Below are 121896 nucleotides of genomic sequence, written 5' to 3'. Positions count from 1 at the left end.
TAAGGGCACATATGCCTAAGGTAAAAAAAAAAAAAAACTTGTGTTATTTACATCTCTTTAATTACCTGAAATGTTCAAACTTTATTGAAAAATCCAGAAATAAACTATAAAAGTTTATATACCCTCCACCTGGAGAAGAAAGTACATATTGTTATCAGGTTAATATTTATTTAAAATGAAATAGTATTGCTGAACCAACACTTTGGCCCATATAAATAGGTTTTTCTCTTAAAGCTCACGATCATTTTGTTGGTTAATTTATAGTTTTTAATAATAATCTACACATTGTTTCCTCATCCTGTTTAAAGACCCCCATGTTGGTTGCTTTGCCAGTCACTTGTAAGTGGTCAACAGCGCTGCATGTCACTAATCCCTCCTCCGTCAGGTCTCGCATCCCACATCCTCCTCATGTTATTAATTTTTAAAACTAATAAAAAAATACATTTTTAATTTATAACACCGTTGTTTTTTTTAATGCCAGCCTATAGGGCGCTTGTGCATGTCATGTCCTTTATTAGAAACGATTTATTCGTGCTAACACTTTGAGTTGTCTTTATAACAGACGTTTATGATTGCGTGTGTAGATGCAGTGTGCACAATTCGTACATTCTCTATAAAATGTACTATGGTATTACATAACAGGATAAAGATGGATTAAATCGACAAAATGTAAGAAAAGAGAAGGGTGTCTGTAGGATCCAGAGTACCCCGTAAAGTGGAGATTCTGTAAATATGAACGGAAAACGGAAAGTGCAGAGCAGCTTATTTTACCGTTATGAAGTTTACTGCAATTCCACTGCGGGACAGTATTTCTTTGCAGTCTTTAGTATTTCCTCCTCGTCATTGGACTTGACTGCAATAGTATAGTCGGTGCTTCATTTAACAAGAGCGTCCCTTTGAAAACGTCGCCTTGCATTCAAATGAGAAGGCGCCGAGTGTGGGCCGGGAGGACTGACGTCACGTAATGAGGCTAAGCGCCACATCTCCGAGATGTCCACCCGCCTTCCTCGGCTCGATTTCGCTCAGAAAGAGTACGCCGAGAGAAAGAGTCGCTGGCGTCGGACTCGCGGTTAACTAACAATGTCGCAAAAAGCGACTCGTCTCACTGAGGATGAGGGCAGCGATTCGGGAGCAGAGACTGCAGAGTAGGTGCAGAGCTGCAAATGTTTCTTTTCCTTGTTGCTGTTTGTTTCGCTGGTTACTGGGCGTACGCTCTCGGTGTGTCCGTCTCACTTTAACCAATACGGGGTTTGTTTTCAATTTAGATGTTAAGCCTTGTGTTTCTCCGCCTCAGTGTTGGGTAAAGGTACCCTATATTTAAATACGAATACTAGAGGGAAAGGCAGGGGTTTCCGCTGTGCTTAACAAAAACAAAACTTTTGCTAAGTTGATCTTGTCGCTTGAAGTTTTAGGGTATTATCGAACTTTCACAAAATGCAGTCAGATATTTTGGAATCGGACGTGTGCAGCACCTGGACAAACTGAACGCGATAGGCGGATTGTGTGAGGTAGCGGAGCTGCTATATTAAAGATGGATCAGCGCCAGTGTTATGGTCATTGGAAACACTGCACTTTTCTCTATCACGTTGTGTGTGTGTGTGTTTGTGTTTTTATGACAACGTTGATATGATATCGTTTATCCAGTTCTTAAATAATGTATATAATACAAGTGTAATTTCAATTGCAAGGATAAAAGCCTTCACAAATAACTGGCGAGCAGATGCGAGGGCTGACAAGGATGGCTCAGCAGGTATCGCTTTCTTTCAAGCGAGACACATTAAAATTTATTGGGATTTTTTTTCTATAGCGGATCAAATGTCTTTTCATCATTAATGTGCTTCTTTAGTTGATAAGGTAAAATAAAAGTTTTATAGAGGAAAATAAAGATAATTTTTATGCCATTCAGATGTTTTATTTCAAACCCTCCAATTTGAATTTGGTTCTCCCAGGAATGCGTTTAAGGCGTCGAAGAAGCGCTAGCTGTAAACAGTAGTTGCCCTGGAAACTAGAAAGCATTCTTCTGGGTTTAAAGAGATGATACGAGGGTCTCTGTCTCTCATTCCAGCTCCCTTTGTTTTGGTTTGTTTTGTTTTCCATTAGGCGACATTATTTACTTATGGCAATGTTGTGCCCTCTTCTTTCAAAAGTTATAAAACATACCTAAACATGTTGTTTGTGCTCCATAGCAAGCAAAGTATATACATTCATGTTAATTCCCGCAACCAAAATTCGCGAGAGGTGCACTAAAATTCATTGTTTTCTTGCATTAGAACATTTTTTTATTAATGTATATTAAACTTTATTTTTTTGGTGATAGCCTAGATATAAACCGTTAATTTCATCAATAGAATAATTGGAATTAGGGCTTTGCGGAATGAAAACGGTAAAGATTTTGTGGTGGAAAAGAATTTTGACTCTTGACATTTAGACTGCTGCAACACCTCCAAATCATTACATTTCTATCTTTGTTTTTATTTTAATATATTAAAATGTAAAGACCTCACTCTCTTTATTATAGAAGTTCAGTAGCTTTCCTGAACAGGTTGCCATGTTCTTATCTTTATTTAGTATTTATATTTCTATGACAAGGCAAACTATTGCTTACAGATATATTAAAATAGACGTCTTAAAACATTTTAAAGTTGTCTCTAAATAATTTAAAGACTTGTTGAAATAAATTAGATATTTTATTTAATGACACGATTCAAGATACTCTTAAACAAATCTAAAATTACACATGGCTGTAAATGATTTACAGATATCTTTTAATCATTTAAAGATATTGATTATTTAAACAAATTGCTCTAAATTGTCAGTAATCTTTAAATTACTTGCATTCTTTAATAAAAACTAGGGGACTTTGCTTGCCTGCATTATACGGACCAGCCACTTTTTGTCTCGCGTATGTAGATTTCACTTTCACCAAACAACAAAACTTAATTCTCGCGGATACGCCTCTTCATTGGGAAGAAACACTACTTTTTCCTGATGGCAACATGAATTTGATGATCTGAAAGTCTCCGACTTAAAGTTTAAATCCGAACAACATATTCGATCTCTTTTTACTGTTCCATTATTTTACCGAGTAATAATTTCCGTTTGTTTGTACTAACGCAGTCTTTACTTTATAATTTTTTTTGAGACTTTTGAATTTTCATACATTCATTATCTGTATCCTCCTCTGCATGTGTATCGTGCCAACATGATGCTGATTTACAGATATCTTAGTTGCATTTAAAGACTTCTGTAAATGATTTAGAGATATCTGTGCATATTTCAAACACTTGTGATTATGCTGGATTGGCATATGGTACTAGATTGCTGTTTTTCTTAAGAGTACCCCAATAGGCTGACCCTGTACAACCCTGTATCTTAGTAAGCAAAATGTGAAGCTGAGAAGGTGAACCCTCCAACAGCGTATTGGTCATAGGAGGACGCTAATACACATCTGTGTCTTAAGGAGGCATTATACAATGCTCCATGCAACGATTTGGTGCAATTTCTGTCTTCATTAACTTTGCAATTATAGAAATAAAAGCTTTAGTTGCAAATTGTAAACTTTTGCACACATCATTTTTGCTTGCTATGCAGTTTCAGCATTCTGACCTTCTTAGAAATGTTTATATGAACCTTTACAGTTGCATTTGTGTTACAACACAACAAATATTTGGAAATGAAAATTGCACCAAGGCTGAAGGAAGTAGCAGATTTAATATTATACCCAGCACATGTCAGTCTGGCCTCATTAGTAAACATTTAGCATTAAGCCAAATCTTCAGTTTGAAAGTGAATAAATCATTTATTGTTTTCCTTTATTTTCAGATCAGACTGCAGTAAAATGTCATCTTCAAGCAGTAAGTATTCCAGACCCTTTTTGTGTTATTTTACTTGGGCATTCCTAACTTTGGGCAGTAATGAGGAAAGGATTGTAAAGTAGAGAATTTGCAGGAAAAACAGTTTTATCATCGTCTGTTTCCAGGCTAAATCATGGGCTGTTTTTTAAGCCAGTGTTAGCAGCATGCTTGTAGTAACTGGGCTTATTTACATGTAATCCTCTAATTTTTTTTGTTAAATAATCCAGTCAATGTGAGGATGACCCCAAACCTACACCTCTAAGGAGGTCTTTTCAAACAACAGCAACATTTATTTATATAGCACATTTTCATACAAATGATGTAGCTCAAAAATAAGGTAAAAGATGGCCTTACTTATAAAGGTGTTTCTTAGAGCACAGATGAAACCTTTTTAATCTCAAGTCATTTTGTAAGATGCAGGGAATGCAAACTAAAATACTATAGGTAAAGAAAAAAAACACATAATGACCAGAACAGTTAAATAAAAAAAGAAAAAGGGCTGAGTATTTAGTAATGGCAACAAATGAACCAACCATATCAAAAGCTTAAAAAGTTAACTGGATTAATGAGGTGAACTGAAAACAAAGGGGAAAAAAACTAACGGATAAACACATTTCTTATTACCAACTGTAATTTAATGGGCTTATTTCAGCCAATCTTCTATTTGTTGTATCTTCTGGTGCCATTTTATACTCCACTTGTGAGTAGGCATTTCTGCAACTTAGTACCCCTTATGTAAGATTTCTCCTTAGTACCCGTTGGTCCAGATGACATACCTGTGGAAGCATGGAGGTGTTTAGGAGAGATGGCCATGGAGTTTTTAACCAGATTATTTAATGGAATCTTAGAAAGCGAGAGGATGCCTGAGGAGTGGAGAAGAAGTGTACTGGTGCTGATATTTAAGAATAAGGGGGATGTGCAGGACTGCAGTAACTACAGGGGAATAAAATTGATGAACCACAGTATGAAGTTATGGGAAAGAGAAGTGGAAGCTAGGTTAAGAAGTGAGGTGATGATTAGTGAGCAGCAGTATGGTTTCATGCCAAGAAAGAGCACCACAGATGCAATGTTTGCCCTGAGGATGTTGATGGAGAAGTTTAGAGAAGGCCAGAAGGAGTTGCATTTCATGTTTGTGGACCTGGAAAAAGCATATGACAGGGTGCCTCAAGAGGAGCTATGATATTGTATGAGGAAGTTGGGAGTGGCAGAGAAGTACATAAGAGTTTTACAGGATATGTACGAGGGAAGTGTGACAGTAGTGAGGTCTGCGGTAGGAGTGTCAGATGCATTCAACGTGGAGGTGGGATTACATCTATTTGTAATGGTGATGGACAGGTTGACAGATGAGATTAGGCAGGAGTCCCCGTGGACTATGATGTTTGCTGATGACATTGTGATCTGTAGTGATAATAGGGAGCAGGTTGAGGAGACCCTGGAGAGGTAGAGATATGCTCTAGAGAGGAGAGGAATGAAGGTCAGTAGGAACAAGACAGAATACATGTGTGTGAAAGAGAGGAAGGTCAGTGGAATGGTGAGGATGCAGGGAGTAGAGTTGGCGAAGGTGTATGAGTTTAAATACTTGGAATCAACAGTTCAGAGTAATGGGGATTGTGGAAGAGAGGTGAAAAAGAGAGTGCAGGCAGGGTGGAATGGGTGAAGAAGAGTGTCAGGAGTAATTTGTGACAGACGGGTATCATCAAGAGTGAAAAGGAAGGTCTACAGGACGGTAGTGAGACCAGCTATGTTATATGGGTTGGAGACGGTGGCACTGACCAGAAAGCAGGAGACAGAACTGGAAGAGGCATAGTTAAAGATGCTAAGATTTGCATTGGGTGTGATGAGGATGGATAGGATTAGAAATGAGTACATTAGAGGGTCAGCTCAAGTTGGACGGTTGGGAGACAAAGTCAGAGAGGTGAGATTGCGTTGGTTTGGAAGTGTGCAGAGGAGAGATGCTGGGTATATTGGGAGAAGGATACTAAGGATAGAGCTGCCAGGGAAGAGGAAAAGAGGAAGGCCTAAGTGAAGGTTTATGGATGTGGTGAGAGAAGACATGCTTGGGTGGCTTGACGTGATGGGTGTGACAGAACAAGATGCAGAGGACAGAAAGATATGGAAGAAGATTATCCGCTGTGGCAACCCCTAATGGGAGCAGCCGAAAGAAGTACCACCCCTGATAATAATTTATAGAAAGACAGTGTTGTACTTGCCTGCTCAGCATGTTACCAAAGTAAGATGACTTCACTTTTAATTGAAGTGTTTACTTGTGGTTGTTTTTAGCAAAGTTAAAGTAATACACCAGACACAAGCTGCCTTTGAACTCTAGGTTCTTTTTACAGCCTTAGCTTATTGGTTGCTGCAAATTGCTCCGGCTTTGCAGTCCGGGTTCACTTCTGCAGAATCAAGTTTGAAAGACAACTTCCTCATCCATAGAGCAGCCTAACCTGCTTCCAGTCAGCATGGGACACATGCAGCCTGAGGCTATGTCAGGGCCAGGGCCATGTGTGCTCTTCATAGCCAGTGGCCGCATCACAAGAAGGTATTTGCACTTTGATCTTGGGAGATCGTGAGAGGAGGCTGTAACAGAGAATTAGGCAACGTTAGCAATTCAGTGACCACAGCCTCTGGGTTTGTCTTTAGTTAAGTTTTACTTTCATTTTCATCATTTGTTTACTCCTGAACCTGATTAGAGAACTTATATAAAGCATAAAGAAATCCCAACCCTTAGGTGACAAAAATCTGTAATAGGCCATGCATATGCACTCCCATATGCCAAAGCTATTTAGCATCAAAATTGTAAAAGTATATTTTTTGGATCATGGAGAATAACCGTAATTGACAGAGATCGATAAATACACATTTTATTTGTGGATTATTGGTCATTTTCTACCACTTAGTATTTTCAAGTGGATCTATTTTTTTTTTCCCATCACGTGTCGTTGTTTAAGTAAAGATTCCACTTACACTGGTTGCTGTGATTGTAGAAGATAACTTACTAATATCCTTTCCTTGAAATAAATAGTACAAAAAAGCAATTATAAAATTTAATTATCTTGGTTTTGTTATTATAAATATATCTCTGAAAATTATGCTGGCTCAATAGGTTTCACACGCAACAGACTTCAATTTAAGTGATGTGAAACTGGCATTGATTGATTTGTGTTAATAGTGGTTAATGATCTCATACTAATTGTTCAATTTTCTTAAAGAAATAACATTTGTTTAGCATTGTAGTGAAATTATTAAAAGCAAATAACATTCCATACAAGCAAGTCAAATTTTACAGAACTAAGCTCAAGTCAAATCAACCCCCACCCATGAGAAGGAGAACTTGGCCAACAGAGTGTAATTTTAATAGTAGGAAAAATAAATGAATAAGTTAAAAAAAGGGAAGAGAATACGCTTCCTCAATTTAAATGCTTATTCCGTTCTACAGGGTGGTCCAGATCTAATTATGCAGATCCAGATCGTCTGGATGACTTTGATTTAAGCAGGAATGATTCCAGTTCGGCGCAAAGACGATTTTTCATGTTGTCAGTTCACACACTTCTCGATGGTCCGGGATTTTTCAGGTGATATTCTATGTAATAAACTTTAAGTTATAGCGTAATGAAAATTGCATAATTAGATCTGGACCACCCTATTTTAATTTGATCCTGCCACATTTTAAAAAAAGCTTTGCACAGATCCTCTAAGTGAGAATTAGATTTTTTTCCAATTTCAAATATAGAGTGGTCCAAATCTTATTGTGCAATTTTCACCGCAATCACCACATTTTGATTTGACAAAATTTTACACCAGATGCCCTTCCTGACGTAACCCTCCCCATTTATATGGACTTGGGACCGGCACGAAGAAACACACTGGTTTGTACATCCCCTGTGGCTGGGTTAGGTTATGATTGAATCTAACTTCTTAAAAATGATTTATTGTTGTATATTGGAATGCTTTGAAATTGAAAAGAAGCTTAGGAAGGATATTCATCTTAACAATGTTAATTCTTCCAGCTAAAGTAAGATGAAGGGTGGACTATCTAAGCTAGACTTGCTTACGTTTTTCCATGGAGACAGCAACATTTTGTTGATAAAGAGCTTTATGTTTGCTTGTGATGTTTACCCCTGGGTATTTAAACTGATCTGCTATAATATATCTAATAGAGTAATATCCAATAATTAGCTATTGAAAAAGCCTCGTAGTTAGAAGACTCGGGTTCGCTTCCCGGGTCCTCCCTGAGTGGAGTTTGCATGTTCTCTCCGTGTCTGCGTGGGTTTCCTCCGGGTACTCCGGTTTCCTCCCACAGTCCAAAGACATGCAGGTTAGGTGCATTGGCGGTTCTAAATTGTGACTAGTGTGTGCGCCCTGCAAGGGGTTTGTTTCCTGCCTTGCGCCCTGTTTTGTCTGGGATTGGCTCCAGTATACCCCCATGACCCTGTAGTTAGGATATAGCGGGTTGGATAGCTATTGAAAAAATATCTATTAATAGAAAGTGACAGATGCTGGCATAAAATCATTACCCAATGAAAGGAGAAAAAAGTTCCCCATCTATCTATTAATATTAATTAAAACCTGATAATTTGTTACATTTTTATATAAATTAGATTTTTGAAAGAAACTGATTTATTGTATAATGGGAATACAAATGGTACACAATAGACAAGAAGGTTAGGGTCTTTCCACAGTTGTTTGTTGTATATCTGGGACTGAAAAATCAGGGGCTTAAGCCACTGAAACCTCCCACCTCCTGATGCCACTGCCCATTTTTAAACCCACCCTATGTTTATATCACATAGGGCAGCTGCACGTTTCTTGTGTATTTACTTAGTTCAAACACCATTTAACTGCAGGTTAATACTGTTGGTTCTTTACGGTAAGAATTTTCATAAACCATATATCAGACCTGGCAGCAATTACAAGTTTACAGAGGAGGAAGTTAGTAATTGTTAATGTGTAAAATAATGCATCCTGAGTTTTATCCACTCTAGGTTGGCCTCTAATAATATGTAGATCATTGCATATATTGGATTGTACTTCAAGTGTCTGTAACCATAAGCTGTTCTTTTGCTAGATGCAGAGGAAGATGTTGATATCATAAGTTAAAAAAAAATATTTGTGGAGTTGTCTGGATTACATTAATTTTGGGGCCTAGTTCTTTTAAGTGGTAAAAACGTGGTATTCTACCTCAGTGTTTCTCCACTTTTATGGTCTTGTGACTTAGTTTCACCTTTTTTTAATTTTACTAACAATCCATCGTCGGCATTAGAAGAGCAGGGATTCTGGGGTTAGGTCTCCACATGAGTGAAAGTAGGGTCCTTCTTCATAATACAAGCACAGTTAGAAATGGGGAAAAATATTGCACAGCCCTGTTGATAGCTTGGAAGTAACTGAAACATCCACTTGTGACCCATCGATGGCAACCGGCAATTCAAAAGCGGGTCTCGGCCAGTGTTCCATCTGAGCTGGTCACGTGTGCAATCTCTTACATTTTAGGAGCGTCGATTACAGATTTTACATTATCACTCATGAATAGCCTCCACTTTCAAACAAAATGAAACTGCCAAAAACTAAACAGAAATTAAAGTTAAATCAATTGCTAATCGAATTTTAAACAAGTTTCATACAAAATTGTGATGTATGAAACCATCTGTGCTGTTTTTTCTTTGTAACTTTAACCTTGTCTTAAGTGAAAAGCTGAAGAGAATTCAAGTAGTAAATCTAAGTAAAACATTGTAACTTCTTGGAGACAGATGGAGTAATTTGAAAAATATATTTGAAAGCAGATCTTTCAATGAATGGACTTCAGGGAAAAAACATGGAGTGACAAGAATGTGGACCATCTCAGTTTAAACCAGAAATCTCATACCGATTCAGTTGTCAAGCTTAAAAGTCATTCAGAAGTTTTATTGAAGAAAACATTTAACATTAGCAGAATCTAAGCAAGAACATGAAATCAGGAAAGAATTTGTGCAGCGAAAACAAGCGGCTCCTGACAAGGTAAAAGTTTTAATAGAGAACATTTTGTTGTCTGTGAAATAAATACTTCTGATTTGACTGTCATGTTGCCAAGGACATGAAAATACTGGATTGTTGGTGAAGTAAGAATTACACTAAAACTGGACATGTTAAATGAAATTAGAAAGTCAGTTTGCCAGTCGATGAATCAATCAATTGATGTGACAATTTCAAAGATGTGAATTGTATGTGTTAAATTTAGAAATGAAAATGAATCCACTCGTAAAACTGTGTTCACTGGCATCATAAAGTTAACAGCATGTGACAGTTCATCTATTCTTAGGGCTTTTCAACTGCATTATATAGAAAAGAAGTTACATTTAGGCCAGATGATACTCTTTACCTCGGATGGGACATCAGTCATGCAGGGCAAACAAAGAGGTACAGCTGTTCTTTTGTGGCATAGACGAGGGCATAGATGATGCTTGCAAAGACATTCCCCTGACAAGTGATATTGACAAGTTAGAGCTAAGGACTATTTGGTAAAAACTTTCTGCAGGTTATCTGTTAATTAGGCAAAAATTGAAGAACTTATCAAAGAGGCAGATGTGATGGCATTTAAACCACTAAATAAAGTTACTAAAAGATTACTAAATAAGGTAAAGTTAGAAACAGGAACTGTAAAGACATTTTCAGATATGGTTTCATTTACTAAACAACAGGATCACTTCATGGAGTTGTTTTCACCTTTGAACATTTCTAGCACATTCCAGGCCTCAAGTGCTATGTGTGAAAGAGGACTTAGCCTAATGAACAATATAAAATCAATCTAGAAATAGTTTGGATGCCAAGCATTTGGAAAACTTGATGAGAATTAAACTCTGAACAGACTTATTGAAGACAGAAAACGGTGGAAGAGAAACTTTTTAAATATTGAGAGACATTTTGAGTCGAAATAAACTTTTTATAGAACTTTGTCATATAAATTCAGTTAATTTTTTTATATTTAACATTACATATGCAGTACAGTAAACATTCATATGTATGCTTTTATTGTGTTTTTTTACAAAAATACATTGCCAATACTGGCTCGCAAAAACTGTTAGATTTTAGAACTTGTTGCACACACATACACACAATACAAATTATACACACCAGGCCACTTCTTGGAGAGAACATTACATTACAACCTAATGGTTATCTTAGGTGAAAGTGAACACTTGAATGATTCAAGTCTTTCTTTATGTCTGCCACCATTCTGCCACACATAGCACAAGTTAAGAAAGTGAACTGGAAATATTAGTACCATGGCATCTGAAATCGGAAGCTACTTGAGTACTAACTGAGAAATTTGCTAAATTTATGTTATCAAAGTAGAAAAAAACAATGACTTGGTCTTATTCATTTTACAACTGGTCTTGCTCATATGTAGTTTGAACAGTTTTACATTTGGTCATAAGTCCATTTCAGTAGTCCCTGTAAGGATAGACATATGTCCATGTATGGTGAGAAATCTCTCAAAAAGTTATGGGCCTAATTAGATCCAAACTGCAGTAACCAATCCATAAAGAAGTTACAATAGGCAGCTCCACCTGGAGTCCCTGGCTCTGACACTGCCTGATTTTGTTCCAGGCTCTTTGGTGGTACTCAAGGCAGAGCTGTCTATTGTAACTTCTTCTTTTTGAAGTCTTGGTGTATTTTTTTCCTCCTTTCATTTCTCACTAATGGCAGCAATGTTATCTTTGGTCCCACCAAGTAATTTGCTGAGTTGCTTTTTGTGAAGGTAAATCTAAAGATCCAGCACATTCACATTGGGCTGATTGTCATGTATGTTCTCTGATTATCATGTATGTTCTTCAAATATCATGTATTGCTGAAAGGAGACTTAAATTGCAATAGCTTGTGTAGATCCCCACTTATAACAATATGTCCATACTAATTGGTGGTGCAATTATTCGGAAGTGGAAGAAATATAAAATGACCATCAATCACCCTTGGTCTGGAGCTCCATACAACATCTTGCTTCATGGGGTGAGGATGATCATGAGAAAGGTGAGGGATCAGCCCAAAAGTACACAGGAGCAGCTTGTTAATGATCTGAAGGCATTTGGGACCACAGTTACCAAGAACACCATTTGTAATGCACTACGACTAATGGACTGAAATCTTGCTGCCCCCACAAGGTCCCCCTGCTCAAGGAGGCACATGTTCAGGCACATCTTAGGTTGCCAGTGGACATCCAGGTGTGCTTTATACACACAACGAGTTGAGATCAGGAGTATCTATAATTGATTGATTGTAATCTGTGTGCCAGAATGGAGCTACAGGAGTCGGTATAATTTGAGTCAACAACAGTGCCTACCGTGCCATTGCGTGATCCATAGTAAAAGTTGAATTTTGTTTTAACAATATAGTAGTAAGATTTCATCTAGCATAGCTAATGGATCTTATTGTTCACTTTGTTCCTGAAAACTGCTAGATCATCTCACACTCTGGTTTGTGGCGTATGCATGATAGTAAATGAATGTATTCACAGAACGGTGAAATAAATATGCTGGTGAAAAATGTCTGGTTTGTTAGCATCTAAATTCTACAGTAGTGCACCAAAATGTGTGCTATGCAGACTGTCCAAATAATTTGCTAACTGAAACCCAGAATGATAAAGCCTCCATAAACAAGAACTTGGAAATGACAGCTGGTGTGTATAAAGAACAATAATTATGTTGGATGTAAGGTCAGCTTGAGCTTATATGGGTCACTAAACACATATTGTACTTTTAAGCCTTAATGTAATGAAAGGTGAAGAATTGATATTTTGTTCATTTATTTTATTCCTATTAAGTGATGATGCAAAAGGTCCCAAAAACAAAGATTTGTAAAATGTCTATTTTATATAAGATTATTTTTCTTGTAAAAATTATTTGGTTATTAAAAACATGTTAATTATTTAAACACAAGGAGAAACAATATAGAAGGTTATCTTAGTCTTCTGACTACACAGTCTAGAATTAAAGTCCTACCTGAAGTTTTCGCTCACTGTCTTCCGCTATGTCACTTTTCCCTTCTAAGTGACTGTTTTATTTCCCATTTTAAGACCTGTACATTGTGTCCTATAGCTAGAACATAAGTACATGCCTCACTAAAAGGAGACTCTGGTACAAATCCTGGTAACTACCTGCACAGTTTGTATGTTCTCCTCATGTCTGCATGGATTTTCTTTGGATGCTCTGGTTTCCTCCCACAAAACAAAGACATGAAGGTTAGATGGATTGGTGATGCTAAATTGGCCCCTGAGATATGTGTGTGTTCATCGTGTGACAGTCTGTTGCCCTGTCTAGGGCTTCTTTCTGCTTTGTGCACAATACTTGCTAGGATAGGCTTCAGCTGCCCTGTGGCCCTGCTCTGTATTTGTACAATTGAAAGATGGATGGATTGATTTTGTCACAGAAGAATGGAATAAGAATATGGCTTTGGTCAAGTTTATTTAAAAGCAAGACAGAAGAGGTAGTCTTTTTAGACAAGATTTGAATGAGTTTTAAAATGCAGTTTCATGAATAGAGAAAATTTTCAAAGGTGTTAAAGCAACGATGTAGAGTAGAAGGGCTGCAAAAAAGGATCTCAATTGTCTTGCAGATTGATAAAATGCAAATAACATTGACACGAAAGCAGTTCTTTGAGTCATTAGGTATGTCACACTTACAGACTGCTATTGCTTATTGTGTCACCAGACTGTGTCATTTTAATATTGCTGATCATCTGATTTTGTGACTCCTTGTCGATCTTCTAGCACAGTCTTGCTCACCTCTTTTGTGACAGCCAATAATGTGCTGAATGACAAATCCAGTGCTACACAAAGGGTGTCCAGCGAGTTCAACCGTAATCTTGGCCCTTTTTTGTTTCTTCCCCACTCTGTCATGGTACATAAAATACGATCCATCAGACAGACAAGCTTCTCTTATATTTTTGAGGTCCAAACACTCATGTTTCTTATTCCTCTTCACTGCATTATATGCATTGTACTTGTGGATGAGCAGTCAGTTCTCATGCACACAGATCCAATCTCTAAGACTAGTTGGACTGAATCACTGGGTAAGTCAGACTATGCTACTGGCCTTCACAGGAGACCACTGTTACTCTATGTGACCTGGAAAGATTGTGTAAATGAATGCTCTGACTGAAAATCATCTAATGTGGCCTTACTCTAGAATGCTCTACTTAACAGGCATACAAATCCAAGGTACAGTTTCGAACATTATATGACACCACAGAAACAAAGTGTGGGGTATGTATGCTATGTGCTCATTTTGTTTGGCTTGCGTCAGAAAGCAAGAAGCAGTATTTAAACTTGTTGAATACTTAAAGCAGGGAGACCTGTAGAAAATGAGTTTCCATAATCCAGTTAGGAAATGATAGTGGAATTACAGAATATTTCTGCATTACAAGTGAAGTGGAAGGGTCGAACTCCAGCAATGTTTCATTACTGGTGAAAAGATGTCTGCAGAGATTCAAAATTTGGAGCATTGTTATGGCTGGTGACAAAGAGCAAAACCACATGTTCGCAGAAGAAATGGTCTAGTGAGATGCTGGTGAGCTCAAAATCAACCTGGGTATAGAGCTACTTTAAAGCATACATTTAAACTTGAACTTGTCCATAATGTATATTAGGAATGTGAATAAAACCTTTTTAAACATTTATCCAAACTGAAGATGAAAACTGTTTAGGAAATTAAAAAAAAAAAATTGTTACCACCTGGCTGCTTTTGTTGTTTACAGGAGAATTAGCCAGCTGCTGGCACTTCGAGCACTGTGTAGTTTAAAATGTATTCTTTGTGATAAGAGGTCCGTGGCAAAATGCAATATTAATAAATCGAGTCCTAGAGCATGCGGGCTGCAAGTGGATGCAGATGCACATGTAAGAGGGCACATGCTGCTCCAAGGCTGATTGGGATTCACCTATAGATGTTAACAGGTCAGTTAGGTACTTCATTTACACCTCCGAGCAGGTGCATGGTAGAGAAGGGAGAACAAAAAGAACTGCAAAAGGTTAAAGAATGAAAAGAACAGAGATTTAAGGGAAAAAAGAGAAAGACATGATCATGGAGGAGGAGAAGGCAATGAAAAGGAATGGAAACACGTGTCACAGGGGTGTGGAAATCAAATTTTTTCTACTTGTCCACGGACAATTAAATTTAGAAAATCCATTTGTCCACCAGTTAAATTCACGTGCCCATAAACAAGTAACAAAAGTGAAAAAGTTTATTTTTTCTGATCTCTTTTATTGGTCCCAAAACTGCCTTCCATTTTAAAACTAAAAAAAGTTCTTTCAGGGAGTAGTATTTTGCTACCTTGCTCTAGAACATTATATAAAAGATTCCCTTATTATTTTAACTCACTAATAAACAATGCCTTTATTATAGCTACACTAGCTCTGTTTCACATATTACAGTTACGTAACAGAACACTGTCCTGATTTATTTTCTGCCATGTTCTTCAGGTTTTGTCTTGCAACATCTTCTCCCCCAAGAATCTTTACCATCTCAGACAGCATGGGCTGAATGCTGTTCATTTCTGCTTGAGCTGAACTGCATGGTTCCCGGACTGATGGTCCTGCAGAAGTGGATGCTGATGACTTTTCAGGTTTTCATGAGTGATGTGGCTGTTGCCAGATGACAGCCGGAATTCCACAGCTGGTAGTGGGTCAAACTCTTCTAAAGAAGCAGTATTGAACAGCCTAGCATAACGCTCAACCTCCGAGCGTTCAACTTTAGAAAACGCTTTTTAAAAAGAAACAACTTTTTTCTGACGTTTAGACTCATGCTTTGACATACAGGCAATGTGTTTCGCAGACAGCTGATGCGACAGTAGTGTGTCTTTTCTGTCGACTTTCTTGCCGCTAAATAATGTGGCTGTTTTGTCGGCAATAAGTAGATACTGACGGCAAATTTGGCAAAAAACAGTCAGTGTCGTCTGCATTTACCCACGGAAACTCTTTGAGCCATTCTGATTGAAAAGACCGTTTTCGTTTTGTATCATACTCGCGGTCCCTTTCAGCTTTTGTTTTTCTTTTCTTGCCCTCATTGTCAGGTTTTTCAGGGCCTGTTGTGCCAGTTTTAATCAAGAAACGATCCATTTCTCATCCGCGATGCTAATTGCTTCAGTTTCAGCAACACTGCATATAGTGAGAAAAACGAGCTTACGGCAGTGCATTATGGGTTACGCACGGTAATTCCTCATGACTTATTCTCATCACAGACTTCCAAGGACTTTGTCGGACAGTTATCTTATCCAAAGATCTTGACCATACATTGTTCTTCTCTCTCTTATTAAATTAATCTTTGCCTGAATGAACCTATTAATTTTTTACATTTTACATTACATTTTTAATTTTTCATTTAAAGATTTACCAATGTTGTTTCTTGTCCTAGTGTGTGGATATAAACACAGGGAACTTCAGTTTCTGTATTACATCTTGCCTGAGGAAGGGGCCTGAGTTGCCTCGAAAGCTTGCATATTGTAATATTTTTAGTAATAAAAGGTGTAATTTTGCTTGGATTTTTTCTAATGACGTATTTGAAATTCTGCAAGATGGTACATTTCCAAAGAAGTAAATATTACCAGTGTTGTCGGGGGGGAAAAATAATCGCATCTAAGTGAAGATTTTTATAGATACTTCATAACATTTGGAAACCGTTGGAATGTTTTCTTCTTTATTTTTTAATAAACTGACAGCGCAAAACCAACTTGTTTTATATGAAAAATTCTCTAATCAAAAACGATCTATAGACAGCTCATCAAAATTGATGTTGTCACGCAATAAATTTCTTAACTCCTCAATATATCACAACCTACGCGAAATCGCAAATTTCAGGAAAGATTAACTAACAAGCTTTGTTATGTGGTGAAAACATTTGCATTGTAAGTAAAATTACCGCATTTTTATGTAGAAACAATGAATTTTATCTATACTAATAAAAGGCAAAGCCCTCACTAACTGACTCACTCACTCACTCACCACTAATTCTCCAACTTCCCGTGTAGGTAGAAGGCTGAAATTTGGTAGGCTTATTCCTTACAGCTTACTTACAAAAGTTAAGCAGGTTTCATTTCGAGATTCTACACGTAACGGTCATAACGGTCGACAATGTCCGCCATGTTGAACTTTCTTATTTATGGCCCCATCTTCCCTGCACTAACCGAAACTGATGTACATACTTACTTCGATGATATGATGCCACTGTCGGCCTCCATATTGAACTTTCCAACGTCACCAATTCTCCAGCTTCCAGTGTAGGTAGAAGGCTGACCCCATCTTCACGAAATTTGGTAGGCGGCTTCCCTGCGCTAACCGAAACCGATGTACGTACTTATTTCGGTGGTATGATGCCACTGCCGTCCGCCACATTGAACTTTCCAACGTCACCAATTCTCCAGCTTCCAGTGTAGGTAGAAGGCTGAAATTTGGCAGGCTCATTCCTTCCAGCTTACTTACAAAAGTTAAACAGGTTTCATTTTGAAATTCTACATGTAATGGTCATAACGGTCGACAATGTCCGCCATGTTGAACTTTCTTATTTATGTTTAAAAAGGTATAATTTTCTTCTTAATAAAAATTTTAAGGCAGTACTTCGCTGCTGCGAAGCGCGGATATTTTGCTAGTCAATAATACAGTAATCCCTCCTCGATCGCGGGGTTGCGTTCCAGAACCCCCCGCGATAGGTGAAAATCCGCGAAGTAGAAACCATATGTTTGTATGGTTATTTTATGTATATTTTAAGCCTTTATAAACTCTCTCACACTGTTAACATTATTAGAGCCCTCTAGACATGAAATAACACCCTTTAGTCAAAAGTTTAATCTGTGCTCCATGACAAGACAGAGATGACAGTTCTTTCTCACAATTAAAAGAATGCAAATATACCTTCTCTTCAAAGGAGTGCCGTCAGGAGCAGAGAATTTCAGTGAGTTAGAGAGAGAGAGCGTAACAGAAAAGCAAACAATCAAAAAATCAATACGTGCTGTTGAGCTTTTAAATATGCACGCTGCGATAAAGCAGCTGCAAAGAAGGGAGCAATATGAAGGTAGTCTTTCAGCATTTTTTAGAGTAGCGTCTGTATCTTCTAGGCAAACAGCTTCTGTGCAAACAGCCCCTCTGCTCACACCCCCTCTGTCAGGCCAGAGAAAGTCAGAGAGTGAGAGAGAACGAGAAAAGCAAACAATCAAGCACCGCTCGGGAAACATATCGTATATCATTGAGGAGTTTTATTTAATACGTAATACATGCTCTGATTGGGTAGCTTCTAAGCCATCCGCCAATAGCGTCCCTTGTATGAAATCAACTGGGCAAACAAACTGAGGAAGCATGTACCATACATTAAAAGACCCATTGTCCGCAGAAATCCGCGAACCAGTGAAAAATCTGTGATGTATATTTCGATATACAGTACTTACATTTAAAATCTGCGATAAAGTGAAGGCGCGAAAGTCGAAGCACGATATAGGGAGGGATCACTGTATATAAAAGTTGTCGATTATAATGAAAAATCATCAAATTACATCGTACTGTCGGCATGAAAAAAATGACTGCATCTCCAAGTGTGTAAATAGTAGGGTAAAATACTTATGTAAGACCGTAAGAGTGCTTTCCCTCTTGAAAAATCAGCCATCATTTTGTAAACAATATTGAAGACCAATTTGAGACATTAAGAACATGCCTAAGTAGACTTTTTCCGTACAAAGTACGTACCAAAATGTTTAAAACTTGAAAGTAGTGGTAAAAATGTGCCCTGCACAGCACACAACTCTTTTTTCTCCAGAAAATTGCACTTGTCTGCGGACAACTGAAACCAGAAAAACACGCTTGTCCGACAGTCAATTTACCCATGTCGGATGAGTTGGGCGTTGGACTTCCGCACCCCTGGCGTCAAGGAAGATGGCCCCATTAGAAGCACATGCCTGGCGCTTGAGGGGCATGGATCACCCTTGTTGAGTGATGTTTGGGCAGCAGGATTGACTGACTGCTCCAGTGGGGCTCCGGCATAAGGCTGAGGACTGGCAATGGGGCCAGAGGTCTGACAAGTTACCCGAGCCACATTTAGGTTGCCTGGCCTTCTGGGGTAATCAGAGGAGACAGATGTCAGTTCTTAAGAAGAAGTCACTGGGGCTCATGAATTTTATAAAGGATAGATACTGCCAGGGATTTTAACCCTGTGTTTATGAAATGTATTTATTGAATATCTTAACCTCCACTTGGCACCTTGTTTTTAAGGGTTTATTTATTTATTGAGGACTTGAAGCACTGCATTTTTGAACACTTGTTTTTGTAAATAAAAGTACCGAACAATTTGCACCAATCCCTTGCGGACTGTGGGTGTTCTCATTTGCCTGGCTCATCCTCGGGTATATTATGAGTGGTTCTGGGTTCAAGAGGCTCCCGGAAGCTACCAGGAAGTGTGGAGCTAATCCGGACTGTCATATTATTGTAAAAGAAAATAGTTTTTGAAATGTTCAGTTTAAAACTGAAGCATCTGTGCTTTTAGAGTTTTTTTCCCTTAATTTTTTTCTAAATTAAGCAATCTGTGTTAGCGTTCACTTAGAACAATATTAATGAGAAAGAAATTGCCATACTGAGAAAAGTTGCATAAAGCATAGCCTTTAAAAAAAGGCTCAAAAGGCAAACAAAAAATTAAATTTATTAAACCATACATGCACTAAGTTGGAGTTCCTTTATGAATCTCAAATCAGCTAAAAACAGTGCCCATGCCTTCAGCAACTCTCCATCACTGCGTGTCAGTAACTGTATGTGCCATAAACACGCCTTTTTTGAATATTAATGATCTAATTACCATATGAAATTGCCCATGTTCTTGAGCAACTTCTTTACTACAGATCATGGAAGAACAGAGGAAAGAAGGGCAGAAAAAGAATGTGAATTTTAGGTGTTACTGACTAAAGAGGAGAATTGCAAAAACATTCTTTTTCCGGATCTCTCTGCAGGAGTTATAAATGAAAGAAAAAAAAAGAGATGGAGCTACTGAGTGGAAAGAGCAATGGCAATGTGCCCTCATGCAATACCCAGAGTGTGAATTAATGCAGGCTCTATGCACAGAATTGTGAGATATTAAGAGCATTCTCACTGAACCTGTAAACACATCTGCATAAGCTATTACTACTCAGGAAACCTTTGAGGGGCTGTACATCAGCATGCTGCCTTAAGAGTCCAAGCACCGCTGTCTACCTTTTAATGAACCAATGGTCTGTTTCCTCACCTATCAGGTGTGAGAGTGCTTTATATGACATATCCCCTCTTGTGGTGTACCCTCTATCACAGAAAGATAATACAAGTTGTCTGAAACGTACTAAACTGAACTGTAATCCTATTAATTAGGTCTACTAGCCAATCATTGCACACAGCATGAACCTGAAGCCTGCTTCCCACACTACGTTTGGATAAAATAAAGGAATGGTGGGTTGAGCTGCACAACATTAGTCGGACAACATTTCAACCTAACATATTATCATTGTTCTGTGATGGTGCCTTTATTGCAGTGTGTACAGTTAATTGCACAAGTTACATTAGGAAAATCGTCAATCTCTTGCCTTTGTTGGTCTTGGCTTGCTCGCCCTGATGGTGAGGACATTGCATGTATTTGGGTAGCATCTTAAGTATGCCACCCCATACAGTTTGCATGACGCAGTTCAGGGATGACCATAAGAGTCCTGACCAGTCAGCCAGTTCACACTGAAAGCGCCTATTGCCAAACACCTTCCAGCACACAAGTTTTTAGAGTCTGGCTGTAGGAAGTTTAAAATGGCTTATAAGCCAAACGTTCATTAAAACACCAGAGAACTTGCTTTAGCCTGTCATTGGCGATATCCTCCATAAAAGCCAACACACCCTTTTTGTAGATAACTAAGGCAATTTAACATTACGTGTATTCATTAGGCATTATTACCAACATTGAAGACTGCTGTATTGAGATAATGTGTCAATAAAAGTGTGATATAATTAGTTCAAGAATATCAGAATGTGAAATAAAATGAGATTTTCTTTTTACTTTATTCATCCTGGTGCCTGGATTTGCTGAAATGCCAACACCAAGAAATCTGTGTAGGATTTCTGGATGGTTAAAACCTGCCATACGTTTAAGATAATTTTCACATCATGTTTGTTTTATAAATGCAGATTGTTTGCATATGATAAGGGGTATGCATGGTTTATACAATACAAGAGGCCCCAGATATTTTGGCATACTGACATGAGTACTCTCGAATAATTAATCAAGGCAAACAGTTAACCCACCAGGAGAGTTGTTGAGTTGCAATTGGTTGAAAATAGAGAAACGTTTTTCTAAGGTAACATCTGAAGTTATTATTGTTATTAATATTTAGCAGACAGCTTTACTGAGGGCAACTTCAAAAGCGTACAAATTTGGTGTTAGGGGCAAAGCCAGAAACCTTGGAGAAAAGACGAGTGGTTAGAAAGAAATATGGGGAAAGAAAGAGCTGTTTATTTTTTAAGTTTAATTTCTGCTTCTTTTTATTTTAGCAGGTGATTTTATAATAATGGAGCAGCAAGACGTTCTTCTGATGACTGTGCATCTGCTGGCTAACCCTGGGGAATCATTTCTTTTGCAACAGACTCTCAACCATCTATTGAAATGTGTCAGTCCTGACATCCACCTGTTTAAAGTGTCGGAACGTGCTGTGCCAGTGAAGCACAGTAAGTATGACGCCTGCAAAAGGTCTTCCTCGTACCCTTCCTTGTCCATCATCCTTTTCCTTCATGAGGATTTTGGTGAAGAGCGAATCTTGCAGGTGCATGAGTTTTTTCAGCATTTGCCTTGGCAGTACCATCACAGTGAAAGTGCAGGGGGCAAGATGGTCCCATTCTTGATCTCCAGTCAGGATTTTTACAGTCTGGATGCAGACATGCCAGTGTGGGCTGTACGTCAAGTTCACTATGGAAGTGAGATAATTCGTGTCACGTTGTACTGTAGTCATGACAATTATGATGATACCGTAAGGATGTATGAGACAATCCTCCAACGGGAGGCCTCCTCCCAAAAACTGGGATTCTGCTATTTCACTTTATATTCAAACAGTTCATTGTCTATCCAGCTGTCCTTAAAACAGCTGTCTCCAGGAGTTTCTGTTGAGTTGAAAGAATCTGCTGTGCTCCAGTTTAGGGTGCAAGAGATTGGTCAGCTGGTGCCTCTTCTTCCTCACCCCTGTTCTCCTATCAGCAGTACAAGATGGCAAACGGAGGATTATGATGGAAACAAAATTATTTTTCAGGTAATTTAAATTGAGTATTTATTTCCTTTTTGGGGAACTGTGTTTTGTTGTAATTGATTATTACAGAAGCATTAAAATCCAAAAAAACAAAAAGGAGACAAAGTGCAAGTGTAGGAGTAAAAAGTAGGAAATATAGGAAGGCAACATAACGGTGAGGTATAGAAACAGAAAAACAAACTGATGCTATGCAAATAAATGCAAAACAGTAGCTCTCATTAATGTCCTCAGAATTTATAAATGCATTGTAACCCAATTAAGACATTTTTATAAATCCAAGGAAAGGCAAGTGTGACATTTGAAGATTCTGTTTTATGACTGTATACTAAACTCTGTAACTACTTGCCAGCCTTTTGGATGCAACCTCTCCAAGTTCTCAGTGCCAGTTACCCTTTACATTTATGTAGTTAGGAACATGAAATACTCTCGTAAAGAATTCAACCAAATCTACCATGCATCAGCAAACAGCCCCAGCACACACACACTTTCACTTAAGACAGTGCAAGTGACCGTTTTTATTATCTTCTAGTATAATACACAATGGACGTCAAATACCTGTTGAAATTCTGAAAAGTAATATTTAAAGGGTGTATGCATCCAAGGTATTGAAAGTTAAAGAGATTGCACTCTGTGATAACCAGAGAATACTCTCCTAATAGATTACATCTCATTTATTTTCCCAGGTGAAAGGAAATGCAAGGTCTTACCACAAAAGCAGCATGGCATTTGAAGTAAGCAGTACTTCTGTTGTTTCTGTGTCCACACAAGGAAGTCAGATGAGCGATCATGCTGCTTTTCCATATAACTTAAACTGCCATTCCAAGAACAAAGCACATCAGAGCTCGGGATTGAACTCAAGCCACATGAAACCATGTGTGAATTTACAGACGAGTGACACCACGAGACAAAGCGAATATGTACGCTCAGACAGCTGTAGCAGCACTCCGCAAAGCAGCTCCTGCTACTCCTCTCAAAGAAGTAGCCCTGCAACTCTGTCAAGACTTGAGCTCACTTTTGAAGGTGGTAGCAGCATAGCCACAACTGGTTATAATGTCGCAGACTCCAGACACTGCCTTAGCACTTTACAAGAATCTGAGATGAATGTTGACACAGGCATTATGGTGGCAGACACGGCCATCTCAGGACAAACAAAGTGTCCCTTCAATGGATTCTCGAAGGATGTGCTAGATAGCTTGCCTGATGCCCAATACTCTGCTGCAGCCAGCTTGATGGCTTGCTCAGTGCCTTCTTCAAGGAAGTATCCAAATGGTATTGCTGCTTCTGTTGGTTTTCAACAGCAAATGAATATTTTTCCTCAGAGCCAAACACAAAAAAATGAAAAGGAGGATGAATTTTTTATTTAAAGACAATATAATTTAAAATAAAACCATAAAGATGGTTGGGCTCGGAAATAGGATAATACATGTGTTGCTGAGATGGTGCAAGGTGGTTAGGGTAGATGTGCCAGCGATACCTGTTGCACTTGATAAGTAGCACAAAGTTGTGCTTCCATTTAGTCAATAAGATGATAAAAGATGGGACCCTTTTATGTATCGGGTCATGTAGGAACAGCAGAGAGCAGGTTGGGTCATGTTCTTCCTCAAGGCCAACAACATTTCAACTCTGGAAAAGTCGGATGAACATGTGACTTCACTGGTTTTACTTACATGTCCCCCTCTGTTTCCTCTACATTAGTCTGCAGATCAAGCCAAATGGTCACACTCCTGATAACACCTAAAAAGCAAATCAATCAATCCTAAGGGCGCAAATCTGTATCAGTACTCTACAAAGATAGTCACAGATCCATTGAATAAGTTACTAAGTATTGCTTTGAGAACAACCAAATCTCGACAGTTTTTAAAAGTTATGCAAACTGAGATTGAAGTTCGGCAGAATGGAATATTCTTGAATAATTATGTCCAAAAGTCTTCAACAATGGCATTTCAAGGAAGCAATGAGGAACCCAAGAAAAAAATTGTGCTTTACGAAATCAATTGATAAATTGAATACTGCATGTATATATCGCATAGTGCTAATTACTTGTCATTGCTTGTGTTGCCAAACACATTATTACAGGATTGTTTTTTACTTGTGTTTTTTTTTTTTTTAATAGACTGAATTAACTAAAATCATTATTTAACTGCATTAGCAGCTTCACATTAGAAAAAGCACTGCAGAAAATCTGAAAAATGTCTCATTTATTTTTTGTCCACCGTTTAGTTTGCAGCCGTGTTTTGACTGTATTAGTGTAACTCATTCCAAAGTATTTTACCGTGCACTCGTTCACATTGTTCTTCCAGTTTTTTTGGCCAAAACCATTTCAAAATTGTGTTAACAACGAATATTATTTATTGATTAATTTATTTCAATAAAAGAAACCACTGTTGGTTGTTTGTTAGTTAGTTGTCAACAGATCTAGTATATCTGCTTAAAAATAACTTGATGCAAGCAAGAAAAGCAAAATTACTCCCATATTAACAAATGCCTCATTACCTTACACCTTAACTGTTTTTATTTATTTTTCTTAACTGTTCATCTGAAATGGATTGTGTGGCAGAGTATGAAATAGATTGTGTGGAGATTTGTTTGAACCATTTACTCCACTCACTAATAAATACATATATATTTTTTTTGTAATGCTCTTTATCCTTCCGTTATGGGATTTAAGGTCTTTGTTGAGTCGTGCTTGCCTATCCAACCAACTTACCAGACCCAATGTCACGTTTACTTTGCAAAGACAGTCATCAGTGGTCAGGAAGTGTTTAACCTGAGGCTGACATACTGTAGGTGTGGATGACAAACCCTAAGAGGATATGCAGTACAAGAGTGGAAAACCGCAGACTGCTGGCCATATCCTCACAACTGAGTTCAACTATCAAGCACGTCTTCAACTGGCTTGCTGGACTTGCTGCAAATGTCTCACAGTAAGTGGAAAGGGCGATTCAGATGCCATTGTGTGCCATTTACACGTTTTCATAGAGGATCTGCTTTTGTGCACACTGTATAAAACACTTTCAGTGTAATTGAGCATAGGGCTGCACACTCTGTTGTGTTTTACATGTCTTGCAATGGATGTAATAGGTCTGTAGGAAAAACAGACAACGGCTCAACCCCCTGTCTCACTTAAAGATATTCGCACTTGCAAATAATTAGTATAGAATTATCAAACAACAAGGCAGTGTGTGTGCAGAGTGGGTATAAATCCAAAGGACTATGAGGCAACATGCGAAAAAATATTCAGATGTTACGCACAAGGCCAAATCTACCCTATGTCCAAGCGTGGTAAGGTTGCATTATGGGCACTTTAATCATAATGTGTATTGTCATTTAACTTTAAATCTAAATGTTTGCATTCTTAATTTTCTATATTAAGTTTTGTAGCACAATTCTTGTTTCATAATTTTATTGTAATCCACCATAAATATCAGTGATGGACACACAAATATTCTAATGGTGCAAAAAAAGAGAAGATGCATATTCACTGAAATGAAATATTGCTGTATTGGACATTATACAGTTACAATCAAACTCTAAAACAACCCTGAACTTGAGCGAGAAATCAAACGTGTAACTCTATTTACGATACATTTAGGGTGCAATTTTGTAAAAAGGTTGCCCTCTGATTGATGATCTGAATCAAAATTTACTACTAAGCACTGCAGTCCTGGGTATTGGGTGTTTTTGTCAATGTCACACAAAATATTTTCCTTGGCAGTGCAATGTGGGAAATGCCTCCAGGCGTGTCTAATCCAGTCCTGGAAGACACTTGTTGTTATTGTCCTACAACCCTCAGTCATAGCACTGAACATAAGAAATTGTGTGGTCAGTAACCTCCAGGGGTTCTGTACAATAGCTTACTCTGTGCTCCGACCTTCAAAGGCCATGCGAAAAGACAATTTCCCCTCAGGGATGAATAAAATGTACCAAAAAAATACAGGCAGAAAAAAAAACTCCCCAGTAGGATTAAGGAATGGCAAATGTGGGGGAAAGAATTCAATGGACATGCATGGATGAGTCCTAAACCATTTCACCACTGTAGATGAGTCATGGAATGGGAAATCACATATAACTACATAAAGTGGGCCACTGATCCCAGCATTCTGTCTCCATTCTATCTCAAATCAATTTTCAGGGAGTGGATGTGGAGGGGATCCACATCAATGACAGGTTGGAATCATAACACAGAGGAACTATACAGGAAAGGGCAGAGCAGGCTCCTTTTCCTTAGGAAACTGTGTTCCTTTAATGTGGGAAGCAACATCCTTCACAGCTTCTACAACTTTGTTATGGCCAGTGCGATTTTCTACACTGTGGTGTGCTGGGCTGGTGACATCACCTTAAGAAAGGCCTACTGAAACAACACGATAATTAAAGGGCAGGTTCAGTTATGGGACACACTCTGGGCCTACTGGAGGTTGTAGCAAAGGAGAGAATTAATACAAAACTAAGTCCATTATGAACAATGCTGCACATCCTCTCTGTGACGCACTAACACTGAGGACTTTCAGTCAACAAAATATTCAGAAGAGGTGTGTCAGCAAAAGCTACAAGGGCTCCTTTAGACCAACAGCAATATGCCTGCATAATGACTCATTGTGACTGGGACTGCTAAGTCATAAGTTTTCTTTTTTTTTTTAAAACCTTCTCGCTTTGCTTGCCAACCCCTGGGTGGGTGCTACGCGCTAGCCACTTCGCAGGTCTGCTGCTTGCATATGGGAAGGCGGATGTACAATTTAAACAGATTATTATTTTCATGGGAATTGTTACATATGCATAATAGAACTAATTTATTTTACATTATAGCAAGTAATTAATCATAGTAAAACATAATTGAAAGAAAATTGTTTCACGTTTACTATATAACTTAAGTAAAAACTATTTTTTAATTAACGTTTCCTCAATATCGCATTGAATTTTGATTCTGTGTTTGGACTTGCATTGTGACAACGCAAACTATAACTGCCCATGAGTGAATATTGTTTCTTTCTCTCTAATAGCAAAAGCTATTCTCACGGTAAACTGTTAATGTTTTAATACGAATGGCATATCAAGATCTCCTTTGGTGTATAATGTTATCCGCGGAAGATGTACTACATTACCTTTCTTGTCGCCTGTTAAAATTTTACATGTCAGAATTGTTCGACAGCATAGTCTATTGATACGCATTTAACCAATTTGCCGTGTAACCGATCGATAGTTCGAGTTAATTAATTTAACTTCATTGTTTCTCTGTGCTACGATTACCCATGTACTCATTTCTTCTGATGATAACCCTTTGGGATGAAATTCTTTAATAAGATTTGGACATAATAAGTCTTCTTTTATTGGGAACTTAAAATGAGGAAAACATAAAAATATAGAAGAGCTGAGAGTGCAGGAACTGTGTCTGACAAAGGCATTCTCACGAATGAGAGGTGAGAGAACCGTGGGTATGGGTTGTTAACTGTAAATGGTTGAGAGGAGGGCTGGACTTGAAAAAATCTCTTGGCAATAGTCTCTAGTTAATATATAATTAAAATATATATATATATAACTAGGGGGCTCCGCCCCCTGCTCACTTCGCTCTCCTATCCCAGGTTTGGTTTACTGGATTTAAAATTTAAAGAGATTGTCATTTTCATGGGAATTTTTACATATGTATTATTTTCACTTTTACTTTAAAAACTTTTGTAAAAACAATGCTTATCCTTTATTTCCGGCCCCAGGTGTGGTTACATCTGTTTTTCGCAGGACGTATAACGCTGCTCGCGTTGTGAAGGGGGTCAGCTGAATGCACGCTAAGGAGATGCCTTCAGATCATCTGCTGTCTTTCTGCTGCTGGCGAGCTGCCTGTTTTGCTTGTCGCATGTCGTTGTTTTAAGAGCTGGGAGCACATGATGCATGTCTGCCAAAAGCAATCCAACAACCAATAGGTTAGATGTCCGTGGACTTGTTTTAAATGATGGCTCACTGCCTTGTCTCATGTGACGTTGTAAAAACAATACTTGTCCTTTATTTCCGGCTCCGGGCATGGTTAAATCTCTTTCTCGCAGGATGTATAACGCTGCTCACGTTGAACAGCAGCTGCCCGTCGATCATTTTAAAGCCAGTACAGCCGCTGTCCTTTTTGTCACTTCGTTTCTCTGCTGCTCATGTTTTAAAGGGGGTTAGGGTGGCTGAATGCACGCAAGGAGAAGTGGTCGGATCATCTGCTGCGAGCTGCGTGTTTTGCTTGTCGCTTGTCATTGATTTAAGAGCTGGGAGCAAGTTAAAGTGTCTCTCACGGGACTTAAAATTGTCTTCTGAGAAGATCACGTCTCGTCTTCCTAGTCTGCCTCCCCAAGATTCTTTTTTATAATAGATATATATATATATATATATTCATATATATATTGTGGAGGATGGCCGGGATGCCCGTTTGTCACTAGATCCTGGGGAGCAGCCATGGGAGCCACGTTACGCCCCTCGGAACCTTTCTTGGCAGCCCCCCTGGGTTGCGTCGGGGCCACTTTAGTGGAACACCGGAGCTCACCTTGGTTGGGCTCCGTGGCCTCTGCCAGGGGGAGCTGCATAGAGTTGCATGGCTTAACGAGCACGTCTGGGTAGGAGTGCAGCCACATCCGGAAGTGTAGCTAGAAGTAGGTCAATGAGCAGCACTTCTGGGTGGGCCATAAGAGGAGCCTGTAGCCACTACTCAGGGTGCCAGAGTCAGGTGGAGGAGGACGAAGCTGCCCTGGGAAGAGTGGAAGACAAAGAGTGATTTTTCTTTCTTTGTATTTTGGGACTGTGTTGTGCCTGTGGGGTTCACGGGGAAGACTTGCCCCACAGGTGAAGAATAAATAAATCTTTTTCTTTATTTTACATGCGCCTCCGTTGTGAGTCTGCGTCGGGTCGGCGCCAACCAAGTGCCTATATCACAATATATATACAGTAGCGGTGCAAAGTTTTAATGCATTTCCTGGCATCCTGTGTTGTCACTTGCACTAACTCATTAGGGTCATCATCATCACTTTCCTGATCTTCCGCTTTACGCTTACATCTGCTTTCCGTGGGCGACTTGTGGCTTCTTTTTCTTATTCTCTGTCACGTTCTTTGGTCCGATTAAACGAAATTTTGGTCCAAATAAGCAAACAATATTAGGCTTATGTAATATGATCTGTTTCGGTTCTTTAGGATTCAGTCCGAATAAGCGGCTGGTCCGATTAACCGGTGGTCCAATTAACCGGAATTGACTGTATATAATTAATATATAAATGAATGTATGCATTCATTTATTTATTTAAAGAGCTTCTATAAAAAGTCCACTGAGGATATCAGGTGACAGCACATGGTTATTGCAGCAATGATACAGAATGGCATGTACCTCCGCTGTACCATTCCTGGATTTCCATAAGATTATTTGAGGTGATGCCTTGTAAATATTGTTGTAGCCATCTACTACTCGGTAAGACTTGTATATGCAAACTAAAGTGATGACCTAAACCAGACAAAAAAAAACTACAGCACATATAAGGCTGCATTGTAAAGACATTTAAGGCTAATCACAGACAGCAACAGATGGTTTTCATAGAAATACAGTAAATCTTTGTGACAAGTTTTTGCTCAGATTAAGGTAATGGGTCATCAGAAACTGTTGCTGCATAAAATACATACTAGCTAAAGAATGAGCCTTGAGTTGTCATTATAAATTAATTTCAAAATGGCCGCGCTTTATTGCTCCTGGCCAGTGAAGCTATGCCAAATGAGCTGCACAGTTCTCTTTAGCCTGACCAGATAGTTTTGAGAACAGTTTCTTACATCATTTAGGTTAATTTACATAACATTTAAATATATTTTAATTTACTCCAATCAACACACAGATAAATGGTATATTCTAGTGACATCCCTTATTCCAGTTACTATTATGTTAAGTCCCAAATTAGTTAAACATATTAAAAGGCATGGGTAGATATTTAGTTGAAAGAAATAAGACTTCTTCAATATAATCTGTTATCAGAGAACAAAATGTGAAGTTAAATGTTACATGACCTCTTTTTCTAATTTAAATGTGCTAGTACAAATGTCAGGATGTCCTAGTTAAACATGCAGGCAGGCAGTTACAAGTATGTTATCCCTTACACTGTGTAAACGGAAACTGGCATAAAGTCAGGATCCACACAGTGGGAGATGGCAGTTCATCACAAAACACATCTACCCATATCACAATGGCTTCATTTAGATGCCAGTCAACTTGATTACATGCCTTTAGAGTGAAGGAGTAAAACACACTGCAAAATGAAGAACATTCAACATTCATTCAACAGTCCAATCTAGAAAGGAAAATGTGAATTTAACTACCGGGCATTGCATTACAACTATAAGATTCCTAAGGAAGATTGGATCACAAGATGAATAAAATCCAGAATGGCTAACTCTTCTTCTGCTACTTAATTCTCAGTTCATTAACAAAGTGGACAAGACATTTCTGTGGATGGTATTTAGTATGATGATAGTAAAGACTATCATCATTAATGCTAGATTAAGCTTCTAATCTACTTTGAGAGAGAATTAAAAGCTTTAATAGCCTCTGTCTTAAAGTCAAGTGATCTCATAATATAGACACACTGTTTTGTCCACTGCTGCAGATGTTCTGGTTTTGCTTCCTGAGAATACAAAACACTGAAGTTCAAAAGCATAAAAGTGTACCACAGAGTTACTTCAGACTGTCTGTTAAAAGGTTTAATTACTCTTGACCTTTCCTTTTCATTTCTGTTAAATTTAGCAAGCTCATTAAAAGACACATTTCACATATGATGTGCACTGTAACAGGGCCCTTCTGTCTACCATCTGACCTCAAAATTAAACCCAGATTAAAAATACTGTATATTGAGAACATTGTGCTAATGGAACAAAAATCATTCAGGCCAATAAGGTAAGGGAATAGTACAAATGTGCAGACTTCTTCCAATAGCCGGCCCCCCACAACATCTCCACTACATTAACTTCTACTACCTCATTTAGTATAGCCAGTGCTGAGTCCATCTCCGAGTATGAGTATGAGCTGTCCATAACTAATGTGCAAGTGAGAAGAAAACTGAGGTGGATATACATAGGAAAAGCCACAGGACTGGATGGAATTAGATCTCAAAATAGTAAGGTGGGTGCTTCACCAGTTTTGAGGTATCCTCTGTTACTTGTTCATCCTATTACTTTGGTTTTAGAAAGTGCTGCTGCTGCTGTGGAAAACATCCTGTATTGCTTCAATTCCAATGAAGGCAGGTACATCTTCACTTAATGACTATAGATCAGTGGCCATTGGGTCTCACATCATGAAGAAGGCTGGACTCTTTCGAAAGACCACTTGGACTCCCTGCAGTTTACTGATCAGACAAAGATTGGAGTGGAAGATTCAATTATCTATCTGCTCCAGAAGGCTAATTCCTGTATGGGCACAGCTGTTAACCCTGTGAGGATTATATATTTTTGTTTCTACAGTACCTTCAGCTTCTGTAAAAAGCCAGCTTTCCCCTTGCAACTAATAAAGTACTATCTATCTGTGATGACAATGAGAGGTATTATAACTGATGTTTTAGAATATCCCACAGATTCTCTATTTGAGACATAAGACAGGATGCTGTTATAAAATGACAATCCTGCTTGGAAAGATTGTATGAAAGAGGAGCAGATCACCTTAATATACAGTATAACTGCACTGCTAACAAGCAGCAGAGGAAGCTGCTTATTATAGGTTAATGGTGTCCCACATTTTGAAAGCTTTCTAATATCACTTAAAGCAAATTGTCATGCAAAGCTAATAATTATCATATCTGTCTATGCACAACTCGCACACTGCTTTTCCAGCAAATCTGACCGGTTATTGATTGCACCTATTTTACTGTCACAGTATATATGTATATATATGTATGTATAAATATATATATATATATATATATATATATATATATATATATATATATATCTATATATATATATATATATATATATATATATATATACTGTATGTATATATACATATATAGTGTCACAAAAGCCACGATGAGACAAAGCAAGGTTTGGGGCAGCCACCCGTATAATTTGATTTCCTGGCTGCAAAGCGTTCTTTTCAAATGATAGCACTGCTGTGCACAAAACCGAGTCCAATACAGAACTGAGGGCATAGGGAAAAGGAGGAGGTTTTTAAAGGGGAAGACAGGAAGTGAGATCATAGGGGTCGGGCTCATTGAGGTCTTCAGCCATTGGTTCGAGCCCGGACGTGACATCACAAGGGCCGGAGCCAGCAAGGTTTTCTTCGATAGGCTCGGTCTCGGAAGTGATGTCAGGAGAGCCAGGCGGAATCTCCCGGGAATGGCCTGCAGGCAAGGAAGAAAAAGAGTCAGTGCACTCTGCCACATCCTGGTATGTCTCAGAACTGTCCTTACCCGAGCCCTTTAGCTGCCTCCCATGCGCACATGTGTGACAATATATATACTGTATATATATATATATATATATATATATATATATAAAAATATGCTACCGTGGCTGTTTGTTTGTCTGTCCAGGATTTTAAATCACCTGTAGCTCTCAAACCGTTTGAACTATTAACCTGAAATTTGGTACACATATACTATGTGATGTCTACAATCTGCTTTCAGGGTGATGATTGACCTCCAAGGTTATTCCTCTTTTTATTTTATTTTAATGTAGAATCGACTCTCAGCAGTGGCTGGCAGGGCGGCCGTGCAGCGCATACATACGGGCGCCGTTCTCTTCCCTACCTCTTCATATCGTAAATCATTCTTCAGCCAGATTGAAAACTTAAGTGAAAAATTAAGGAAAACTTACTAAGTAATTGCAACACAAAATCTGACTTAATCAGTTTTAATTAACACGAAAAGATGCTAACGAAAGAAGAGAAGCAGCTCCGGAAGCAGCAAGAGCATCAACGTCTGAGCAAACGAATGCTAAACATACATAGAAAGGATGAAAACTCTGAATGCTCAAGTCAAGTGTATTCACTGCACGTTATCGTGCAGTGCGCCTTTACTGGTATATATATCATTTATTCACAAAATATGTTTACACAAACTAATCTTTGATTTCAAAAGGTAAAGTAATTCTAATTTATATATAGAACTAAAATAAAGAAAAACAGTAAGCTGTCTGGATTTTAAAGCTGTTGATTCATATTACTAGGACTCCAAACTTGAGTGGAACTGAATCAAGCTTCATTAAGAAGTGACTCTGCAACACACAAGGAGTCTATGATCAGACTTTAATTGTTGGAAATTCAAAAGATGTTCATTAATGTTCTAATGTTGACTATGAGTATTTCAGAATAGAAACATAATGATGTAAATGAATGAGTTGTTTGAACATTTTGAGTAGGTATGTAAGTTGGGGTATGCTTTCTCGGAATTCTGAAATTTCCCAGGAGCACATTAATGGAATGGAGAATCACCAAGACTCTTCCTAGAGCAGGCCAACTTTCTGAACTGAATCAATGACGGAGATCGATCAGAGAAAATAAAAATAACTTCTCTGCCAAAGTTTGGAGGACTTGTCCAGATAATGCCATATGCCATGCTAGATGTAAAACATTCCATGTAATAGCACACCAAATACTATAAAACCATTCTGCCTAAGATATTCCATTCTACATGAAACCAATGGAATCATTCATCATGAGTAAATACCAAACAGTTTCTCCTTCATACAAAACATGAGAATGTATTTCCATAGTACAGGGTGGCCCAGATCTAATTATGCAGATCCAGATCATCTGGATGACTGATTTATGGAGGGACAATTCCAGTTCAGTGAAAAGATTCTTCATGTCATCAATTTGCACACTTCTCGATGGTCCGGGATTTTTTGGGTGATTTTCTATGTAATAAACTTAATAAGTTATAGCGTAATGAAAATTGCATAATTAGATCTGGACCACCCTATATAAACTGAGGCATTTGACTAAGGGGGCAATTATTGGAAATAGATTCTTAAGGGGAACTGCAGATAGTCTTTGACTGGAGTGAACACTCATATCATAGAAAGACTGCCCAAGATGAGGACAATCCATAGAATAAATTGTGATTAGTTAAATGTTTTGTAGGCCTAACAAAGCCTGTTTGGAAATGAGTATTTGGAGTTTGGTTCTGTCTTGGTAAATCAAAAGGAACAATGGTCATGTATGTAAATTCTTCTAAGCCACAGATTTAAGATAATTCAATCCATTTTCTAACGCACCAAGAAAGCATCAAATGGAGCCAGCCCCTATCCTGGTGGCACTGCGCATAAGGTAGGAGGCAGAGGGGGATAGAATCCCAGTCCATTGCAGGTCACTCTCAGGCACACGTCCTGGACTAATTTAGAGCAGCTAACCATCTTAACCTAAGTGTCATGTCTCAGCCAGGGATCCTACACTGCCAGGAGTTCAAATTCATGTTTTATGTCTCTTTGTTCTTTCTTGACTCTTTTATTTATGTTTGTTTAAGTGCACAATTATTTATTTTTAATTTTGTTGATGTACTGTATATAAGCTGCCATTGTTATATTCCATGAGTTTTGTGGGAGTTCCACAAGAGATGGAATAATCCTCTTCTCTATAAATCCAGAGGGACCTGAAGAGAATTCAAATGTGATTTATAGTTACTGGATTTGTGTCACTTTGTATTTCATTTATTCTTGGGATTTTGTATTGGAACTTTGGTTGTGTAGGGCTGATTTATTGTTTTTGGCAAATTGTATTGCCTTTGTGCTCTGTGAAATTTCATTGTTAATGAAGAACATTTTTTGTGAAGATTTAATCTTAAAGATTCTACAAGGCCTTTTTGTGTCCAATCAGGGCTTTTGATGGGATTTTCTCTCTCTAGATGGTATTTTTAGGAGTGATTTTGGGACTCATGTGCTTTGAGACTTCTAGTTCATGACACTGTGCCTTTAGGATATGGGAAAATTAACAAAGACACAGTATAAAGAGAATGTGAAAGCTCTAAATAGGGAGTGCATGAGCTGCAACGTGAACCCTGGACACTGATGCTGTACTGCTGCACCTTATCCTTAAAATGTATTCATACCTGTTAAGAGTATGTAAAGTTCTTCATTTTTAAAACATTGTAAGTACTAGACTATGTCTGCAAACTTAATAATTGTGTTCATCACTTGCCACCGAAAAAACAAAACAATAAGGAATGGTTTAAGAATTCATTGAAACTGACACTTCCCAATGAATTTCAGAGTCTGTACAAACTTTATTGGATAAAAATCAAGTCTAACTTTAAAGAGCTTCTGTATAAAGAGACAAATCTCCCCCTGGGGACAAATAAAGTCCTAACTATCTACCTATCTATAGCTCCCTTAACAGAGAATAGTATGATAAGACCTATAGAGTATATGGTGAAATGGTTAAAGAATTTTACATTAAACCGCAAGGTGGCTGGTTAAGCAGCTACCTCTGTCTTACTATATGAATGTGAGGAACTCACCTAGTTTGTATGTGCTCCCATTGTGACCAGAAACAAAAAAATCTGCACACAGATGTCACCATATCCTTATATTACGAGTTTCTTTGAATAAAAAGAATCATTAAAATATACAATAATAAAGATATTTTTCAAGGCAACATTTTAAAGTAAAAACAAGATAATTTAATATAAAAAAATACTCAAATCCATCTGCGCAAAACATCTATAAATCCATGAAGATACAACCCTAAGTCAAAAGGGTTCCTACATAAAAATGACTCAGGATGGAAAAAATATCTAATGAAACAGGGCACCTCATTAATTCATCTTTAATCTGTTTTCTCCAATCGATCACCACGACGACAATGTCTATCCTGGCAGCACTGAACTCACGGTGGAAAGTCGCTGCAGACAGCGTTGCCATATGTGGGGGTTTTCACCCGACCTGGGTTAGTTAGAAAACAGTCCTGCATGTAAAAATATTAATAAAGCAGGGTGTATTTTTTGGGCTACTTAAAAAATTTATCACAGCCATGAAATAAATCAAGAAACTGAAACAAATTCAACATCAAATAAATGTAATGTATGTAGCTGCTGTATACCGTTTCAACAACTGGGTACCGGCACTGATATAAACTTCATTGAGTACCAGAAAAAAAGCAAGCAAACATCTGGAAGACGCAGATGACTGCAAACTGCTCCCACAACCAGAAGTATGAATATGGATATGTGTACAAGTGGGCTCTTTGATGGACTGGCGCTTTACCTATCTTGGGCACATTACTGCTGTAAAGGCTACATAGAGCCCAGGATTATGAGTTAAAATGCAAATTTCATATAGGCAGTGACTGAGCCGTGATATAATATCAAACTCTCTTCTGTTGCAATCAAGTTAAGTTATTTGCAGGTACTTTGATGCAGTCAACTTCAGTCTCACCGTGGACCAGCTCGATGGCAGGACTACCTACCATGTCACTTTACTTTTCTTTTATACGTTTTTCTTACAAATTACTGGAAGAGACTTCAACCGGAGTAGGCTGTGGATAAGTCTGATAAAATTCATATAATTCTTAGTGGTATGTGACGTACAAGATTCCTTCCTAATATCAAAAACATACCTGTGAAGTTAAGCAGCAAATGTTGCCGAGGTCCTGCAATGGAAAAAAAAAATCTGCTGCAGAAAATGGCTTGGAATATCACGCGTTTAAAAAGTAGCGGCGCCGCCAACATGCTCACATGACTTATTTACCGCAACGATGAAGATTACAAATAGTCCCCGCCCACTTCCGTGTGTTACCGGATCAACAGAATAAAAGTTCTTGTCAATCAGTTTAAACTACCGCAATTCACCGAAGAGTCCTAAACTTTATCTGATCATTTTATTCGTATAAGTTTTATCTATTCATTTGTTTGTTTATTTATTTGTCTATTTATTGCATTAAATACTTAAAACTCTATTAGCTGTCACATTGCTGCCTATTAGAAGACGCAGCCTTTGCTGGACATTCATACATAGTGGCATTTTGTTTACGTTGCCACTTTTTTTAAAGCATTCTAAATGGTTTTTTTTAGATTAAATATACTACTCAGTCTTTTCTCTTTTGTTATTTGAAGTTAATAGTTTGAAATGTTGACGCAGTCGCCTTAGAAATTATTGCAGTTACATCTGCCGACGACCGATGGGCTTTTATTTTGAAACACTCCTTGTCCTAGAGCAGGAAGACGTCTTTCCAAGTGCTTTATTGCTGGAGGCTGTCAGCTGGCTGGTAGTTGTGATTTGTCTGAACACATGATGACTTGCGGGCAGACATGAGGGCGTTAGACTTGTTTGAATGTAAATTGCAGCGATTCCCGCTGTTGTTTCTTATCTTGTCGTGTAGCCTTTCACCTCTGTCGGCCATCCATAGTTTGAAGGCTTCGTGGAATTTTCGTTTTAATGCGGCTTATAAAGCGAACGCTGAAGATTTGTGGTTTACCCAGAAACTGGACCATTTCAACGGGGCGGACGACCGAGTATGGAAACAGGTGCTTGACGCAGCGTTCGTTTGCTTCTTGCATGAAATAAGTCTTGCTGCCCGGGAGTGTTTGCTTGCAGCATATTAATAAAAGTGCACAAATGAATTCAACTCCTTACAGGAAGAAGTTCGTTTAGTCACTTTACACAGCAGCACATCTCCAGAATATGGGTTGGTTGGGTTGATTGACAGTTCTGCATTAGCCCTTTATGCGTGCAAGTGTGGATTTGTGCACGAGTGGGCCGGTGCAGTTTTCTGTCTCACGCCCAGTGTTGCCTGGGATTTGCTCCAGCAGACCCCCGTGACGTTGTAGTTAGGATGTGGCGGGTTGGATAATGGATGGATGTTGTTTTTGTTACCGTGAAAGAAAATCGGGGAAAATGATTAACTGACACGTTCCATTAAGCTAAGCAAAACTATTAGTATGTAATTAAGAAATTGATTGGAATGATAGAATGCAGCACTCAAGGACCGAGGCAGCCTTTTGGTTTTAAACATGCATAGTGTCTTAGACCTGAACAAGAGAGAGTGTTACTACAATAATAATGTAGTGAGTTAATCATATATAGATAATGTATACAGATTATATTAATTACACACAGTGATATATTTCAAGTGTTTATTTCTTTTCATTTTGCTGATTATGACTTATAGCTAATGAAAACACAAAATTCAGTATCTCAGAAAATTAGAATATTGTGAAAAAGTCACACTCCACTTAGCTAATTAACTCAAAACACTTGCAAAGGTAATTCATGCCCCAACCAAGTATTGGGTGTGTACATGGACATACTTTTTAGTAGGCCAACATCACTGTATTGAAAATCTTTTTTTTTTTTTTTAAATTGGTCTTATGTAATATTCTAATTTTCTGCGATACTGAATTTTGAGTTTTTTGAGCGAAATGAAAAGAAATAACCTTGAAATGTATCACTCTGTAAGTAATGAAGCTATATAGTGAGTTTCACTTTATGAATGGAATTACTGAAGAAAATGTACTTTTCAATTGTATTCTAATTTATTGCGATGTACTTGCACAGTTTAAAAACTAATAGAAACAGCTTTGTCCATGCTTAAAGGTCAACCTCCAAGACGTTTATAATTAGCAAAGCCCATATATGCCTTCTTGCATAATGCAGTCTTAGGAAAGTGGGCAAAAAATAAGTGTATGCCATACAGTATACAAAATAGTAAGAAACACCTAAATCGTTTATGCAGAATGAGTGAAGTGATTTGCTAGTGTTAATAAGAAATTACATTAATGTTCAAAGCATTGGCAATTTGTAGTCTTTTTGTTTTAGGCAGGTGGTAGCTAGTACTGCATCTCCTTTCATCTTGTTTTAATGATTTGTCAGTTTATCTGCATTGTTTGATAAATGTAAGTTCCTACATTTTTTGCTAATGAATGGCACTACGTTCAACAACCCCTGCTACAAATCGTGCACACATGTCTATAGATATCCAACAAATCCTCTAGGCACACTTTAAATATTATGAATCAAGAATAACTTGTACCCCCTGCATCCTTAGTCATAGGGTAGAGTAGAGTACTGACTGTCATTGTATTGTTGAGATCTCTTAAAAATGTAAGATTAGAACATAAAGTAATTGTGAAGTGCAGCTTAATTTTGTGCTGTTTTATATACTATTCTGAAATGATTTCAAGATCTCCTGGTAGACCGTAATTTATCTAATTTTGTGAGCAAGTATTTTCTAATACAGAGTTACAGCAAAAAAAGAGCACTAGGCAGGTTGAAATGGCAGTCCTTTGAAGGACAGCGCCTGCTGCGCACATGAGAACTTAGTATTCAGTTCGGCACAAAGAGTTAGCATATTTGAAAAATGTATTTTACATACATTTTCTCTTTTGATTTATGGTTTATATTACTATATTTTAAGTACCAATTGAAAACCAAACTTGTACTTATTGTTCTTGTGGCCAGGAATTACTATATTTTCCCAGTTTCCTTTACAAAACTAACTTGGAAAGTGAGATAAAATATATTATGCATTGTCAGTCAATCATTATTTTATATAATGGAAGTTGTATGTGTGAGATTAAGACATGGAGATGTTATCTTGCTGTTTCCTTACTTTCTTGTCTCATTTTAAAAAGGTGATAGTATGAAATGGGTACCCTGCAATTTAGAAATCAAGCACGGAAGATGTATTTGCAGCTTTGGCTTGAATGTTGGTTTCAAACAAAACATTTGTTGTTTTGGAATGGAATGCTAACTAGCTTTCAGAAAGGGAATTCTATTCCAGGTGAAAGCCTTTTTTTTTTTTTTCCTCCTCCCTCTCTTCTGAAACACTAGAAGAAATCTAGAAGTATTTAATTCATTTGCCTTTTTTCAATGACAAGGTTCACCCTATTTTTAGATTTCAACGCCACACTTCTCTCTTTATATCTTGTCTTCCAGAGATACTTTATCAATGATACATTCCACCGTCCTGGAGGACCTGTGTTCCTTATGATTGGAGGGGAAGGGCCTGCAAACCCAGCCTGGATGCAGCATGGTACCTGGCTTGTCTTTGCACAGAAATTTGGAGCACTCTGCCTGATGTTAGAACACAGATACTATGGAAAAAGCCATCCCACAGAGTATGTGAATTAGAGAATGTTATTGGTAAAATGTTTGTAAACTAGCCAGCTTCTTTGTCATTACAAATTCTCAGACACATTAACCATTTTCTTATTTAAGTATCACTGTTTTGCATGATTTTAGACCTTTTAAAAGAAAGAAATCCTCATCTGGAAACTTGAGTTTTATTTTCCATTCAAGATTTTTACTCCTCTGCATGCTGTTAGCTCTTATGCTGCGTCTAAAAATTAAAAAATATATACATCTGATCTTTGGTTATGTATATTACATTCTATAACAATGTATGGCACGAGGAGTTGCTAGCACACCATTAATTGTTTGACATGTTTTTTAAAGACTCCACCCCAAAATTTTCTTTTGTTATATGTTTATAGTGGTGTCCAGCTACAAGCTTTAATGATTTTGTGGAAAGAGGACATAGTGTCTGATAGAATGGGACCCAATAGTGACCAACACTGGACAAAAGCAAACTATAAGGAAAATGCTTGTTTTGAAAAAGTCAGTTCTCATGTCGCATAACCCTCATGTCATTTATCTAGTTGTATGCTCAAAACATGCAAGATGGCATGCCTTTTTGCTAAAATATTATTAGTAACTTCTGAAATAAACTGGACAAATTATAAACCAGAAGCTGCAAGTATTTTAGGAAAGACTTTCTGAATAGAATACCCAGCTCTCCTCCTCATGTGTTGGTTAAGAGTTTGTCTTCAATTAAACATAATAGCACATGTACTTTATCTGCAGAGTAGACATCTTTTCTTGACTTGGTAAATCCTGTGGCTCTGACTATGCAAGAAATGTTGCCCAGAACTACTGCGCTCAGTGGTTACTTTAATTCTATAAACTCAGAGTTCATCACTAGGAGCCTGCATCAGAATTGTCTGCTGTACATTTGCCATTTGATTACTAAAGGTTCAAGTCCAGTGTAATGGCAATTCTTTGATTAAAACACTGTACTTGTTAGAGCTTGCTCTCTGACCTTTGAAGAGTGAAAGTAACAGTTTTAAATTTACTGTGAAATGTGACAATCTGTTTGGTTGTTTTTTTTGTCCAAAATATTTCTCCATAATATATAACTTTGTAGAAATTCTTAAAAGATTAGTTTACTATGTGTTAAAATCTCCCTTAATGACGTGTAAAGTTTTTTGGACTGATGACTTCATTTTGAATGCTGTCCACATATGTGCTGAATTTGATATATAATGTACTTCCCTTGTCTTTTGTGACAAAATAAAGTTAAGGAGTTGAGTGTAAATGCAACAAAGCACTTGCATGTCTTTTATTCTCTGAGCTAACCGGAGAATGTTGGGCTGGTTGTGTGTGTGTTTGTGTGGCACTTCTGTAACCTTCTGTGTACTTTGATTCTTTATTGCAGAAGCAAAATACAGCGACTTCTTTATATAGTACAGTGCTTCCAATGGTTGTAAATGGTGGCATGGTATTACTGAGGTTTTATTTTTCCATTTTTGTCTTTTAAAAAAAATATATATATATTTTAAACATTATAGGGTGCCAACACTTTTAAAGCCATGGACAACTTTGGTTTCCTGCTATTGTTTGTGTTTTGTTTTTTTTTTACTATTGATTGCTAGTTTAGCTAGCCAGAGATCATAATTTAATGAATAGTTTTGTGCATTTTTTTTCTTAACCTGATTTTGTTGATCTGTGTTGTGATATAAGAAGCAGCAAAAATGGACAGAACTGTCTACTTTACCTAGTGAAATGCATGTAGTATTAGCTTGTCATATGAAATGAAATGTGTTTTTAAGTGTCACCTTCATTGTTTTGACTTGTCTGACAGTTTTATATATTTTATACTATAAACTTAATTTGTTTCAATTAGATATACTTTCATCACACTGCCTGCCAGTGTTACTATCTTACATTTAGTATTTATTAATTTTGCGTGCTATTTTATATGCAGTATATTCAGAATTGTTTTTAATAGTTTAGAACTGAAATGCTAAGCATGTAGTCCTAAATTTGTTTTTTTTGTTATTGTTGTACTTTATTGTATTGCAGACATGCATCTGTTTTTGTTTTTCACCACTAGATGGCCACAAATGCATTGTGATAATTAGAAGCATATTTAGTTCTTACACAGCGAGAAATATGAATCGGTCATTTGGTACATGTAGCTACTTTATTGCCTTATTTTTTTATTTGAAGTTCAGTTTTTAAATAATGTTTTCATCTTTCTATTAAACAACTTAATGACTGATGTTTTTCTGTATTATTTTTCAGAGACTTGAGTGTTGAAAACCTTGTGTACCTCAGCAGTAAACAGGCTTTGGGTGATCTTGCTCATTTCCGTACTGAGATGGCACAAAAAATGGGTCTGACTAACTCAAAGTGGGTGGCATTTGGGGGATCATATCCTGGATCACTAGCAGCTTGGTTTCGATTGAAGTATCCCCACCTTGTACATGCAGCAGTTGCCTCCAGTGCACCTGTTAAAGCTGTGGTTAACTTTCCAGGTAATAACAGTAAAATATTTTCAGAAATAAGTGCACCAGTCCATGCTGTTATTTAGGTTTCCAAATAAGTATACTGTAGAGTACTTTTCAAAAATTGCTAGGTGGGGTGAACGGGCAGATACCTTTTTGCTACTATAATTTCCACTACTGACTTTCAACTGGAAAGAAAATTGATATCTAAAACTTACCAGTTTCAAGTTAATTGACTTTTATAAGGAATAAACATAAGAATCATATTAGTCTTCTTTGCTTTGTTTTAAAGCCATGGTTTAGAAACATTTGCCAGACCCCCACATTTTCTCAAAGATGAAGGGAGAAACTCTAAATAAATAAGCAGCCACAATGCCACAGTATTTTTTTTTTTCATCTGTGTGTCACACAGTCCCAGTAACTGTGCCAACATGGGGAAGAAGTGATTCTTTTACTTATTTTAGCAGACATCTGAGCAGGTTTTGCACTGGTGGTCTACAGTATATACTGGGTTATTACATACAGTATAGTAAAATTTTGTATGAAGTTGAGTACCTCTTTTAGCACTTCAGGTGCCTTAGCAGTTTTGAACACCTCTGTTATGTTTGAACTTAATTAGTACGTGAATTGTCTCTGACATATGCATACACACACACAGTCGCTCTTAGGCCAGTGTCTCACTACACAACTTTGAGTTGGAGAACATGACACACTTCATAACTGAAGTTACAGGAATCTTTTTGCCTTGGGGATGTTAAATTACATGATTAGAACTGACCGGTAAACAACTTCCTCGAGACTTTTTAGCATGTTTTATAATTTCCAAACATGATCTGTAAATATTTTTGACAGTGTTCTGCTTGATTATATCGGTGATTATATGAATGTTTTCCAAATATGATGATACTGGCTTTTCAATTTTCAATTCTGTAATGGTACAACCAACAAAACCTTTAGACAGAAAAGCCTGTCTTCTGTTTATATGGTCCAAATCAAATGTTCTCTTATTTCCTTGTGACTTAATTGTGCTTCTGGATGAGTGCTAATTGGTTGTCAGCACTAACACACAGCAAGTAGAGTTGCCACACTACACAACTGGTGGCTATTTGTGGCTTGCTGCAGTTGTCTCATTATTTAACTTTTGTGTTTTGCTAATCATTCAAATATACATTTGTAAGTCTTGTCAAATAAGAGTGGTGAACTACTCTGTAACCATTAAAGTATGACCAAGAATACAAGAATTTGTGAGACGCACAGTGCCCAGTGACTTAACCCATTATGGCCTGTAGTACCACAGCAAAATTGCACGCACCAAAAACTGCTAAAAATTAGTGCATATGTTTTACCATTCATGATTGAATTCACCATAATATGGGGGTGGTGATGTTAATAAAATTGCAAAACCTTTTGCACGGTAATGGTTTATATCATGGTATAGACCAAAAAAATATAAAAATGTCTAAAATGAACGCCTTCTGAATTCATTTATATCAAAGTGAATACTGGAGGCTTTTCTTTAAGTGTAGATCAGACAAGAGTTACTATATTTAAATAACCATTTAAACTGAGAACACATGTACAAATAATAAATGCTGTTTCAGAATGAAACCTGCCTGGCAGCAGTGCAAAAACCTTTTAAATAAATAGAGCACTGATAGCAAAGCTAAAGATTATTTTGGTTAGGAGGCTTGGTAATCGAAACTCATCAAATTTTTTGCTGACTCTCTCTCTCTCTCCTTTAACATTAGTACATTTCTTACTAGCAGATGCATGGCAGCAGTACTTTCAGCTTTCCACTTTTTCCCTCCAAATAAAATACTGTTGGTTTTGTTTAACTCATTGGCAGTTTTTTTACTTTTGTTCGGGATTGTTTTGTACTTAAGCTTTTGTTTAATCATAGCCCAGCTTTGTCCTCTCCTTGAAGCTGTCAAACTGCCATGGAACTTTTTTTTTTTTTTTTGCTTGGTGGTGATATTGAATTTAGTTTTGTCAAATTTGATTGACTGTATGGAATGTTACTGGAAATGTATCCTTGCCTTAATAAAATGCTAATATTTAAAAAAAAAAAAAAAATCTTTCAAAGGGGATGTATTCAGTAAGTTTTACAACTTTTTCTTTGCAAATTTGCCACTGACTTCAGTTCATTTTTAAGATGCAAGAACAGGCTAGGAATTCTTATTAATAAAATGCTTTATTTTAAAACACAATGTCATGTGACAAATAATTATATACCATGATTTTGAAGAAGTAACTTGTACTTGAAACAGACAGTGTAGTGCTGATGAGCTATTGATGAAATCAAAATGATGCAGACTCCGCTTGGTGTTGGCATTGGTGCACAAATAAAATGTGTGAAACTTCTAATGTTAATATGACATTATTTAAAAAAGAAGTATTTTTGATTTATTAATACTGAAAAGAACGGCACCCTTCACAAAGGATATGCACTCTCTCCTTGCTAAAGGTTAGTAAATGAGAGTAAAAAAAAACAACTAAATCACAAGAAAAAAAAATGAATATGTTTTGTAAAGAAATGATGCAGCATCCCCAAATCAATGAATCTGTAGCTGTCAAAAATTACACTCCACATGTATGATTGATTTCAATGGTGTATTGTACAGCAAAGCGATAGAAAGTCACCTCCAGACTTTAAAGAATAATCACCATTGCCTAGAAGTATGCTCTGCAAAAAATGTCAATGAAAGGATATGCCGCAGCCCAAAATATTTTTTTCTTAAAACCACACTGCAGTTGAGACCTAGCATTATGGTAAAACTGGAAAAAAGGGACCAACATCTCTTTATAATGAGTAATTCAAAAAATTGTGATCTTTCATGCTGTCCAACATGTAATGAAGCATTTAAAAAAGCATAGGATAAATACTTTCCAAGTATAATTTTAAGAGAGGGGTTTTTAAAGCCAAAATGGATCATTTAGAAAATCTTTTTTTAGAATGTAATCTATAGTTCTGTTTAAGATTCTTAATCCATTATAGACTTTTAGACATGATCTTGAGTTTTTGGTTATTTCTTTAATTATTACATGTGTAAATATCCTTAAATAATTAGTTATAATGTCTGACTTATGATGATATAAAAGACTAGGCTATGGTTAACACAGCTTTTGAAAGCTTAGTGTTGTGTGCTAAGATGGAAGATGGTCCAGAAAAGAGATTGAAAAATTGCATGGTTTAATAAAGACAAATGTATATTTGGAATATTTTATTCAGTGTTTCAGTTAATTAGTTTAGTCATTCGATTATTGAACATATAGATGCCATATTTTTTTTTCTGCAAGCTTCATTTTGCTCACTTAATTTTAGAGATGATGATCATTTTTAAATGCATGTAACCATTCTTACTACATCCATTCTTACTTGGCTCATTATGCTTTGGATGAGAGGAAAGATAAGAGACTATGACCTTTGTCTGCCATGATTATTTCCTCATTCATTGTGCTCGTGTAACAGTTACACTTTTATTGCTAGAGCATTGAGGTAGTGATAAAATTTGTTCTAGACTTAAAAGTGTTAATTTGTATATGATTTTAAAAAAGCTTCACTGTATGATAAATATGCCATTTAATTTTTTTTACCTAACAAGCTGCCATGATTTTGGTCAGTTTGATGGTTTGTATACTCTTTTACTTGCGTTTCCCTTTCTTACCAGAATATTTGGAGGTTGTCCAGCGCTCACTTGCTTCATATAGTGCTGCGTGTCCCCAGAAAGTGAAATATGCTTCTGATACTCTTGTGAATCAGTTGAAAGACACCAAGAATTATGACAAGATTACTAAGGATTTCAGGTTTGTGTCTTCAGAGTCTCTTTATTGCAAGCATTAACATTTCCTTTATAGTGATTTGATATTAACTACAGTAAATACAAAAGAATGTTTTTTTTAAAAAACAAAAGGATCTTAACCTTAACAGCTTTTGTCAATTTCCTGAATTTTCTTGGTAATCAAGCTATTTTGTAATGTTCTGCCAAAGAAATAGTTATGAACTTGAAGAACTCATTCACATCTTCCCCTTTTTGTTTAAATAAGCTAAAGTAACAATAAAGCCATACAGACCTAATTCATCGATTTGTTGTGCACCAATAAATCTGAAAATGGTTTATCTTTTTGGTTACACAAAGCATCCATGAGTGAAATATACCATTATTCTTTGCTAGTTCAACAGAAACAATTGCTTGTAAAGCATTGTAATTAGTGAGTCATCCCATTTCATTTCATTGGCCACAGTCAGATTAATAGATTAAAGTCAGAAAAATATATGTGCTGTACTTCATGTAAGATTATTTTAAATGGCACATTTTATAAACAATACAATTTTTAAAAACTTCAGAAGATCATGTTGAAATAAATATACGAGTATGCTTATACTGTATCTAGAGTTAGTTTAAGCAGTTGGCAAACAGGCATTATTGCATATCTTGTTTGTGAATATATACCTACTACATACTTTTGGAACTTGATCCTTTTTATCTTTTCTGTATTGCATTTAATTCAGACTAATTGCATTTAATTCAAACTTCATTAGTTACCAGAAAATTTCTGTTCACTAGTATGCAAAAAAGATGCTATAAAATGATGCTTAAAATTCTAATGTGTAAAATATGCAGAAGTTGTACAGTGTATAGTGCTGTAAATTTCATTATTAAATGGTCTATTGCTTTCTAAAGAATAATTGCATCCTTTGTTTTTTATCTGAGTTAGTGAAGGTTTAAAGAGAACTTCTTCACTTGCTTTACAAGTAAACTTTGACTGTGTTATATGCATATACAATAATAAGAATTGTGCAATGCATAACGTGGCAGTAATATGGAGTAAAATTGTGTTAGAGTTGCAGAGTTGGAGACTTTTGCAGTTCATGCAACATAGCACATTCAATAATAGTAAACCAAGATGCTTAAACATAGAGGGTAATAGTAAATGTGAATGCTTCTTTGCAAGTGTTTGTAACTTATTTATTGGATTTCTTGCATTGTGTCTCTATTTTAGACTGTGTGATACATTAAAGGCATCCTCAGATTCTGACCTGCCATACTTCTTGGAAACATTAGCTGGAAACTTTATGGATGTGGTCCAGTACAATGAAGATAACCGAGAATTTGAGGTGAAATGTTGAAGGGTGCTATGTGTGGCTTTAGATCACTTTCGAAATAAAAGTATCTTGATATATTGTTTAGAATTGACAGGAGTTGTGCTGAGCAGGCACTAAATTAAGGAGTTTATGATAAAAGTTCATTATGTGAAGCTTGTTTTGAGGATGAGTTAAATAGATTAAGGCAGCCATTATAACGTTTTGCTTGTTTTAAATAAAGATCCAAAATGTAACTAAAGTCAAAGAAATGATTTAGCATGAGTTTTTATGATGTTTAATGTTTAAAGCTTTTTAACTGCCATCATTTCAAGTTTGAAATATATAGAAGTAACTAGCTATGTTACTGGACTTCACTTACGAAATTTACTAAGGCATTGGGCCTCTGTTATTGTGCCATAATTTAATCAGATGTATCAGAAGTACAGTGTAACTGTTTTATCATGTAGGGTCCTATGGTAACCCTATTTTCCCCTTTTATACCCTTTATTGTGTAGACATTAATAAAATGTCTTAAATCCCATGTAATTATCTCTGTGGTCAGGTACTTAAGACTTCCCTTCTACATCGTAACCTCAGTTGGACAGAGTAAAGGAACATGCAGGAGTTAAGTTACTCATTTAATTATGTAATATTAATAATATGCCCATAAATATTAAGGAAGCACGTTACAATGTGAATTTTGGCAAATCGTGCCGTTACAGTCTAAGTAGCAGTGCATCTTTTGTCCATAATTGGCTCTCAGCTTCTCTTTATTCTAGCTTGCTTTGCTTCCACATGCCTTCCTCATAAAAATCATATTTCAGACCAACAGAATTCATTTACGTATTCCTTCCTGGACCATGTACCAGTGACAGCATTCAGGTACAATTCAACTCCCAGTTGCTTTGTTTAGGCAGTTTATGGCCTTCCTCCAGGTATGGCTTATAGCCTCAAAGTCCAAACACGGTCACCCTTGCCAGACTGGTTTAATACACGTTACACCCACCCCCATTAAAAATCCTGGAGAGGAGGATGCTACACATGTAGGGAGCAAATGCATGGGCACACTCCTCTACATATAAGAACTTATATTGGGTTTCTCACCCTGAATAAATATAACACTAAAAATGTAAATCTATAATGCTCAAAAAATCCTTAATTTGCTGGAATAATTTATTATAATTAATAGTTCAAGGTGAACATTAAAGCATCTCTCCTGTATGTACTATTACATTTGCCTTGTCTAACTTACAAATAAAGACATCAACTTACATTCTAAAAATCACACCACAAAAAACAAATCCTTTTCTGTATACAATATTACATTATTGAATATGCTACATACAATTACCCTTCAGTAAAATATTCCAGCTGTCGATGAATTTTTGCTTTTTTTTTTCTTCTAATGACTGATGATGGCTTTTGTTAATGGTGATTGGAAAACACAATTTTACAATAACTTGTATTATTTTCAATTCAGACTGATAATTAGTAGACATAGGAGTTTGGGTTATAAATGTAATTTTATCCTGCAGCACATCCTGTAAAAATAATAGTTTCAATCGGATCTATAATCTTGAACCATTACTAAGCGTTTGAGGGTTTAAGTCAATAGCAGTATACACATAAAGCACTGATGTTTACAGGCTTCACCTTTATGTGACCCATGCTAGGAACTGAGTATTGCATATCTCTCTATTATATAAGAAAATGTTGAGACAAGACTATTGCCAAGAGATTTTTTTCAAGTCCCGCCCTCCTCTCAACCATTTACAGTTAACGGTCCACACCCACAGTCCTCTCACCCCTCATTCGTGTGAATGCTTTTGTCAGACACAGTTCATGCACTCTCAGCTCTTTTTTAAATTATGTTTTCCTCACTTTAAGTTCCCAATAAAAGAAGACTTATTGTGTCCAAATTTTATTGAAGAATTTCATCCCGAAGGGTTATCAACAGAAGAAATGAGTACACGGGCAATCCTAGCACTGAGAAACGATGTCAAATGAATTAAAATTGTCAATCGATTACATAGATAAATACTTTATTAATCCCAAGGGGAAATTGGTTAAATGCTGAAACAGTTGGTGGTGATGGTGCGGAAGATGAGAACATCAACTTACAATATCCTGTAGAATATCTACAACCATTAACTCCATCCGGTCTTCCACCAGCCGAATTACTGTTGAAAGAAGAATGCATTTAATGTTATTGTGTGTAAAACAGGCAACAAGAAAGGTAATGTAATACATGTTCCGCGGATAACATTAGACACCAAAGGAGATCTTGATATGCCATTTATACTAAAACATTTACAGTTTCCCGTTAGAATAGCTTTTGCTATGACAATTAACAAATCACAGGGACAAACATTTGAAAAAGTTGGTTTATTTATTCGAGTGAAAGAAACAATATTCATTCACAGGCAGTTATATGTTGTGTTGTCACGATGCAAGTCCAAATATGGAATCAAAATTCAATGCGATATTGACAAAAAGTTAATTCCAAATATTGATATGTTTTTATTGAAGCTTTAAAGTAAAGGTGTAAGTTTAAAAAGTATTTGCGTGTTAATTTCAAAGCCAAACAGAACGAATGCATATAACGCAATGAATACCTCTAACACAACATAAAAAATATTTTTCTTTCAATTGATTATGATTTACTATATACTATTGTGTGTGTGTGTGTGTGTGTGTATAAAGAGACTTTCTGAAACCGTGTGTTTAGTATGTTAGATGTTCTCAACTGTGGGTCCTTTGTCGATTAGAGGGCTTCAGATGGCTACTAGTGAGAATTACCATTTTATAAAAATAACATATTTCCAAAGTTATAAAAAAATTACTGTATAAATCATTAAGCAACAATAGTTTAACAATGAAGTGAATTGCTGGTCACAAAATTGTCCTTTGCCAACATACCAAAGACTTGACTTTTTATTCTTCTACGGTTACACATCTACATCACCAGTGAGCAAAGATCACAATCACTGCAAGTTTAGAGTTTGCAGACAAACGTATCATTACCAAATCTGTGTCTTAACATCAGAATTTTGAATTAAAAACTATAGGTTTTTCCCTCCTCTGTTCATCTGATTTCTTATAAGCAATGTATACCACACAAGAACTAGAAATGCTAATGTAACTATCATATGCTTAATTATGAAGGTGCATTACACACACAGTTTCATTTTGCTTAGTCTAGAATTAAGTTATTTGTTAAACTGTTTCAAGGATTTGTTAATTTAAAAAGTTATCTATCAAAGTAAAACATGAAATATTTTTCTTACTAATAACATGTTGGCAATATGTCAATATCAGTACAATCCTTTTGTACTGAAGTACGGTCCCCATTTAACCTCCTAAAATAACATCTGCAGATTATGAAGAGCAGTAAAATTCAGTACTCTACGCATACATGAAAATGCTACACATATGCAGTGCACACCTGGCATGCAGCACAGATGTGGTAGAACCAGAGTGAAGTGTCAATTATATATCCATACTGCAGTAGAGTGAATTTAAAGGTCCAAATCCACAAACAGACCAAAAAATAGGCAGTGAAACAATTGCCACTTCCATGAGCTGCAATGTCATGCCCCCAAACAAGTATAAATGATGAGTCAGAACTTAGGGCAGCTAAATAAATAAATAAGTAAATAAATGCACAAAAACTTGGCAAAATGTTAGAAATATGAGGATAGCTACTTGAACTAATATTTTAATAAATGTAATTTTCCTTTTGCCTTGTATTTTGTAGCAGTGCCTATCTGAGAGCTGTACGTTGTACTGGTTCAGAAGTGTATTCAGGCAACCACCAAATATCCCCCCCCCACACCCCCAAAAAAAGAGAAATTATTTTGCAAATGTTCTTAAAAAAAATTATATATATATATATATATTTATGTAAAAATCATAAGTCACATTTACTTGCTTAAATTTACAGCTGTGGTAAATAAAGGGGTCTTTCTGTGTCTGTTGTCACTGTAGGCATGACATCACTTAAACATGCTTTACAGTATTTAATAAGCACTTTGCAACATTTGGTGCAGTATTGCTTTCAAGACTCAAAATGTTAATGGAAATAAAGTCCATATTTTTAATTTTTTTTTTTTTTTTTATTATAAATAATTCTGTTGATGTTAAATGACCCTGACAACAATGTGAGCAATGTGACATAGTGGTTAAGGGACTTGGGACTTAAAATCGTAAAGTTTTGGGTTCACATTCTGCTGCTGACACTCTGTGAGCATTATAAAAATCACATTACCTCTCTGTACTCCAACTATAAAATAACTAAAAGAAATGTGGCCAATTATATCTCTTTTAGGTCATCTTGGATAAAGACATTAGCCACATAAGTAAAGGAAGTACAAGCCACGTGTCAAACTGGCAAAGAAAAAGTTAAAATGAACAAAATTAGACATTAGACAGAAGATGACTGGAACACTGTGTCATGCTTAGCATCCCAGAGTCACCTTTTCACTGTTGCAGATGATACTGGTACTTGGTGTTTATTTAATGAAGAAGACAAGTGAGAATCAACACTCTGTTCTCATCCTCTTATGCAGTTGCCCATTTGGGCCGTCCACTTAGTTTTTTTGTAATGATTAGATCCAGTTTGGCTTCTTGTATTTAGACAGTAATGGGCAATGCAGTTAAAAAGATTTCTCTTTCAAGTCAAATTAATGGTAGGTTGATAGAGAGGTATTAATTTCTATGAAAATCTTTAAAATTTCTAGGTGACCCCAAACTTTTTACTGGTACTGAATAGTGGCTTAAATTACAAATAAAGGGGTCAAAGTCAGTGGTACCATAAACTGAGGAGCTGGGAGTCAAATGTTTTGTGTACCAACTTCATGAGCATTAGTGTGTCTTTGTGCACAAAACCTTTTCCCTTAAAAAATTTGTTCAAAGAGTCTGATGTGGAGGAAAAGGAGTGGCCTGCACAGTGCCCTGGCCTCAGCTCTACTGAACACCTTTGGGATGAATTAGAACGGCAATTGTGAGCCAGACCTTCCCATCCGACATCCGTACCTGACCTCACAAATGTTCTTTTGGCTTAATGGGTGCAAATACCCACAGATACACTCCAATATATTGTAGAGTGCTATCACAGAAGATTGGAGGCTGTTAGCCACAAAATGTTGGCAATTCTTTATTAATGCCTATGGCTTTGGAAAACTCACGTATAGGTGTAATGGTCCGGTGTCTACAAACATTTAGCCATATAGTGTACTTTTAAGGACAACTCCTGGGCCTCTTTGTTAATTTGCCTCAACTAGTGTAGAACTACTTTGTGGAACCTAAATAGTCAGCAGCTTTATGATGCTGTACTGTAAATGTTCCTTGATTTTCAGTAACAGTGGCAAAGATCTTCCTGTGTTGTCTGAAAATGTTCAATTCTATTAACTTTTCACTCATAGCCTAGTATATTTCAAAAGTATGTTTATCGACCCACCAGTGAAGCTACACGGCAGGATATCTTTGTTGTTAATTTGTCAGCAAGTGGCATTTGTCTTCATGTATTTAATTTTTTGCACTTTCATTCTCTGCTTTCTCCTTACTAAATCACACAAATGATGAACATGCATTTTTATTATTTATTTACCTAAAACTGGGGCCAACAAACTCGCTTAAGTTTTGTAATGTGTCATCAGTTTTCCTATATCAGATTTCTCAATCTTTTGTGAAGAAATTTAAAGCAGTGGCAGCAATTTTGTTGGCAAACAATAAAGATTAAGAACCTAGTTATGAAAGCCAGAATGAAAGTGAAGAAATAATGAGGTAATCTACAGTAGGAAAATCGACAAACACACTACATAAAAAGCAAAATGCCATTATTACTAATGTAATATTTTGACATTCTGCTTGAAAATGGTTGTTAAAAATAACAAGCCTGTTTAACATTGGAATGGTGTGAGCTCTCTTTGCTTTAATTTTTCATGTTCTGTCTAGGTTCTAGAATGATAAGGAGATTAAAACTTACAATGTGCATTACTAATGGATAGCTACTTTAGAAAGTGCCATAGAGTAAGATGAATACTGGCTTATTGTGTTTTTACATTTCTCCAACCCAGGGTGTGCCAGGCACTAATATCACAATCAAAGTCCTTTGCAATATTATGGAAGATGAATCTCTTGGAACACCATATGACCGATATGCTTCAGTGGCTCATTTGATCCAGACAACTTTGTCGCAGAAATGTCTTGATGTAAAATACAAGAATTATGTAAAAGATATGTCCAATACCTCTTGGGATGGACCAGCATCTGGTGGAGGTAAATGAAGAACACAATTGTCTGCACAAGTTAATTTGTTGAAAACCTAAACTTTGTAAATTAGTGACCCACAGCTGTAAAATACTGTAGGTTCAGCTTTTTTTCCCCTTGTTTTCAGTCAGAAAATTAATCTTATCGTTTTTTTTTTGTTTGTAAAACCTTTTTTTATTTGTTAGACAAGTGAAGCCTGGGGACAACTTTAGATGAAAGCTTGAATTGCAAAAATGATTTGTTTTGAGATATTCAGTTTTGTTATTAGTTTGGTTCAGGGGTAATATCTAGAAGGCAGAGACAGTCTGTTTTGTTAAGTGGGTGAAGCATTTATCAGTTACCAAATATGTAATTTTCTGGGGGCACACTTTTAATTTATGTAATTTTTTTTTGTGGTCTTTGAAATGCCATAATACTTATGCAAGAAGGCAGATTCCCAAGTCACCACATCACACTTCCCTTCCCCAGTCCCATAGTGGTAGCTTTGTGAAAGAGATGTGTGGAAGTGGGGCAGTGTTTTGTCCGAATGAGTCATTGAGGTTTACCAGGGTGGCTGGTTGTGAATATATAGCCTTATGAGAGTTTTGTTTTTAGTTTGTGGCTTTCCCTGTCTGTACTGAAGTTTTGTGAGGGTTTTTTTCCCTAAACTGTTGTGAGAAACATGTTCAAAATATGTCTTTGTAGTTGGCTAACAGTTATTGAAATGGGAGGAAGCAGTCGAACTTTATGTATGTATGTATGTATGTATGTATGTATGTATGTAAATGTGTTTTTTTTTTTTTCAATCTCAAGATTTACAGTACTGCATATTTTGGCATAGTTTCGATTTTCTTAGGAATGTACTTAGGTTAGGATACTTATCGTGTATTGCAGATATAACGTCTTTAATGTTCTGAAACCATGAAATTGTGCAGACACATTTACAGAAACTCTAAAGCTAGTCAGATTTGTGAAGTACCCACACTGGAATGCATATGTAGGATTCTGTGGTTGAATTAGCACATAATCTCTTAAATGTTTCGCCCACACAGCAAATTGAAAGACAAATGTTGAAAATAATAGTAGCTTATTTTCCTTGTTCTTTGTAATTTATTACTACTTAGAAACAAAGCATACTTCACAGTTTTAGGAGTATATTTCTACTCAAAATATTTTTTGTATGGACTCCATTGTTTTGGTAAAGTTTGACAGCTCCTCTAAACAAGATAGTCACCTGAAGTGGGCTGTAATGTTATGGTGAATTTTGAATTTGAAGGTCTGCTAGATGATACTGGAGACCAGATGCTTTTCAGATGACAGATGTATACTGTATTAGTGGTCTGTGAGTAGAAATTCAGGCGGAAAACAACTTTTTAGGCTGAAAATTTTCTAATTTATATGTTTCACAAAATATAAGTCTTAAATTTCAAATTACACTATAAAAATAGTCTGAGGCTATTAAAAATTCTCAAGTGAAAGCCTGACTCCTTTTAGCGTTCCTTCCCAAAGCTCAGATATGTTGTATTTGATGGTAATGAAATTAACACTTTTCCTGATCTGGTTGTTGGCCTGTTTTACCACAGTAGATTTTGTTAGTCCTACTCAAACTGTTGATACTTGCTAGTAAGTAGTGCTTCATCTCAGTCCCTCCATACTCATCTCTTCTTTTATTTATAGGAAGGCAGTGGGTGTACCAGACATGCTCAGAATTTGGATTTTATCAGACCACTGATTCCCCAAATCAGCCATTTTCTGGATTTCCTCTTCTGTAAGTAATGCATTTCCCTCCACAGGAGAAATAAGTGGTGCTTAAAAAAAATAAAACTGATTATTGTAATATTTGTCCATCACAGTATATCAATAACAATAAACTAAGGTATCTGGATTATTTGAACCATCTATGGGCATGCAGAAGCAGTGCATTTTATTGGTGAATAAATAAGTTGCTTGTACATCCCTGCAGATGGTGGTACCCAGTAATGCTAGCACTGCTGTAGAATATACCTCTGCTGAGGTCACTTGTCACATTTGGATGTAGTATTCATGCACATCCTGCAGGCACTTTGTTTACCCCATCTTGATTAGCCAGCTTCTAAATCTGTCCTCTGCTGCATCTTTAGCAAGAGTAGTCTATGGGAATGTAAAATCAGGTTTTTTGAACCTAAACTTCCCCTCACACTAATCTTGTAATAAATTAAGCTGAAGATTTTTAGTTATTCCAATTTCTAGTCATTTATCTTGCTACCCCAACTCTACATTAAATTATATAGGAGCAACTAAATGACTTCAACAATCTGACATTTATAATTGTCGCTTTTGTAGAATTAACTGAAGTAGCTTAGTGAGAAACTGAATAAGAAACACCCTTCATTTTGCTTAATTTCTAAGTTGAGCAGAGAAGACTGTTGAAAGTGTGAAAAAGCATTGACTAAAGGTAATGGTTGTGAGGACAGACCCAAAAATGTCTTTTGCAGAAAGTTTTCCTTATTGTCTTAGTCCTTTGCATATTTTCCATCCTCTAAAACTAGGGGCTTCTCTCGCCAACCCCCACTTCCTTTGCTACGCGCCAGCCACTTCGCATCTCTGCCGTTCACGTATGTGGATTTCACTTTCACCAATCAGCAAATCTTTTAATTCTTGTGGATACGCCTCTTTATTGGGAGGAAAACACTACTTTTCCCTGATGGCAATATGAATTAGACGATCTCAAAGTCTCCAACTCTCTAACCCACTTTGCATGTGTATTGCGCCAACGTTTTTTGAATTCTTTACGAGGTTCTACTTTGTCATATACTCTATCTTTTATTTCCTTCCCTGGGCATGGTTAAATCTCTTGGCACAAAGTCTTGTCTCGTAGGACGTGAAAGTATCTCTCTGAAAAAGTCATGTCTCATCCCAAGATTATTTTATTATAATAGAGAGGTAACGGTATCCACCCCTAACCCCCCACCCTCACCCCCAAGACTTACAAACAGTGGCCTCTTATTCAGTGTTTTACCTCGCTAAAACAGTTACTGTAGTATTGACTGAAGTATTACGTTTTTGATAAATACAGTTGAGTGTTTAGAATCAAGTTTAGATTTATATCTACAAGTTCTCGACGTAAAGAAAGATTACAAACTTTAATTTGATTCTAGTTTTGCTTCTTCCACAGGTGATCTTCAAGCTATTGTAATATTTAATGTCCTAGAAAAGCATTTCTCTTTTAATTTTTGACTTTTGATGTTTGCTGTTGGAAAGTTATTTGTTTTCTGTCTGTTTTCTTGATGTGATTCTTTACCAATTAATGAACTGACTTCTTAGTTTTTACAAATTGTCTTCTACTGCTTTCAACCAAAAAAAGCTGACTAAGAGGTCAGGAATTTTCTAACTGTTTAATTTGCTTAGATTGTTTTTCAATATAGAACTGAGCATTGAACCAGTCCTAAAGTAAATCAATGTAGACAGTACATTTTATGCTACTTCTACAAGCTATAATATCAAAGAAATGTGTCCCTCAAAGTTAACAATTATTGAGTAGTTTGTAGCTCTTTCTATAGCAAGCAGTTTTTGGGAATTGAGGAAAATAAGAAGCAGAAAGAATAAGAGTATCAATTTTCAAGAATATTGGTGTGAATGATGCATTATACGGTTATAAATACACGCTCAAGAGTCTAGTGAGCTATTTTGTACTGCATTTATTAGATTGTCTGAATAGCTACAGTGTTGCTTGAGGAGATGTAACTCTTACAAGCTAGAGGAATCCTCAGCTCATATTTGGCAAATCGTTAGGTTGTGTAAATGATTTAACAAAATGTGACCGTCTGCATTTATAATGAAGAAGTAAAACAAAAGTTTTTATAATTTTTCAAATATTGCGAAGAACAAAAATATGTTGCAATTTCATTTTCAGGTACAATCTAAAGCAGTGTTCAGATATCTTTGGCTCCTCTTTTACTGCCACTTCAGTGACTAATGCTGTGCAACAGACTAATGAAGATTATGGTGGCTATGATATCAAGAGCAGCCGGATAGTGTTCCCTAATGGATCCATAGATCCTTGGCATGCACTTGGAATCACCCAGGACATCACCGGCGACCTACCAGCAATTTTTATTGAAGGTTTGTTATGTTTTTTTTTTTTTAATGTTTTTAATAGCAAAAAGATGCACACAGTCTATCTGTAGATTTCAATCAATCACAACAAGGTATAAATTCAACCTGCGTACCTGAAAAAAAGACAGTAGCACTTTACCTATGCCTCATCCTCTTTTAAGATAAAATACAAATACAGAAATATTTATTTGAGAGCTACACACACACACACACACACACACACACACATATATATATACACACTAAAGTATTCAGACCCCCTTCAATTTTTCACTCTTTGTTATATTACAGCCATTTGCTAAAATCATTTAAATTAATTTTTTTCCTCATTAATGTACACACAGCACCCCATATTGACAGACAAAAAAAAGTTTTGAAATTGTTGCAGATTTATTAAAAAAAGAAAAACAAATATCACATGGTCCTAAGTATTCGGACCCTTTGCTTAGTATTTAGTAGAAGCACCCTTTTGAGCTAATACAGCCATGAGTCTTCTTGGGAAGAATGCAACAAGTTTTTCACACCTGGATTTGGGGATCCTCTGCCATTCCTCCTTGCAGATCCTCTCCAGTTCTGTCAGGTTGGATGATAAATGTTGGTGGACAGCCATTTTTAGGTCTCTCCAGAGATGCTCAATTGGGTTTAAGTCAGGGCTCTGCCTGGGCCATTTAAGAACAGTCACAGAGTTGTTGTGAAGCCACTCCTTCGTTATTTTAGCTGTGTGCTTAGGGTCATTGTCTTGTTGGAAGGTAAACCTTCAGCCCAGTCTGAGGTCCTTAGCACTCTAGAGAAGGTTTTTGTCCAGGATATGCCTGTACTTGGCCGCATTCATCTTTCCCTCGATTGCAACCGGTTGTCCTGTCCCTGCAGCTGAAAAACACCCCCAACAGCATGATGCTGCCACCGCCATGCTTCACTGTGGGGACTGTATTGGACAAGTGATTAGCAGTGCCTGGTTGTCTCCACACATACCACTTAGAATTAAGGTCAAAAAGTTCTATCTTGGTCTCATCAGACCAGAGAATCTTATTTCTCGCCATCTCACAGTCCTTCAGGTGTCTTTTAGCAAACTCCATGCGGGCTGTCATGTGCCTTGCACTGAAGAGAGGCTTCCGACAGGCCACTCTGCCATAAAGCCCTGACTGGTGGAGGGCTGCAGTGATTGTTGACTTTCTACAACTTTCTCCCATCTCCTGACTGCATCTCTGGAGCTCAGCCAAAGTGATCTTTTGGTTCTTCTTTACCTCTCTCACCAAGGCTCTTCTCCCCCGGTAGCTCAGCTTGGCCGGACGGCCAGCTCTAGGAAGGGTTCTGGTCGTCCCAAACATCTTCCATTTAAGGATTATGGAGGCCACTGTGCTCTTGGGAACCTTAAGTGCAGCAGAATTATTATTTTTTTTGTAATCTTGGCCAGATCTGTGCCTTGCCACAATTCTGTCTCTGAGCTTTTCAGGCAGTTCCTTTGACCTCATGATTCTCTTTTGCTCTGACATGCATTGTGAGCTGTAAGGTCTTATATAGACAGGTGTGTGGCTTTCCTAAACAAGTCCAATCCGTATAATCAAAAACAGCTGGACTAGAATGAAGGTTATCACAATGATGATCAGAAGAAATGGAAAGCACCTGAGTTAAATATGAGTGTCACAGCAAAGGGTCTGAATACTTAGGACCATGTGATATTTCAGTTTTTCTTTTTTAATAAATCTGCAACAATTTCAAAAATTATTTTTTGTCTATCAATATGAGGTGCTGTGTGTACATAATGAAAAAAATTAAATGATTTTAGCAAATGGCTGCATTATAACAAAGACTGAAAAATTGAAGGGGGTCTGAATACTTTTTGTACCCACTGAGATATAAAGATTTACACTCACCTAAAGGATTATTAGGACCACCATACTAATACGGTGTTTGACCCCCTTTCGCCTTCAGAACTGCCTTAATTCTACGTGGCATTGATTCAACAAGGTGCTGAAAGCATTCTTTAGAAATGTTGGCCCATATTGATAGGATAGCATCTTGCAGTTGATGGAAATTTGTGGGATGCACATCCAGGGCATGAAGCTCCCGTTCCACCACATCCCAAAGATGCTCTATTGGGTTGAGATCTGGTGACTGTGGGGGCCATTTTAGTACAGTGAACTCATTGTCATGTTCAAGAAACCAATTTGAAATGATTTGAGCTTTTTGACATGGTGCATTATCCTGCTGGAAGTAGCCATCAGAGGATGGGTACATGGTGGTCATGAAGGGATGGACATGGTCAGAAACAATGCTCAGATAGTCCGTGGCATTTAAACGATGCCCAATTGGCACTAAGGGGCCTAAAGTGTGCCAAGAAAACATCCCCACACCATTACACCATTACACCACCACCACCAGCCTGCACAGTGGTAACAGTGGATCCATGTTCTCATTCTGTTTACGCCAAATTCTGACTGTACCATTTGAATGTCTCAACAGAAATCGAGACTCATCAGACCAGGCAAAATTTTTCCATATATATATGTCAAAACTTCAATATATAAAGTCAGCGTCGGAATATATAAATTCAAAACCTGAATATATAAAGTTAGCGTGGGAATTTATAAAGTCATTCCTGATTATATAAAGTTAACATCGGAGTATATAAACTCATTCCTATATATATATATATATATATATATATATATATATATATATAAAAAACACATGTCTCACTGACCTCATTAAAAAGATTCAGCATATTGGGACTTGCAAGATTCCAATTATAGTTTTTGCAGAAGTTTGGAAATAAAAGTGAAACTAATGAAGTAAGCAATGATTTCAAGAAAAAAAAAACCTTAAAAGTGTGTATCCGGAAAACCAAACACAGGGGTTGGCGAAGCCCCCTAGTTAAATAAAATATACACAGTCTTTACCTGAAGAGTGTTTTTTTTTAATTATTTTAAACTGCCACTTAATTTGAACAAATCAACTAAATGTTGAATCATATGTAATTAAAACAATGTAATTTCTAAGTCTCTGAAAGTAAAAGGCAAGATAACAACCTTAAGTATTTAATTTTCCTATACTAAAAAAAAAAATCTTAGTACAGAAGTAAAAACTGGTGCAGTATGTTCTTGTTTTAATTAATCTAGCTAATGTATATTCATTTTAAGACCACATATGACTAATAGCATTCCTTTGTGTATAAAATTGTGTTTTTGTGATAGGAATAAGACTTCCTGTACCCTAAGGTTTTTTAACATTTTCTTCTCTTATCTTTAGGTACAGCACATTGTGCAAACATGTATCCAGCCAGGCCTGAAGACCCACTCGTGCTAACATTAGCAAGGGGACATGTCTTGACGCTCCTAGAGAAATGGTTGCTTTAGTAAAAATATCAACATTTTGCATAATTTAGTTGTTTTCAACCTGCAGGCAAAGGAAAGGTGTTAGATACATTTTTTTTCATTGTTACTTTGTTATGTTGAGAGGGTTCAGAAGAGGGATGCAAGAAACTTCAGTCTAGGAGAAATTTCTGTTGCATTAGTGGGTGACTAAGAAAACCCTGAATCTTTTTAGCATTTCAATTATTGTTGATATAAATGTTGTGAAGATTCATTGAAAAAGTAAGCATTATTTTTTTTTATTTCAGGAGTATCAGTCATTTTAACAGTACCTAAAATGGCTTACAGGTTTATAAAATAAGCCTATACCTGATATATTGATATAATTAATCTCATGAATTAAAATTTTACATAACAAACAGTATGACTTGTGCGGTATGAGAGATTTCTCTCTAACCTCTTTACAGAAGCAAATGTGTTGATAGTGAAAAATCTATTGTGTCATGGGAGCACATGCTTAAATGCTCTGAGCAGAACATGGACTTGGTATTCAGTTTGTTTTTCTGCTTAATTAGATGGTATTTTTGATGTTAGCCAAAAAATGCTGTATAAAATATATTCTTTGTAATAACAGAATGGTTGAGTTTTTTTCCCTTCTACATGTATTTTGATACAATTAATTTACTAAGAGAGCTAAGTGCAAACAAAATTTAGATATGTTTACTGTGGGATATTTAGAACCAGGAATTGGCATAAATGTGTGAAACCTGAATAAGCAAAACACAAACAAGCAAAACATACATTCAAAACCTGAGAATTATTAAATTCCTAATATACCAGTTTGTCAAAGGTTAAGCTTGAGTGGCAATTTTGTTTTGCAGCTTTGTTTTAAAGCCCTTTTAATCAGAGCTGGTGATAAGAAAGTTGTCATTCAAGTACTGTGGAGATGTAAAGAAAGAACAAAAATAAATGCATCATATTTGTTTTGTGTATTATGCTTAATTATTTAAAATAAATCTAACCCCAAGAGCACTTCTATTCAGTTTATATCGGGCATCTATGATTGTAACAGCTTTTCTTAAATTAACTGCCAAGTACAAATGGTGAGATGCAAAAGCAAACAACGGTAATGGAACTCCCTGTGGACATAAAATAACAATGTATGTCCAAAAACTCATGCACAATGAACTTAACATGTGATGAAAGAAGAGATCCTGTTTATTTACCAGTTCCATTTTAAACTGTGAAATACAGTACATGGATAAACCTATTCAAATAGTAAGAGAGGTGGCATTTTACATTTAATCGTTTTGTTAAACTTACTGTTATTTGTCACATATAAGAAACCTATAACCAAACTGGCCCTTTTTAAATAAGTGTGTGTGGTGTTGACTGCCATACCATACAGTATTAGTTCTTTGTTTGCTTACATTTCTGTTGGCATAAGATACACCAAATGTATTAGTCTTTTACTTTTTTTCAGGAGAGCCATCACAAGATGCACTGCAAATCTCAGAGCAACCAAACATTTGTATAAATTTTAGTCATATGAAAAATGTATGTGTCAAGTCTGGCATGGTCTTTGATTCTATGCTTACACAGCATTTTATTCTGACCTTGCCACTTATAAATGGTCCTTTAGAAAATTTTCTCAGTAATTTGACCTTCAAGTCCACTGGATTGTTAGACAGTCTTCAGCACAAAAACTTGTATATTTCGATAGTGATAATTTTTTACTCAAAGTGCTCACTGTGCAGGGAGGACCCGGGACGCGAACCCATGATCTTTTTACTGCGAGGCAGCCATGCTTTATGTTGTCTGAAGCAAGTTATGGTTTGGGATGCAAATCTGCCTCTGTTTGGGATTTTTTTTTTCTAAACTAGGGGGCTTTGCCCCCCACTTGCTTCACTCGCCCGCCCCCTCCAGCCGTGGGGGCACGCTACACGGCAGCCACTTCACGTCTCTGCTGCTAACTTTGTGGAGGGGGGAGGGGGCTGAATGCATGCTAAGGAGATGTGGTCGGATCAGCAGCTGGCTTGCTGCTGCTGAGCTGCGTGTTCTGCTTGTCGCGCTGCATGTCGATCTTATTAAAAGCCTGTACAGCAGCTGTCGTTTTGTCTCACTGCCTTGTCTTGTGGGACGTTTAAGTGTCTCTGAGAAAATCACGTATCGTCTCCTTCCAGGCCTTCCAAGATTTTTTTTTTTTTTAATAATAGAGAGATGCAAACTACATAGTTGCTTACAGGAAGGACTTGATGTAAAGTCATTGATACTGATGGAGTCATTGTGATAAAAAAAAAAAAAAAGTTGTATGTTTTTGTAATGGGTTTCATTTAAATGTGTTGTCTTTTGTCATTGTAGGTAATGCACTCAGATGTGAGTGAGACCAGGTAGATATATCAAGAAAAGTCCAGCAAAAAAAATGTAATTTGGAAAAAATGTTACTAAGCCTTTTGGATTTCTCTGTGTGACCTGGATGAAGCAGCTTAAGAAAATGAATGGATGGAAATTTAATATTCATGAACTAATTTAGCGTGTTTAACATTTCTAAACCAATTTTAGCATGCTCCCAATGCCTCTGTTTCTAGTTACTTTTAATCACAGATCCTAAACCATGCCTAAGGATTTCACTCTTGAGGACCTTTCTGCCTCTTCAAAGCTAATTGGCGAATGCTCCCATTTCCTCATAGGCGAACGCTGACATAAACAGCTAGCCATTCCATGTGCTGTAAATTATAACACACCACCCTATAATCTTTCTTTTGCAAGACTGGCCTTTTCCTGGATTCATTCTTGTGAAGCACTGTCAGAGCCATTATATCTTGTGTTTACTCCCAAGTGCCTTCTCTCTGAAACCTTATGTTTTCCATCTACAAATTAATTTGAAAAAGGGTGAAAAAGATCTTTTCGCATTCAGAAGTGCTAAAGGAGGAAGAGACGCAGAGAGGTATTCAGAATGAGTGGTTTAAAATCTATTTTTGATCAGTGTGTTGATTTAAACAAGGTTACTGCTACCCACTGTAGAGATGAATTCAGTTATTGAAATATTTTAAAATAATTCATTTTTGCTTAACATATAAAGCTGTATATGTTATACTTGGGCAGCACAAGATCCAGAGGAGGATTCTGCAGAATACATCTACTGTAGTGTAACAACCACAGTATACAAGGAATAAGAATGAGAAAAAAAACATCAACTAGCTATACTCTGTGTTGAAAAATTCTGTGCTGCTGTTTAGCTGTAATTATGAAAATCATAGCAATGGACCCTTGCTCCACTAAAGATGTTTTCTTCAGGTTCTTAAGAGATAACCGATTATGAAGTCGTTACCATTTCCAGTGCGCATGGCTGTATAGAGAAGTGCAAAACCCAGTAATCTGAAGCTTGCTTTCCAGATCACTGCAAATGCCGATTTATTTATTTAGTGTTGAAGACAGTTGTTGCTCTTATTTACGACTAGCAAAATACCCGCGCTTTGCAGCGGCGTAGTACTGCCTTAAAATTTTTATTAAGAAGAAAATTAAACATTTTTAAACTGAGGGAAATATACCAATAATTATTTGTTAAGGATCTCTTTGTATACCACATTGTCAGTTCGGCCCTCTGGTTGTAATATGACCAAGCTGTGCACTGAGCTTACTCTTGAGCATGCAACATACAGTTGGCCATGTGAAAAGCAATCTTGTCTCAAATCTCACAGCTTGGATTGCTGCTGTCATAATCGGTTTGAGTTTCATGGTTTGTTTCAATTATGACAGTATTTTTAGGACTTGTGTTGACCAGACATTCGACATCTGTCAAGCGTTGTAAGTATACAACCAGTTTCATTTTTAACTTCACATCCAGCTTTTGAGAGTTTAAACATTCCTAAACATCAAAGTGTCCACTACTCAAATCGTCACCTGTGAGTCTAAGATATTTAAGAGGCATTGGCGGTTGTCCAAAGGTTAAAATATTTGGCCATTTCGGTACACTTGAAAGCGACAACCGAACAATTCAGTGGAAGCCATCAACTCGCATGCAGATGCATAGGTGAAGGGCTTAAGCATTTCACTCTTCTAGTGCTCCTGTGTAGTATAATCATCTCCTGTACCGTCATCAGTCCACACCTTGAACCTGTCCCAGTCATTCAATACATAAGACACACAATGTTCCTCCGGATATCAAGAGTAAACCTGATATGGCCGTGCAATATGTAACAAAGAGAATGGAAAAGGTAGGTGCCATCTCTGGGTATGGAAACCACTCGGTAAGTGACAGTTCTTTGATTGATGGTGATCACCTCAATAGACATGTTAATAGGGGTATGGTTGGAACGATAAAGGAAATGGGTACCTGAACAATGTAAAGTAAGTCTAAAATACCTACACAATAACTATAATCATAATACACGAACAATAAAACAGCGGAGAAGCCGTGGATTAAATAAAAAGGCTGTAGTTATCAGCAGGGAGACGTGAATCCCGTGGCAAAGCAAGGAAGGGAATGTAGAGACTGTAGCGACGGGCGGCCTTATATAGGCAGGCAGCTAACAACATGGGAGGTGTTGGGATGGGGGACCCAACGCCGCCTCACACGGTGACCGAGCTGCAGGCTATGGACGTAAGTAGGATTCAGTTAGCGTTGGGAACCTGCGTACCAAATTTCTTGGAAGATGGGCCCATAAATAACAAAGACCATTGGAAAGTTCAATATGGAGGCCGACAGTGGCGTCATACCACCGAATTAAGTACTTACATTGGTTTCGGTTAGCGCAGGGAAGCCGCCTACCAAATTTTTTGAAGATGGGGCCATAAATAAGAAAGTTCAACATGGCGGACGTTGTCGACCGTTACGTGTAGAATTTCGAAATGAAACCTGCTTAACTGTTGTAAGTAAGCTGTAAGGAATGAGCCTGCCAAATTTCAGCCTTCTACCAACACGGTAAATTGGAGAATTAGTGATGAGTGAGTGAGTCAGTCAGTGAGGGCTTTGCCTTTTATTAGTATAGATATGGCTTGTTCCTGCTCTTGTTCTGCCAGATCAAAAATGCATTTCTGTTTATATTTAGTGACTTGAGAATATTCATAAAATATTTTGCAATTTGGATTGTGTCAGGTCAGTATCATTTTTTTTCACCCTTTCTATATTGAATTAGAGTAGGTTTTCATAATGAATGCAGGCACAAATGATTGGACACTTTTGTTAAAAGGTAACTTAGTATGAAAAAAAAAGCTATCAAGAGCTCAGCATCTTAATTGGGGTGCATAACAAAGTGCTAGAATTGAAAAGGCTAAATGCTGCAAGAAGAATCTTGTGCAGTTTGTAGGTTGCAGGCAGTGGGCTAATGCAAACCATTTCTAATGAAGTGTAAGGTTCATTATCCAGTATTTATTTGCTTTTGATGAAGCCCTTGGTTGAATTAAACACTTAGAACTATGGTTGAGACCTCTGGCTAAGGCAGGTCCTGTTGCCATTTATTAAATAATTTTATTCCTTAAACTAACCCAAAGCTTCATCTGACAAATTTAAAAAAATAGTTAATCATAGCAAAGTCAGTGTCTGTCATTTATCACTGATTTATTATAAACTATTATTCTATCTTTAGTATTAAGGAGGGAATTTTGAAAATTTGCATTTTTTCTTAATGCTTACTGTCACAGTACAGTAGTTTTCCACTTATGAACACCTAAATGAGTTATTTTTTTGATCTTAAGACTGTATTGTATTGTCTACTTTGGAGCTACATATTATTTAAATAAGAGTGACAAATAGGTTAAATTCCTTTTATTCATTAATATGCTTACACACTTACACTTAAGTTTAATGTCATAGGCAGTATTCTCCCTTTTTATTTAATTCATTTTAATTGCCTTTGGACTAATGATCTTAGTCCCATACCCCAAATCCTCAGTCCTCATTCAGAGTTGTTTGCTTTTGGTGTATCATATCAGTGGTCCTGTTTGCTTAAATGCAGGCTGAAAGAACAATTAACTAATATAAGATAAATTATCACAAAAACATTTCAGAAAAACTGTTTATTCACATAGAGCTAGTTATGGGATTTTTTAAAAAAAGCATTTTACATTTGCCAAGTTGTATCCTGTACATCACCCCTAGCATTGTTGACTATGCCTACAGGGAGGAAATGATCCATGAAGAGTGAGAAAATAACTGTATTTAATGCTTCAAGAAATATCCCACATGAACTCTGCTGGAGGTGAGAAAAGCTGGAGATGATGTCATGTGGGCATTCTAGGGAGGTTTGTTTGGTTAGGCATTATAACATAACATTCTCAGACCTGTGCCTTTTTGAAAAATGACACCAGGTCAGCTTATTACACAAGGTTGTTCAATGAGTTACAATCTCCTTGATACCACAGTGCACAGCTTTTGTAGATGTCCTCCCCTATTCTGTCCCAGCTATTGTTTTAGTAGTCTAGGGCAGGGGTCCCCATGTCCGATCCTGGAGGCCCACAGTGGCTGCAGGTTTTTATTCAAACCCTTAATTAGTGATCTGTGTTTGCTGCTAATTAACTCATTTTCTTTTCATTTTGATTGACTTGTTTTTTAAGATTTGTTCCCCCGAATTTCTTCATCGTTCCTCTGATTTGTTTCATTACTTTCTTTAAATGGCACTCAAACAGAAATGAAATGTGAGCTGATTGAGCCAACAGAAGACCAAATAAGTCAGGGTCTCAAAATCTAATCTTAATTAGGTGCCAAGTCTTGTTGTTAATTAAACCCATCCTTTAATTCCATGTTTTCTTGCTGAACTCATTGTGCAATGGCATACATTTCTGAAATTGTTGATTTTCTCTTTTCTAAGAGCACTGTTAAAAAAATTTTTTTGGGGGACCTGAGCAGATCTACATTCCTGACCCCTTAGTCTTTCTTTATTTTCAGATATTGTATGATGGACACAGTTTGCTGGTCATGTTTTGGTTTATTTTGTATCTCATTATTGTTTGGCAGCTAATTAAGGAAAAAACAATTAAGAGGTCTGAGTCTTCAAGAGCAACCCCTTCCAATTAAGATTCATTCAAAACAAGTTAATTAGCAGTAAACACAGGTCACTAATTAAGAAAAAGGTTAGATAGAAAATCTGCAGTCACTGTGGTCCTCCAGGTCCGGAGTTGGGGAGCCCTGGTCTAGGGCAGTTATTAACAAACTAGGCTGACCCACCTTCACTTCTTAAGGCAATTCAATATGTAGATCAATTTGATATTTTATACAAACTCATTAATTTGGTTATATTGCATTTAAGCGGCATTACTTTAATACTCGTAGTTTCTGTTATTTTTGTGATGAAATTTAAACTTTTTTTCTATATTGAGGTCGCCCTTTTGAACCCCCCTGACATTCACTACGCGGTGAGGCATTTGTACTCCATCAACATTCATTATTTCCAGAGACACAATTTTGTCTATTTTTCCAGCGCATCGCGCAAAAGCAGGGAACGATGGGAGCACCAGAACTCTACTCACATCATGTCGCTTCGTACTGCAAGCTGCAAGTAGTAAGTCTGTGATAAGCGGAATACCGCTGCGCTTTCCACTCACGGGACGGAAGGACAATCCCGACCGCTTTTATATAGTAAGAAAAAAGAAGATATCGCACAGTCTGGAGTAGAAAATCATCTGTTACCTGGAAAAATGAAACTACAAATCCCATCGTGCATTGCAAAATGGACGGGCGTGTGTGAAACTCCACACCTGCGTAGCACTCACGGGACGGAAGGACAATCCCGACCGCTTTTATATAGAAGGATGAGGGGTTCAGAAGTCCCTGCTTGTGTCCATGGCACTCCTAGCAAGGTTGACACCCTTTAAAATGTATTCCAGTTTTGAAGATTGTCATTAAATTATCTCATTTAATTTTAAAATAAACAAAATGTTCTAAATGCTGCCTGAACGCAAGTCCTGCATCAATGTAGCAATAGTTTAGTGCTGCAGTTCTCAGCCAGAGTGGGCCTTGAGAAAGACCGTTGGTTATGCAGTGGCTGAATTGAGTCTCCATGTTATTTCAGTTCCACTGCTCCGCCTCACAGTGCTCTTGAAGTGATTCTCCCCTCCTGTCTCGCTCATCCAACCTAGTACTCGGCCTGTGCCAGTGCATGATCGAGGAGTCTGAGATTACAGCTCCGTCACACTCCTCTCTTTGAGACTACCCTGTAACAATGTACCAAGACAGATGAATTGTTGTGAAACAGTGCATAGTAAACAGACGAGTGCTGTCTTAATGGTTTAAGTCAGGCACTCTGGTCAAAGTGTCTCTGCCACAGGCTTGGTGCATCAGTGCTACAATATTTTAAGTGTTGGTAAACTTGTTGGCTCTATCATCAGTTTCCGAACAGTGTTAGAAATCGTCTTAACTACTACAGAATTTACAATGGAGAGAAAGATGAATGTTACCAATTAATAAAATGCACATGGGTGAAATTTCATTTTATTGTTATTAATATTGGAGGAAATCCTTTAGATATACCAATGTTTGGTAACCTTAATCCTTCCTTTAAAAATAAATCTCAAGAACAGACTGAACCAGAAGCAGAACTGGGCAGCAATGAAGCAGGCTCAGCCTTTACACTGACTTGGAAGCATTTTGAGTTAATTTTCTCTTTTTTGGCCATAAGTTTTATGTAACCAGCGAATTGACTTTCTCCTGCTTTTGATCTGGATTCAAATATATGTGTATACTGTACTTTTCATAAACGTGAAGTATTTAAGGGCCTTTTTATTACAATAACATTGGTCATACATGGAACATTTAAATAAAACTAGCGGTAATCCCTTGTAACATTTAAAGGTGCACTGTTTTAGGGCATTAAAGAAATATCCCCTTTACTTGTACCTAGTAGGAGCATAACTACTTAACAATTTAAGATTTAAAAAATGGTAGTTCTTCAGAACTTTTAATTACTAGAGATTGTATGCTAAGAAAAAAGGGGTGCAATTTCTCTGCTCTGTGCTATCACGTGATGTGTGATCACAAATTTATCAGTCATCTATGATAATTAAGCATTTGCTTACGTTTTTCTTGGTCACCACTACATAAGGTAAGTAACATACAAACAGTTTTGGTGGGTTATTCCTTTAAATACATACTACTTTGAGATCATTAGCAGTGTCCGGGATTGTTCTGGCAGCGAGGTATAGCGAGCTGTGGCTGGAGTGATATCTCACTGTAGAGCACACTCCACAGAGTCATCACTGTATGTGTGCCCACATTTGCCCTTTTCAGGGTCCAGAATTTGTCTGCCATTGTATTGCTTTGGTCTATGACACATGGCAAACTCAGCAAAAGAGGCAAATCTATCTGCTGCCTCAAATGTTAGTGTTTGTCAAAGTGTGAATACATTGCCAGAGTGTATAGGTGAAGCTAGCAAAGGATGGGATTTCTATCCATTGTTCTTCTTACCTGCTTTATTATCAGACATGTCACCCACAGCCACATGCAAGTTTGATTGCATTAGTGTTTTAAACCCATTTCTTGACATTGGATACAGTTTGCAGTTACCATCATATGCAGGAATGGCAGTTGCTGCTGTAGGTGAATTATCCAGTAATACAAGTAGGTGCATTTCATGTTCTTCTTTCAACTGCTCCTTTTAGGGGTTGCCACAGCAGCTCATTTTTTTCCCTATATCTTCCTGTCCTCTGCATTTTCCTCAAGGCTTTATTGTTATAGCAAATTAACGTTCTCCAGGACCGCAGTACAACATATAAATAAACAAGTGCAAGACAAGCGACAAACTACTATATGTATATAAAGAGATCAGACATCTGGTGTCCTCTAGAGGGTGGGAGTAGCTGATGAACAAAGGCAAGCGGCCTGCATAAGATAGTAAAGCATGGGGCATACACCCAAGTGTCACATTGTCCAGTATCCACAATATGGCTGGAATGTCCAGTGAAATGAGGTTTGTAAATGCGTGATGTGATCAGTACCAACAGACTTACCATTGTACCTAAGGGCTGTTTTATTAAGTGGGCATTTCACTGTGATAGCAAATAAATACTAGGTTATAAATTGAAATAGTTTTTTTTTTATTATTTATTACTAATAATAAAAACAAAATCAGTCAAAAATGTACTGCATACAAGTAAACTGTTAGGAGCAGATCTGCTCTTTGGGGGTGGGAGGGCAACATAAAGTTCAGAGCCCAGGCAGTCAAAAGAGTAAAAGCTGTTTTGGAATCTGACAACTGGTTTGAATGGTTTGATACCTACTGCTAATTGGAAGTGGGACACGGAGACCATGTGGTGGGTGGGAGCTGACGGCTTTGCAGATTTAACACTTAATAAGGATGTCTTTAATGGAGGATGACAAGCTTCCAATGATCTTTTCTGCTGTGTGTACTATCCATTGTAGGACTCTGCAATCAGACACTGCAGTTTTCAAACCAGATGATGATGCAGCTGGTCAGAACACTTGCAATGGTACAATGGGGGAGGTATGCTTGCCTTCCCCGGTCACTCAAACAAGCAGAGGTGCTGCTGTGTCTTCTTGCCTGTGGAGGTGTTGTTAATTGACCAGTGCTCATGACAGAGCCTTTGAAAGGTAGTGAGTGGACACCATGGACCTTTATAAAGAAATTAAGAGACCAGAATGTTGCACTTGTTCCACCAATCTTATCTCCATTCTGTAAGCAGACTCCTCCCGATTGCTGTCGAGACCCACCACCTTTCTGTTGTCAGCCAACTTTATGAATGAGTAGAGCTGTGAGCAACCATAGTGGTCTGAATACACACACACACACACACTACACTTTTCTAATTGAATGGATTTGTGTAGTTTTGGTTAGTTGCGGACTGGCATCATCACATTTATAGATGGAATTATGCCCTTTGCCTAGAGATGGGTGCATTTTTCATATGATTGGAGAGATGGATGGAAGCTGCTCATTTATATTGTCTACTACTGGTTTACAGTTACCTAACCCATCGGAGGTTTTGACTCATTTACCCATTATCAGCTACACTTTCCACGTATTGGTTTAGAGGCCGTAGCCAGAAATGGGTCCTGTATCATAGTGCTGCCTGGAAACAGTTTCACTTTCGCCCTGGGTCGGAGGGACAGGTTTGTTTTCAACTGCTCGCTTATAACTTGTGAAGCTAGAAGTGGTGTCCATCTGAGTTATGCTGCAAGAATAGTGTTGAATCTCTTATACCCAAGCGAAATGTGTTGAGTTTATAGCTTTGCTTTCTCGAAATATGCTGAATGGAGGGGGTGCCGCTCGGTAATGCACATCAGGCAGGGAGCTAAAAGGGCACAGCAAGCCGTGGCACCACATCGCAATCGCTCTCCCTAATTAGAACTAATCCTGTTACCGAGGTGTCATTTCCTGTTCGCAGCTCGCTGCTGTTTACAGCGACTCGTATCTGCTGGCGTGGCCGAAGGGAGGAGTTCCACACAAAACTGTCCGCCCGATATAAATGAAAGTGCGCGACATTTCTCTGTAAGTTGCTCGCAGACGGGGTGTTCGCGTCTTTAGCATCTGAGTTTCGTCTCCGAGCTGCGCCGTCGAGGTAAGGCGGCGCCGTGTCCGCTTCTCGTTCTCTTCTGCTCTCGTTTCCTCGGGTGCTGTTGCTCGCTTGATATTCCGGGAGTTGCCCCTCTGTTGCAGGAGTAATTCGTATGTAAAGGCAGTTGGCATCTCATGCTGGGGATCTGGTATGCAAATATAATTTGTTTTTTCATAATTTAACTTGGAAATGAGCATCATTATTTATACTTTTGGACAGACGATCAGCATTTTAAAAGTTGCTGGGTGAAAGGGTGAGTGCTGCAGATCCCTTTTTATTAAAATCAAGGCACATCCATCAAACAAACATGGGGGGGAGATCTCGTTCTTTGTTAATTAGGGTGGGGGCTACCCGCCTGCAGAAGTGGAACGTACCTCGGACAGGTACACGCGACTTTCCAAATCTCGGTGGCAGTGCATTAAAATAGTCAACGTGTGTGTGTGAGAGAGAGAGAGACAGACAGAGAATGAAAGATCAATGGGGGCGGGAGCCGACTTGCTGCTGGTTGTCTCGCTGCTGTGTTGCCACCCCCAGACCCTCATTTATTGCTTTGTGACGAAGGAAAACTTTACATTCTGAGTGAGTACGAGCTCGGTGACTGCACCTTTTAAGATTCCTTGCACCGTCTCGCTTTCTTCCGTCAGTTTGCTGAAACCGATGTAGCCAGTTGTAGGACCGCGGTGAGCCTGAATCTGCCCTGATGGTGCTGGACGATTCGCCCACTCCGGGCCCGTTTAGAAATAGGGTGGAAAACCGTACATTGTGGTCCTCGGAACGATTTGTCTACTTCGAGAAAATGTTATTGACGCCTGCGTCTTTCCATTTCGTTTTTTTTTTTTTGTTGTTTCCTGTATTCTGTCGTTCTGCTTCGACTTTAAAATGTTTTTCACGACAGCATCGTATTTGGTCCCTTCGTTTGTAGTGGAGGATGAGTGGCACGGAAAGGAATGTATTGGGAGTTTTCTCTACGTTCACTGTTGCGAATGCACATCCGCAGTTTGGGTTCGCTTGTTACTCGTTTCTACCGGTCCTGCCCACCCTTGTGGGGTGCGAGGGAGGGCTTGCCGATAGTTTTGTTTCGCCACAGTACATTTGCACTACACACCCCGCCGCACCCCCATCTCCAGGGTGAATGCTTTAATCCTGCATCCTTCACCCTTTTCGATGTTGACCAGAAATAAGCAGCCGTAACACAGTCAGCCTTTGCTTGTTCTCTCCGCTCTCTTCTCTAGTTTTTAACGTTATACCTCATTTACGTCTTGGTTTTCATGTATGCCAGTGGTGCCAGCATAATCTGGAAGTAGTCCCGATTGACTAATTAGTTTATTGCAAAGCAAAAGTTTGAACTCAAAATACAGTACTTGTTTGTTTGTTGAAGTATTTGAAAACTCCTATTTTAGGGAGGATTGTATTTGTTGTGGTGTCTGATGGTGGTGGGAGATGCTGCATCCCCTTTAAATGGAATAAGCAGGTTAAACAAACACCTCAAATATGTGTGAAACAACTGGACCGGTGCCCCCCACTCTGAATGGGATTACGCAGGTTTGAGAATGTTTGTGGTAATCTGAGTTTTAGTTTATCCTAGTTCTGGCATGCATTGATTTTTAGCGTAAAATAAACAGAAGGAGAGTGGTTAGCATGGCATTCACACCGCCCAGATGTGTTGGGTCAGATTTTGGCCTGCGCACCGCCTGAATGTAGTTTGTACAGTGAGACTGGATGTTGTCCAAGCACTCAGATTTCCTAACACAATGCAAAGATTTGCAGGTTTTTGGTTGACTGGCAGCGCCAAATTGGCTCAATCGGAGTGAGCATGTCATGGACTAATGGTGTGTGCCTCATATGCCCGTCATGAGCTTCAACCCCCACAGCCTTGAATTGAAAAAAATCACTTCAAACATTGATGGATTAGTTAGATAATCTTGTATAAATAAAATATATTTTCAAAGTAAAAAACTGTGTCCTCATGAGAGATGTGGATGTAGCACCTGGCTGTATTGTTTGATACAGGATAAAGGAGCATTGTCTGGTGAATGATGGTCCCTGCAGCATTGACACTATGGGCACCTTTTTTTTTTTTTTTTTGGAGGACTGTCCAAAAATATTTGGCAAAGTATATCTAGTATTTTACAAGTAACCTGAACTGCACTCCTCCTCTCACTGTGGATTTTTTTGTGTGGTTTTATATCAGACCCATCAACCTGTTTCCTCACCTGTAATGCACAGTATGAGTGTGACCTCATTGTAGTGGTCTTTTATTATTTTTGTTAGGTATGAAGTAGCTTGGTTGCAGCTGCCCTTAACAGAGAATTAAGAATTAAAAAGAGATGACGACACCCTGAAAGCATCCCGATCTAAAGAGAGAAATGAGAGTGTATACCGTGCCCAGTTTTCCTCCTTTTGAAGGCCTGTTTTCACCAAAAATGTGCACAAACTCAATATGACCTCCAAAGCTTTTTGTTTTTTGAAATAGGGGAACGAGTGCATCTCAGATATTAAGACTGTATAATTGTGTATTCCTCCTATTGTGATTTATATAGGTTATATTTTGTATTGCAGTCTAATTTGTGCTTTTGATTGCATTTGGTATTGCAATGTAGTGCTTTTTTTTTTTTTTTTAATTGCATTTGGCTGTTGCTGCTTTTCTAGTTTTTGGCGCCTCTAATAGAAATCCAAACTTGGCCACATTTATTCAGACGCATGCAAGTTTCATTTTGTTTGGGTTACATGGCAGTTATCTCGACATGCCATCATTCTCTTGATATGTAAGAAAGACAGACACGTGACCACCCCATTCCACAGTGGCGCGGCTACACAAATAGTCTTCCTTTGTTTAATTTTTATGTAATTGCTTACAGAACTTGGCAGTTGTACCCTGTTGTTGCGGACTGACCCACGTACTCCACCTAAACCTGTGTGAAAACTGCTTGCTTCTGGAGCCCACCTCGTCTCCTCCCCAAAATTTCACTACATGACACTCGGGTGGTTTCCTATTCTCATTTAGACCAGGCGGCCACATTGCATATTGACCTTTTTGTAATCTGTTACTTCATTTTTCCATATGGCCATTTATCTTAGACATCCGGTGTTCCTGACTTTACTGTGTGTCAGCATGTGAGAGCTTTTCAGATCTTTCATATCGGTAGTTGCTAAAACAGGGTAGCAGGAAGCTGGAGTCTGTCCTAATCACTCGTAATACAAGGCAGGAGCCTACCATAGATAGATAGGACATCAATTGCTCATTTGCTGCGCTCGGCCACACTCAACACTGGCTCTTATATGCCAGTTGAAAGCCCCCAGTTAAACCTAAGGCTGGCATCCCAGTGCACAGCTTCAAGTTGGAGGACATTGTCGGAGTTATTGACTTTGCTGCTTTGAGGTTGAAACCCACACAGACACTGATCAGGCTGTGATTCAAAACATGCTACCTATGTATGGCAGGGCTTGCAAAATTTTCAAAATCCCAGGTAGCCCTCCTCAAGATCAGTCAACATAAATATGCTTTCAGTTCCATCAGAATTGACACTTGTATGATGAATGCAAACATGAATGAGTCTGTCTGATTCTGAGTCGGAGGTCTCAACTGAAATCACAGATGAGAGAGTGCCACTCGACATTGAGGGCACAGCTTCACCAGCTTTCCTCCCTTGGCTTCTGGGCACTGGTCTCCACTTGTCCGCTCTTTGATTTTGTTAGGGTGTTATGTACCACTTGTCTTGAACCTCTTCCAGAAACCATCCAGGAACTAACTGCCTTGTCAGGGCAAAATGTTTCATGGGATTCCCCGTTTATGGCGAGATGCAGGAGGTCATTCAGTGTTGCAGACTGTAGAGACATTCTCACTCTGTTTCTGCAAGAAAATCCTCTCTCTCAGATGGCTGTAGATGTCCACATTAATTTTACCGGTAACAAGATATGATAGACGTGTTCTGGGTTCTCGTTGAGAAGATCTCTGTACAGACAATCTACATTGAATACCCTAGTGCTCTGAAAGCACAGTTTTAGATCTGTCCGTTTATTGTGGAATTTTTCTCCTCCGCTTCCTCATTCAGCAAACTGAAACGAGAGAGAGGCTTTTCAGATAGATTTTTAAATCTGCTGTCCATGTTCTTTTACTGTGTTGTCAATCTTCTGAAACTCTGCACCAAGGGTGGTTTTGTCTGTGCTCTCACTTCTTCTAACAGGTCGTTGGGTTTTAGTGAGCCGAGTTCCACAGTAGCACATGCTGTTGTCATCTTCCACTGCAAACTTTTGTTTCCAAGGCTTTCTGGTCTTCTCCTGGTTTTGTTCTTGGGCTGAGTAAGTGTGATGTGGTGCTCTCCACTAACTGATTTGTTCACATGCTCTTTCAGTTGTCATGCTGAAAACCAGTACTGCACTTTGATAAGATGGTACTGCAGTCCAACATGAGAGTGAACAGATTTCATGGTCTTCATCTCCTGCGCCACCTCCTTTGCTTTGACAGCATCCTTTGACTTAGCATCACCTCCTCTTGCCATATTATGCATGTGCACAGTGGTCGGAGTGTATTTATTTTTTGTCCACAGCCTTTAGACATCTCAGCCTGCTTGGCAGCCCCGTATGCTGTTCAGGCCACTGAAATGAGCCACTTTCTCATTGAGCATTTGACTTGTTTCACTCGGTTCTCTTCACTTCTTTGTGGAATAGTAGTACAGTACATCTTAAATATGGCGTTCAGTGATACTCTCGGCATTTCACACTATGCAGTACTTTCAGTTCTAATTCCTGTGCCACACATTGGATTAATATGACTTGGAGTAGCTACACTTTTTTAGTCTTTCAGCTACTCCTGTTTTCTTGCCCATCATCACTGCAGCTCCATCAACATTTGTACAAACTCCTTTCTCCATCCATATCTCTTCATTGATACCCATGGTGTCCACTGCCTCATCGATAGCTTCTAGAACACCTTCAGCATTTGCACTCTTCCCTGGATGGCATATGTCACCATTATATTTCATATAACTTCTTCTATGATGCCAGTGTCTGTGTTGCCATCTGCAAGAACTGATAAGAATTTGCTTTCTTGTATTTCCTTTTCTGATCTCTTGATATTTGTGTTATTGCTCCAATACATTTTCTGCATACATGATTATTGTGATAAGTATCACCAAGATCTAGGACATTTGCTGCTTGAAGTTTGCAAATGGTGTTAAATTTTGGTAATGGCAGTTCACTTTTGGCAACGTTAAGTATGCTGTTCTGCAAAGTTTTGTCAAGCCTTCGTGTTGTGCTTTGTCCATTTTTATTATGTTCTTTGGTATTGACGTTTGTTCAGGGAAAGTAGCAGCAGACTTGGCCCATATGCTTCTTGTGATGCACAGATTTGTCCTGGTTTCTGATACGGTCTTTCCTAAAATGACTGCTTCCAGTAACAAAAGCACTCAAGTCAGACATTGAGGAGAATTGACAACACACCCAACAGACCATTGTCGTTTAGCTTATGTTTCAGCCGCAGAAGTTCTTTTATCCATGAAACCAAAAATCTGTTTTCCCTTAAATGGATATTTCTGAATTCATCCACATTGTGGTGGTCTGCTCTTCTTCCTCTGCCCCCTGTTCTTTATTCTGACCTGTCTGTTTTGGCTGAGTAGAGCTAAAACATTGGCCTACGTCCATGCGCTGCCACCTCACATTTTCACACACACTCACGTTGGCGATTTTGCAGACTATAATATACTTGGCTTTATGGCCCATCCAAACTCTATGGAGCCCCTAAAAGGACATTGGCAAACAAAAAAAATCCTTTTAAATTTAGCTTGAGCACCAAAAAGTTTTGCATGCACACCAGACCTGTAAAGAACCATTTTGTTTGCCCATGTCCCTGTAGGGGCTCCATAAAACTCTTATCACTTAGCAACAGTGAATAAATGAAGGGAGAACTACTCTCTTTTACAGGGGGTGGTAGAAATGCACTGAACATTATATGAAAGAGGAGAGAAGTAAACTCGTTGCACTCACGCACAGGCATACATATCTCTGCAGACAAATCATCATGATTAAACATCGGCTTGTTCCATGATCTTTTTTCTCCTCTGTATTGAAATAGCAAGTCATAAGAGTGGACAAAGTGAATAAGGGGGGGTGGGATCTGATTTCACTCAGAGTATCATTTCAGGTAGCCCATCGGGCAGGGCGGTGTTGCATTTTGGTAGCTTGATGGGGAAAAGTTAATAACTCCAGGATGTCGGGTTATTGATTTTGCAAGCTGCTAATTGATTGAGCTGCTGTTCGTATCAGTGTTTTGTTTATTAATTCACTCACTAATGTTTTTTAGCAAATAAATCTTTGTATGTGTTCCCATTTTCTTGTTCATTCCAAGCCTTCATTGACTTGTAAAATGGATGCCGAAGTTCAACGGTGGTGTCCATAGTAAGTGTCCTCCAGAGTAGCGTATTACATTTTCACTTTGTTTTCCGTAAAATCACAACATTCCTCTGCATAACTGCACAAGTTGACTCACTTTTTTCCCCTAGTGAACTCTTGGAAATAAAATGCTTATTTCACTAAGCAAAAAGGCCAGAGTGGTGGCTCTGTGGCTAAAGGATCTGGGGTGGTAACTTGAAGGTTGTGCCTGTACGAATCCCAGAAGTGACTGGGCCACTGAGCAAGGCCCTTAACCCTATGCTACACCCTGGCCCTAAAACTCTCAGAAAGGTGGGGCATGCAAAGTGATTAATACAGTATGCCAAATGGCTTCAGAGCTTAATACTGGGGAGGTGGTGGTTAACATGGTCTTGCATTCCCAAAGACCCACAATAGATTCCCAGGCTACTACACATTTTAACGGTGTCTAAGTGAGGGCAAACCTGAAAAACTTGCACCTGACGACGCCTGCATTTTACTGACCCAAACATGCCCTGTAGTGAGACGTTCTATGTGGCTTGTGCCTGGCGCTTAGTTTTGCCAGGAGAGGTTTGTGGCTTCTAACAATGACTCGACTAGAGCAGCTCTTTGTGTTTTGCGTATAACCGCTCCCACCAGCTTTCTGGGTGCTGCTTGAAGAGTGTGGTGTATTTATGGGTTAATGTGCAGCTACAAGGCTTGTAGCGGCACACAAGTTAGAATTGTTTAGTCTCCTACAAACCTGGTGGACCGGAGTGACTCAGCTCATTGCCCCACAAAAAAAAGAGGACATGCTGAGTAATGTTCCTGATGTCTGGGAAGGTGATGGAAAATTTCAGGAGAACAGAGAAGTGTTGTCCAACTTGTGGAAACTATGCACATAAATGTGGTGCCCACTGAGGTCTCTGTCTCCGCTTGTCATTTCTGTGTGTTTTTTTTTTTTGTTTTTTTTAGAAACCCAAACAGAGAGGGGTTGGCATTATAGCTTTTTACAAGAATTATAAATGTGTGGTCATCTTGCAAAATAGGGACCCAGCTATTCATCAGCACTTCCTTTTGAGGAAGTTATTTTCAATGGTTTCTTCATTTCTTCTAACAACATGTTTGAATTATACTCCTATCAAAACCATGAAGGGGGGAAAAAGGACAGACCACAGATAAGCTTTGAGGGATGCATCATTGGCCATTGGCATTTTATCTGCTGGAGCAGAGGGTTTGTAGGGCTTCTTAATTCGGCGCCTGGTGAAGTGGGCCTCTTGGTTGCCAAATTTAAGCCGTCTTTTCATGTTTTTAGTTTTCTATTAGCCCTGCTTCAGAAGTAGGGAAATATCTGTGAGCAGAATTTATTGAGCTTTGGCAAGATGAAGGGGATTTTCACCTTAATTGACAATGGAGACTGACCGATATTCCATGATTCTGACCTCCAAAACGTTTGGTGTGTTAAATCAAATGTCAGACATTGGTCCCATCATATGGAGTTCTAACCACTTAAGTACGGATTGCCAGCATTCAATGATGCATTTCAGCATTTAATAGTCCAGACTAGTTTTGTTTAAGTCAGTTGCATACCAGTGGCTTTGAAGAGGATTTCTGTTATTACATATCCATTCAGAAGTATGGCTGTAGTGAGCACGGCTCTCCCATTCATATGGTCTTTTTTGGTAGCACTGGTATTCCAACGGGGCACAGAGTGACGCTTTAAATGTCATTTTTCAGCCCATTCTCGCCTCTGATGCAGAAAACAGCTAGCAGTGTCACCCATTATTTCACATTTGCTGCTGCTGCTGGCAGCCAGAGCTTTGCTTTACAGTCGTGCCTCGCCCTGTAGCAGGTCGCCATAGTCCTGCTCTCCAAGTTACTCTGACACCTGGAGAATGCCAGCAAATGCCCTTCCTCGTAGATTTGTGCTTGGCAGAGGTTCCCGTCCACATGATGCTGCCTGAACTTGAGGCATGCTGTGACTTAAACTTTGTTTCATTTGCGTAAAAAGCCTGAACATGAAAGCACCTGCACAAAACTTTCAGAAAATGCAAATATTCTGACAGCTTTTTTTACGTGGGTGGACTTTGCATCACCCTCTGCGTTTTAAAGGTGACTTGTTTTCCTTTGTGACCGTGCTCGGGAATGGATGGAAATATCTGAAGCATAACAATGTACATGAAATAAACAAGGTGGTTTTGTGTGATACCACATAAAGATTCAGTTGGTCTCTAACACACGTTCAGAATTGCGCAATAACTTTCCTAAAAGTTGCCATTTGTTTTCCCCTTGTAGCATATGAACAATGTTTTAATAAAATCTATGAAGAACATTACAAACTTGACAGACACATTTAGTGAGTAAACACTGAACCTCCCCTTTATGTCTTTTGAATTTTTAAATGCAAGTATACTACTATTTATCCCGAGAACCAACATGAATGCCAGCCTGATTCTTAGCTCTTTTTTTTTTTTTTGGTTTTGTTTTGTTAGTCCTAAAGCACCCAGAAAAAGAGAAACCATTTCAAGTACAAGTCTCGCACACTTCAGCCAGGTTTACATGTCTGCATCTCAGGAAATGGTGCAACAGGAACCCGAGCTGCTGTCCTGCCAATTTTTTCTTTTTGTGGTATTTGATGTGTAATTGTAAGAAATGTGGCTCTTTTTAATATGTATGACAAACCGCTGGGATTTTCTTCCAGTCTTTGGCAGCCAGTGTGTTGTTCTGGATGAGTAACAGCAGCCCAGGGATTAGCATACATCTGAGTAAACTGATGAGGAAGGCCAGCTGCACTAAATGGCAGCTTGTTGGTCAGACATGCCAGTAAGCGTTTCAGTGCCTGTTGTCCGTAGTACTTCTATTACTCCTGTAGGACTGTCATTAGACTTACAGCACATTTTTTGATATAGTAATCCCCGAGGGGGAAGTTGTCTTTTTTGCGTGAACCTTTGTGGGTTGAAGCACAGGGTCAGCCATTGCACAGCACTTCTGGAGCAGTTTCCAGGTTACGGACCCACTGGAGCAGGAACCCATCTGGCAGTAATGGGATTTGAACCGGCAAGCTTTTAGATGCTAGCAGAAAAGAGGATAATGATCACGTTAGAGGTCATTATAACTAATACTGTCCATGGAGCACCTTTAGTCGCATTCATTCTACCACGGTGCACTTTGTATGACTATACAGGTATGGGCTTATTTTTTGATTATAGCCATCACACTGAATGACCCCTCCCTCCTGCCACGCCCATCTGCCCGAGCCAGTTATGTTAGACACATTTGCATACAGTAGGTACATACATCACTATGTGCATATGTTTCACGTCAGAGTGTGTAGCGCTTATCCTCTTAATAGTTCAATGGAGATGTGTTTGAGCCTGCATGAAGTATAAATCCAGCCTGAATAGCAGATAAGAAAAAGGTACAAAAAAAGAGGATGGGAACTGGTTTGTGATCATATAGTTTTATATTTTTATGTATTTGTTCACAGGAACATTTCACTCAGAATTATATATATTTTTTGTTACACCGTATAGTTTATAGTTATGGCCAAGAATTTATTTTTTTTTTATCCTGTATTTTCATACAGAACGGAGATAGTTTCTGATAAAATGTATGTCAGTGATGACCAATGTTGAACAAAAGCAAACAATACCAAGACGTTCATGGAAAAAAAACTCGTTACTCCCGTTGCCTAATCCACATGTCCTGTCACCCAGTCGTAGGCTCGCATCCTTCTAAACCCGTGCATTTTTTGCTAAAATATTTTTTAAACAAGTCCCTTCCAGAAGAACACGCTCATGAACTAAAATGGAATGTGCTAAGATGCAAACAAGCATTTGAATTGAAGACCTGCCCAGTAAAGCGCTTCTTCATAGGCCAATGGTGCGTTTCATGTGATTGCGATGGGGACTTGTACAGCTAAAGATTAAAAGTTAAAGAAAACCTTATCAAGAAGAGAATGTGCCTCAGACAAGCCAAGAAGCTTCAGTTGAGCGGTGCAATTTCACAGCCTGCCACTAAACAATCCTAAGGTACTCAAGTTATCCATCCATCCATTTTCCGACCCACTGAATCCAAACACAGGGTCACGGGGGGGTCTGCTGGAGCCAATCCCAGCCAACACAGGGCACAAGGCAGGAACCAATCCCGAGCAGGGTGCCGACCCACTGCAGGACACACACAAACACACCCACACACCAAGCACACACTAGGGCCAATTTAGAATCGCCAATCCACCTAACTTGCATGTCTTTGGACTGTGGGAGGAAACCCACGCAGACACGGGGAGAACATGCAAACTCCATGCAGGTAGGACCCGGGAAGTGAACCCGGGTCTCCTAACTGCGAGGCAGCAGCGCCACTGTGCCGCCCTACTCAAGTTATGGATCTGAATATAAATATAACGACAGGAGGCAGTCTGTGACTGAAGTGTGCGTTCCATTCTAGTTCATGAGAGCATTGTCCAGAAATGTCTTATTTAACAATATTTTAATAAGGTGTTTGACACGATGTGCGCCTATGACAGTATAATATGACACGAGTAACATGAGAGTCTTTTTGCAGGATTTTTGGTGGTGTTGGCTGTAGTCCAACATTAGTCACCTACGACCAATATTTTGTGAGAAACTTCTCTCCATTTTGCATAAAAATAAGAGATTAAAAATTTTTCTTGGCTATCGCTACAAACCACATGACGTAACATTTAACAAAATCAATTTTATAAAACCTAGCTTATGCACATTTGCATTCAGTTTACCTTTCTAACACACAATCATCTTGTAAATGGACGTATGTGAACAGGTCTTGAGCCCTGCCCTGACTGTGCTAAATGGATTATGCTAGTCCTCCTCGTACATATGCAGTCACAATTCTGCAGATCTGCAATGGCCGATAGAGCAGCCTCCCACATTACGTGGTGAGACCCGGTCACCTGTATCTATGGTGCGCTCAGCATGGCATTGAAGCATGTAGTCGTGTGAAGGTGCAAGATACCACCATCTGAGTGTGTAGCCGCTGCCACATGTAATGACAGGATTGCTGTCACAGTGAATCGTACAGGCCTTATGATAAACTGCAGGTTCAGACGCTTATCTGAACAAGCTAACTATCACATACAGCAAATATTCTGCTGACGCTACTTTGCTTTGAAATAAATGAATTGTGAGTTGACCCAAGTCATGCCACCAAGCGTTGCACGTCAGTCACATATCGGTATCGCCAGCGACTTGTGTGTTAATGGAATGTGTCTGCTCACGTCACAAAAGCAGCATCATTCTCGCTAGGTGCCTTTTTTGCTATGAGTTCTGCCAATTGCTCCATTTATGTTAGGAAAACCAATTGGCTCTTGAGAGCCGCAGTTGTCATGGGCCGAAAAAACAAGTCTTGCTGATCCCTAAAAGATTTTTCTTTTTGTATATGGCCAGATATGTGCATTGTTTCAAGCAATGTTGTGTTAAGCCTTTAGGCTTTGATCAGGCTGCAGGGTACAAGATTTTTAGTTTTCTGTATGCAGGAAGTGTTTTTACTGCACTTTGGTTTATGATTCTGAGAAGGGGCAGCAGGTAACTGATATAAACTGACATTAATACAAAGTTCTTCAGTGCAGATGCAGAGCATTTTCTCCCTTTTAAAGGGAACTAAATAGTCTATACATCTCTGTCATCCCTTTGAGCATTCCTATCAATGCACATCATAATAATGGCTCAGTGATATTAGACGTGCGAGTCGTCATTTAGCTGGTTTGGCTGTTTTTTCCTGCTGGATCAAGGGTGTCGTCATTTTCTAGTTTCTCTGAAATGTTTCTTACAGATGGGTCATAGTTGCTATAAATACAGGCACTTTTCTTTTATAAATAGCAAATTTAGCATGGAAAGTTGAGAGTATTTTGTCAGTGTGGAATTTTGCATGTTCTTCCCTGGGTTTGTGTGGGTTTCATCCCCAGTGAGGGGTGTGTGTGTGTTTGCACGTATGGTAGGTAGATTGAGGACTCTGAGTTGGAGTCTAACCTGCTATGAAGTAGAGCCCAGTGCATGTGGTTTACTGCGTTTCACTCTGTGCTGTTGGGACAGGCTCCACTCCCCTTCAACTCCAAATTGAATTAATTGGGTTTGAGAATGTATTAATGGATGTACAGTTAGTCCCTCCGCTATTCTGAGCCCAAACCGCAGATGTTTGGTTTTTACTCATTAGTGGCAACACTAAATACGCACTCGGTGTGATTGCACAGATTTACAAAACTATGGCAACAAGAGAGTATGTGTTCATAGATAATTGACAAACAAATACACATCAATACAGATAAGCAGAAGTGAAGATTTTAGCATGAATTCTTTTAACTTTATCCAAAGGTATTAAATTCAAGTCCCAGCTAATAAAACTAAGTTCCAGTTAACTGAATTTTTAGAGCTGCTGGGCCCGCATTCATTTAGGTACATATGCATATAGTGGCTTATCTATCTGTGATGTCTGACTCCTGCCTGCCCCAATTATTGTGACGGTGAACTGCAACACTGGTTTAAAATGGAGCACAGGGATGCTAGCCCATGCTGCCTCCAGCGTGTCCCACACTTGTTGACTGATTGTTTCAGATCTATTCTGAATGGCCTGTTTCACTACTATGAGTGCTAATTTGAATAGAAGTCTGATGACTGGGGCAACCACTGCATTATGCTGATCTCGCTTTTGTGGAACCACCCCAGACGTGCCTAATTTTGTGGCTTAAAGCAAATCCATCTTTGAAAGGCCATTGGTAGATGGGTAGACTGCTGTCATGACAGAAGTGAATCAGGCCAATGCCATGTTTGCTGTCCTGTCATGTTCACATCAAGAGATACTTCCCAGATTACAAATGTAACCCGGCTGAATTTGTGAGACCTGGCAGGTTGTGTTGTTTCAGCTTGAATCTGAAGGAATGAGGCAGTGCTTTTCCCAGTCATCCAGCTCTCTACAATTGCATCTTAAGTATTTTTGGTGGGGGGAAGAAGTGGAATGTGTGTGTGAGTCAGCAGCCTTATCTCATCCAGGGCAAGGTATGACAAGCTGTGCATTTCACTAGGCCTTGTTAGGTAAAGCTGTGAACCTGCAGACTGTGGCCTGTTGTTTTGTTTTAACCCTGCTTAAGTTGCCTCTACTGGTGGCTTTGCTAGAAGGTTCTTTGTACAATCGAGATACTGCTTTAAATAACAGTTGTCTATTGCGCTTAGTGATATCACTGATTGAGCAGTCAGCTTGTAGCGGTCAGGTGCCTCTAAGATTCACACCGTCAATATGGCGGTGATTTATTTTTGTAGAGGAGATCCCAGGGACACCCCTAGCCTTGGAACGACCCGCACACACTCAAAAACAGAGACAAAATAAAGCACACTGATAACTAATGACAATTAAGAATATAATGAAATTAAATGATATAAATGAAAACAATAATACCACCCCTGTACCCCTACGACAATAATACATTAAACATATAAACACAAACGACTCCACACAGCAAAGTCCATGGAATAACACGCTGGATGTAATGATAGATGACGCGAGTAAGTCTAGGGATCTGTATGTTGAAAGAGAATGAAAACGACAGTCCTGCCCGTAGACTCTGTAAGGGTGAAGACTGATGGATGGTTGAGGAGCGCTCCTATACTTTTGGGAAAGCCATGAATCCACAATCAGTCCTCCACACACAGGTAGACAGACGATCCAGACTTCAACAACGAATACAATCCAGGACACTGCGACTAAATATGTCTTGATTAACTGAAGGCAGTCCAACAGGTAAACGACACACACAAATTCAACAACAACAAAACTTTTTTTTTTTTTCCCCTTTGGCCACCTGCCCTCCTTTTTAAACCCCTTTGACCCCAACAGCCCCTGCAGGGACTGCTGGGAGATGCAGTTCTAACTCATAGTAGCACTGCTACAAGCTAAGTGGGCAGGCCGGTTGTTATTGAAGAATAATGTGGCTCAGTGTAACATTCTTCATTTCCTTCAGCAGATCGAGCTCTTGCGGTAGCCTCTAAAATGGGGACCCTCTAGGTCCGTATTGGAGGGGTTTGGGGGTTGCAGTCCTTTCTGCCCAATTTCCTAATTGGATGCCAATCCTTGGTGATAACAGATGTGATTTAATTCTATAGCTGCCATTTCACACTATCAGTTTTTTTTCCCTTCATTTCCCATGCTTTTATTCAAATTATTGTCTGCTAGTTAAGAAAATACAGCTGTTTAAGCTGTATATTAAGGATTCAAGTTTTAAAAAATAAAGTGCAAAAATGTTATTTGAGCAATAGTTGCTTCAGGGTCAGTAGTTGGCTTTTTAAGAGACTGAGTTGGAATAAATACCTGCCACAACTGCGGTCCTCTAGGGCTGAACTAAAATGTGTCCCAAATCACAGGAGCCTTTTGACAGCGACTTGAAGGTTCTACCGAAGTGCTTCAGTGTTTTTGTTTTAATGTTCCTTTATGATAACCCAGTGGTCTGCTACGTCACAAACGAGTATCCTGGTTTCACATCTCCGTCGCCTTCTTTGCAGGGTTTTCATGATCTCCCCGTGTGCTTTTTCTTCTGGTATTCTGGTTTTGTTCCCTCATCCCAAAGACCAAGCATGTTGTGCTGTTGACTCTAAATTGATTCTATAAAAGGAAGGCCAGTCAATGCCTTTGAGCTCGTGCCTAGTGGATTTGGCTTGTGTTTCATTAACTGGGTTTCAAAATTGATAGGTACATTATTTATATAAAAAAAAAGTGTAACATTGGGATACAGGAGACAACGTGTTTTCAGAATCGGCTCCTAGCATAGTCTTTAGACACAGTCAGTTTGCCAAGAGCATCCTGGAACCTCCTTGACCAGGGTCACAGTTTCTGTCCGGTTTGGCTGTGTGAATGTATTGCTGGTTTAATAAAGTTAGCCGGCCTGTAGGCTTGTATGCCTGTTCTGTACTCCCGTCATTTAGAGTTTTAAGTATTGTGCCTCTCGCAGCAAGTGCCATCAAAATGCACAAGAAAATGAAACTAGTGACTTACAAAAGATCAACAGTCTCCTTTTTCTCAAAGGTACTGTCTGTGCTGGGAGGCTTCACTAGGCTGGCAAAGCCCTCAAGACTTGTTAGGCTGCTTGAGAAGACTTTTAGAAAATACAAGCATGTTGTTGTGGTGAAGCAAGCGTCCTGAGCCATAATCACACCAGTGACGACAGGAGTTGGTGTCTGGAGATAAAGGCTGCCAAGTAGGATGGTGTTACTCGATTTTCATCTTTACCACCTCCTTTCACGCTCTCTGTCAGTCTCCTTACATGGAGAAAGATGATGTAAAGCTGGCCATTAGAAAGAACCTCTGTGTCTCCCATCTCTCTGAAAATGTCATTATAATTATAATTCTGATTACAGAAATATATAGATAGCCAAAATGTCAGCATCAGTGAAATTTGCACACTGTAAATGCCCTTCCATCCTTTTATCAACCTTGATTAATCCAGTTTAGGGTCTTTACAGCACTGGGCTTTGATGTGAAAAAAGGAATGCCAGGTAGTTTGCCAGTTCGTGGCAGGGCCCCATCATGTTCCTACCCATACTCCGTCAAAAGGACCAGTCAAAGTTGCTGAGAGTCAAACCCAGGACTCTGAAGCTATGAGGCAGCAGCACTAACAATTGTACCACCTTCTCTCAGAAATTGGACTTGCTGAAAATTTCCATAACTAATTTACAAAATTCAGTGGCGTGCAACTTAAACTTGTGGGGTGTCCTTTATTACCAAGATGCCGGAGTGTGTGGCTTCATTCGATCCACCCTGCTTAGATCTCTGCAGCAGTAGTAAGTAAGGCCTGTGTGAATAAATGGCAAAGAGACATGGGCAATAAAGAAAAGGGAGGAAGAGAAACTTGAAAAGAACTGAAATGAGAATGCAGAGGTGGGCTTTTTGAGTTTCTGTGAGCAGTGAATTGGCTAGGCGATGGGACAGAGTGGTAAAATTAAGCAAGAAAATTAGAGAAGCTTAATGGAGATGGTATGAGCATGTGATAAGGAGAACCAACAGGGAGATGATTCACAAAGTCTGCAGAAGCCTTGTCACTGAGGATTATGGAGAGGGCTCTGAGGGATTGGAGGTTAAGGGAGGAGGATGTAGAGGATTGGCAAGATGGAGGAGACGCAATCAGGGCAGCCAAACTCTAGCAAAGGGATAACAGCAGGAGGAAGAAAAGGTGATACAGTGCAGTGATTCTGAGACCTGACTTCAGTGCCTGGCCAGACCTTAATCTGTAAAGAATTGATGACTCTAAACTGGCATACAGTCCAGCATTTTATCTTGCCTTCTCCAAAAGATACTCACTTACTATAACGGAAGATGCAGGTTAGAAAAATTAAATGCTGACCCATTTTCTGAACACAACTTTTTCACTGTTGTAGGAATGTTGTGAAGTACTAATACCTGGTTCAAGCACACCAATTTATTTTATATACCATAATATACAAGTTTGTATATCTATTAAAGCGCACTCTGTATGCTCCAGCTTCAGTCCAGGAGCTTCTGGTGTTCCAAACATGTCCATGTTAGGTAACCTCTTGACTAGTGTGATTGGTGGTGTGTCCTGGCCATGCTGATTTGCACCTTGGGATAGGCTCTGGCTCCCCAAGACCCAGTAGTTGTATTAAACAGGTTTAGATGAAACATGGATTGAACTTTTTTGAGGAACTGATTGATGGTGTCTGGTGGGAATTGGAGGGAAAGAGAAATTAATGGGATTATGTAGCTTATAATATAAACATGTGGTTTCAAAACATTCCCATTGTTTATTCTTGAATAGCATTTTCCTTGCTATTTAATTATGTTCTTGTGGTGGTTTTGATTTGAAAATTAACTTGTGTACCACCTACTGAAAGGTTTTCTGTGCCCACCATGAAGGACTTGGAGCCATAAAATTACGACGTGACATTTTGTTGTTCTGCTTAATAGAATTAGTCCATACACACAACCCACAGGCCAAATTTAAAACAACCGACCTGACTTCCATGTCTTGGGTGGTGTAAGAAGACCACCACAGGTACGTGAATGAAAGAAATCTCACATAGACATTGGTGGAAAGTACAAACTCCACATTGACAACTGGATTTAAATCTAAAATTGAGGATCAATGAGACAGCACTGCTAACCACTGTGCAACCATTACATTTTAAAAACCTTATAGCTTTTTGGATGTCTGGGGAAGCCACATGACATGGAGACTTGTTCTTTCTCTGGACTAGTGATATTCCAGGATTTGCTTACAAAATTGTCTTTATTCCCTTCATCTTGTCCAACTGCCAGAGCACCATGCGTCACCGCAGGTCTACACCAGCAGTTATAGGACAGAAGTTAAGTTTAGGGGTTAGTATTGTTAGCATGTAGGATAAATGGTTAAGGTTAGGGGTTAGTTTTGTTAAGGTTAGGGTTTGGTGTGGTTTTGTGACAAGCTGTAAATTACCAAACTGCTGCTCTAGACATGCGGTGATGTCACTTCCGCCCTGAAACGGCTGGTGTAAACCTGCGGTGAAATAAAGTGCAATGGCTGTGCAGGTCGATGCATCTCCTTGTAAGTCTTCGGAACAAATTCAGTAATTCTTTTGATAACAACTGCCACCACTTGGTTTTTTTTTATCATTCCAGGGCATTTTGTAAATGTAGAATTTTAGTAGGATTTTTGCAGGTTTCAGCAGCAGTAGTTTAAAAGTGTCCTTCTCCCTGAGTCAGTGGCTGAAACTGAAGGAACAGCCCTGTGGGCTGAAGTGAGGATGTCCTGAGGTGTACCATTCAAAGGTTTGACTTGCGCATTCTTAAAACCAAAACAATTCAAGGGTCTACTTTTAGTAACGTTAAAGGAGAATAGCTGCTAGACTAACGTAAGAAGGAAGTGTGCATTGGGACATTGTATTTGCCAAAATGTTTGTTTGGGTTTTTGGGCGGCTTTTGTTCAGTTAACCCCTAAGTGAGATGCATCAGAAGTATCCAGGAGGTCCATAAAGTGATATGTTGCCTTATTAGGCTTTCCCCAATTTTCCAACTGTTACACCTGGGATAAACTTCTGGCCAGTGATCCTGAATGAGTTATCTTCAATTTATCTGTTGTGCAGTCTTTCTCTCATTTACTGATTTTTAAGGTTGGTGAACGTTTTGGAGGAAAGAGTTTACTTTGGACTTTTTCCATCCTGAAAGACTTTCAAAATGTGGCTGCATTGATTGTTTCTTAGCTACCCTTAGTTTGGTGCCCTGCTCCTGTTTATCGGGCTGTCAGCCGTGTTTACAATTTGGAGCAGCCTGCACACTGGGCATTTTTAGTTTGTGTGTGTGTGTACGTGAGTGCTTTTTGCAGAAGGTGTCAAAATAGTTGAAATCCACATCTATTTACCACTTAGGATGCTTGACCCTATCAAAGTATATATTCATGGAAAATGGAGGCAGAGCAGCAGTTAGGAATGCCATCAATGTCAACACATGTTGAGAAGGAGAAAGTGGCTAAAGCAATCATTCCCATAAACAGAAGAGTAACAATAGGGAATATTTCATTATGTCTTGGGGAGGCCATTGTTGACAAGGTGAAAAACTGTTAACAACTGGCCTTGCATTCAGCCATGGAATTTAGAAGCCTATAGACCAATAAGGAGTAAATGTGTCTGAAATGCCTCTAAAATAGATACTTTTTTTTGAAAAACTGAAGTGTAGAAACTGGTAAAAACCTTCAAAAGAGTAATTCTGTTTTCCTTGTTCTTTAGGTGAATACCAGGCAAACATGGGACATCTTATTTGCCTACTGCTTCTAGGAGTAGCTGCATCTTTTGTGGAAAACCAGCATGTGGGTCAGCTTGCTTATGGAGAGCTGGGCTCTGACTTTGGAATACAAGTCTTTGCTGAAGTGGCAAAATCGCAGCCCAAAAGCAACATCGTCATGTCACCCCATGGCATAGCCAATGTGCTTGGAATGCTACAGCTTGGCGCAGATGGGAACACAAAGAAGCAGCTGGCAACAGCCATGAGATATGGCATGAATGGCAAGAAACCATATATTTTTTTTTGTTTTGAAAGTTGAATATGTGTCCCTTTCCCCAAATCCTTTTCAAATTTCTCAGAGTACTGCACAATAATCCTCTAATCTAGATTAAAGTGTCAGTTAGATTCTAATAATGTTTGCCTCATGTACTATTTAGAAATTATGAAATCAAATCTGATTGATCTGGTGATTTGAGTGACAAGGTGTTAGATTGGCTAAACAAAGTAAATCACGGACTCCACTCCCTATATCAAGGGTGCAAGTTGAGTGCAGGATGTGGATACAGCAGTAATAGGCAGGGTGAGAGGTGCATGGACGAATTTCTAGGAGGTGACCCCATTCTGACCTCTTAAGGAGCCTATCTGGCATTGAAGGGAGAAGTTCCTGAAAACTCTGTGAGAAGTAGTGCTAAAAGTAGAATGTGAAGCAAAGCTGAAAAGAACAGATGAGTGACCAGTTGAATTATTTGGAATGTAAGGGAAAGAAAGGAAAATGAAGGCTAGTATTGGTCTAGAGGTGATAGGTACAGATAGAGGTTCTCCTCTGCATGACACCTAAGGTGGTTTGGGGCATGTGTATTGAAAGACAAAAGGTGATTAGGTAAAGAGGCGCACTATATGATGGTGGTGGATTTGATGAGGCCAAGATGGAAGCCAAAGAAAACAGTTGAAGGTGGTATCAGATTGAAACAAATGGCCCCAAGACATACCCAGGATCTTGGAGAAAAAAAGGTTTGGGGGCAACTGACGAGCCTGCGTAAACCTGTTAAATTGATGATAAACCAATGATGATGATGCAAAGAGTGGTTCAGTTAATGTACAGGACAACAGCATCAGTGTTGCATCCTCTTCTGAATTACAGTATCATTCCAACCCATCGTTCCTCTCCACAGCACTCATGTCTCGTTTGCCCAAGAATGCTAATTCTCTTTTGTATTTATTCCAGGCGCTTCTAAAATGCTGAGAAAAATCCAGAAGAGCATATCTTCCAGAAAGAATAAGGACATTGTCACAGTTGCTAATGGAATGTTTGCACAGAAGGGTCTAAAAATGGAGGAGCCTTTTGTTACCCGTAGTAAAGACATGTTTCAATGTGAAGTTAGAAATGTGAACTTTGGAGATGCTGACAAAGCTGCTGCCTCCATCAACGAGTGGGTTAAAAATAAGACCAAGGGTAAGGCTAGAGTGGATTGTGGGAGTATTTTCCCCAGGTCTTTGGAGCTGGTGCCACACCAAGTATCATCATTTCACTATTGTGATGTGAGGTGATGTACCAGATGATACAGAGTGGCAGGCGGGTGGGCTGACCTAGGCGGTTTTATTTATTTTATTACCCACCCCTCCAAGCTGTAGCTTTCCATAAAGGACCAGGAGGAATGCTGATGCATTGCATGGGGGCACTCCTTACAGCGTTAACATTCCAGTCATTGGAAACTTGGTGAATGCCTGCTGTGGTCAATTGACCCTCCATAGAATTGCTGACAATGACTGCGCTGTTTTGATCTGTAACTGGTAACTAAGAGACGCAGGGGCTTTCCCAAGCTCTTCAGTTCTTTTTTGAAAAGCAGCAAAAATGTGATGTTTAAAGGAAATTGGTGAGAAATAATAGTCTTGTAGCCAAGTGGGGCTCTTAAAGGGCTTTGCAAAGATCATCCTTTTCAGTCGCCCATTTTATTTTAGAATTCCCCATTAAGTTAACTTGCTTTAGGAACTGTTTTTGATTTTAAGTAGTAGGTTGTCATGGCTTTAGTCCGATTTTTGTCTGCTGCTTACTTCTCTCTGAACAGTGTCTGTCACCTGCTTGCAAATGTTGTCATTCTACCATAGGGGGTGGGGTACCAGATCTGCTTTTTAATTTAGTCAACCTTTTAAATAAGATTATGAACCAGTTTTGACTATATGTTCTCATTTGTGGCACATGCCCTACACAGGTCTGTAAATCAAAAAAAATGTGCATGTTAAAAATAAATTGTAAAGTGTTCTCTATAAGAGTGCAGCATGTGTCTGTGTAACAACCTTCATTTTATATAATACCTTTCATGATAAACGCTGTGCATGTACTGTACCTATAAAATGTCTTTAATTCAGCCGCCAGCCGATATGTTAATGCATTTGGGTTTAAGCTGCAGCTTGGCCAGTAGGTGGCACACTGCCTAAGAAGAGGTGTGTGAGTGAGTGAGAGAGAGTGTTAAAATGTACATTACAATACATCTGAGGTGGGTGTGAAGAATTTCCACACTGAAAAAATGTGAGAGAGAGAAAGACTTGCAACATGAGAGGCTCAGCTGCACTTGGACATGCAGTAGGCCCAGGCCCATCTATTCTGTCTAATCCACAGCAATTGGTTTTATGGTCCCAGCATTAGAGCTCACCACAATGATCATACATATTGCCATGCTGCAGCTAGAGTCCCGACACGCTGATTACCACTTATCAGGGCTGTGTAACCCCTCTGGGGGTGGGGATTAATGTACAGAAGTATGGATAATTGACAAATCGGAACTACAGATAAAAAACCAGTATGTGCTTCCATACTAGCAGTACTGGAGGTTTCCACAATCCATTATTAATATGGCAGCATTGATAGCAAAAAATAAGTTGATTGTACAGCAAATTCCAAGCTAAACTATGTGTTTCAAATATTTTAAATTGTTTTGTAACCTGCTGTGCCCATCGCTCTCCCTTTTATGGCGCTATATAAGGACTGATAGATCTATTAATAATTCTCTGAAGTGGACAAGAAAAATGAATGAATGTTTGGTAACCTGAAACTTCTGATGCCCTCCAAACAATAGGTGTTGATTCAGCAGGATAAGGTAGTGGGGATCAGATATTTTATGATTCTAATGCTTTATTTTCTTGGCTTTTGGATGCGTTTGTAATTATTAGCCATGTTAACTAGCATTGCCCTGGTGAGAATTTATCAGTTATGTATTATCAAAGCTTATTACGCTTATAATGTTTGCATTTAGTTCATAGGTATTGTTAATATTAGAACATTTCTTTGTATAAAATCTTTTATTCCTGGGTCCATGACAGCTATTGAGGAAAATGCTTGATTAAAGAAGAAATGTTTAATGAGCACAAATCAAACCTGATAGGCAAGCATGATCAACATTTCACCACAACCCACCCAGCACTATTTTGCTATCGGTAAAGAACACTGGTATTCTTTTCCAATTGCTCAGACCCTGAGAGGTTCCTGTGACACAAAATGGGGTAAAAGCTAATGTTCTAGATTAAACCTCAAATGATGAAATTTGTCACACAGGTACTTCATAAAGCTGTGCAGAGAGGACAAATGGTAATAGCGCTTTATAGCTACAGTGGGATGCAAAAGTTTGGGCAACCTTGTTAATAGTCATTATTTTCCTGTATAAATCGTTGGTTGTTACGATAAAAAATGTCAGTTAAATATATCATATAGGAGACACACACAGTGATATTTGAGAAGTGAAATGAAGTTTATTGGATTTACAGAAAGTGTGCAATAATTGTTCAAACAAAATCAGGCAGGTGCATTAAATTTGGGCACCACAAAAAAGAAATGAAATCAATATTTAGTAGATCCGCCTTTTGCAGAAATTACAGCCTCTAAACGCTTCCTGTAGGTTCCAATGAGAGTCTGGATTGTGGTTGAAGGTATTTTGGACCATTCCTCTTTACAAAACATCTCTGGTTCATTCAGGTTTGATGGCTTCCGAGCATGGACAGCTCTCTTTAACTCACACCACAGATTTTCAATTATATTCAGGTCTGGGGACTGAGATGGCCATTCCAGAACGTTGTACTTGTTCCTCTGCATGAATGCCTTAGTGGATTTTGAGCAGTGTTTCGGGTCGTTGTCTTGTTGAAAGATCCAGCCCGGCGCAGCTTCAGCTTTGTCACTGATTCCTGGACATTGGTCTCCAGAATCTGCTGATACTGAGTGGAATCCATGCGTCCCTCAACTTTGACAAGATTCCCAGTCCCTGCACTGGCCACACAGCCCCACAGCATGATGGAAACACCACCATATTTTACTGTAGGTAGCAGGTGTTTTTCTTGGAATGCTGTGTTCTTTTCCTCCATGCATAACGCCCTTGTTATGCCCAAATAACTCACTTTTAGTTTCATCAGTCCACAGCACCTTATTCCAAAATGAAGCTGGCTTGTCCAAATGTGCTTGAGCATACCTCAAGCGGCTCTGTTTGTGCTGTGGGCGGAGAAAAGGCTTCCTCTGCATCACTCTCGCATACAGCATCTCCTTGTGTAAAGTGCGAATGGTTGAACGATGCACAGTGACTCCATCTGCTGCAAGATGATGTTGTAGGTCTTTGGTGCTGGTCTGTGGGTTGACTCTGACTGTTCTCACCATTTGTCGCTTCTGTCTATTCGAAATCTTTCTTTGTCTGCCACTTCGAGCCTTAACTTGAACTGAGCCTGTGGTCTTCCATTTCCTCAATATGTTCCTAACTGTGGAAACGGACAGCTTAAATCTCTGGGACAGCTTTCTGTATCCTTCCCCTAAACCATGATGGTGAACAATCTTTGTCTTCAGGTCATTTGAGAGTTGTTTTGTGACCCCCATGTTGCTACTCTTCAGAGAAAATTAAAGGAGGAGGGAAACTTACAACTGACCCCCTTAAATACTCTTTCTCATTATTGGATTCACCTGTGTATGTAGGTCAGGGGTCACTGAGCTTACCAAGCCAATTTGAGTTCCAATAATTAGTTCTAAAAGTTTTGGAATCAATAAAATGACAACGGTGCCCAAATGTATGCACCTGCCTGATTTTGTTTGAACAATTATTGCACACTTTCTGTAAATCCAATAAACTTCATTTCACTTCTCAAATATCACTGTGTGTGTCTCCTATATGATCGCAACAACCAACGATTTATACAGGAAAATAATGACTATTAACAAGGTTGTCCAAATTTTTGCATCCCACTGTATAAAGATGTATTAAAGCAAGGATGAGGTATAGTTTAAAAGGCTGATCAACTATGTTACACTCTGGAGGAGAGGGCCTGTCATTTGTTCTGTATATATGTGTGTATACTGGAATATGTTAACATTTAATATTAATACTTTTTTTTTTTTTCTTTCCTCTTCAACCAGATATGATTGATCACATTATAGGCCAGGATTCCTTAAACCCACTGGTAAAGCTAGTTATTGTGAACGCAATTTACTTTAAAGGCATGTGGGCTTCACGCTTCCAAGCAGAGAACACCAAACTGCGCAATTTCAGTGGAGGAGATGGAACTACATATCAGGTCCCCATGATGTCCCAGCTGTCCCTATTTAATATAGGTAAGCTTGCATTTTGTGGGTGGAATGACTGAAATGAAATGTTTTAACTTTTGCAACTGCGTAGCCTCTAATCTGTGTATCATATAGGCTATGTGAAAGTGACTCCTTTGGATGCAGATAATGTTGTTTAGGTAAGCTCAACTAGTTAAGTCTTGGCTGTGTCAGATTACAGACACCATCTCCAATGCTTTTTCACATTTTAATTTTTCTTTATTTGCTACACAGTCACGCATGTCTATTCCATCGAGATCACTCGAGACTCACAGAATGGAAAATGGGGCTCACCGAGGGCCATGAATTTGAGTAGAAGAATGTTGATATCCCCCCTTTTGGGTGTAATTGACTGTTCCACATACTGTATTTTCGCTGTGTCCTCCTAGACGTGCACAGTAAGACAGTGCTGAAATGTGAGAATTTAATTCTATAATCCTTGCTCATCATGGTGCTGAAAGTTCCTCCTCCTGTGTTTCTAATTCAATTCTTAGAGCCAAAAAATTTTCAGGTATTCACCTTGGTTGAACTGGGAGAAAAGTGCTGCTTAGACTGCAGCTTTTCTTTCCAACCAATCTCTTACTTCCCCTGAAAGGGGTGTTCCTACATTCTATTCAATAAAACTAGGTCTGTGAGTGTCCAGTCCCTCAGCACAATCTTTCTGGTTAGTTTGGCTTTGTTTGGTGCTGCAGTTGAAAGGGGGAAATGTGAGTGTGAGATACACAAGGAGTAAAAAGCACACTGACCATTGCCCTCAAAGATCAGAAGTACAAAAGCAGACAGGAGGCGAACAAGGTGGCTCAAAATGAGAAAAGTATACAAAACGGGTATAGGAATGTGGTTGAGAAGTTCAGACACACAAGGATACTGAAGAAAGGTGATGAAGATACTTGTAGGGCAAGAGATATCAAATATTTTTTCAACTTATTCTATTACCTGCTTTTGTAAGGTATTGTGGCAAGCTCTAAAAGTCTGAATTCCTTCTATGAGCACAGTTGTGCCACAATATGAAAAGGAGTTTGGGAGAAAAGTTTAGGAAAGCCTGCTAATGTGATTTTTGGTGAACAAATGGTACTATTTGCTATTTTTATTTATCTGCAAAGAAGCTTTTTAGAATGTAGGATTGTTTGTCTGTTTACTATTATAAAAGAATTTAGCCAGAAAGCAGCATTGACAAGTAATCAATTATACAATTTTTGTTTATTAGATTACAAGGTGGCAGAGTGCTGGTAAATTATCTGCACCATCAAGAACAAGGCAAAAAACAATCCTAAGTAGGACAGCATCCAGCTGCCGGAACACAGTCCCACACATATACTCATTCATGTCCGATCAGTTTAGCATTGGTATTTTTTTTGTATTCACATCTTGTTTCTTTCTGCATTCTAAGTGCCAAATCCATGAGGGCACGAGGAGAATGTGGAAAATTGTGTATGGTAGAGGCTGAGTTATGATTTGAACATGTGTCTGTGGATCGGTGATGCAGTAGAGCCAGGTACTGTACCACTGTATCAACCTAGAAAAGACTTCATCTGACCACCCATTTTTTAAACAACTTCAAGGTCGTAATGTAATGGTTCTTATCTTGCCAGCAGTGGGGCCAGACCTAGATGTAGCACACTGACCTACTCAGATGTGCTCATACTAGGGCAGTTGCTAGTTAACCTAACATGCATATTGCAATATGTGAAGTGAACCATGTCCAGAGAAAAATCAATAAACACTGGAAGAATGTGTGAACTCCTCAAACTTTGTCTAAGCTTGGAGTTAAATGATAGACTGTGGAACTATAAAGCAGTCAACATTTTTAAGTCTCATAAAAGGCACATATCATTCAGCGGGAAGTACACTTGAGGTTAGAAAGTATTTAAAACAAAATGGTTGGAGAAGCTGTTGACATGAATGAAGAAGCTACTACAACTGTTAGTGGAGTACTTCTGGTATTATGCATGTTTAGTAGACCTGCATAATTACCAGTGTGCTGCTAATAGGATGCAGCGAGTCTCACTGTGGACTGGAGGTCGATTTTTCTATTTTCAGTGGATAAAGGTTTATCTTGTCTTCTTTACCCAAAGTATGTAACATGTTTTGGATTGGGATGACAAGGGGAGTGAGTTAGACTTAACAATGTCTCCTTTTGACTAGATAGTGCTGTGAAAAGGTATTTACTGCCTTCCTGATAGCCTTTAATTTTTAAATATTTACACAATTGATGGTCTCAGACCAATACTGCAGAATGTGACCATGAGTAAAAACACAATACCATTTTTTAAGGCATTGCTTTTTCTTTATTCATGGAACAAAGCTATCCAACACCCATGTGAAAAAGTAATTGGCCCTATAGTTTTAATACTTGGTGGCAGTACTTAACAACTATAACTATAACTAAATTCTTCCTGTAATTTGATATGTCTTTACATCGATGTTGAGGAATTTTCGCCCACTCTAATTTGCAGAACTGCTTTAATTTGGACACTTTGGTAGATTTTCAAGTGTGAAGTACTTATTTGAGGTGCTACCAGAGCGTCTTCCAAAACTTTATTTTGTTCCTTTTGAGCCATTCAGTTGTAGACATGCTTTTTGTCTTTTGCTTTATAACCTAGTTAAACTCTAGGTACAGGTCACCGACAGATGACCTGTCATTCTCCTTAAGAATATCCTAGTAAAGTTCAGAATTCATGGTTCCTTCAATAATGGCAAGTCTTCCAGGTCTTGAAGCACCTTAGCATCCCCATATCATCACAGTAGCTCCCCCATGTTCTTGCTGTTGAATTCTGTATTAGTTTTAATGCCATATGCAGTGGAATCTGTGTCATCAACTTGTTTGACCAAAGGCTTGGAGATCATCCTGGTGTTTTTTTGCACATGCAAGATGAGAATGGGTGTTACCTCCGTTGTCCAACAGTATCTCTGTATTGTAGGCTCATGTATACTGACCTTCACTGAGGCTAGAAAGCCCTACAGGTGTTTGAGTGTTCTTCTGGGGTCCACTGAGATATGAATGAGTTACTATTGTGCCCTTGGGGTAACATTAGCAGGCTGATGTTTCCTAAGAAGCTTCACCATTGTTCCAGATATGGTGCGGTGGAGTCCCAGAGCCCTTTGAATTGGCTTTGTTACCCTTACAAACACCCTGGTGGTGTTCAGTAGCTGTGACTGATTATTGATTAACTTTGGTCAGCTGTCTGAGTAACTTAGAGAGTGATTAACTTTTCACATAGGGAAATACATGCATTGGATACCCTTTATTAAAGATATTACCTTTACTTAAGATATGCAAGAAAATGATCCACTGTGGCAACCCCTAATGGGAGCAGCCAAAAGAAGAAGATACCTTTATTACTTACATATATTAAGTAGCAATTCTCAGGTTCCTTTTATACATAAAATCTTTAGACAAAGATCTGAAGCCATTCATTGTGGCAAATATACAAAACAGATGATATCAGGAAGGAGATCATACTTTTTCACAACTGTGTGTATTGCGCAGCTACATGTTTGTGAATCTTTCTGTGGATTCCTGACTAATTGGTATTCTCCCCAATTTTGGCGCTTGGCCCCGTTTGGAATACTCCATTTCTACTTTGCTTCATTTTTACACCCCCAGGAGATTTTACTGCCATGATATTCTTATTTTTGTCTTTTGAAGCATCTAATCTTTTCCAACATTTTCTCAGATTAAAATGTATTTTGTTTACTTCAGTATATTTTGGGTTAGATCTCAGTGAACTACACTGTTCTGTTTTGTAGCTTTGTATGAAATTGTTAATGTTGTCTTGATATTCTGGTAGTTAAATTAATGTCTGTAATGTTACTGTTCAAATCTTACATTTCATGGTCACCTTTAAGATCTAGCAGCTTTTCTGTTTGTGCTCTTATTTAAAAAAAAAAAAACGTTTGCACACAAGCAAGGGACTAGAAATATACTGAGAGTGCACCTTAAAGTGCTTTCTCTTACTATAATATAAAATATACCCTTTTGTTCAGGTGTTTATTACTTTCATTATCCTGGCTTTCATTTATCAAACTTCCCTGAAGTAGAGTATAAGCAGATATTCTGGAGAAACTTGTTGCCATATAACAGATGCGATCAGATGGTTTAGACAGATGTAGAATGTGTTTTACAGTATTACTGAATCTAAATTAGTTACACTGCTTCAGAAAATTAATGCTTCTATTATAAACACAATCACTGTGGTACATCAAGGAGGATTTTAAGAGGAATGACCCGAGTTGTATTAGAACAACACACATTATGGAACCTGCAGTAAGTGTAACTTTTGAATACGAATGGCTGGATTTCTGGTTTGGGTGCTGATGGTGGCAGGTCCAGGTACTGTATTCCACAGAAGGCTCCAGCTGTGAGTAAAGACTTAAGTATGTCCGCTGTCAGCAAATGGTGCAGTATGGTCTGCATGAGGTTGTTTCATTTTGTTGCTTAAACATGTTTTTTAATAAGTCCACCTCATCTTAGCGTGGATTAAAACTAAAGAGCGCTGGAAGATTGTAGGGCATGCTGGTGCACAATTCAGTAGAGTGTTTGCTCTTCCATTCTGAAGCTGATGAAATGTTACCTACTGCAGTACTTACTGCCTCATAAGAATGATTTAATGACTGATTAGTATTAGCTAGGCTACACATTCAACCTGTTACGTGAATGGCGATCTTCTCATAACCTTATTTATAGTGATACACTGTTGACTCCTTTTATTTTTGTCTTTAGCCAAATAAGAAGTTTTCGTTCTTTTTACAAATTCTTGGGTACACTTGTTTGTTTATATGTATTTTTTTTACTTGTTGAGCTTCTGTAAAAAGCCAGGTTTCTCTTCAAGCACAAAAAAGGTTCTATTTAGTAATGGCTTCATGCATCTTAGAGGAAAGCAGTGTAATGGAGACTTGCCCTTACCTCTGCCTACTATTGGACATTGAAGCGTTCATTCTGATTGTGATTGCAGGAGACAGTTTCACGTACAGTGATCTTGTTTTGCCAGTTACTCTTCTCATTTTATTTTCTCTTCTACTACTACTTCAAGGTTGGTTTAAATTTGCTCTTGAAAGTATTTGCAAATGACAGTATTTTAGGATGAGGTTTTCTTGTTTACTTGGTCAGTGTACTGTATTTGGATTTTAAGAGTCCTATTTATCATTGTGTTTGTGCATGGCCACTGGTCTCCATTTTATATGAACAAATGCACAGAATGTGTTCTTATTAGTGGATCTATAAAAATTCACCATATCTGTATATTTTTCCTTTCAGATGTACCCATGTGAAGCAGTTTTTGCTTTATTCTATGAAAATATAATCTGCATGGGCACAACAACTGATATGGTTGCATTTTGAGCAGAATGACTATTTTTGAATGTAATGTGTTGTGCTTGCCAAGTGGTTAACTTCTTTGGGTTTACGATGAACACACCAAGCATTTATAGTACACTTCACTTTGAGTAACCTGCTGATTGCAAATTGAAGTCCAGAATGTTTGATAACTTGAAACTTGGAAAGTGTATAAAATAGTGACAAGGTTTACTTGAGATGAGACAAGTTGCTTTATCGTGTATAGCACCGTATAGAAATGTTCAAAAGATGTTTAGAATCGCAAGTGGAGCTGAAAGCTGTCAAAAGTGGTTTTCTATGTAAGGATTCTAACCTTTAACACTAAAGGGATTCAAGGGTAGAGAGGCTCCCACTCCCAAAGAGACCCAGAAAAGTGCCAGACTTTAAATCTCCATTTACAAAAGCTCTTTCCTTTTTTGTGCCCAATAGGTTCAACCAGCACTCCAAGTGGCTTGCAGTACACGTGCATTGAGCTCCCATACCACGGTAACAGCATCAGCATGCTGGTGGCATTCCCTGTTAATTACAACACCCCTCTGTCTGAACTTCTCCCTCACATCAGTACCAAAACCATTCAGAGCTGGCTAGTACTTATGGCTCAGAGGAGGGTTGGACTGGTCATCCCAAAGTAGGTGTTCTCATTTTTTTTTTCTGTGCCTTTCTGTCTCGGTTTATTTTTATAATGTGTGTTATAATACTGTATTTTACTACAATTTATTTTTAAACCCATTTATACCAATTCAAGTTTGTGTGGTGCCACCAAAACCTATCCTGACAACACTGAGTGCAAGGAAGGGACCAACATTGGGCAGACAAACTTGCACATACCCCACCACTCTCATATAGAGGATTGAGTTGGAGTCTGTGGGAGGAAACACAAAGAGGAAAATTGAAAGAAGATGCAAGCACCACAGAGAGTGGGACATGGCTACGACTAGAAATGAGCTGTAAAACAGCAGCACTAACCTTCTCATCACCTGCCTGTTCATCTGCATTACAAAGCAGTATTACACTGCTACTATATTAATTATTCAGTATTTTTATACAACCCCAATTCCAATGAAGTTGGGACATTGTGTAAAACTTAAATAAAAACAGAATACAATGATTTGCAAATCCTTTTCAACCCATATTCAATTGAATACACTATGAAGACAAGATATCTAATGTTCAAACTGATAAACTTTATTGTTGTTTTGCGAATCTTCACTCATTTTGAATTTGGTGCCTGCAACACGTTCCAAAAAAGCTGTGACAAGGGCAGCAAAAGACTGGGAAAGTTGAGGAATGTTCAAAAAACACCTGTTTTGAACATTCCACAGGTGAACGGGTTAATTGGAAACAGGTGTTTGTCATGATTGGGTATAAAAGGAGCATCCCCAAAAGGCTCAGTCGTTCACAAGCAAGGATGTGGCGAGGTTCACCACTTTGTGAACAACTCTGTGGGCAAATAGTCCAGCAGTTTAAGAACAACAGTTCTCAATGTACAATTGCAAGGAATCTAGGGATTTAATCATTTGTCCATAAAATCATCAAAAGACTCAGAGAATCTGGACAAGTCTCTTCACGTAAGCGGCAAGGCCGAATACCAACACTGGATGCCCGTGACCTTCGATCCCTCAGGCGGTACTGCATTAAAAACCGACATCATTCTGTAAAGGATATTACCACATGGGCTCAGGAATACTTCAGAAAACCATTGTCAGTTAACACAGTTTGTCGCTACATCTACAAGTGCAAGTTAAAACTCCACCATGCAAAGCGAAAGCCATATATCAACAACACCCAGAAACGCCACCAGCTTCTCTGGCCCCAAGGTCATCTGAGATGGACTGACGCAAAGTGGAAAAGTGTGCTGTGATCTGACGGATCCACATTTCAAATTGTTTTTGGAAATCATGGACGTCGTGTCCTCCGGGCCAAAGAGGAAAAGGACCATCTGGATTGTTATCAGCGCAGAGTTCAAAAGCCAGCATCTGTGATGGTATGGGGGTGTGTTAGTGCCCATGGCATGGGTAAGTTGCACATCTGTGAAGGCACCATTAATTCTGAAGGTACATACAGGTATTAGAGCAACATATGCTGCCATCCAAGCGACGTCTTTTTCAGGGACATTCCTGTTTATTTCAGCAAGACAATGCGAAGCCACATTCTGCATGTGTTACAACAGCGTGGATTCATAGTAAAAGATTGCGGGTACTAGACTGGCCTGCCTGCAATCCAGACCTGTCTCCCATTGAAAATGTGTGTCGCGTTATGAAGCTCAAAATATGACAACAGAGACCCCGGACTGTTGAGCAACTGAAGTTGTACATCAAGCAAGAATGGGAAAGAACTCCACCTACACTGCTTCAACAATTAGTGTCCTCAGTTCCCAAACGCTTACTGAGTGTTGTTAAAAGGAAAGGTGATATAACACAGTGGTAAACATGCCCCTGTCCCAGCTTTTTTGGAACGTGTTGCAGGCATCAAATTCAAAATGAGTGAAGATTTGCAAAGCAGCAATAAAGTTTATCAGTTTGAACATTTGATATCTTGTCGTTGTAGTGTATTCAATTGATTATAGGCTGAAAAGGATTTGCAAATCATTGTATTCTGTTTTTATTTACATTTTACACAACGTCCCAACTTCATTGGAATTGGGGTGGTACTATTTTTAGAAATCCTGCAGCTTTTAGGATGAATTTAATAAACTGTTGTTTAATTTTATCTTGTATTTTTATGTAGTACTTTTTTCATGCTATACACTGTGTGCAAAATTATTAGGCAAGTGATTATTTTGATCATATCATTTTTATGCATATATTCCAACTCCAAGCTGTATTAACTTGAATGCTTATTTGATTTAAGCATATGATATTGTGATGTGTATTTGTGCAGTTAGGGAGGGTGTGGCCTAAGGAGACCAACACTCTATATATCAAGGTGTGCATGATTATTAAGCAGCTTGTTTTCCTCAGGCAAAATGGGCCAACACGAGATTTAACTGACTCTGAAAAGTCAAAAACTGTAAAAAGTCTTTCAGAGGGATGCAGCACTCTTGAAATTGCTAAGATATTGTGGTGTGGTGACAGAACCATTAAACATTTTGTTACAAATAGTCAAGAGTCACAATCTTGTCGAGAAAAAAGACACAAATTAACTGCCAAAGATTTAAGAAGGATCAAACATGAAGCTACCAGGAATCCATTATCCTCCAGTGCTGTCATATTCCAGAACTGCGACTTAGAGTGCCCACAAGTACAAGGGGTTCAGTGCTCAGAGACATGGCCAAGGTAAGGAGGGCTGAAACCCAACCACCCCTGAACAAGACATATAAGTTGAAACATCAAGACTGGGCCTTGAAATATCTTTGAAAAATCTGTCTTCAGGTTTTATGGACTGGTGAGATGAGTGACTCTTGACAGGCCAGATATATGGGCCCGTGGCTGGTTCAGTAATGGGCACAGAGCTCCACTTCAGATCAGATGCCAGCAAGGTGGAGGTGAGGCACTGGTATGGGCTGATATTATAAAAGATGAGATAGTTGGTCCTTTTTTGGGTTGAAGATGGACTCAAAATCAACTACCAAACCTACTGCCATTTTTTTAGAATACATTTTCTTCAATCTGTGGTACAGGAAGAAGTCTGCATCTTTCAAGAAGACCATGATTTTTATGCAGGACAGTGCTCCATTACATGCATTGAAGTACTCCACTGCGTGGCTAGCCAGTAAAGGACTTAAAGTTCAAAGGATAATGACATGGCTCCCTTCCTCACCTGACCTAACCTCTATTGAGAACTTGAGGGCCCTTCTTAAATGGGAGATTTAAGGCGAAAGGAAAATTAGTCCACTTCTCTAAACAGCGTCCGGGAGGCTGCACAAAAAGTTGATCAAGAAACTGACACTCAATGAATGGAAGGTTTATGATTGTTATTGAAAAGAAGGGTCAGTGTTTGTGTTTTTTTTTTTTTCTTTGTAAGTGTTAGAAATGTTTATTTGTAAATTTTGAGTTGCTTGTTATGCTCACTTTAACCGATGAAAATAAGCAACTGAGATGGGAACATTTTCGTTTTTCCTTTAGTTGTGCAATACTTCTGCACACTAATACTTGCCTAATAATTGTGCACACATGTATTCCCCTGCGAATGTTCACACTCACATTTCCTTTGAAAAACATACAGGTTTCAGGTTTATTAACATTTTGAGTTGACTGATAGCATTGTATTTGTTCCATATTAGAATCCTCAGAAATACAGCTTGCCTAATAATTGTGCACACAGTGTATATTCCAGTATGAAAAATCAGCTTAAATTAATAGTAGGATATCTGGATGCAGGCTGAATGTACTGCGGTATTGGTGGGTGAAGACTCTTGTCTTCATGGATAACACTGTTTCTTGTTTTTGGCCAGGTTTACAGTTGAGACAGAGACTGACCTAAAACCCTATCTGTCTGCCCTTGGCATCAAAGATATGTTCCAGATGGGGAAGGCTAATTTTGCAAAAATAACAAGTAAGAAGACTGAGAAAAATGCAAGTGTGATGTTCATCTTCTGGACATGTAAAGGGCACTGGGAATTGTGACTCAGTCTCTAATTGAAAGGTTATTAATAGCATTCAACCTTCGGTTACTACTAGCTGTGATGGGCTTATGGTCCTTACATCAGGACCATAACTAAATGTAAATCCAAGCCCTTGCTATTGTCTTTCCCCCTAATGTTTATAGACTGTGAATGATTATGGTACAGCACTCTCACAATCATGGTTTTGCTGTACTCCTCATTTTACATGGCTCTTATAGCCATTTTGTTTTATCACATTAGAAACCAGGTGGGAAGATCTTCTGTTGAATTTAATCATGCAATAGTGTGACTCTACCCTTTAATGGCTACCACAGTTTCAAGCCATTTCTTACCCAGCCAAGGATTTGTATTTACAAGAATACTTTGGCATTTTTTTCAAAATCTCCTTCAACTTTAAGAACACTTTGAGGTACAAATGTAAAATATGAAACTAAGCAAGCTGTCCTTCCACCTTATGTACCTTTATTAAAAGGTTGTTGAGAACTGAAGCCAGTATTGTATGTAGGGCAAGGGCACGTCCATGGATAGGAAGTCAGTTCATTACATGAGACGCTGAAACAGGCTGTCATGTCTACTTCCATCCCATTGAATTAGAGATGGCAGTTAATCTATCCTGCTGTGGGAAGAAAACCGGAGTACCTGGGGAAAATCCAAATGAATGATGGGAGACTGCAATAATGGTGATTAGACAGAGTTACACATCTAGAGGTAAAGCAGCAGTTCTGAACTCTTCGGCCAACGCAATGGCATTTTAAAAAGTGCCAAGAATGGATTTTCCAGTACCGTATTGTCTTGAAACATTTTCTTATTGTCCTCCTGTGGCGATGAAAGGTCAGATGAATTAAATTTGGAAGATTTAATCAGGAGGGCATCTCACTGATCCAGGTGCCCTATTACTGAGGCAGGGATGAGTGGGTGGTGATGTGTCCCATTAAAAATGAATTTTGTAAAGCAACATTAGTAATACTAACGTTTTAATTTCATTGCATGTTTTTGGATGTTCAGATATGTGTAACCACCGATAGTACATGGTGGTTTGACAGCAGTCTGTGTGTGCACATACACAATTGGCTTTTAAAAAGTATGTGTAAGGAGATGGATGCATATTACAATCCCACATTGGAGTAATTTGAGTGGGAATGAAAATTCTTCACTTAGGGATTTCTTATGGCCTTTTCTTTGCTTTTCAATAGGATCTGAGCAGCTCAGCGTATCCAAAGCATTTCAGAAGGCTAAAATTGAAGTAAATGAAGAAGGAACAAAGGCATCAGCCGCCACAGGCAAGTAATGCTGTTAATAAAGTTGATGAACTGTGGAAGGGATGAAATAGATACAGCTGGGGAGCTATGCCCACTGATGACATAATAAATGGGTTTACTGTCTCTTTTTATCTTGACAGCTGTGGTAATGATGGCTCGCTCATCACCTCAGTGGATTATAATAGACCGACCTTTTGTCTTCTTTATTCGTCACAACCCAACAGGTAAAGTTGCTGGTAGCAGCATGCTGAACATCTGAGTTTTGTCAAGTTTTATATCCATATGTTCTAGCCCGTCTTCCTTTGGTATTCTTATCTAGAATGTTTGTTTTCTTTTGTGCCCTCAACTATTAGATAAATATAAATACTTACAATACACACATCAGAATGACTAAAAGGGGAGAAAAAAAAAACACTTCCGACTTGGCTGTCACTATCACAGTGAGGCATTTTGCAGGCATATTGTTGGTATGAAGTTGCCCCAGTAGCATTTCTTGAAACACTTCTGCTGAATGATGTGTTGACTGAAAGTAGTCCGTGTTAGTGTGTCAGATTGAGGATGTGCAGCATTGTTTATAATGGCACTCTGTTTTGTTTTAATTCTGTCCTTTGCTACTACCTTAAGGGGGTCCAGAGTGCATCCTTTAACTGAGCCTGCCCTTTTAATTAGCTTGTTAATTCTGAGGGACTCTCTTGAAGTGATGTTACCAACAAACTACCATCACAAAGTTGCAGAAGATGTGAAGGATGCTGCATCCCTCATTAAAGGAATGCAGTCTTCTAATAAAAAGAGGCTGCTCTGGCATTTCTTATATAGTTCCTCTGTTATACAAGACCAGTCCAACCTGTCATTGATGTGGCCACCCCAAGGGCACTTGTAGGAGTGGACCACCTTCACATCCACTTCCTGAGTAGTGACCAGGCATTGAGTCTCTTTGGTATGGCAAACGTCAATACCAACTCCCTCGTTTTACTGATTTTAAGGTGCAGGCAATTCTTTTTGCACTATAGAAACAAAGTTCTCCACCTGACTCCTATACTCTCTCTTTACTTATGGGGTATGCTAGTAAGGAGATGAATATCATCTGAGAATTTCTACGACTGAAATTACCTGGTGTTATATTTGTAGTTGTGTACATTGAAGAGAAAGGAGATGGGACTGTTCCTCGTGGTGCTCCAGTGTTGCTCACATCCTTATCAGAAACGCAGTAATTGAGTCTCCCAAACTGGGGTTTGCCTGACCAGAGTCCATTATCCAGGACACCACAGGCTCATCCGCCTGCATATCTCTTGAGTTTACCTCTTAAGAATAGCTGGGTGGTCGTGAAGGCACTGGAGAAATCATAAAATTCCATCCTCACAGTGCTACCAGCTTTGTCCAGATGAGAATAAGCCCAGTGGAGTCAGTAGATAATTGCATCCTCTATTCCAGTCTTTGTCCGACAGGCAAACTGCAGTGGGTCCAGGTGGTCTACCACAAGAAGACTTGTATAGAGAGAGTTTTAGGGTAATGTTCTCCCAGGAGTGCTTTCTTCCATATCAAGCCACTGTCTGTTATATGGCACATTTTCTCAGCAAACATCCTAACAATTCAGTATTTAAGGCAAACTGAAGATAATACAAATGATCAGAAAATAGAATGTCAATGGGCGTATCCTTTAATTGCTTCATATCATTGTATCTATGCTTCAGTTTTAAACCAAAAAGAATTCACTTTAGTTTATGAGGAATAATAAACGGACCTTCTATTTTTCAGGTACTATACTGTTCATGGGACAGATTAACAAGCCTTAATAGGAAGAAGAATGGCGCCTTATCACCCCACTCCACTCAAATTCTAAAATGTGTGTGTTTTTATAACTTCACTTTGAACTGGCTTATATAAGATTTCTCTGTATTGTCACACTTTGTGATGGCCTAGGTGTTTTCAGTCGGGAGTATTTTTTCTAATATGAGCGTTTTTGTTTGTTTGTTTTGTTTTTTTAAAAAGGGTAGATGACTCGCATGTTAATTTATACTACTGAAATGAGCACAATGTAAGGTTAATTTATCAACTTGGGGGATTTTTTTTTTAACAACATTTTAAATTTAGAACAAAAGTATTACTAGACTTTTTGTATTCTTGAAAGATACTCTTTTAAATTAAATAACTTCATTTTTTTAACTTTGTACATAAGTAAATAATGGTTTATACCTGGATTAGTTGAGATTTATTTCCTCCAAAAGCAATATTGTAATATTTGCATATATAATGCACTGTTTTGAAAGGAAAAAAACAGATGTATGTGTTGTTAATAAAGTTTTCTTTTCTTTTTTTTTTAATGAAAAATGGCTTAATGACAATCTAGCCCTGCTCTGAAATACAACACCCCAATGCCTATGAAATATGTTCTATGTATTCATTTGGATTTATTTACTGTACTTCTGTGAAAGCTTTTGTTTAACTACAGCAAATTCCTCCATGCGTGATTTTAAACGCCAGCTGCAGCACATGCATCACTCTTTCTTGTGCCTTCTGTGTGCAACCTGGCACTGTAGATGAAAAAGCATAATAGTTTCAATTAGGGGAATATTACATAAAACCTTAATTTCTAATCTTTGTTTCTGTGTAACAATTTTGACTTGAGACTCTGTCTCCCTTAACATGCTACAAGACACAGACTGAAGGTATTCAGTATCAAAATGGACAATAGTAAAGGACTGAGCACTTTCATTCACCTCCTTTGTGGAAAAGTCATTTGTGTTCTTTTGACTTGATGTACATTTTTTCATTCATTTCTCAAAGTATGATTAAAGCTGTGTCTTCAAGTAAAAAGCACATTATGTCTAGATGATCTAATTCAAACAAGACAAATTGCATCTACCCTACTAAAGTGCCCTGGAAGGGAATGGCGTGTGCCGCCTACCCTGTGATCAAATGCTGCCATCTTGTACTTGTGCTGAGGGTTGAGGATAGGCTTTAGATACGCTGGAGATCTGTGGACATGGATAACTCAAATCCCTTCAAATGCAGCACACTAAGAAAGAGGCTTAATGCTCAGTGCTGTTTGAAAATGTGTGAAGTAATTAGTGATAGTTTCCTTTTTTTGGGGGGGGAGGGCAAACCTTTGAAGTTTTAATACAAAGGGGGGGGGGAGGTTGGTGGCTGCCATGCTTGCTTTCTGCACTGGTGCCAGAAATGACTGCCAGTGGCTCAGCTTACTTTCTAATTGTAGCCAGTGGTATAATTGTTACATGCTGTATTATTTCATGAAATTTGAGGTACAGGTGCGTTTGGGATGGAATCCTCCACTTTTAATCACAGTTCATGATTTAGACAATAAACTGGGGGAACAAGAGCTGGTTGCTTATGGGGATTTCATTCTCCATAATACATGTTATGGTGAACTGCTTCACATCAGCACCCAAAGTGAAAAATGTCTCTGTGAAACATGAACTCTTGACCTTGCACTCTTTAACCTTTAACCTCTGCTCCATAGAGTGCATGCAAAGAATAAACCAGAGGAAGGTTTTGTGAGGCCTGAAGAAGAGTGACAGGGTTTTGTTTTTTTACTGTTGATTTGGGGAGGGAGGGCGTTCCATCAGTGTGTCCTTTTTTTTCATTACAGTGGATCAGTGGTTGAATACTTCAGTGGCTGCGCTGGTCTTGGATCTAACCAGCTTCTAATACAGAGGTGAAGTCATTTTAATGGATGAACTTTTTAATTTGATTCCTTTTTGTACATCTTCATGCAGTAGGCTCTTAAGTAGCCTGCAATCTGTGTTTTATGTTTATGAAGTGTAAAGATAGTTGTTTAGCCTTAAAAATAAATGGTTTAAAATTTTCATTTTAACAGTTTGTACATTATTTAAAAGCAGTCTTTTCTTTCAGGTGACCATGAACAGGTACCAGCTCAAATAACATTGTGTTGTAAAGCAGGAGCTGATGAGTCGCATCCACTTGAATCGGTGTACTCATCAGCCAGTGCCTGCTTTTAATGGAAAAAAGAAATGATTATTTTTTTAGTAATGAAGGTTGCCAAACTAATGTGCTTCTGTAAAGAAAACGCATTTTCTGCATTCTTTGGTGGGTGGGAAAGAGATGGTCTTTTGGTTTGCTACACTCTCGTGCTGTGATGTGCCACTCCATAGACTTGTATAGGAGTCTTAGCACATCACAGTTGCTGGCACAATTGGTAGAGAAAGTCAAAATAACCAATCGTATTTATAAACGGGCCTTGTGTTATTGTAGATTATCTTGAATCTGAGCTCTCTGCAGATCTTTTAATGGTAATGATTAGTTCTGAAAATACATGGATGAATGCAGGTTGAATAAGAAGACTGAAATATAGAAGTGATTGCCCAGTTTAAGTGTTTTAAGGAGTCTGCTTATCCTAGGCAGTAATTTTGTCTTCTTTCCCCCCTCCCTTTATAAAGCAGTTCTGCTGTCTGCTTGCAGTATCACATTAACCATCTTGGGATTCTTTTTTTTTTTTATCCATGTAGATTACAGTGAGTAGTCTGAATTAGCATATTTGTTCATAACAAATGTAATGATTTACTTCATGAAGTAGAAGTAAAAAAATAAACAAGAATAGCTGCATCAGCTATTTGAAAATTATTAAAATGTGTGCTTCAATTTAAAGTCTACTTATTAACAATTGTAATAGAAACATAATCTCATCTTCATAATCACTGGCTTTAAAATAGTCTAAAATGATACCCCACATATTTGAAAATGATCATTTGTAACCTTCTAAGAGTGGTGTTTAAAGAGCCAGGACCACCACTAAAGAATCTGATACCTAAAAATATTACAGTCATGATCAGCAGCCTTGAAACCGCATAAACCAACACTTCACATGCCTAGATTACTGATTCTCATTTTTTTTTCTAAGTTTTGTGAAAATTTGACCGCTTGTATCTAATTAGGGGCTGAACCCCTGGTGTTGGTTGATGTGACATGCACAACTTCAAATCCTGCTAATTTCTCTTGAAGACACTTCTTGGTTTACTCTTTGTCACGAGTATGTAATTTCCTGCACAAAATATGGTCTGAAAATTTTGTGGGTCTAGATTGCCAAAACTAGAAGGGAACCCCATAGAGCTTGAACCCCTGCATAGCTAAGAGGAATGAAATGCTATGCTATATGTGGGGTTTTCTAGTACCAGGGATTCAGGAGCAACTTGAACTAAAAAAAAGGGGGATTTTTAAGTATTTTATGTTTATCTTGAGAACACAAAGTATCAAAGATCTGATGAAAATTAAAATAACTACCAATCTTTGAACCTGCTTTATTCAAGGTTAGATCTCCTAGAGTGAGCATTTCTCAAAAGCTTCAGCTGACCACTAGAAGTCACTGTTGCCATTCCTTTGACAATAAAACGAAACCAGTTGTACTGCCAGATAGGGCAGCACTCGAATAAGGTAACCCTTTTATTGTGAGTTATGATAGCCACGCATACGAACATGTTAGACTGTCGTGTGTGTGTAAACATATGTGCATTCATCTTATGCAGTAGAGGATGTTTTAGATGTAGTTGTGCACAAGTGTATGCAGTCTGCCTGAACATACCTCCAAAATTTTTTTAAAACAAAAACTTTAAATGATGAAGCAAATACCAGCTATTTGGATATTATATATGTATATTTACTGATCTTTATATATGTTTATATAGCTGATCAGCTGATAGTTTAGAAAGCATTCATCAAATTTCTCGTAGTGTTTTGATTTCTTTGTCTCTGTATTTTCTTCTGCTCTCATTGCCTCATCTTAATTTTCTTATTCATCAGCAGTACATTTTTCACTTCGGCTTTGCATTTTCTTGCGGTCAGTAGTTGAGCCCAGAATCTTGAACGGGGGAAATGACGTCCAGGCTCTGTGTGCACGGAAATGAAATATGCAGTCGTCTGGTGGTTTTTTTTTAGTGAAATCCTTTTGGGAAATAAGAGACCAGATCAAACACTAATTATGGTAAGCTCTTTGAATATGTTGGTTGTAAATAAGTCCTGATTGAAACAAACCGTGTCCAATAGAAAACTCTTCCCTTGATGAGAGAAATTAGCACACCGCTTCTAGGGACTCATTGTGCCACATACAATAGATTTTCCATCCATCCATTATCCAACCCGCTATATCCTAACTGCAGGGGTCTGCTGGAGCCAATCCCAGCCAACACAGGGTGCAAGGCAGGAAACAAACCCTGGGCAGGGTGCCAGCCCACCGCAGACGATAGATTAAAAAAAAAAAAATCTTCCAAAAAAAATATTATAGTTGGGCTCAAACTGTCAAAGTGAAGGAAGTATGGCACAGTAGTCCGCTCGAGGCCACGCTGCCAAAATACCTAGAAGAGCAAGAAGTAAAAGCCTCCATGACGTGACATGAAAATCTAGAACAACATCTGGGAAGCCGCAGGCCTTTTTTCTCCTTGATTTGCTATGTTGTTCATCAGGGCCAGCTGAAGGAATGAGCAGGACCCCAGGAGAGATCAGCGTAACGGCAGCCGCAGAGCAGATTTTATCATGAGAAAAATTACAGACGGGAGCAGCAATGGTGGGGACGGTGGTGCCAAAATAAGGGTATTGTGTGCGTCATTTTATTAAAATATGCATTTCGTTTTATTTAAAAGATGGCTCTGGTGTTCATATCTCTACCTCAAGAATGATGATTTATGGCGGGGTTGAATAGCAGAAATTACTCCTCTGTCCTGTTGTAAAATATGTTACAATTAACCTTATGGAATCTTGAAAATCCGCGGTGGGTTGGCACCCTGCCCAGAATTGGTTACTGCCTTGTGCCCTGTGTTGGCTGGGATTGGCTCCGGCAGATCCCCGTGACCCTGTATTCGGATTCAGCGGGTTAGAAAATGGATGGATGGAATCTTGAAAATGCTGTGATATTGTTCTCTGGACAGATGATACAAATGTAGATTTTTTTTTTTCTTTTGCTCTGCTCTGGCATGTCATGTTTAGAGAAAATATAACACTGCATTGCACACTGAGCCACATCCTAATGGAACGACTATGCTGGTGTCATGTGGTACGGGTTGGAAAAATTTGCAACACAGTGACTTGCCATTATGGAGTATTTCCATGACTGGGAACTGAGGCTAAGGCGTAGCTGGGAGGCGCAACTGGACAGTGGCCCAAAACATTATGGCGAGCCTACATCATAGCTTCTGTAGAAGAAGTAATTAGATGGACAATTTCAAATTAGAAAGTAAACTTCATTAACAACTTGAGGTTGGAACTAGGAATTTGTGCTGGAAGATCTGGAATTCTGTCTATGCTGAAATCATTCTGTAAGGAGAAGTGGGTACAGTTGCTCACTGTTAAAATGTTTGATTGGAGTTCATGGCCAAAGTTTGTTCACTTTAATAAGAACCCCAAATGATTTTCTCCCTTAGAAACCTCGTCCATTCTCTACTTCTCCACATAATTGCCACTGCCCCAAATGGACTTTTGCAATCTTTCCTTCCATTTTTCAAAATACTCCTGAAACTTCTGTCTTTTTCAGTTTTGGTAGCTCTGCCTTGATCAGGTCTTCTTGATCCTCATAATATTTTCTATGCATGTTAGCCTTGATTTTGAGGAAGAGCCAGAAATCACAAGGGGTGAGGTCAGGCAAGTAGGGTTGGACATCCAAAAGGTTGAGCACAGGGCCACCAATGAAGAGATGACTTTTGGTCCTTTTTCCAACCTCTTTGAGGTTGATTTGGGAATCTTCATCAGCATCTTTTTCTCTTGGGCGACAGTTTCGTCCAGTGCCAACACCCTGGGGTATCCTCGTTTCTAATCATTTTTCACGCTCAAGTGACCAGTTTGAAAACGAGCAAATCACTTCTGGACGGTTGTCTGTGTTGGTCACCAAATGAGCTTACAGCTTCTTATTGCACACTTTGTATACTTTTTATTTATTACTCACAACACTTGCACCTCTGGTCCTCAGAAAGATGGTTCATGCTCCTCTCACGAAATACAGCATCCCAGGTCACTCTACCAAAGTTTCTGCAATGTCCATCACTGCTATCCAATGTTGCTGTGGTGCTTTTGCTGCAAGACACGCCACATGCTCAATCAGCCATAGTTTTTTGTCAGCTTTACCTCATGGTCATGTCACGGCTTGCTGGAAGAAGGACTTGAAGCCGCCTGCACGCCCAGTTCACGTTATGCTATACATATTACAACATAAGCTCTCAATTAAGATTAAGGCTAGGGGTTTGCAATAGATAATCAACTTGTGATTTGTAAATCAAACACTGTATTGGCATCAAGTCTAAAATTATAAATAGCTCATCATAAAATGGACTTGAATAAATGCCTACCATCAAGAAGCAGTAAAAGCTACAAATGCCATCCTCAGTCACTCTCTTTCTTCAATAATTTGAACAGGGACTCGAGATGTGCTAAAAAATTACGATTCATTCGGTCTGATCTTGACTTATTTCTGTCGCACTTAGTAATGATGTACAGGCGTATTATGGTTTTAGCTTTTTGAAAAATGTAAAGTTTTGTTTTGATAAAAAAACGAAGTATCAGTTCATTTCAGAGTAATGGCCATATGTACCCAGTGCAATGATATTCCTATCTGCATGTTTGACCAACACGAAGCAGGCCACCACTGTCCGTGTTCTGCAGCTTGAATCTCACTTGCTGGTTATGTATAATATCCATCCATCCATTTTCCAACCCGCTGAATCCGAACACAGGGTCACGGGGGTCTGCTGGAGCCAATCCCAGCCAACACAGGGCACAAGGCAGGAACCAATCCTGGGCAGGGTGCCAACCCACCGCAGGACACACACAAAAACACCAAGCACACACTCGGGCCAATTTAGAATCACCAATCCACCTAACTGGCATGTCTTTGGACTATGGGAGGAAACCCACGCAGACACGGGGAGAACATGCAAACTCCACGCAGGGAGGACCCGGGAAGCAAACCCAGGTCTCCTAACTGCGAGGCAGCAGCGCTACCACTGCGCCACATGTATAATATAACATCACAAAATATTAGGTAGCGTTAAGCCCCACATGGATGCTTCACAAGCACTTTTGCCATTTTTAAACTCACTATAAAGTGTTATTTGGAGATTTTAATGTGTTTTTGGTTGGTTCTTAAAAATGTGGCAACTCTGTACACCATTTTTGAACCCATATGTTTCTCAGAAAAGGGTACTGATGAAAGCAAAGTGTCTTTTGGAAATTCAGCATGGCTGAACACAGCCCATGATAAGACAAAAAGATGTACTACTAGACAAAAGCTATAATCCAGTGAGACAATACAGTTGTTATCCAAATTAGATGAGAGGAAAAAGCTGTACAGTATTAAATGAGATCACGCTTCGGCAGCTATAAAATTTGTGCACACTCATAATGTCCTCCCATCAGCCCCAGCGCTCTAATCCTGCAGTGCTGCTTTTTGTGCGTCCCTTCACAACCCCTCTACCTGATATGCCATAAAGCCTACATTTTAAGATGGACCAACAGCAACACACATGCAAAATTTGGTGAAAATCAGCTTAGCCATTGTTGCATGATTATTGAAGTAAACTGATAGAAAAACAGATTACTATTTTACTTATATGGATTTACGTGTATTTATTTTGCATTGAATTTTATCAGCTGTCTGAGGAGTCATGCAAGTAAAAACTTCTGTGTGATGTGTGCACATAACAATAAATCTGACTTGAAGTCAAATACAATACAAAGACTAGTGATGATGCAGGCTTGACATTCTCGGCCGAAAACCAAGCAGGTGCTTGCGTTGTCATCAAGGAGCGATCCTGGTCTTCTGTGCTCACAGTTTGCTCTTGGAACCTTCATTAAAAGGAAATGGAGTAAAAAAAAAAAAATGAAGCGGCAGGCTTAAATGGAGAACAACAGTGGTGACATAAAAGGAACTTAGGAACTACCAATATGTCAGCTTGTCATCATCAAGCAACATGTTGTCACTTTTTGGCATGATACTAAAGAAGAATGCATTAAAAATACATAACATCACTTTATTTAATAGAAACACAAATCAGCCCACCTGACGTATTACTTACCCCTGTTTCCATTGCAATTTTTCAAATATACTCCAAGTGTCTGTCTATAGCAAACACTGAGAACTGTATACTTTAGAATAAATGTACTACTGAAAGACCAGAAGTTGTAACTACAGTGATCTGTGGAGCACACACTGGAGGACTGGAAAAAATATATACCTGATTTTAACGTTTCGGTTCCTCGTGACTAATACGAAGACATAAATATGGCGATTCAATCCATTCTCCTGAGAGTCAGTACTGTAGGCTAGTCAGTAAAGTATAATGGTGAGAGGCGTTTGGGCAGAAATTTAGAATAAGATACGCTATAGTGCGGTGGCGCGGTGGATGGCACTGCTGTCTCACAGTTAGAAGACCCAGGTTCACTTCCCGGGTCCTCCCTGCGCGGAGTTTACATGTTCTCTCCGTGTCTGCGTGGGTTTCCTCTGGTTGCTCCGGTTTCCTCCCACTGTCCAAAGACATGCGGGTTAGGTGAATTGGGGATCCTAACTTGTCCCCGGGGCGGTGTCTGGGTGCGCCCTGCGGTGGGCTGGTGCCCTGCCCGGGGTTTGTTTCCTGCCTTACGCCCTGTGTTGCCTGGGATTGGCTCCAGCAGACTCCCGTGACCCTGTAGTTAGGATATAGCGGGTTGGATAATGGATGAATGGATGGACACGCTATGGTAGTAGATCTTTCTACAAGTGTATCGCCGAGTTCCCGTGGCTTTTAACTCCGATCGACGTACCCCCTTTTGCAAGTGAAATTAGGGTTGTTGGGAGTTGTCAAGCCCCGCCTACGAATAAATACCACCTGCTGTGAATACTGAAATCCGCTTCACAAACCTGTATTAAATAAGAAGGTTGGGACTTCGGTGACGGTTAGCTTTAAACCGACTGAAAGAACAGAATGACACATGAGGTAATGAGATATATCGATGTCCTACGAAGGACACCGTACTTCGTCGTGGTAAAGGACTGCAGCGATTCGAGCTGAGCGGAGAAAAGCTAAATGAATGGGGAGCGCTGCGATTCAGAGGACCTAGCGTGTCGTGTATCATAAAGTACACAACACTCGCGATGTCAACCCATTCTCACGCGTAAGGCAGGGCAGAGTTCAGCTAACGGAACTCTACTTATGGTACTTGTGATTAATTATCAGCGATCCCGGTGAAATATGTAGTACTGATTTCACTTCTGTCAAAACACTTGTTTTGGACAACCTGCACATGTTTACTGGACGACAATGGTAGCGGTTTTCGTTTCAACATAATTTTAATTCAGTTTTATTGATTTCAGTTCACACATACATTATCGAATCCAATCCCCCGTGACCCTATATTTAGGATATAGCGGGTTGGATAATGGATGGATAATACATAGTCTTTAAAAAAAAAAAAAAAACCTCTGTTCATTTACTGCAACCCCACATTGATAATTTCTGGTTCACCGGTCCATTGTTGGAAACATGTCCACTCGTACAGTGCCAGGGGCACAAATTAAAATATACACTTGATATATTTGAAATATGGGACGAAAACGGGAACACAAAGGGAATATTCAAACTTCACCCCGAATCGTTAGTGGAATTCGAATCCAGGCTCGTGGAATCACGCCATCATAATATCTCATTTACCAAATTCACCTTAATCCGGTGGAAACGTCGGAATTCACGAAAGTATTCGCCCTTAGTCCCCGCAACCATGAATTGAATTAAGTGGAGTTTGAGAATGTATGCAGTGTCATTTTTTTAAACAAACTTTTACACAGTATTTAAATATGCTGCTCAACGACCGAAAAGTGTTTTAAAGGTGCATACATCTTCTACAATTACGACAGGAGCGTCACAGACTGCTAACTCATACCCAATTCTTGACTCGTTCGGTTTTCGACTCCGGTCGGACTGAATGATTAGCGCGAAAGCAAGGGGTGGGTGTTGAGGATTAAATCGTGCTCTTTATCTCCGTATAGAAAAGATTACCTATAGATTACAAAACTATTATTCACTGAGGTGGTTTCATGGTTGTCTCAGCATTTGATTTATTCGATAGAACACTTTTGAATTGTATTACAGTTGCGCAACTATTACAGGAAATACGACGAGCGACAGTTTCGGCCTGAGTATTCTTTACCAGCTGATCCAACTGCTACACGAAAGAAAAAAAGAAAACACAAAAACATGGCGGCAGAGATCCACTCCAGGCCTCAGAGCGCCAGACCCGTTCTGCTAAATAAAGTGGAGGGGCATCAAGACACCGTTAACGTAGCGATTTTGATCCCGAAAGAGGATGGGGTAATCACGGCGGGCGAAGACAGGTAAGGAGTTTTCGTGGGATGGCTCTTGGAGAGGCTGCTGTGCTAGTGACGAAGAAGTAATGACTCCATAAAGAATTAAAAACAGGAATAATAATGTGGACGCGATTAAATGGTTTGGGTGCACAGAAGAGGTTTATTGCTCTACCGTACTGGTTCGCCCGCTGCGATCTTAGGCACGCACTTTACAGAAACGTAACCGACTTCTCGTATTTGTGGCGAAGCGAACGGGGAGGCGCCGGACAACTTGAATCTGACCGGCGTTTTTCGCGACAACGGATTTGATTTCCGATAAACAGCCACCAGCAGAAAGAAACGCTTTAAAACACTCAGGAAGAAGACGAGTCGGTTGACTCCTGAAAGGCAACGAGTCTATGAGCATTTCTGCTCAATAGAAGAAGCTGGATGGCACCGAGTAAATCTAGTCTCCACCCTAATCACATCGATATTGACGAAAAGATTGTGCTTTTTTTTAGGAAACATGTAGCATAAGGAAGTATTGCTCCGATTTAACAGAAGAATCGCATAGGTTTTGTGGCTTCGCTTAAATTTAAAGAGTGTTTCTGTGTATACTACAATGTACGAACAGCATAATGCGTTTGGTAGTCATTTATTGCGGTGCGGCACCTTCACTGACAAAAGTGGAAAAAGTAATAATTAACAATAATGGCAGTCATTTACTAGGATTGCAGGCTGCAGGAATTCATTGGACCAAATCGAGTAGCACAGTTGGTGGCTCATTCGTGGATGTTACTGAAGCTAAGCCGCGCTGCGTCAAGTTCTGCTGCTCGACGTATACCGTTTTAATGGCTCGATTCAACAGTTATGTGTCTCTGTGATGTGCAGGTGTCATTGATTTCTTTTCCGAAGTCACTCCGCAAAGGGTTTGGTGTTGGACAAGTTTCATTTTAATTCAGTAGATCTGTCGGAGAGCAGCAAGTTAACTCTTCGTT

The 121896-nt window shown here is 38.6% G+C and overlaps 4 protein-coding genes across 8 annotated transcripts in view; all 4 read left to right on the top strand.

The window, feature by feature from the left end:
* Positions 1 to 947: 947 nt before the first annotated feature.
* On the top strand, positions 948 to 24801 carry LOC120531079 (protein FAM124B). 2 transcript variants are annotated; one of them, XM_039756132.1, is made up of 4 exons: positions 948 to 1145; positions 3823 to 3854; positions 21352 to 22097; positions 22778 to 24801. In XM_039756132.1, the coding sequence occupies exons 1-4, from the start codon at positions 1081 to 1083 to the stop codon at positions 23456 to 23458; spliced, it is 1524 nt and encodes a 507-aa protein (XP_039612066.1). In that variant the 5' UTR covers positions 948 to 1080; the 3' UTR covers positions 23459 to 24801. The 2 variants fall into 2 exon arrangements, with proteins under 2 accessions (XP_039612066.1, XP_039612057.1); XM_039756123.1 differs by having other exon boundaries at positions 21349 to 22097.
* Positions 24802 to 37245: 12444 nt separating this feature from the next.
* On the top strand, positions 37246 to 62308 carry prss16 (serine protease 16). The gene is made up of 9 exons (XM_039756109.1): positions 37246 to 37540; positions 39951 to 40132; positions 42378 to 42610; positions 46249 to 46384; positions 47582 to 47696; positions 53741 to 53942; positions 55590 to 55680; positions 57805 to 58013; positions 61257 to 62308. The coding sequence occupies exons 1-9, from the start codon at positions 37325 to 37327 to the stop codon at positions 61361 to 61363; spliced, it is 1491 nt and encodes a 496-aa protein (XP_039612043.1). The 5' UTR covers positions 37246 to 37324; the 3' UTR covers positions 61364 to 62308.
* Positions 62309 to 72633: 10325 nt separating this feature from the next.
* serpine2 (serpin peptidase inhibitor, clade E (nexin, plasminogen activator inhibitor type 1), member 2) lies at positions 72634 to 112453 on the top strand. 4 transcript variants are annotated; one of them, XM_039756077.1, is made up of 9 exons: positions 72634 to 72759; positions 91906 to 92181; positions 93126 to 93353; positions 97284 to 97478; positions 103234 to 103432; positions 107198 to 107298; positions 108562 to 108648; positions 108768 to 108851; positions 110383 to 112453. In XM_039756077.1, exons 2-9 carry the CDS (start codon positions 91923 to 91925, stop codon positions 110418 to 110420), a joined length of 1191 nt encoding a protein of 396 aa, XP_039612011.1. In that variant the 5' UTR covers positions 72634 to 72759; positions 91906 to 91922; the 3' UTR covers positions 110421 to 112453. The 4 variants fall into 4 exon arrangements, with proteins under 4 accessions (XP_039612011.1, XP_039612003.1, XP_039612021.1 ...); XM_039756069.1 differs by having other exon boundaries at positions 72745 to 72829; XM_039756087.1 differs by lacking the exon at positions 72634 to 72759 and adding an exon at positions 72877 to 72974.
* Positions 112454 to 120539: 8086 nt separating this feature from the next.
* The window catches only part of wdfy1 (WD repeat and FYVE domain containing 1), a 65465-nt gene continuing 64108 nt past the window's right edge, over positions 120540 to 121896 (top strand). The window contains exon 1 of the mRNA XM_039756055.1: positions 120540 to 120946. Coding sequence (XP_039611989.1) covers positions 120810 to 120946 — 137 coding nt within the window. The 5' untranslated portion in view covers positions 120540 to 120809. The remainder of the gene's footprint in view (positions 120947 to 121896) is intronic.

The sequence above is a fragment of the Polypterus senegalus genome, chromosome 1, assembly GCF_016835505.1.
Source record: "Polypterus senegalus isolate Bchr_013 chromosome 1, ASM1683550v1, whole genome shotgun sequence".
Lineage (NCBI taxonomy): Eukaryota > Metazoa > Chordata > Cladistia > Polypteriformes > Polypteridae > Polypterus > Polypterus senegalus.
The sequence above is the reverse complement of the archived record's forward strand: the minus strand, read 5'-3'. Positions and strand labels throughout refer to the sequence as shown.

Excerpts from the sequence above, each read along its gene's own strand:
- prss16 (XM_039756109.1), top strand. The coding sequence starts at position 37,325 with ATGAGGGCGTTAGACTTGTTTGAATGTAAATTGCAGCGATTCCCGCTG. Across the intron at positions 42,611-46,248 it reads AGCTGTGGTTAACTTTCCAG|AATATTTGGAGGTTGTCCAG; the intron begins GTAATAACAGTA and ends CTTTCTTACCAG. Across the intron at positions 47,697-53,740 it reads AAGATAACCGAGAATTTGAG|GGTGTGCCAGGCACTAATAT; the intron begins GTGAAATGTTGA and ends TCTCCAACCCAG.
- LOC120531079 (XM_039756123.1), top strand. The coding sequence starts at position 1,081 with ATGTCGCAAAAAGCGACTCGTCTCACTGAGGATGAGGGCAGCGATTCG. Across the intron at positions 3,855-21,348 it reads TAAAATGTCATCTTCAAGCA|CAGGTGATTTTATAATAATG; the intron begins GTAAGTATTCCA and ends TTTTTATTTTAG. Across the intron at positions 22,098-22,777 it reads GAAACAAAATTATTTTTCAG|GTGAAAGGAAATGCAAGGTC; the intron begins GTAATTTAAATT and ends TTATTTTCCCAG.
- serpine2 (XM_039756077.1), top strand. The coding sequence starts at position 91,923 with ATGGGACATCTTATTTGCCTACTGCTTCTAGGAGTAGCTGCATCTTTT. Across the intron at positions 103,433-107,197 it reads GTTGGACTGGTCATCCCAAA|GTTTACAGTTGAGACAGAGA; the intron begins GTAGGTGTTCTC and ends GTTTTTGGCCAG. Across the intron at positions 108,852-110,382 it reads TATTCGTCACAACCCAACAG|GTACTATACTGTTCATGGGA; the intron begins GTAAAGTTGCTG and ends TCTATTTTTCAG.